This window comes from Loxodonta africana, chromosome 10 (genome assembly GCF_030014295.1).
Source record: "Loxodonta africana isolate mLoxAfr1 chromosome 10, mLoxAfr1.hap2, whole genome shotgun sequence".
In the NCBI taxonomy this organism is placed as follows: domain Eukaryota; kingdom Metazoa; phylum Chordata; class Mammalia; order Proboscidea; family Elephantidae; genus Loxodonta; species Loxodonta africana.
The window spans coordinates 35,595,751-35,739,929 of record NC_087351.1 but is presented as its reverse complement, the minus strand read 5'-3'; the positions used below and the strand labels follow the sequence as shown (position 1 = coordinate 35,739,929).

The following is a 144,179-nucleotide window of genomic DNA, read 5'->3' as shown; positions in this document are numbered from 1 at the left end:
GACTGGGGAAGAGCTGCCTCCTCAAAGTAAAGTCAACCTTAATGACATGGATGGAGTCAAGCGTTCATTTGCTGATGTGGCACCACTCAAAACAAGAAGAAACAGCTGCAAACATCCATTAATAATTAGAACTTGGAATGTATGAAATATGAATCTGAGGAAATTGGAAATCGTCAAAAATGATATGGAACACCTAAATGGAACACCTGAATATCAATATCCTAGTGAGCTGAAGTGGACTAGTATTCATCACTATGAATGGGATAATCATATGAACTACTATGCAGAGAATGACAACTTGAAGAGGAATGGGGTTACATTCATCGTCAAAAAGAGTATTTCAAGATCTATCCTGAAGTACGATGCTGTCAGTTATAGGATTATATCCATATGTCTACAATGAAGGCCAGTTAATATGACTGTTATTCAAGTTTACCCACCAACCACTAAGGTCAAAGATGAAGAAACTGAAGTTTTTTTTATCAACTTCTGCAGTCTGAAATTGATTGGACATGCAATCAGGATGCACTGATAATTACTGGTAAACGGAATGCAAAAGTTGGAAACAAAGAAGGACCAGTACTTGGGAAATATGGCCTTGGTGATAGAAACGATGCCAGAGATCACATGACTGAATTTTGCAAGACCGACAACTTCTTCATTGCAAATACCTTTTTTTCTCCAACACAAGCAGCAACTATACACATGGACCTCACCAGATGAAACACACAGGAATCAAATCAACTACATCTGTGGAAAGAGATGATAGAAAAGCTCAATATCATCAGTCAGAACAAGGCCAGGGGCTGGCTGCTGATCAGAGGATCAATTACTCACCTGCAAGTGCAAGTTGAAACCAAAAAAAATTGGAACAAGTCCACAAAAGCCAAAGTACAAGCTTGAGTATATCCCACTTAAATTTAAAGACCATCTCAAGAATAGGTTTGATGCATCGAACACGAATGACTGAAGACCAGACGAGTTGTGCAAGGACATCATACATGAGGAAAGGAAGATGTCATTAAAAAGACATGAGAGGAAAAAAAAGACCTAAATGGATGTCAGAAGAGACTCTGAAACTTGCTCTTGAACATTAAGTAGCTAAAGCAAAATGAAAAATTGATGAGGGGTGAACAGAAGATTTCAAAGGGCAGCTTGAGAAGAGAAAGTAAAGTATTATGATGACATGTGCAAAGACCTGGAGATAGAATACCAAAAGGGAAGAACACACTCTACATTTCTCAAGCTGAAAGAACTGAGTTGCAGCACTGAAGGATTCTATGGTGAAAATATTAAACAATGCAGGACCCATCAAAAGAAGATGGAAAAAACACACAGAGTCACTATACCAAAAATAATTGATCAATGTTCAGCCATTTCTGGAGACATTTGATCAGGAACCAATGGTACTGAAGGAAGAAATCCAAGCTGCATTGAAGGCATTGGTGAAAAATAAAGCTCCAGGAACTGACAAAACCTTGCTTGCTGAAGGTGAAGAGAACTGGAAGCACTTACTGTTGAAGATCAAAGACTGTAGCCTTCAGTATGGATTACACCTCAACATTAAGAAAAAAATTTGCACAGTTGGACCAGTAAGCAACATCATGATAAATGCAGAAAAAGTTGAGGTCATTTTACTTGGATTCACAATCAACAGCCATGGAAACAGCAGTCAAGAAATCAAAAGACTCATTACATTGGGCAAATCTGCCCCAAAATACCTCTTTAAAGTGTTGAAAAGCAAAGATGTCACCTTAAAGACTAAGATGCAACTGACCCAAGCCATGGTGTTTTCAATCACCTCACATGCATGTGAAAGCTGAACGATGAATAAGGAATACTGAAGAATTGACACTTTTGAATTGTGGTGTTGGTGAAGAATACTGAATATACCATGAACTGCCAAAAAAAGGAAAAAATCTGGCTTCCAGCCAACATGGCACCATGGATGGAAGCACCACACCATCCCTCCACAGCAACGACCCAAAAAACTAAGTAGAACAGAGAGAAACATCAATCCTTGAACCCTAAGCTTCAAATGAAGAGATAAAGAACTCAGCCAAGCACCAAAAGGAATTAGAAGCTGAGAGAGAAAAGACAGCAAGGGGAGATACTTGCAGAGGTACCCTATCAGCTAATGCAGTACAGATTCGGACTCCTGTTGGAGACTGGCAGACAGGGAGTACAGGAAAGCAGCTTCAAGGAGCTCCCAGCAGGAGACAGAACAGCCAGTAACCAGTAATATACCATTTCTCACCCTCCATCTTTTTCCCCCTTGCTCACCGTCCCCTGCTTCATAGATGACTGTGGTCTCTTGGCTGGCTGAGAAGAGCAGAGTCTGTGCTGCTTGGATTTGCCCTGCCCACATCGGAGATTGGTGGACAGGGAGTATGGAAAAGCAGCTTACAGGAGCTCCCAGCAGGAGACAGAGCACCCGATAACCAACCCCCCATACTTCTCCTCCCTGCCACTCAGACTCCTCTGCTTCCCATCAGCCACAGTCTCTTGGCCTAGAGGAACTGGCTTCAGCCCCTTGCAGCCTGGATTCACCCCATCCACGCTGACTGGCTCCCAGACTGCCATTTGTTTGTTGCTGGTGTTGCTTTTCTGATTCTTCTTGTTTCTTCCGTGTCTCGCACCACCTCCCCCTCCTTTTTTCTTGAACGCCTGGCTCCATGTACCATCTTTGCTTCTTCTTGAAAGGCCATGAAGCACCACTTCTCTGAGGAACAGCTTCCCTGGTCCGGCTCCAGGCTGATGGGATCACTGGGGCTTTTTTTTTTTCTTTGTTTTGTTTTGTTTGTTTTCTTTTTCTTTTTGAGGCTTGGGAGCACCTTCTAGTCGGGCTGTACTGTGTGGCTTGTGACCCATTCCCCGGTCTGTGCAGCCACACCAGTGGGATACCTGGGGGCATTCCTTTTTTTTTTTTTTTTTTTTGTCTTTTTCTCTTTCTTCATTTCTCAGTTTCTTGTCTCTCTATACTTACCGTCTTTTCCTGTCTGAATAAATGACACTGTGTAACATCTCTACCTCTTCTAGCTAGGCTGCACTACACAGCCTAGGAGATATGTCCCTGGTTTCAGAGCCACACTGATGGAATCCCTGGAGGTTTTCCTTTCCTTTTTTTTTATCTTCTAATTTTTTTCTTTTTCCCTCTTTCTTTTTTTTCTCTTTTGTTTTTATCCATTTCTTGGTTTCTCATCTCTCAACTCCAATGACACTTCCTTTCTCACTTTTTTTATGTTGTTGTCTGTTTTTGGTTCCTGTTTCTCTCCCCTCTCTTTCCTCTTTCCCATACCTATCTTAGCTCCACACATCACAACCTCCCCCCTCCTACCTATCTGCACCATGTGCTGAACATCACACCCCTGAGCAGCATAGGAACCGTCCTACTAGAACCCATCCTGCACTGATTCCCAGCACACCCTGTAGGCCCTGGTACATGCCACAAACAACCTATCCCACCCCCTCCCCTTCAGCTGGACTGGCCCAGCTACACCACAGCTAAGTAACTGGCCTTGCCCATTGGACAAGGAGGTAAAAAGTATTGTGCCCACAGGCGAGCAAACAACAAAGTACATACAGCCCTCCTGCTCAGACATAATGAAATAAAACAAAAAAGCAGGATGAAACAAACAAATCTACAATCAATAAATGAAAAAAATAACTACTGAATGCACCTAAGACAGAACATAATGTCAACCACATAAAAAAAAGGGGTGGTTCCAAAAGACATCCAAAATAAAATACCAGATGACTTTCTAGTAGAAGAAAAGTCACTAGAACTACCTGATAACGAACTCAAATCTCTAATATTCAGAGCTATCCAAGAGTTGAACCAAAAAGCAGATGAAAATGAGGAAAAAACAGAAAAATTCGTGGAAAAGACAGGCAAAAAAATGGAAGAATTCAGAAAAATGATACAGGAAAAAAATGCCAAAATAAATTCACAATGAGAAATCATACAAAAACAACTAGAAATTCAAAAGATTAACAAAAAGATTTCAGAAATGGACAGTGTCATAGAAGGACTGAGGAACAGGTTTGAAACGATGGAAGACAAGATCAGGAAAGTAGAAGAGAAGCACTTGGATACAACTCTGAGGAAAAATCAGAAAAAAGAGCAAATTAAAATCAAGAAACCTTGAGAATTACGTGGGATAAAATCAAAAGCAAAAATTTATGAGTATCAAAGTTCCAGAACAGGGGGAGAAAACAGAAAACACAAACAGGATCATTGAAGAATTGCTGACAGAAAACTTCCTTATCATCATGAAAGATGAAAATATGACCATCCAAGAAGCTCAATGAACCCCACATAGAATAGACCCCTAAAGAGAATCACCAAGGCCTATCATAATCACACTCTCTAAAACCAAAGATAAAGAAAGAATCCTGACAGCAGCTAGAGAAAAACAAAAAGTCACATACAGAGGGGAAACAATAAGACTGAGCTCGATTTATTCAGCAGAAGCCATGCAGGCAAGAAGGCAATGGGATGACATACATAAAACCTTGAAATAAAAAAATTGCCAACCAAGAATAATATATCCTGAAAAATTCTCATTTAAATATGATGGTGAAATTAGGGACACTTCCTAATAAACAGAAATTAAGGGAATATGTAAAAACCAAACCAAACTTAACAAGAATTATTAAAGGGAGTCCTTCAGTCTGAGAACAAACAATATCAGACCGCAACCTGAAGCTAGGATTCAAGATGGCACCAGCCAGATACCAACCTAGGAAATGAACTCTCAAGAACTACCCAAAACCAAAAGAATTACAACAGAGAGCCAGAGAGGTTAATCTGTAAATGACAACAATGTCAACACAGTAAAACAGGGAATAAACGGTATAGGTATAGAACTTTCTAATGGAGAAGAAGGCCAGGTGATACTAACTAATAATAGACTGGTTCAAACCTAGGAAGATAAGGGTAAATTTCAAGGTAACCACAAAGAAAGTTAACAAACCTACTCATCAAAATAAAGAAGAAAAACATAAAATTTCAGCAAAATCTACAAAAACAAAAGAAATGAAAAAAATCCACAAACAAAAGGAATTCAGCACCGAAGAGTAAGAGGAACAAAGAAAACATCAGCCCCACAAAAAAAAAAAAAAACTACAAAATTACAGCAATAAATTCACACCTATCAATAATCACACTGAATGTAAATGGCCTAAATGCACCCATAAACAAGCAAATAGTGACAGAATGGATTAAAAAAAAAAAAAAACAAGATCTATCAATATGCTATCTACAAGAGATATGCCTTGGAAATAAAGACATAAATTTATTAAAAATCAAAGGATGGAAAAAGGATCAAGCAAACAGCTATCAAAAAAGAGTAGGAGCAGCAATACTAATCTCAGATAAAATAGATTTTAAAACAAAATTCACCATTAAAGACAAACAAGGGCACTATATAATGATTAAAGGGACAATCCATTATGAAGACGTAACCATAATAAACATCTACCCCCCAATGACAGGGCTCCAAAAAATACATAAAACAACCTCTAACAGCACTGAAAAGAGAAACTGACAGTTCCACAATAATGGTAGAAGACTTCAACACACCACTCTTGGTAAAGGACAGAATATCCAGAAAGAAACTCAACAAAGATACAAAAGAGCTAAAGGGCACAATCAGCCAACTTGTCCACGTAGATATATATAGAACACTCCACCCAAAAGCTGGAAAGTACACATTCTTTTCCAAAGCACATGGAATGTTCTCCAGAATAGACCACATCTTAGGCCACAGAGCAACCCTCAACAAAATCCAAAACATTGCAATAATACAAAGTATCTTCTTTGACCACAAAGCCATCAAGGTAGAAATTAAAAACAGGTCGAGCAAGGGAAAAAATTAAATTACATGGAAACTGAATAACACCCTGCTTAAAAACCACTTTTTTAAAAAAAAAAAAAACCACTGGGTAATAGAAGAAATGAGAGATGTAACCAAAAAATCCTAGAATCAAACGAGAATGAAAACACATCATACCAAAACCTTTGAGACACAGCAAAGCTAGTGCTCAGAGGTCAATTTATAGCAATAGATGCACACAACAAAAAAGAAGAAAGGGATAAAAACAAAACATTAGCTACACAACTCAAACAAATATAAAGAGAACAGGATAAAAAAAAAACCCACAGGAACCAGAAGAAAGGAAATAATAAAGATCAGGGCAGAAATAAATGAAATAGAGAATGGAAAAACAATAAATATGATCGACAAAACCAAAAGCTGATTCTTTGAAAGGACCAACAAAATTGACAAACCACTACCCAAACTGAAAAAGGAGAAAGCAAAAACCCAAATAAGAAATGAAATGGAGGACATTAAAACAGACCCAACTGAAATAAAAAGGATCAAAACAGATTATTAGGAAAAACTATATTCCAACAAATTTGAAAACCTAGAGGAAATAGGCAAATTTCTAGAACACACTAAAAAAAAAAAAAAAAACACAAAATGATGTTGAAAATCTGAACAGAAGAGTAACAAAAGAAGATATGAAAACGTAATTTTAAAAAACTCCCAACAAAAAAAAGCCCTGGCCCAGATGGCTTCACTGAAGAATTCTACCAAACATTCAGGGAAGAGCTCACACTGGTACTATTCAAACTATTTCAGAATATAGAAGACGAAGTGGTATTTCCAAATTCATTCTAGGAAGCCAGCATAACCCTGATACCAAAACCAGGCAAAGATGCCACAAAAAAAAAAAAAGAAAGAAAATTACAAACCAATATCTCTCATGAATATAGATGTAAAAATTCTCAACAAAATTCTAGCCAATAGAATTCAGCATCACATCAAAAAAAGAACATACCAATCATATAAAAAAAAAAAAACCACCACCACCAAGTAGGATTCATACCAGGTATGAAAAAAAAAAAAAAAAAAGTTCAATATTAGAAAATAAATCAACATAATCCACCACATAAATAAAAGCAAAGAATCACATGATCATCTCAATCGACACAGAAAAGGCATTCAACAAAGCCCAACACCCATTCCTGATAAAAAACCCTCAATAAAATTGGTGTAGAAGGGAAATTTCTCAACAGAATAAAGGGCACCTATGCAAAACCAAGGACCAACATCACTCTTAATGTAGAGAGGCTGAAAACATTCCTCTTGAGAACAGGAACAAGACACGGATGCCCTTTATCACCACTCCTATTTAACACTGTGCTGGAAATCCTAGCTAGGGCAATAAGGCAAGAAAAAGGAATAAATGTCATCCAAATTGGTAATGATGAAGTTAAACTGTCCCTATTTGTGGACGATATGATACTATACATAGAAAACCCAAAAGACTCCACAAGACAATTACTGCAAGTAATAGGAAGATTCAGTAGAGTAGAAGGATACAAGATAAACATACAAAAATCAGTTGTATTCCTATACACCAGTAAAGAGAACGATGAACAGGAAATCAGGAAAACAATATCATTTATAATAGCACCTAAAAAAATAAAATACTTAAGAATAAACCTAACCGGGGATGTAAAAGACCTATACAAAGAAAACTACAAAATGCTACAGCGAGAAACCAAAAGAGATCTACATAAACAGAAAAACATACCATGCTCATGGATAGGCAGACTCAACATTGTGAAATGACAGTTCTACCCAAAGCTATTTACAAATACAATGCAATCCTGATCCAAATACCAACAACAGTCTTTAAAGAGACAGAAAAACTAATCATTACCTTTATATGGAGAGGAAAGAAGCACCTAATAAGTAGAGTACTATTGAAGAAAAATAAAGTAGGACTCGCACTATCTGACCTCAGAACATGTTATACAGCTATGGTAGTCAAAACAGCCTGTTGCTGGTACAATGACAGACACATTGACCAATGGAACAGAATTGAGAACGCAGATGTAAATCTGTCCACCTACGGTCACCTGATCTTTAACAAGGGCCCAAAGTCCATCAAATGGGGAAAAGACCTTCTTTGTAACAAATGGTGCTGGCAACACTGTACGTCCATCTGCAAAAAAATGAAACAAGACCAATACCTCACACCATATACAAAAACTAATTTAAAATAGACCAAAGACCTAAATATAAAGCGAAGAACTATAAAGCTCATAGAAGAAAAAATAGGATCAAAGCTAGAGGCACCAACAGGATACAAACCATGAACAACAACACACAAACTTCAGAAGATAAGCTAGATAACTGGGATCTTCTAAAAATTATACACTTATGCTCATCAAAAGATTTCACCAAAAAAGAGTGAAAACAGAACCTACAGACTGGGAAAAAAATTTTGGCTAGTACATATCAGACAAAGTTCTGATCTCTAAAATCTACAAGAAAATCCTATACCTCTACTAAAAATAGACAAATAGTCCAATCAAAAAATGGGCAAAGAAAATGAACAGACACTTTACCAAAGAAGACATTCAAGGAGTAAATAGAAACATGAGGAAATGCTTGAGAGCACTAGCCATTAGAGAAATGCAAATTAAAACCACAATGAGATATCATCTCACCCCAGCATTACTGGCACAAATTAAAAAAAAAAACAGAAAATAACAAATGTTGGAGAAGCTGCGAGGAGATTGGAACTCTTATGCATTGATGGTGGGAATAGAAAATGATACGATCATTTTGGAAAACAATATGGCACTTCCTTAGAAACCTAGAAACAGAAATACCATATGATCCAGCAACCCCACCGCTGGAATACATCCTAGAGAAATGAGAGCCATCACACAAATAGACATATGCACATCCATGTTCATTGCAGCATTTTTCACAATACCAAAAAGATAGAAACAACCTAGATGCCTATCAGCAGATGAATGAATAAACAAACTACGGTACATACACACAATGGAGTACTATGCAATGATAAAGAACAGTGATGAATCTGTGAGGCATCTCATAACATGGATGAATCTGGAGGGCATTATGCTGAGTGAAATAAGTTAATTACGAAAAGACAAATATCAAATGAGACCACTACTGTAAAAACTCATGAAAAGTTTTACACACAAAAAGAAATAATCTTTGAAGGTTACGAGGGAGGGAGGGGAGAGGACTAAATAGACAACAGATAAGTGATAAGTTTGGTGAAGGGTAAGAGAGTACACAATACTGAGGAAGCCAGCACAACTTGTACAAGGCAAGGTCACGTAAGCTCCATAGACACATCCAAACTCCCTGAGGGACCGAATTGCTGGACTGAGGGCTGTGGGGACCATGATCTTGGGGCACGCCTAGCTCAATTGTCATAACATAGTGTCATGGATTGAATTGTGTCCCCTAAAAATATCTGTCAACTTGGCTAGGTCATGATTCCCTTGTATGATTGTCTATCATTTTATCATCTGATGTGATTTCCTTGTGTGTTGTAAATCCTATCACTATGATGTAATAAGATGAATTAGTGGCAGTTATATTGATGAGGTATACAAGATTAGATAGTGTCTTCAGCCAATCTCTTTTGAGATATAAAAGAGAGAAATGAGCAGGGAAACATGGGGATCTCATACCACCAAGAAAGCAGTGCTGGGAGCAGGGTGTGTCCTTTGGACCTGAGGTTCCTGGGCTGAGATGCTCCCAGGCCAAAGGAAGACTGATGACAAGGACCTTCCGCCAGAGCGGACAGAGAGAAAAACTTTCCCTGGAGCCAGCTCCCTGAATTCAGACTTCTAGCCTACTGGACTGTGAGAGAATAAACTTCATTTTGTTAAAGCCACCCACTTTTGGTATTTCTGTTACAGCAACTCTAGATGACTAAGACACATAACTTATAAAGAAAATGTTCTACATTCTACTTTGATGAGTAGTGTATGGGGTCTTAAAAGCCTGCGAGCTGCCATCTAAGATACTCCACTGGTCTCACCCTTTCAGGAGCAAGGGAGAAGGAAGAAAACTAAAGACACAAGGGAAAGATTAGTCCAAAGGACTAATAGACCACATCTTCCATGGCCTCCACTGGACTGAGTCCAGTACAACTAGATGGTGCCTGGCTACCACCATCAACTGCTCTGACGGGAACCACTATAGAGGATCCCTACAGAGCTGGAGGAAAACGTAGAACAAAATTCTAACTCACAAAAAAAGACCAGACTTACTGGTCTGCCAGAGACTGGAGAAATCCCAAGAGTATGGCCTGCAGATGCCCTTTTGGCTCAGTAATGAAATCACTCCCGAGGTTCAGCCAAAGATTAGACAGGCCCGTAAAACAAAACAAGACTAAAGGTGCACACCAGCACAGGGGCAAGGACTAGAAGGCAGGAGGGAACAGGAAAGCTGGTAAAAGGGAACTCAAGGTCAAGAAGGGAGAGTGTTGACACGTTGTGGGATTGTTAACCAATGTCATAGAACAATATGTGCTCTAACCATTTAATGAGAAACTAGTTTGTTCCATAGACCTTCAGCTAAAGTATGATTAAAAAAAAAAAGAAAGAAAGAATAAATGTGTCTTGGAAGAAGTAAAATCAGAATGCTCATTAGAAACAAGGATGGCAAGACTATGTCTCACATACTTTAGACATGTTATCAGGAGGAATCAGTCCCTAGAGAAGGACATCATGCTTGATAAATTAGAAGGTCAGTAAAAAAGAGGAATACCCTTTACAAGATGGATTGACACAGTGGTTTCAACAACGGGCTGAAGCATAGCAACAATTGTGAAGATTGCACAGGACCAGGCAGTGTTTAGCTCTGCTGAGCATAGGTTCACTATGAGTTGGAACAAACTGGATGGCACTTAACAACAACAGCAACAACATATTACTTACCCAATCACTGGCAGAGGTGGATGCCACAGGTCTCCCCTATGGGGGTAGAGACTTTCCTAAGGTACCGTGCCTGACCAGAGTAAATGAGACCTGTGGATGGGCTGGTACCAAAGTGAACACGCTCAATTTCTTCTCCCAGACTTACCATTCAGATAAGTGAAAGGCCCAGTTTGTGACTGCTATGGAGGATCCAGGGAGGTTGAGGGTTCCGCTCTAACACTTTTGTTGGGGTTGGTGGACCGCCATCCACAGCTAACAACAGCAGTTGACCCCCTGTTGTTGTTGTTAGTTGCTATCAAATTGTCTCTAACTCACAACAACCTTATCTATAACAGTGCCGTCTTTGCTATTGTGTCGATCCATCTCATCGAGGGTTTCTCTTGTTTTCACTGACACTCTACCAAACTGATGTCCTTTTCTAGTGATTCGTCTTTCCTATTGACAAGTCCAAATAAGTGAATCAAAGCCTCACCGCCTTCACTTATAAGGAGCATTCTGGTTATATTTCTTCTAAGGCTTATTTGTTCATTCTTTTGGCAGTTTATGGTATATTTAATATTCTTTACCAACATCACAGTTCAGAAGGATCAATTCTTCTCCTGTTTTCTTTTTCATTTTTCAACTTTCACGTTCATATGAGGCAATTGAAAAGACTATGACTTGGTGTCTGACACACCTTAGTCATCAAGTAACATCTTTGCTTTTTAAAACTTTTAAGAGGTATTTTGCAACAGATTTGTCCAGCGTAATCCATTGTTTGATTTCTTGGTTGCTGCTTTCATGGATGTTGATTTTTGATCCAAGTAGAATGAAATCATTGACCACTTTAATTTCTTCTCCATTTATCATGATTTTTTTTTATTGGTTCATTTGTGGTGGCCTGTCAGGGCAGTCAGTGGTGGTAGAGGGGCACCATCTAGTTGTGCTGGACTCATTCTGGTGAAGGCTGTGGTAGTTGTGGTCCATTAGTCCTTTGTACTAATCTTTTCCTTGTGACTTTTGTTTTCTTCATTCTCCCTTGCTCCAGATGGAGTGGGACCAATGGAGTGTCTTAGATGATGGCTCACAAACTTTTAAGACCACAGGCATTACTCACCAAAGTAGGATGTAGGACATTTTCTTTATAAACTATGTTATGCCAAGTGAGCTTGATGTCCCCCAAAGCTGTGGTCCACAGCCCTCAACCCAGTAATTTGGTCCCTCAGAGAGTTTGGATGTGTCTATAAAGCTTCCGTGGCCTTACCTTGTTCACGTTGTGCTGACTTCCCTGGTATAGTGTACTGTCTTACCCTTCGCCAGTGTTACCACTTATCTATTGTCTAATTAGTGTTTTTCCCTCCCCACCACTCCCTTCCCTCGAAACCACCTTTCTTTCTGTGTGAAAACCTTTGCATGTTTTTTTATAATAGTGGTCTCGTGCAGTACTTGTCCTTTTGTGTTTGACTTATTTCACTCAGCATAATGCCCTCTAGATTCATCCATGTTGTGAGATGTTTTGAAGATTCATCATTGTTCTTTATCATTTTGTAGTATTCAGTTGTGTATATGTACCATAGATTGTTTATCCATTCATCTGTTGATGAGCACTTAGGTTGTTTCCACCTTTTTGCTATTGTGAATAATGCTGCAATGAACATGGGTGTGCATACGTCTATTTGTGTGATGGCTCTTATTTCTCTAGGATATATTCCTAGGAGTGGGATTGCAGGATCATATGGTATTTCTATTTCTAGCTTTTTAAGGAAGCATCATATTGTTTTCCAAAATAGTTGTAACATTTTGCATTCCTATCAGCAGTGCATGAGAGTTCCAAACTCCCTGCACCCTCTCAAACATTTGTTATTTTCTGTTGTTTTGATTCATGTGAGTAACGTTGGAATGAGACGGTATTTTGATTTGCATTTCTGTAATAGCTAGTGATTGCAAGCATTTTTCATGTGTCTGTTAGTTGCCTGAATGTTTTCTTTGGTAAAGTGTCTGTTCATATGCTTTATCTATTTTTTAACTGGATTATTTGTCTTTTTGTTGTAGAGGTGTTGGATTTTCCCATAGATTTGAGAAATTAGACATTTGCCAGATTTGTCATAGCTAAAAATTTTTTCCCAGCCTGTAGATTCTCTTTTTACTCTTTTGGCAAAGTCTTTTGATGCATATAAGTGTTTAATGTTTAGAAGATCCCAATTATCTAGCTTATCTTCTGGTGTTTGTGTATTGTTAGTTATGTTTTGTATTCTATTTATGCTCTGTATTAGGACCTCTAGCATTGACCCTATTTTTTCTTCTATGATGTTTATAGTTTTGGGTTTTACATTTAGGTCTTTGATCCACTTTGAGTTAGTTTTTGTGTATGGTGTGAGGTATGGATCTTGTTTCATTTTTTTACAGATGCACATCCAGTTTTGCCAGCACCATTTGTTGAAAAGACTGTCTTTTCCCCATTTAGTGGACTTTGGGCCTTTGTCAAAGAGCAGATGAGTGTAGGCAGATAGACTTAAATCTGGGTTCTTGATTCTGTTCCTTTGGTCAATGTGTCTGTCCTTGTACAAGTACCAGGTTGTTTTGACTACAGTAGCTTTATAGTAGGTTCTGAGGTCAGGTAGTGTGAGGCTTCCCAGTTGATCCTTCCTCTTCAATAGTGCTTTACTTATCTGGGGCTTCTTTCCTTTCCATATAAAGTTAATGATTAGTTTTTCCATCCCATTAAAGAATGCACTTGGTATTTGAATCAGTATTGTATTGCATTCATAGATTGCTTTGGAAAGAGTCGACATTTTCACAATGTTGGGTATACCTATCCATGAGCATTGTATGTTTCTCCGTTTACGTAGGTCTCCTTTGGTTTTTTGCAGTAGTGTTCTGTTGTTTTCTTTATATAGATCCTTTACTGGTTAGATTTATTCCTAAGTATTTTATTTTGTTGTTGTTGTTAGGTGTCATTGAGTTGGTTCCTATCATAGTGACCCTATGTACAACAGAATGAAACACTGCTCTGTCCTGTGCTATCCTCACAATCATTGTTATACTTGACCTCATTATTGCAGCCACTGTGTCAGTTCATCTTGTTGAGGATCTTCCTCTCTTTCACTGACCCTGTACTTTACCAAACATGCTGTCCTTCTCCAGAAACTGATCCATCTTGATAACATGTCCAAAGTACTCAAGACAAGTCTCACCACCCTTGCTTCTAAGGAGCATTCTGTCTGTACTTCTTCCAAGACAGATTTTTTCATTCTTTTGACAGTCCATGGTATATCCAATATTCTTCGCCAACACCATAATTCAAAGGTGTCAATTCTTCTTCAGACTTCCTTATTCGTTGTCAATCTCTTGCATGCATATGAGGTGATTGAAAATAGGATGGCTTGGGTCAGGCACACCTTAATCTTCAAAGTGACATCTTTGCTTTTTAACACCTTAGAAAGTTCTTTTTCAGCAGATTTGTCCAATGCAATACATCATTTGATTTCTTGACTGCTGCCTCCATGGGCGTTGATGGTAGACCCAAGTGAAATGAAATCCTTGACAACTTCAATCTTTTCTCCATTTATCATGATGTTGCTTATTGGTCCACTTGTGAGGATTTTTATTTTCTTCATGTTGAGGTGTAATTCATACTGAAAGCTGTGGTCTTTGATCTTCATTAGTAAGTCCTCTTCACTTTCAGCAAGGAAGTTTGTGTCATCTGCATATCGCAGATTGTTAATGAATCTTCCTCCCATCTTGATGCCTTGTTCTTCTTCATATAGTCCAGTTTCTCAGATTATTAGCTCAACATACAGATTGAATAAGCACAGTGAAAAGATACAACACTGAAGCACACTTATTCTGATTTAAACCACATAGTATCTCCTTGTTCTGTTTGAACAGCTACCTCGATCTAAGCACGGGTTCCTCAGGAGCACAATTCTGAAATTCCCATTCTTTGCAATGTTATCCATAATTTGTTACGATTGACATAGTAGAATGCCTTTGCATAGTCAAAAAAACACAGGTAAACATCTTTCTGGTATTCTCTGCTATTGCCAGGATCCATCTGACATTAGCAATGATATCCCTGGTGCCACGTCCTCTTTTGAATCCGATTGGAATTTCTGGCAGTTCCCTGTCAAAGTACTGCTGTAACCGCTTTTGAACGATCTTCAGCAAAATTTTATTTGTGTGTGATATTAATGATATGTGATGATTCCTGCATTCTGTTGGATCTCCTTTCTTTGGACTTGGCATAAATATGGATCTCTTCCAGTCAGTTGGCCAGGTAGCTGTATTCCGAATTTCTTGGTGTAGACAAGTGAGCACTTCCAGGGCTGAATCTGTTTTTTGAAACATCTCAATTAGTAATCACTCAGGTTCTGAAGCCTTGTTTTTTGCCAGTGCCTTCAGTGCAGCTTGTACTTCTTCTTTCAGTACCATCAGTTCCTGATCATACGCTACTTTTTAATTTTTTTCTTTTTAGGGGCTATTATAAATGGTATTGCTTTCATGATTTCCTTTTTGTAGTTCTCTTTATTGGTGTATAGGAATCCAGCTGATTTTTCTAAGTTTTTCTTATATCCAGCTACTCTGCTGAATCTTTCTATTCCAGTAGCTTTCTTGTGGAGTCTTTAGGGTTCTTTATATACTGTATCTTATCATCCAAGAATAGGGGTAGTTTTACTCTTCTTTTCCAATTTGGATGCCCTTTGTTTTTCTTATTACTCTAGCTAGGACTTTCAGCACGATGTTAAATAGGAGTGGTAATAAAGGGCATCCTTGTCTTGTTCCTGTTCTTAGGGGGAATGTTTTCAGCCTCTCTCTGTTGAGAATGATATTAGCTGTTGGTTTAAATAGATTCCCTTATTATGTTGAATAAATTCCCTTCTATTCATATCTTATTGGGAAACCCTGGTGGTGTAGTGGTTAAGTGCTACAGCTGCTAACCAAAGGGTCAGCAGTTTGAATCTGCCAGGGCTCCTTGGAAACCCTATGGGGTAGTTCTACTCTGTCCTACAGGGTCACTATGAGTCAGAATCGACTTGATGGCACTGGGTTTGGTTTGGGGTTTTCATACCTTATTGAGAGTTTTTATCAGGAATGGGTGTTGTACTTTATCAAATGCCTTTTTTGTGTAGACTGAGATGATCATGTGATTCTTTTGTTTTATTTATGTGGTGGGTTACATCGATTGATTTTCTGACGTTGAACCATCCTTGCATATCTGGTATGATTTCCACTTGGTTGGGTTGTATTATTTTTCCTATATGATGCTAAATTCTATTGGCTAGAATTTTGTTGAGAATTTCTGCATCTGTATGCATGAGAGATATTGGCCTGTAATATTTTGTGTGTGTGTGTGATGTCTTTCCCTGCTTTTGATATCAGGGTTATGCTGGCTTCATAGAATGAATTTGGAAGCATTCCTTCCTTTTCTATGTTCTGAAATAGTTTGAGAAATACTGGTGTGAGCTATTTGAATGTTTGGTAGAATTCTCTGGTGAAGTCATCTGGGCCAGGACATTTTTGTTGTTGTTGTTGGAAATTTTTTTTTGTTACTTTCTCAATCTCTTCTCTTGCTATGGACCTATTTGGATTTTCAACCTCAGTTTGTGTTATTTGTGTAGGTAGTGTGTTTCTAGAAATTTGTCCATTTCCTCTAGGTTTTCAAATTTGTTGGAGTACGTTTTTTATAGTACTCTGTTATGGTTGTTATTATTTCCATTAGGTTTGTTATAATGTCCCCCATTTCATTTCTTATTTGTGTTATTTGCTTCTTCTGCTTTTCTTTTGTCAATTTTGCGAGTGGTTCACTGAATTTGTTAATCCTTTCAAAGAACCAGCTTCTGGTTTTGTTGACTCTTTCTATTGTTTTTCTAATCTCTGTATCATTTATTTCTGCCGTGGTCTTTATTATTTTCTTTCTTCTTGTGGCTGTGAGCTTCTTTTGCTGTTCTGTTTATATTTGTTCTAGTTGTACAGCTAACATTTTGATTTTGTCTCTTTCTTCTTCTTTGACATGCGCTTCTATTGCTATAAATTGACCTCTGAGCACTGCCTTTGCTATGTCCCAAAGGTTTGGTATGATGTGTTTCTATTCTGGTTTGATTCTAGGAATTTTTTTTAATCCATCTTTGATTTCTTCTATTACCCAGTGATTTTTAAGCAAGGTGATATTCAGTTTCCATGTATTTGGCTTTTTTTTTTTTTTCCTTGCTCTTCTTGTAATTAATTTCTACTTTTATAGTGTTGTAATCAGAGAAAATGTTTTGTATTATTTCAGTGTTTTGGATCTTGTTAAAGGTTGCTTTGTGGCCTAAGATATGGTCTATTCTGGAGAACGTTCCATGTGCATTGGAAAAGATTGTATATTTTGCTGCTGTTGGGTGGAGTGTTCTATATATGTCTGTGTTTAAGTTGGTTGATTGTGGCCTTTAGAGCTTCTGTATCTTTGTCGAGTTTCTTTCTAGATGTTCTGTCCTTTACCAAAAGAGGTGTGTTGAAATCTCCTGCTATTACTGTGGAACTATCAATTTCTCTTTTCAGTGCCATTGCAGTTAGTTTTATGTATTTTGGAGCCCTGTCATTGGATGCATAGATACTTATTATGGTTATGTCCTCATGGTGGATTGTCCCTTTAATCCTTATATAATCTTCCTTGCCTGGTATGGTGGGCTTTGTTTTAAAGTCTACTTTATTTGAAATGAGTATTGCTACTCCTGCTCTTTTTTGGTTGCTCTTTGCTTGATATGTATATATATTTCCATCCTTTGATTTTTAATATATTTATGTCTTTATTTCCAAGGTGTATTTCTTGTAGACAGCATATTGATGAGTCCTCTTTTTCTTTTTTTTAGTCCATTCTGTCATTCTGTGTCTCTTTATGGGTGCATTTAAGCCATTTATGTTCACTGTGATTATCCATAGGTGTGAGTTTAGTGCTGTCATTTTTTAGTGGTGTGTGCATGTGTGTGTGTGTGTGTGGTGCTGACATTTTCTTTGCTCCTCTTACTCTCCTGCACTGAATTCCTTTTGTCTTTGGATTTTTTTTCATTTCTTTCATTTTTTGTTTACTGATACTTTATGTTTTTCTTCTTTATTTTGATGAGTAGCTTTGTTAACTTTCTTTGTGTTTACCTTGAAATTTTTCTCTATCTTCCTAAGTTTGAAAAGTTTAAACCAGTCTTTATTACTTGATATTGCCTTGACTTCCTCTGCACTTGAAAATTCTATACCTATGCTGTTTATCCCCCCTTTTATTGTCCTGACTTTGTCTCTATTTACAGGTTGATGCCTCTGGTTCCCTGTTGTAAACCTTTTAGTTTTGTTTTATCCTTGAGAGTTCATTACCTAGTTTGGTAATAAAAGCTGGGCAATGAGTAAGGAAGACTAAAGAATAGGCAAAGAATATTAATATTTCATGTACTGCCAAAAAGAACAAATAAACCTGCTTTGGAAGAAGTACAGCCAGAATGCTCCTTAGAAGCAAGAATGATGAGGCTTCATCTCACATACTTTGGACATATTATCAGGAGGGATCAGTGCCTGTAGAACAACATCATGCTTGGTAAATAGAGGGTCAGTGAAAAAGAGGAAGACCCTCAACAAGATGGATTGACACAATGGCTGCAACAATTTGTTCAAGCATAACAAAAATTCTGAGGATAGTGCAAGACAGGGCAGTGTTTTGTTCTGTTGTACATAGGGTACCAACTCCATAGCACCTAACAACAACAACACAAATGCAAAAATGACAAACTCTTCTTCCTAGAAACACCATACAATATTTTTATCATCCATTCTTGGTAATTTCACCCTCACTTGAGGGCTTACTCTAGTGCCCTGAGAGATTCTGGTACCCAGCAGAAGTTGGGAAGAGGGAGCAGTGTAAGGCCTGATGATCTGGTAAACAGAGAGGCGTACATGGGGCACTGTTGTTGATTTATGCCGTTTTTCTTTTTTTTCCTATGATGCAAATGTACAGCCCAGGGATCACTGAAGTACTTGAACAGAGGATGAAAATGTTCAACTATGTCTTCTAAGAATGCAACTCCATCTCCATGGTTTTTTTATTTAAAAAAAAATTTTATTGTGCATTAGATGAAGGTTTGCAGAGCAAATTAGTTTCTCATTAAACAATTAATACACATATATGTTGTGACATTGGTTGCCAACCCCACGATGTGACAACACTCTCCCCATCTCGACATTGGGTTCCCCATTACCAACTTTCCTGTCCCCTACTGCCTTCTCGTCCTTGCCCCTGGTCCGGTGCTCACATTTAGTCTTGTTTTATTTTATAGGCCTGTCTAATCTTTGGCTCAAGGGAGAACCTCAGGAGTGACTTCAGTGCTGATTGAAAAGGGATTCTGGGGGCCATACTCTCAGAGTTTCTCCAGTCTCTGTCAGACCAGTAAGTCTGATCTTTTTTTTTTTTTTTTTAGTTAGAATTTTGTTCTACATTTTTCTCCAGCTCTATCCTTGATCCTCTGTTGTGATCCCCTTCATAGCAGTTGGTGGTGGTCGCTGGGCACCACCTAGTTGTGCTGGACTCGGTCTGGTGGAGGCTGTGGTAGTCGTGGTCCATCAGTCCTTTGGACTAATCTTTTCCTTGTATCTTTGGTTTTCTTCATTCCCCCTTGCTCCAGATGGGATGGAACAAGTGGAGTATCTTAGGTGGCTGTTCACAAGCTTTTAAGACCCCAGATACTACTCACCAAAGTAGGACGTAGAACATTCTCTTTATCAACTATGTTATGGAGATGGGACAAAGATGGCAGAGCAGTCAGACACTTCCTATAGTCCCTCTTACAACAAAGACCTGAAAAAAACAAGTGAGTCGATTATATATGAAAATCTAGGAGCCCTGAACATAAAAGACAAAGTCGAGGAATCAGACTGAGTGGCAGGGAGAGGAAGAGATGGTACAGAAGCAGCAAGGAACTGCCAGGCTTCATCTGCCCTGCATAGGCACCCTGCAGGCTGGATCAGCTGGCCCATGTGGTGAAGCAAGTAGTGATACTCAGGATTCCTTTTCCACACTGGGAGAGACTGAGCAGCGGATGGTCTTCTCAAGCCTCCAGAACCAGTAAGAAGTGGTGCTCAATTAACAAAAGATAAGTACATACCTCTAACCAATGGCACAGATCAAAAAACCCCCACCTTTGGGAAGTACCTCTTTCCCATTTAGGTGCCCCCTCTACACTTTGCTTCAGGTCCCAGTCTGGCTTCAGCAATTCCTCTGACCTCTGGGTCAGAAGTAGGACACCCTGAGCCTTCTCCTGGCTTTAGAGAGGGAACAAATTACCAAAGAGGGAAAAAATAATCTGCCAGCTCCCCTAAGTCTGGAACTCAGGGCAGGCACAGCTCCTTTGCCTAGGCATAGGCATAAGGGGTCCATGGACTTTGAATGCCTTTCATCCCTGCGTAGACCTGTGTGGGCTCCTTTCAACAGCATAGGAGCTCATTAGCAGAGTATAATGGGATATATACTGGAAGCCTGTTTTCAACAGTATCAGCTGTAAGGGGGAGTGGCAGATTCATGACATTTAACACCAACCTGCCCATTAAGCAGGACCTTCACCTACACACATCAGAGGCCTGAGAATTGGTGGCTCCACCCATGTCAACTAGCCAACCATGACAGAGGTCCAAGAATAAGTGGTGACTCCCAGTCCTTCCAAACAACAGGAATGGGTGCTCATAGTCCAGCCACAAAACCCACTCACCTATGTGCTCTAGGGAACAGGGACATGCCTCCCACCCACTCAGGGATAGCCATCGCCCCCCTGCCTTCCTCAGTGTGTGGCCCCTACCACAGCCAGATACTGGTGCTTACTCCAATCATCCCTTTCCGAATAGGACTACAGATGAGAACATACGCCACATGCTTGGTGACTGAATACATAGATACTTGAGCTGAATCCACACAAGAAAAGTAAACAGACTCTTGGGCTCACATACATAGCAACAGCTCTAACCACCTGGTGTCAGGATGTGAGAGCTTCAAAGATGCCAATAATCAAACGGCCATATCAAAACAAGAAGCTAGGACACACTAAGCAAACATAAAATAAATAAATACAAACATTTTTGATGGCTCAGAGACAACAGTCAATATCAAACTACATAAAAAAGGCAGACCATGATGGCTTCAGCAAGCAACCAAAGCATATAATCAAGAAATCTTCCAGAGGAAGAGAGTTCCTTGGAATTACCAGAGGTAGAATTCAAAAGATTAATATATAGAGCTCTTCAAGACATCAAGAAGATTAGGCAAAAGACAGAACAAGTCAAGGAACACACAGACAAAGCGATAGAGGAACTTAAAAAGGTTATACAAGAGCAAAATAACAAATTTAACAGGCTGCAAGAATCCATAGAGAGACAACAAACAGATATCCAAAATATTAATGATGAAATTTCAGAATTAGGCAACTCAAAAGAAAGTCATAGGAACAGAATTGAGGCAACAGAAGTCAGAATTAGTGAGATTGAAGATAAAGCACTTGATATCAACTTATTTGAGGAAAAATCACATGAAAGAATTTTTAAAAATGAAGAAATTCTAAGAAATATGTGGTACTCTATCAAGAGGAATAACCTACAAGTGAGTGGAGTACCAAAACAGGGGGGTAACAGAAAATTCAGAGAGAACTGTTGAAGATTTATGAGCGGGAATCTCCCCTGATACTGTGAAAGATGAGAAGGTATCTACCCAAGAAGCTCATCGAAACTCACATAAGGTAGATCCCGAAATTAAGTCACCAAGGCATATTGAAACTTCCAAAAACCAAAGATAAAGAGAGTATTTTCAGAGTGCCTATGAATAAACAGGAAACCCTGGTGGTGTAGTGGTTAAGTGCTATGGCTGCTAACCAAAGGGTCGCCAGTTCAAATCAGCTAGGTGCTCCTTGGAAACTCTACAGGGCAGTTCTACTCTGTCCTATAGGGTCGCTATGAGTTGGTATAGACTCAACGGCACTGGTTTTGGTTTTTTATGAATAAAGAAAAAGTCATCTGCAAAGGAGAGTCAATAAGACTAAACTTCGATGACTCAACAGAAACTATGCAGGCAAGAAGGCAATGGGATGACATATACATAAAGCCTTGAAGGAAAAAAAAACGCCAGCCAAGAATTATATATTCAGCAAACCTTCACCAAAAGTGTAAAAACATTACCTACAAACTGGGAAAAAGTTTTTATTTTGACAATTGCATTCAGCTTCTCATCTGTACAATCTACATGATACTGAAAAAAACTCAACAACAAAAAGACAAATAACCCAATTTAAAAAATGGGCAAAAGACATAAACAGCCATGTCACCAAAGAAGACATTCAGGTGGCTAACAGATACATGAGGAAATGATCACAATAATTAGCCATTAAAAATGATAGAGAAATGCAAATCAAAACAACAATGAGATACCATCTCACCCCAACAAGGCTGGCAAAAAACACAAAATAATAAATGTTGGAGAGGTTGTGGAGAGACTGGAACACTTATATACTGCTGGTGGGAATGTAAAATGGTACAACCACTTTGGAAATTGATTTGCCGCTTCCTTAAAAAGCTAGAAATAGAACTACTGTATGATCCAGCAATCCCATTCCTTGGAATATATCCTAGAGAAATAAGAGCTGTCACACAAATAGATGTATGCACAGACATATTCATGGCAGCACTGTTCACAATAGCAAAACGATGGAAACAACCTTAGTGCCCGTTAACAGATAAGTGGATAAACAAATTATGGTATATTCACACAATGGAATCCTATGCAATAATAAAGACCAGTGATGAATTTGTGAAACATCTCATAACATGGATGAATCTGGAAGGCATTACGCTGAGTGAAATTACTCATTCGCAAAAGGACAAATATATATATATTTTTTATTGTGCTTTAAGTGAAAGTTTACAAATCAAGTCATTCTCTCATACAAAAACTTACATACACCTTGCTATGTACTCCTGGATCCCCTCCACCTAATGAGACAACACACTCCTCCTCTCCACCCTGTATTCCCTGTGTCCATTCAGCCAGCTTCTATACCCCTCTGCCTTCTCATCTCCCTCCCAGACAGGACAATGCCCACATTGTCTCATGTGTCTACTTGAGCCAAGGAGCTCACTTCTCACTGGTATCATTTTCTGTCTTATAGTCCACCCCAATCCCTGTCTGAGGAGTTGGCTTTGGGAATGGTTCCAGTCTTGGGCTAACAGAAGGTCCAGGGACCGTGACTTCTGGGTCCTCCTAGTCTCAATCAGACTATTAAGTCCAGTCTTTTTACGAGAATTTGAGGTCTGCATCCCACTGTTCTGCTCCATCAGGGATTCTCTGTTGTGTGTGTCAGGGCAGTCATCGGTGGTAGCCGGGCACAATCTAGTTCTTTTGGTCTCAGGCTGATGTAGTCTAGATGGCCCTTTCTTTCCCTTGGGAACATATTTCCCTTATTTCTTTGGTGTTCTTCATTCTCTTTCACTCAAGTAGCATTGAGAACAATTGATGCATCTTAGATGGCTGCTTGCTAGTGTTTAAGACCCCGTACACCACTCGACAAAGTAGGATGCAGAACTTTTTCTTAATGCATTTCGTTATGCCAATTGACCTAGATGTCCCCTGAAATGGTGGTCCCCAGACCCCGACCCCTCTTATTCTGGCCTTCAAAGCATTTGGTTGTATTCAGGAAACTTCTTTGCTTTTTGTTTAGTCCAGTTCTGCTGACCTCTCCTGTATTCTGTGTTGTCTTTCCCTTCACCTAAAATAGTTCTTATCTACTAACTAATTATTGAATACCCCTCTCCCTCGCTCCCCACCCTCATAACCATCAAAGAATATTTTCTTCTGTGTTTAAACAATTTCTTGAGTTCTTGTACTGGTGGTCTTATACAATATTTGTCCTTTCGCAACTGACTAATTTCACTCAGCATAATGCCTTCCAAATTCATCCATGTTATGAGATGTTTCACAAATTCATCATTGTTCCTTATCTTTGCATAGCATTCCATTGTGTGAATATGCCATAATTTGTTTATCCACTCATCTGTTAACGGTCACCAAGGTTGTTTCCATCGTTTTGCTATTGTGAACAGTGCTGCCATGAATATGTCTGTGCATACATCTATTTGTGTGACAGCTCTTATTTCTCTAGGATATATTCCAAGGAATGGGATTGCTGGATCATACAGTAGTTCTATTTCTAGCTTTTTAAGGAAGCGGCAAATCAATTTCCAAAGTGGTTGTACCATTTTACATTCCCACCAGCAGTATATAAGTGTTCCAGTCTCTCCACAACCTCTCCAACATTTATTATTTTGTGTTTTTTGGATTAATGCCAGCCTTGTTGGGGTGAGATGGTATCTCATTGCTGTTTTGATTTGCATTTCTCTATCATTTTTAATGGCTAATTATCTTGAGCATTTCCTCATGTATCTGTTAGCCGCCTGAATGTCTTCATTGGTGACATGCCTGTTCATATTCTTTGCCCATTTTTTAATTGGGTTATTTGTCTATTTGTTGTTGAGTTTTTGCAGTATCACATAGATTTTACAGATCAGACACTGATTAGAATTGTCATAGTAAAAAAATTTTTCCAGTTTGTAGGTAATCTTTTTACTCTTTTGCTAAAGTCTTTGGATGAGCATAGGTGTTTGACTTTCAGGAGTTCCTAGTTATCTAGTTTATCTTCTGGTTTTTGTGCATTGTTAGTTATGACTTTTATTCTGTTTATGCCATGTTTTAGGGCTCCTAGCATTTTCCCTATTTTTTCTTCCACGATCTTTATCGTTTTAGATTTTATATTTAGGTCTTTGATCCATTTTGAGTTAGTTTTTGTGCATAGAGTGAGGTATGGGTCTGGTTTCATTTTTTTGCAGATGGATATCCAGTTATGCCAGCACTATTTGTTAAAGAGACAGTCTTTTCCCCATTTAACTGACTTTGGGCCTTTGTCAAATATCAGCTGCTCATATGTAGATGGATTTATGTCTGGAATCTCAATTCTGTTCCATTTGTCTGTGTATCTCTTATTGTACCAGTACCAGGCTGTTTTGACTACTATGGCGGTATAATAGGTTCTAAAATCAGGTAGTGTGAAGCCTCCCACTTTGTTCTTCTTTTTAAGTAATGCTTTACTTATCTGGAGCATCTTTCCTTTCCATATGAAGTTGGTGATTTGTTTCTCCATCTCATTAAAAAAAAATCATTGGAATTTGGATCAGAATTGCATTGTATCTATAGATTGCTTTGGGTAGAATAGACATTTTTACAATGTTGAGTCTTCCTATCCATGAGCAAGGTATGTTTTTCCACTTATGTAGGTCTCTTTTGCTTCTTGTAGTAGTGTCTTGTAGTTTTCTTTGTACAGGTCTTTTACATCTCTAGTTAGATTTATTTCGAAGTATTTTATCTTCTTGGGGGCTATTGTAAAAGGTATTGATTTGGTGATTTCCTTTTTGACGTTTGCTTTGTTGGTGTAGAGGAATCTGATTGATTTTTGTATGTTTATCTTGTATCCTGATATTCTGCTGAACTCTTCTATTATTTTCAGTAGTTCGCTTGAGGATTATTTAGGGTTTTCTGTGTATAAGATCATGTCATCTGCAAACAGAGGTACTTGTACTTCTTCTTTACCAGTCTGGATGTCCTTTATTTCTTTATCTAGCCTAAATGCTCTGGCTAGGACCTCTAGCACAATGTTAAAAAAGAGTGGTGATAAAGGGCGTTCTTGTCTGGTTCCCATTTGCAAGAGGAATGATTTCAGACTTTCTCCACTTAGGACAATGTTGGCTGCTGGCTTTGTATAAATGCCCTTTATTATGTTGAGGAATTTCTTTTCTATTCCTATACTGCTGAGAGTTTTTATCATGAATGTGTGTTGGACTTTGTCAAATGCCTTTTCTGCATCAAATGACAAGATCCTGTGGTTCTTTTTGTTTTTACACTGATTGTTTTTCTAATGTTGAACCATCCCTGCATACCTAGTATGAATCCCACTTGGTCATGGTGAATTATTTTTTTATATGTTGTTGAATTCTACTCGATAGAATTTTGTTGAGGATTTTTGCATCTAACTTCGTGAGGCATATGTCTGTAATTTCCTTTTTTGTGGTGTTTTTACCTGGTTTCAGTATCAGGGATATGCTGGCTTCATAGAATGAGTTTGGAAGTGTTCCATCTTTTTCTATGCTCAGAAATACCTTTAGTAGCAGTGGTCTTAAATCTTCTCTGAAAGTTTGCTAGAACTCTCCAGAGAAGCCATCAGGGCCAGGGCTTTTATTTGTTGAGAGTTTTTTAATTACCTTTTCGATCTCTTCTTTTGTTATGGGTTTATTTAGTTGTTCTACCTCTGTTTGTGTTAGTTTAGGTAGGTAGTGTGTTTCTAGAAATTCGACCATTTCTTCTAGGTTTTCAAATTTGTTCGAGTAGAATTTTTCATAGTAATCTTATATGATTCTTTTAATTTCAGTTGGGTCTGTTGTGCTATCACTCATCTCATTTCTTATTCAGGTTATTTGCTTTCTCTCCTGTTTTTCTTTTATCAGTTCGGCCAATGGTTTATGGATTTTGTTAATTTTTTCAAAGAATCAGCTTTTGTTCTTGTTAACTCTTTCAATTGTTTTTCTGTTCTCTATTTCATTTAATTCTGCTCTAATTGTTAATATTTGCTTTCTTCTTGTGCCTGAGGGTTTCTTTTGTTGCTCTCTTTCTATTGTAGAGATAGCTATTTGATTTAGGCCCTTTCTTCTTTTTGGATGTATACATTTATTAATATAAATTGACCTCTGAGCACTGCTTCAGTTGTGTTCCCAAGGTTCTGATAGGAAGTGTTTTCATTCTCATTGTATTCTATGAATTTTTTTATTTCCTCCTTAATTTCTTCTATAACCCAGTTGTTTTTGACCAAGGTGCTGTTTAGTTTCTAAGTGTTTTATTTCTTTTACCAGCTTTTTCTGTTATTGATTTCTACTTTTATGGTCTTATGGTCAGAGAAGATGCTTTGTAATATTTTGATGTTTTGGATTCTGTTAAGCCTTGCTTTAAGACCTAATATGTGGTTTATTCTAGAGAATGTTCCATGTGTGTTGGAAAAGAAAGTATACTTGGATGCTGTTAGGTGGAGTGTGTCTACGAGGTCAAGTTGGTTGATTGAGCCATTTAAAGCTTCCATGTCGTTATTGAGCTTCTTTCTGGATGTTTTGTCCTTCACCAAAAGTGGTGTGTTGAAGTCTCCTACTATTATTATGGAGTTGTCTGTCTTACTTTTCAGTGCTGTTAGAGTCTGTTTTATGTATCTTGAAGCTCTATAGCTGGGTGAGTAAATATTTATTATGGTTATATCCTTCTGGTATATTGTGTCTTTAATCATTATATAGTGCCCTTATCCTTCTTGGTGGATTTCACTTGAAAGTCTAGTTTGTTAGAAATTAATATTGCAACTTCTGCTCTTTTTTTATTTTTTATTTTTTGCTTGATATATTTTTTTCTGTCCTTTGAGTTTTAGTTTGTATCTTTAAGTCTAAGGTGTGTCTCTTGTAGGCATCATATAGATAGATTGCGTTTCCTTATCCATTCTGCCACTCTCTGTCTCTTTATTGGTGCATTTAGTCCATTTACACTCAGAGTAATTATGGATAGGTATGAGTTTAGTGCTCTCATTTTGATGTCTTTTTTGTGTGTTGTTGACTTTTTTCCATTTAATTTTTTGTGTTGGGCAGTTTTTCTTTATATATTGTCTTTTTCTCTTTTTCCTTGTTGTTGTTTTCATTTTTGCTGAGTCTTTATGTTTTTCTTGTATTTTATTTTGATGTGTAGGATTCTTAGTCTCCTTTGTGGTTACCTTAATATTTACCAGTATTTTTCTGAATTTAAACCACACTTTTATTTCTTTATATCAAAAGGACAAATATTGTATAAGACCACTACTAGAAGGACTCAAGAAAAGGTTTAAACACAGAAGAAAGTATTCTTTGATTTTTACTATGGTGGGTAGGGAGGGAGGGGGTATTCACTAACTAGATAGTAGACAAGAATTATCTTAGATGAAAGGAAGTACAACACAATACAGTGAAAGTGAGCGCAACTGGACTAATCCAAAAGTTAAGAAGTTTCCTGAACACAACCAAACAATTCAAGGCACAGAGTAGCAGGCGTGGGAGGTGTGGGGACCATGGTTTCAGGGGACATCTAGGTCAATTGGCATAACAAAGTTTATTAAGAAGATGTTCCACATCCCACTTTGGTGAGTGGTGTCTGGGATCTTAAAAGCTAGTGAGCACCCATCTAAGATGCATCAATTTCTCCCAACCCATCTGGAGCAAAGGAGAATGAAGAACACAAAAGACACATGGAAAATATTAGCCCAAGAGACAAAAAGGGCCACATAAACCAGAGACTCCATCCTCCTGATACCAGAAGAACTAGATGGTGCCCAGCTACCACCAATGACTGCCCTGACAGGGAACACAGCAGAGAGTCCCTAAAGAAGCAGGAGAAAAGTGGAGTGCAGAACTCAAATTCTAGTAAAAGACCATACTTAACGGTCTGACTGAGTCTGGAGGAACGCCAGAAGACATGGCCCCCAGGCTCTCTGTTAACCAAGAACTAAAACTATTCCCGAAGTCAACTCTTCAGATAAATATTAGACTGGACTATAAGTCATAAAATGATATTCGTGAAGAATGTGCTTCTTAGTTCAATCAGATACAGGAGACCAAATGGGCAGCTCCTGTCTGGAGGTGAGATGGGAAGGCAGAAAGGAATAGGAGCTCATTGAATGGACATGAGAAATCTGGTGTGGAAAGGAGAAGTGTGCTGTCACTTTATAGAGATAGCAACTAGGGTCACATAATAATGTGTGAGTAAATTTCTGTATGAAAAACTAACTTGAGCTGTAAACTTTCAAAAGCACACTTAAAAAAAAAAAAAAAAAACTGTCTTATGGCAATTGAACTAGATGCCCTTGAGACCATGGTCCCCAGTCCTCAGCCCTGAGGGAGTTTGGATGTGTCTATGAAGGCTCTGACTTTGACTTGGTCAAGTCGTGTTGGCTTCCCCAGTGTTATGTACTCTCTTACCCTTCACCAAAGTTACCACTCATCTATTGTCTAGTTATTTTTGCCTCCCCAAACTTCCCCTCCCTCTTAAACATGAAAGATTGTTTCTTTTGTGTGTAAAACTTTTCATGTGTTTTTATAATAGTGGTCTGATATATTTGTTTTTTTGTGATTGACTGATTTCACTCAGCATAATGCTCTCCAGATTCATCCATATTGTGAGATGTTTCATAGATTCATCATTGTTCTTTTTTGTTGCATAGTATTCCATTGTGTGTATGTACCATACTTTGTTTATCCATTCATCTGTTGATGGGCACTTAGGTTGTTTCCATCTTTTTGTTATTGTGAATAATGCTGCAGTGAACATGGGTGGGCATATGTCTATTCCCATGATGGCTCTTTTTACTCTAGGACCTATTCCTGTGTATGGAATTGCTGGATCATATGGTATTTCTATATCTAGCTTTTTAAAGAAGTGCCATATTGTTTTCCAAAATGTTTGTACTATTTCACATTCCCATCAGCATTGCATAAGAGTTCTAATCTCCCCACAGCCTCTCCAACATTTGTTATTTTCTTTTTTTATTTGTACCAGCAATGATGGAGTGAGATGGTATCTCATTGTGATTTTGATTTGCATTTCTTTAATGACTATTGATCTCAAGCATTTCTTCATGCATCTGTTAGACACTTGAATGTCTTCTTTGGTGAAGTGTCTGTTCATATCTTTTATCCATTTTTTAATTGGGTTATTTGTCTTTTCGTTGTAGAGGTGTTGAATTTTCCTATAGATTTTAGAGATTAGACATTTGTCTGACTTGTCATAGCAGAAAATCTTTTTCCCAGTTTGCAGATTTTCTTTTTACTGTTTTGGTGAAGTCTTTTGATGAGCATGAGTGTTTAATTTTTAGAAGATTCCAGTTATGTAGCTTATTTTCTGGTGTTTGTGTATTTTTATTTATGGTCTGTATCCTGTTAATGCTGTATATTAGGGCCTCTAGCACTGAGTGTATTTTTTCTTCCATGTTTTTTATAGTTTTTATATTTAGGTCATTGATCCATTGTGAATTAGTTTTTACATAAGGTATGAGGTATGGGTCATGTTTCTTTTATTTTATTATTTTATTTATTTATTTTATTTTGCAGATGGACATCCAGTTTTGCCAGTACCATTGGTTTAAAAGACTGTCGTTTCCTAATTTAATGGTCTTTGGGCCTTTTGTCAAAGATCAGGTGACTGTAGATGGATGGATTTACATCTGTGTTCTCAACTGTGTTCCATTGGTCAATGTGTCTGTCGTTGTACCAGTACCAGGCTGTTTTGACTACAGTACTCGTGTTGGTTAAGATGCGTATCAACTTGGCTGGGCCATGATTCCCAGTGTTTTGGCATTTGTGTAATGTTGTGATCACTTCCGTGTTGAAATTTGATATGTGATCACCTCCATGATGGAATCTGCTGAGTTTTACTGGCAGGCGTGGGGCCTGTGGCAGGGCACCACCCCCTCAACCTTTGTCTCTCCACCCTCCACTGCCTACTTTCTTCCCGCTCTCCTTGCCAAGGCTTTTGGCTCTTTCTGGATCTTGCAGCTGCCTCTTGTTCATCTGACCTCCAGTTCTTGGTACTTGAGCTAGCAGCTTACATGTGGATCTTGGGTTCGCTAGGCCCTGCAGCTATGTGAATCAGGAGAAGCCTTGCAGTCTTGCCTGCTGATCTCGGGATTTTTCAACCTTCACCGCCTGTGACAAAGAGCCCTGCTCTCTGACCTGCCAATCTTGAGTCCACCAGTGCCTGTAGCTATGTGAATTAGGAGAACCCCTATCCTGATCCACGGACCTGGGACGTTCCAGCCTCTACAATCCCATAAGCTGTTCCTTTGACATAAATCTCTCTCTGTCTCTCCCTCTCTCTGTGTATGTGTGTGTATATATATATATGCTTTACTGGTTTTGCTTCTCTAGAGAATCCAGCCTAAGACAGTACCAGTGTAGTACATTTCAAGATCAGGTAGTGCAAGTTCTCCTGCTTTGTTCTTCTTTTTCAATAATATTTTACTTTTCAAGGGCTTCTTCCCTTTCCATATAAAGGTACTGATTAGTTTTTCCAATTTGTTAAAGAATGCTATTGGTATTTGGATTGAGATTGCATTGTATTTGTAGATTGCTTTAGGTAGAATTGACATTTTCACAACGTTGAGTCTACCTATACATGAACATGGTATGTTTTTCCATTTATGTAAGTCTTGTTTAGTTTCTTGCAGTAGTGTTTTATAGTTTTCTTTGTATAGGTCTTCTACGTCTCTGGTTAGATTTATTCCTACGTATTTTATATTTTTTAGGGGCTATTATAAATGATATTGCTTTCCTGATTTCATTTTCATAGTTCTCTTTATTGGTGTACAGGAGTCCGGCTGATTTTTGTGTTTGTTTTGTATTCTGCTATTCTGCTGAATTTTTCTATTAGTTTCAGTAGTTTTCTTGTGGAGTCTTTTGAGTTCTCTATCCGTAGTGTCTCAGTTACCTAGCTCTGCTATGAGAGAAATACCACAAGTGGACGCTTTAACAAACAGAAGTTTATTCTCTCACAGTTTAGGAGGCTAGAAGTCCAAATACATGGTGACAGCTCCAAGGGAAAGTTTTCTGTCTCTGTTGGTAGTGGGGGAAGGTCCTTGTCATCAATTTTCCACCTTTGAGGAATTTCAAAGAGCAGAGACTCTGGGTCCAAAGGACTTCTATTTGCCTGGCTTTTGTTTCTTGGTGGTATGAGATCCCCATGTCTCTCTGCTCCCTTCTCTCTTTTGTATCTCAAAAGATATTGACTTAAGACAATCTAATCTTGTCAGTTGAGACTTGCCTCATTAATATGACTACCACTAATCCCACCTCATTAGCATTACAGAGGTAGGATTTACAACATAAAGGGAAATAACATCAGATGACAAAATGGCTGACAATCATACAATCCTGGGAATCATGGCCTAGCCAAGTTGACACACATTTTGGGGGTACACAATTCAGTCCATGACATATAGTACTGTATCATCTGCAAAAAAAAGAAAATATTTCTTTTTCTTTCAGTGTAATTATTGATAGATGTGAATTTATTGCTGTCATTTCCTAGTGCTGTGTGTGTGTGTGTGTGTGTGTGTGTGTGTGTGTGGTGTTGACATTTTCTTTGTTCTTCTTACTCTCCTTTGCTGAATTCCTTTAGATTGTGGATTTTTTGTTTGTTTGTTTTGTATTTATAGATTTTGTGTATACTGAGAATTTATGTTTTTCTTTTTTATTTTGATGAGTAGGTTTGTTAACTTTCTTTGTGGTTACTTTGAAATTTACTGCTATCTTCCCAAGTTTGAACCAGTCTTTTATTACTTGATATCACAGTAATTTCCTCTCCATTTAAAAGTTCTGTTCCTATACCATTTATTCTGTCTTTTATTGTTCTTATGTTGTTGTCATTTACAGATTGACTTCTCTGGCTCCCTCTTCTAAATTTTTTAGTTTTGTTTTATCCTTGAGAGGTCATTACCTAGGTTGGTATCTGGCTGATGCTGTCTTGTGTTCCTAGGTTGTTATTCTATATTTGTTCTTTAACCAAAGGACTCCTTATAATAATAATTGTAGGTTTGGCTTGGTTTTTACATATTCCCTTAATTGTAAATTTGGCTTGGTTTTTACATATTCCCTTTATTTCTGCTTACCTGGAAATGTCCTATTTTCACCATCATATTTGAGCAAGAGTTTTGCAGGATATATTATTTTTGGCTGGAATTTTTTTTTCCCAGTGTTTTATATATGTCATCCCAATCCCTCCTTGCCTGCATGGTTTCTGCCAAGTAATCAGAGCTTAGTGTTATTATTTCCCCATTGTACGTGACTTTTCTTTTTTCTCCAGCTGCTCTCAGGATTCTTTTCTTTGTCTTTGATTTTAATGTGATTATGTTATGTATTGGTGATTTTCTTTTAGGTTCTATCCTATATGGGGTTCGTTGAGATTCTTGGGAGCTTGGCTTTTCATTTTTCATGATATTAGGGAAGTTTTCTATAAGCAAATCTTTAATGATCCTCTCTGGATTTTCTGTTCTTCCCTGGAGTTCTGAAACTCCAGTCACATACAATTTGTTCACTTTTGATTATATCCCACATTGTTCTCAGGGTTTCTTCATTTTTCTTCGTTCTTTTCTCTGATTTTTTTAAAAACCAAACCAAATTTACAATTAAGGGAATATGTAAAAACCAAGCTGAACTTACAATTATTATTATAAGGAGTCCTTTGGTTAAAGAACAAATCTATGATAACAACCTAGGACACAAGACAGCATCGGCCAGTTACCAACCTAGGTAATGATCTCTCAAGGATAAAACAAAACTAAAAAATTTACAACAGAGAACCAGAAAAGTCAACCTGTAAATGATAATATCAGAACAATAAAAGAGGGAATAAATGGTGTAGGAATAGAACTTTCAAATGGAGAAGAAATCTAGTTGATATCAAGGGGATTTGTCTTCCATTTCACTGATCCTGTCTTCCATCTTTTTTCAAATTTGCTCCTAAAACCTTTGATAGCACTGTCCATTTCTGAAACCTTGTTGTCTCTTGGATTTCTAATTGGTGTTTGGTATGATTTCTACTTGATTGTTTATTTTGACATTTTTTTCCTGTATTATTTTCCTGAATTCTTCAATTGCTTTGTCTGTGTTGTCCTTGATTTTGCCTATTTTTCCTTATTTTTCGCTGCGTTTTTCTTCATCTCTTGGAAAGCCTTTAATATTAGAGTTTCAAATTCCCTATCAAGTAGTTCCCCTGCCTTTTCTTCTACCGGAAGGTCATCTGGTGTTTTATTTTGGCCACTTTCTGGAGCCATCCTGTCCTCTTTTTCTCTGTTTTGATACAATCAATTGTCTTTGGGATATTCAGGAATTATTATCATTTATTGATAACAGATTTGTCTGTTTCGTTCTGCTTTTTTGTTTTATTTGGTTATGTCTGGGCAGGCATGCTGGGTGTGCTTTGCTGCTTGCTCATCTGTAGGCACAATACTTCTCACCACCATGTCCAAGTGAACAGGGATAGCCACTCAGCTATGGTGCAGAAGGGAATGTCCAGTGGAGCCGGAAGGGTAGGGATGGGTGGTTTGTGGCATGTACTGGGGCTGATGAGGTGGGGTTGGGGGTAGTGCAGGGTGAGGTCTGGTGGTCTGTGCCTGTGCTGATCTGGGGTGTGTCACTCGGTGTGCAGTGCAGATAAGCATGGAGGAAGAGAGAGGATATAATGTGTGGAGTTAAGGGGGTGAGAGAAGGAAGAGAGAGAAAGAGAAGCAAAAAGAAAAAATGGAGAAAAAAGAAAAAGTAAATAAAATGGTAACATGGTTCCATGTGTAAGGGCAGGACAGATCAGACAAGGTCATGCTCCAGTGGCTGCTTAGCCAAGTGATGTGGCTCGGTCAGTTGAGAAGGGGCGTGGGTCGCACCCGGAGCTAGGCTTGCAGGATAAAGGAAAGAGGAAAAAGAAAAATAAATAAAAAACAAAAATGACAAAAATAAATATAATGCTGGGGGAGTCAGCCATTGTGGGTGGGGCAGAATTGGGGTGATGGCAAGCTGAAGTCTTTTTTGCTGAGTAGCATGGCATAGCCTGTCAGGAAGGGGTGGAGTCAGCACTGGGCCAAGATGGGAGGGAGAAGAGGAAATAATACATATATATATACACACACACACACTAAGGGAGCTGGACTGTGGGGATGGCACAGGCCCAAGGAGGCTGTGTGTCAGAGGCTGTCTAGCCAAATGTACAGCACAGCTCCTCAAGAAGAGGGGGTAGCACATGGGGCTAGGTGGGTGGGATAAGGGAAAGGAAGGAGTGGAGAGAGAGAGAAGAAATAACAAAAAGAAGAAAAGACAAACAAATAAAAAAGAAATGCATTGAAGGTGCTTGCCAGTGGGGGTGATGCAGTCCTGGGGAGGCCTTGTGCTGGTGGTGCTCTAGCTGAGCAGTGTGGCACATCTTCTCAAGAAGTGGTGGGCACAGCACCTGGGGCTAGCTCAGCAGGAGAATGGAAGGAAGGGAGAGAGGGAGAAGAAACTGAAAAAAAAGAAAAAAATCTGGCACTGAAGGAGACTTCAGTGGGGTGGCACAGACCCAGGGAGGCCATGTGCCCGAGGCTGTCTAGCTGAGCAGTGTGACACAGCCTGTAACGAAGGGGTGGAGACAACACACAGTGCTAGCTGCATGGGAGAAAGTAAAGGAAGGGAGAGAGAAGAAACAACAACGACAACAAAATAACAAAAAGAAAAAAAACGGCACTGAAGGAGCTGACTGATGGGTTGGCATGGACCTTTGGAAGCTATGTGCCACTGGCTCTCTAGCCAAATGATGTTGCACAGCTCATTCAGAAGGGGCAGAGACAGCACACTGGGCTAGGTAGATGGGACAAAGGAAATTAATAAGGGAGAGGGAGATAAAAAAAAAAAAAAAAAAAACAGAAAAAAAACGTGGCACTGAGGGAACTTGCCAGTGGGGTGGAAAGGACTGTGGAAGCCATACGCTGGTGATTCTCTAGCCAAGCAGTGCGGCTCAGACTACCAAGAAGAGATGGAGACGGTACATGGTGCTAGCTAGGCAGGAGGAAGGAAAGGAAGGAAGTGAGGGAAAGAGAGAGAAGTAACAAACAAACAAAAAAAGGCAAAAGAAAAAATGGTGCTGAGGGAGCTGGCCAGTTGATCCTGGCGGTAGTGTCTCTGCAGCCGAGCAAACCTGGCCCGTTGGAAAGCAACAGAAGCCTGGTACAGGGAAGGGTGGGTGGTGGGAAAGCATGTATCCCTGCTTACCAGGTGCTCTGTCTCCTGTTGGGAGCTCTGTGAAGTTGCCTTCCTGCACTCCTGTCAGCATTCTTTGGTAGCTGTAGCCCAAGATGGCAAATCCGTGTTACATTAGCTGGTAGGGGATCTCCACTCCATAGCTCTCCTTGTTCTCTGTTCTCTGTCATTTTCTTATTCCATTAATCGCTTTCTTTACCCCTTCATTTGACACTTAGGGTTCCAGAATTGACGTTTGATTCTGTTTCACTTAGTTTCTCACGTCTTTGGTGCAGAGGGACAGCATGGTGCTTCTGTCAATAGCACCATGTTGTTCCTATGCCTTGTCTTTTGTTTCAAGAAAGCATGTGGGCTGGCTCTGAGCACACGGAATTGCTGCTGGGTGCTTTCCTCCTTCATGATGCTATGAGCACTCAGGGTGACATCTGATTGTGGGATATAATGTGGATGGGATGCCCCTTATGCTAAGTAGTCTTGGTCACTCTTGTCTGACTAACCCCACAAACCTGGGGTGTCAATGATGATATGATTCAGATGAAGACCTCCAGCCTCATTCTCCTCAATCTTGGTGAGGCCCTGGGCTTGGTCCTAGAGAACACCCTGCCATGATGGTTAAGGTTGTCTGTCAACTTGGCTGGCCCATGGTTCTCAGTGGTTTGGCAGTACTATGATGTTGTGAGCACTTCCATGATGAGATTTGATATAATGTGATCACATCCATGATGGAACCTGCTGTGAGTAGCCAATCAGTTGAAAAGGAGTTTCCTTGGGCATGTGGCCTGCATCAAATATAAGTGGATATTCTGGTAAGACTAGTGGGCTTTTGCTCCTACTGGATCTTACAGCTGGCTCCTGTTCATCTGACCTCCGGTTCTTGGGACTTGAGCTTACCTGTGGTCTTGCCTGCTGATCTTGGGATTCATCAATCTTCACACCCTGTGAGCAAAAGTCCTCTTCTCTGACCTGCCAAGCTTGGGTTTGCCAGCTCCTGTGGCTATGTGAATCAGGAGAAGCCCCTGTCTTGGGAAGTTCTAGCCTCTACAATGGCATAAGCCATGTCCTTGATTATATATATATATATATATGCTTTACTGGTTTTGGTTCTCTAGAGAACCCAGCCTAAGACGCTGTCATGCTTTGTATAGAAGAGTGTTATGAATATACTGCCTAGAATATAATGCACAAGTTTAAGACACAAAATTTTTCTGCCCCAGATATAACTGTTGCTAAAATTATTATCTATTATAACCTTGCTACTTATAACACCACCCATCTTAAAAAGAAGGACCCTAAAATTTCACTGTTTTTGAAATGCTATAGAAAATCCTTCTACATCCAAGCACTGGGCATAATATCATTGTGGTAATCATACTTCTGAAGAGTCCATGGAAACTTAGAAAAAACAGCATAGATAGAATATAAGTTTAATGCAGTAGTAATCATTCTGGGAGTCGTGTGACCTAAAATTTTGAAATCACTCAAAATTTATTTTCCAGATTTCATGTCATTATGATAGTTTTAGCAGGTTTTTGTGAAGGAGAAGTTTCCTCTGAGCTGTCGGGAATGACTCTAAGTTGGCCCCTGTGCTTCCATTTAAGGTGCCAGCCACACATAGTCTCCCAAAGCTGGGTCAGAGCTCACTAGTTAGAGGGACACATTCTTTCAGACTGGCAAACAGGTAGATGTCAGTGTCTGCTGGCTCTCACTGCCTTTTTGGATTCATTAATTATCTGGAACGAAGCACGGAATTCACACAGAGTATACTGTACTCACAGCTGCAACTTTATTATAACCAAAAATGATACAAATGAAGTAGGGTGAGGCCTGGAAGGGGTCCCATGACATAGTTTCCATGTTCCCAAGAGGAATGCGCTACCTTTCCCATTGCAGGGCCACCCACCAGGAGTCTCCATCTGAGCCTCAGGCCTTTTATCAGCCTCTCCATGAGGCCATGATAGATTACATCATGACTGTGAAGCTTAGTCAATATCGGACTCCAGCTGGACCCTCTTGGTCTGGTCAGCACCCATTTATTAGCCTTGGGTGCCGGTCTGCCTCTGAGAAAGGAAAACAAAGGTCACATTAATGCAAAGAGATTTCATACCTTATAGACTCATTTAGGTAGTAGATGAGTGTTCATTTTAAGTGTGAGTAGAGTGAATTCCAATCCTGCCACAGGCGAACATTATTTCAAGCACATAAGCCCCAAGGACCAGTTACCAGTGTCAGACATGAACATAAACAACATACCAACCAGTTGGCCATATGTGATGAAGTGGGACAAGCTGAAGGGATTGAACTGCTGTCACGGATTGAATTGTGTCCCCCCAAAATATGTGTAAACTTGGTTAGGCCATGATTCCCAGCATTGTGTGGTTGTCCTCCATTGCGTGATTGATGTAATTTTCCTATGTATTGTAAACCCTAATCTCTGCCTGTAGTTAATGAGGCAAGATTGGGTTATGTTAAAGAAGATTAGGGTGGGATGTAACACCCTTACTCAGTCATATACCTGGTCCAAGGCCACACACTGGGGTGTGGCCTGCCTACCTTTTATCTTAAAAGAGATAAAAGGAGAGAGAAGCAGGCAGAGAGCCGGGAACTCATACCACCAAGAAAGTAGTGCCAGGAGAAGAGCATGTCCTTTGAACCTGGGGTCCCTGTGCTGAGAAGCTCCTAGTCCAGGGAAAGATTGATGACAGGGACCTCCCCGCAGAGCCAAGGGAGACAGAAGGCCTTTCCCTGACGCTGACACCCTGAGTTTGGACTTCTGGAGTCCTAGACTGTGAGAGAATAAGCTTGTTAAAGCCATCCACTTGTGGTGTTTCTGTTATAGTAGCACTAGATGACTAAGGTAACCACTCAAAAAAAAAAAAAAACCCAGTGCCATCGCATAGATTTTGACTCATAGCGACTCTATAGGACAGAGTAGAACTGCCCCACAGAGTTTCCAAGGAGCACCTGGCAGATTCAAACTGCCAACCCTTTGGTTAGCAGCTGTAGTGCTTAACTACGACACCACCAGGGTTTCCAGACAACCACTCATTCTCTTTTTTGTTCATGATTCCCACTTCCTCCTGCTCATCACCAGGGTGTCCTGAAGAGGAAGGTGCTGAAGGGTCACAACGCACTTTGGATCTGAGTGAGAGAGAAGCAGATGGAGCCTGATCCTCTGAGATTCCAGCCTCTGCCCTGGCTGAGTCCTTTCCTCAGCTCAACCCATTCCCAAGCTTTCCTCTTTTTGCCCTATGGATAAAATAAAAGAAATGAACTGGAGGGAGATGCCTAGGTTTCATGGGTTGAGAACTGGATGTCTCCACCCATGGTTGACCTTGCTTTATCAGTGTGTCCATAGGTTAATGAAGGCCTGACCATGAGGCTCCAGAATCTCTTCTTTATTCTTGACACAGAGGGCCCTGGGAGTCCCCAGAAGGAACAGAGAGGAATCTCAGCTCAGCATTCTCCATTATGACTCTTTCTCCTTCCTATACATGCTGTAAGGAGCCATGATTGGTTACAGTACTCGGCTAACAACTGAAAGATCTGCGGTTCTTCTCACCAGCTACTCCAACGGAGAAAGATGTGGCAGTAAGTGTCCATAAAGATTTGCAGTCTTGGAAACCCTATGGGACAGCTCTACTCTGTCCTACAGGGTCACTATGAGTCAGAATCATCATGATGGCAATGTTTGTTTTATTTTGGACCCCTGCTGTGGTCCTTTGTTTTCACATAAAAAAATAATTCAGGAATGTGTGCTTGTATGTGTGTGTGTGTGTATGTGTATGTGAGGGAGAAAGACTGGAAAGGAAGACATGTTCCAGCATTCTCGTCCCACACCCTGGAACAAAGCCCTAAGATTGGGTTGGGCGCTCCCCCTCACCCCACCATCCATAGTGGACCCTGGTGAGCCAATTCTGTAGACTCTGTGTGTAGTACTTCCCCAGGTACCTCCATGACTTTCTTGTTTTTGTGTCCCTCTGGGCACATGCCTATCAACATGCCCTGGCAGATTAAGCTTGTCCTAAGTCCTCCACAATCCACTTCACAGAGCTGTTGTCTTTGAGAAAGATGTCCTTTTTCCTGATTGTGTTCATACCATACCATCTGAATGGAGGCAAGATGGTACCTTCAATGACTTATGTCATTGAAAGATGAAGCTTTGCTATAGTGTGAGTGAGAAAAGGCTTGAAGCACAGGAATGACCTGCCTCATAGGTTCCTTTTTCTTGACATTTTGAGCTCCCAAGGAGACAGTGATATTTCTGCAAGAAAATGCTGGATATAGTATGCCAGAGTCAGATAAGGATACTGATGTGCCAGCCCAAGGCTGGAGAAAATATTGAGATTGTAAAGGATTTCATTTTAGTTGGATCCACAATCAACGTTCATGGAAGCAGCAGTCAAGAAATCAAAGGATTCGTTGTATTGGGCAAATCTGTTGCAAAAGTTCTGTTTAAAGTGTTAAAAATCAAAGATCTCACTTTAAGGACTAAAGTGCACTGCACCTGACCCAAGCCACAACGTTTTCAGTTTCCTCATATGCAGGTGTAAGCCACACAATGAATAAGGAAGACTGAAAAATAATTGATGTCTTTTAATTTTTTTTTTTAATTATGGTGTTGGTGAAGAGTATTAAATATACCATGGACTGCCAGTAGAACAAAGAAATCTGTCTTAGAAGAAGTACAGCCAGAATACCCTTTAAAAGCAAGGATGACAAGACTTTGTCTCACATACTTTGGACATGTTATCAGGAAGGACCAGTCCCTGCAGAAGGACATCATGTTTGGTAGAGTAAAGGGTCAGCAAAAAAGATAGACACAGTGCCTACAAAATGGGTTCGAGAATAACAACGATTATGAGGATGGCTCAGGTCCAGACAGTGTTTTATTCTGTTGAATACAAGGTCACTGTGAGTTGGAACTGATTTGATGGTACCTAACAACAACAACAGCCCAAGGCAGTCCTACCCCTGAGTTATTTGGAGAAGGAAGATGGGGCAGAACTCGTGTCTCAGTTTTCTCTCCAACATTTCATTAAAATGTGGACAGTGATCCCCTTTGCTGTGCAGTGGTGACCCAGGACAGTTTCTTCTGCAGCTTACCTGCCATCCAGCTTCCTTCTCACAAATACAATCATCTATCCCTCACTCACTTCCTCCAGACTGAAGGTTCACTTAAGGAATATAAAGTACTTCTTCCCTTCTTGGTTCAGGTGCTAGCTTCTGAGATAGAGCTGTCCTTTCCTAGGTTTGGAGAATGGTAAATTATAGGTCTCATTTTCAGTTCTGCCCCCTCCACCAGAAACTTGTGCCAAACTTATAATAAATCAATTTCCCAGTGATGGGGGTGTGACCTTCAGAAGACAGAGGACTCATCAAGTTTACTTGGGAGCATCTTTTATATCTGTCATTTCTGTGAATTTTTTGCCGAGAGATAGGCTTGGGGATCAGTAAATTCCTGGGGACGTACTGGATCCAGAATGCATCATAGAGATTGGTTGAGCAGGGCTCTGTGAAAATGTCATTCCTGGAATAAGCCAGGCCTCTGATGAGGATTCAGTCATGTACCTATGTGAGCCCTGGAGGGCAGAGGAAAGTCCATCAGGATCAAGAGCCACAAAATCTTTTTTGGAAGGCTGCTCAGGTCAAAAGTTACTTGTGTTTCCTCCTTCTTGGCTTTTTTAATCCAAGAGGTGAATAAGAAGGGACAGGATAAGTGACCACTATTTTCTTCCTTGTTCTACTGACTCTCATTATGAAATTTCAGAGTGCCCATCTTTTCTCCCACAGGAATGTATATGGAGGAGGCACAAGGCTTTTCCTTCCAGGTGTCCTGACTATCCCTGATCTCTTTTGTCCAAAATGGTCCAGGTATTGTTGGATCTCAGGAAGACAGTCTATTAGGCAACGTTTCTGAACCCCATGACTCCTTCACCCTCTATGGCCTCTGTTCTTATTTCAAGGAAAGAAGAAATAGCCTTATTTTAGGTTGACTGACTCCAATTACTTCTGTCTTTTAACCAAAATTCACTGTTTTGAGAAGAGTGGTGGATGCAGTAGAAAGATTGGTTGCTTTCCTTCTAGAAACAACATCCATAGGCCACATCTTTAACGGAACAGCTCAGTAGGTTGGAGGATGGGATCTTCTCCCACAGGTATAACCTCCTGCATTACCTGACATGTTAGCTCAGCATGAGTTGGCGACAAAACAAAAGAACATGGGCCTAGATTGTACCCACCTTGAATTCTCACATCAGAGGATTCTGAGAGTTTGTGGACAACCACCTTCCTTTAGGAGAACATAGGAAGAATAGAAAGTTTTTAGCTTGGAAGAGACCAGTGTTGCATAGAAAGGACAATATGCATGATAGCTGTGCTAAAGAAAGAACTGCTAGGTGGACCTGGGTGAGTTTTTCTTCTTGTGGTTCCAGCTCTGTGTGGTGGAGTAACTTGTTGAGTCACACTAACAAAGGAACTACAGAAAAAAAAAATTCAGGCGACTCAGACTCTACTTCTTTATAGAAAGGCCTGCAAGACTAATTTTAGCTCAGAGAAAGATTTGATGGGCCACTTGGTTCCACATGAGGCTTCCTCTTCAGTCATGTGCCTGAACAACCAGAATGGCCACTTGGCCAGAGAGTTTTGAAGAAAGGACAGTGTGAAGAGCACTGTCTCCTGATTGGAAGAGGTTGACCTGCCTAGGAAGTTGAAGATCAGGGCCCAGTCCTGTTCCTGTTGACTCTCCCTGAATGACTGTCCCTTCACTTTGCTTTCTCAGCCTCTTACTGTCTTATTTCAAAGGAGCAGAAAAGTCAATATCAGAGTGTTTTAATATTTCAACTTTCTTAAACCAATGGTATTATTTTTAAAGGAAAAATTTCACCCTTGCCCTAAACTTAAAGCAGTGGGATCTGAGCTTTAATACCTTCCCTCTCCTCTCTGTCTAGGGTGCTTCCCAATTTGAAAACCGTGTTACACGATGGTCAACAAGCTTTCTTAGGCTCCAATCATCTCATTTCCTCAGTGAAATACTGTAACTACAGTGGCATGTGCTAAACCAATGAAAGCTGTGATATTTTTTAGAACAGAATACTTTTCCATTCTTACTAATTTTACAGAGATCCAGTCACACACAAACTCAGAACAAAGCACAGTGATCAGTGAAGACTGAAGTCACCCTGACACCAGGTAATTAGGTCATAGTCATGCTCGCCATTTTGTCTCCAGGCCCAGGACCATGCATGGTGATGACTGACCCTCACAAATTATTTAGCTGTTGGTGGATGGCAGGAGATCTTTCCTGCAATCTGTCTTGCAAAGGCAACAAAAGGCCAAGTGCCTGCAGGTGCAGTGCAACCAAGAAGTCAGGCTACCAACTGTGAGCAAAAGGCATGGATCAGAACGGCCTGGGGCTGGTGAGTGACTGAGCAATGGATACACTCTGAGCTCTGGGCATATCCTACCTTCTTTTCCTCCAGGCCTTTGCCAGGGTGTGACTTTGGCTGGAGCCACGGAGCAGGAGCACAACTGAAGGCTGTAGGAACCTGGGCCAGGCAGGGTAACAGGCTCCCCAGGATGGTGGTTCTGTTGGGAAGAGTGTCTGTTGGGCCTCAGGTCCTCTCTGAGCCTAGCTTTCTGCCCCAGGTTGTGTGGCTATGCCAGGAAGAGGAAATGAGGCTGGTGGCCTTGGCCAGTCAGGTGCACGACCCCCTCAGAAAGAGACTGTCATAGGTAGAATTGTGTCCACCCAAAATATCTGTCAACTTAGCTAGGCCATAATTCCCTGTATTGTGTGATTGTCCCCCATTTTGTCATCAAATGTGATTTTCCTATGTGTTGTAAATCTCACCTTTATGATGTTAATGAGGTGGGATTAGTGACAGTTATGTTAATGAGGCAAGACTCAATCTACAAGATTAGGTTGTGTTTTAAGCCAATCTCTTTTGAAATATAAAAGAGAGAATTGAGCAGAAAGCCCTGGGGGCCTCATACCACCAAAAAAAGCCAGGAGAATAGTGCATTCTTTGGACCCAGGGTTCCTGCACTGAGAAGCCCCTAAACCAGGGAAGCTTGATGACAAGGACCTTCCCCCAGAGCCAACAGAGAGACAAAGCCTTCCCTTGGAGCTGGCACCCTGAACTCGGACTTCTAGCCTCCTAGACTTTGAGAGAATAAATTTCTCTTTGTTAAATCCATCCACTTGTGATATTTCTGTTGTAACAGTGCTAGATGACCAAGACAGAGACTTCGTTTCTGGAGCCCAGACTCACCCATGTAAAAGTGTCCCCACACTGGTGAGAGTGATAAGAAAGTGTGGAACTACTAATCCTGTGTTTGTGTGAGGTGTGTATGGTGTGAGCTGCCAGAAGAACAGACAAGGGATGGAGAACAAAGATGTGATCAGAGGCTGCTTCATGGACAGTGAGTATCCAGTGCCTTTTTATTCCAGAAAAAGAGAATTTAGCCTTTTTTCATCCTAAAATCAAAACCAAACCCATTGTCTTCAAGTCAGTTTCAACTCTTGGTGACACTATAGGAAAAGCAGAACTACCCTGTAGGGTTTCCAAGGAGCAGCTGGTGGATTCGAACTGTTGACCTCTTGGTTAGCAGCCAAGCTAATAACCACTGCACCACCAGAGCTCCCACTTACTAAGGCAACTAAAATCACAGATAAGCCATAGTGAAAGGATTATGGAGATCCAGGGGTGCATAGACATCGAATCCGTTATTCAGGGAATAAAACTGGAGATCCTTGTGAAGCCTGAAAGGGTTTATCATTTATATTTCCTTATCAGACACTGCCCTGGGCCTCTCACAGAAGGATTCCTGGAGCACCCACATGGAACAGGAAGAGCCATCTCAGCTCAGCATTCTCCAGTGTCTCCTCCACTCAGACTTCTCCTGTGCCTTCTGCTGAGGTTCTTTATTTTCAAAGAAGGATGTTGTTAGGGTGTGTTGTGTGAGGGAAAAAGACAGGGAAGAGGCCTTCCAGCATTCTGAGCTCCCACCCTTGTTCTGATTTACATCTTCAGCTCAACTCCACCTCTTCTGTGTCTCCCTGTGTCAAGGCCAATAGACTGGGTGGGGCCTCCATGAACCCTGGTAAATCAGTCCTATAGACTATGAACATAGTCCTTCTCAGGGTCCCTCATGACCCTTCAGTCCCTGGGTCACTCTGGGCACATGTCTGTCAATTTACCCTGGGATGTTACACTTATCATCGTTGCTCCCCACACCACTGCACAGAGCTGCTGTCTTTGTGGCAGTTGTCTTTGCAGCTGAGTGGCACTTCCAGCTCCTCTTCCTGGAAAGTGTCTAAATCAGCCACCTGCAGTAGTTTCAAGCCTGCCCTGATCATGCAGCTTGACTGACTCCATGTGGATCTGGGATGAATTGAAGCTGTGGTGACCATGTCCTTGATCTTAGCAGCCCAGTGACCAGGCAAAACTTTGAAGTTCCAATTCTGCTGTCCAGTTGATTGCCCAGGGCTAGGAGTTGAGCTTTTCTTACTAATTCTTTGCTTAAGAGTCTGCCCCAGCCCCTGAGTAGCCATGAGATCCAGCAAAGAAGCCAGACTTTAAAGAGGGACCAAAGGAAGGCCCACAGAGCTGGTGAGCAGAAAGGTACCCATGGGGTACTGCCATTGGATCCTGTCCTTTCTTTTGTCTCAAGGCAGCAAATGGGCTGGCTCTGGGCACAGGAATTTTCTGTTGGTGCTTTCATCCTTCATGATGCTGTGAGCACCCAGGGTGACACCTGATTGTGGGAGAAAATGTGGATGGGACTATCCCATGTCAGCTATCCTTGGTCATTCTGGTCCCACCTGCCCCAGGATCATGGGACCACAGTGATGACGTGATTCAGATAAAGGCCTCCACCCTTTCCTCCTTGGACCTGGTGAGGGCCTGAGGGTGCCCTGCACATAAGTTCTTGATGGCTGTTAGCTTTGCATGAGAGAATATTATGTATTATGGCCTAAAATAAAAGGGGCCAGCCTTAATTATTTCCATGTTATGCCTCAGACGTGAGGGTTTCTAAAATGATAATGTATCCTAATTATGCTACTTTTAATAGTACCCTTTTGTTATCAAGTTGATTCTGAATCTCAGCGACCCTACAGGACAGAGTAGAACAGCCCCATAGGGTTTCCAAAGCTGTAATCTTTATGGAAGCACACAGCCACATCTTTCTCCCTTGGAATGGCTGGCAGATTCAAACCGCGGACATTTTGGTTATCAGTGGGTGCTTACCGACACCAGGGCCCCTTAAATATAATAGTAAAAAAAAAGTACCTACCCAAAAAATAATAATAATAATAAAATAAAGTAATTTTTTTTTTTACCCCAAAAAGAAAAACTCTAAAAGTTCAGTGTTTTCGAAATGGCATAGAAAATTACAGTTCATCAAAAAGCAAGGCCATAATATTATTGTGAGCAATTATATTTCTAAAGAGTCCTTGGAAACTTAGAAAGACAATGCAGAAACAATATGGGGCCAATGCATTTGTAATCATTGTGGGACTCATGTCAACTAAAATGTTGAAATCGCTCAAAAGTTACTTGCTAGACTTCTTGGACTTTCGATAGTCTTATCACCTTTCTGTAAATAAGCAGTTTCCTCTGAATTGTTGGGACCAGCCCTGTATTGCCACTCAAGGCTCAGTCCACATTCTCTCCGGTTGTTCACCTGCTCCCCACCATTTCAGACCTTATTAATAATGTCATTTCCCCTATTGTCTGTCTCCTCCGTGGTTCTATTATTATCATGACCCATGACCAGTGTCTTTGTTCTCCTTGCTGTGGTGTTTTACATGACATAGAGGGCACTGGTGCCTGTGTGGTGATAATGTCTCCTGCTACTGGTAGGTGTGGGAAGCTCTTTGACAGGTTTCTGCTAGTGAACTTGCAGTTATTTTCTGACTCAGTGAAATGCGAAGGACTCTGAGCGCAAAGATTTTGCACCTGGCAGGGCCTGCCCGGGACTGTCCTGTTTAAGATGTGAGAGTTTGTTGTTCAAAAAACCTATTCCCGAAGGTGCAAGCCCCAGTTTTGGGGATGTGTGTGGAAAGTTTGGAAAAAAAGGAGAAATCTCAGAATAACACCCAAAATTTAGAATCTGAAAGTTGCACTGTTTTTGGTGTCAAGTGTGTGTAGCATCATCTTCTGTATGTCTTGTTGGTGTTTGTCCCCTGATTGCTCATCTGGCAACAGTGACTTGCTGCACTGCTCAGTGCGCTGGGATTTAAGTGCTCACCTTTTGCCTGCTTTATTCTTTGTGTGTGTGTGTGTGTGTGTGCTTTAAGTGAAAGTTTACAGTTCAAGTTAGCTAGCGTCTGATATAAAAATTTATACACACATTGTTACGTGACCCTAGTGGCTTTCCCTATAATGTGACAGCACACTCCTCCTTTCCACTCCGAATTTCTTATGTCCATTCAACCAGCTCCTTCCTGTCTCTTTTTGCCTTCTCATCTCGCCTCCAGACAGGAGCTGCCCACATAGTCTCATGTGTCTACTTGATTTAAGAAGCACGCTCTTCACTAGTATCGTTTTATGTCTTACACTCCAGTCTAATATTTGTCTGGGAATAGTTTTAGTTTTGTGCTGACAGACAGTCTGAGGTCCCTCCAGTCTCAGTCACACCATTAAGTCCGGTCTTTTTACTAGAATTTGAGTTCTGCATCCCACTATTCTCCTGCTCCATCAAGGATTCTCTACTGTGTTCCCTGTCAGGGGAGTCATTGGTGGTAGCCAGGCAACCATCTTGTTCTTCCAAGCCTCAGGCTAATAGAGCCTCTGGCTTATGTGGCCCTTTCTTTCTCTTGGGCTCATATTTTCCTTGTATCTTTGGTGTTCTTCATTCTTCTTTGCTCCAGGTGGGCTGAGACCGTTTGATGAATCTTAGATGGCCACTTGCTAGCTTTTAAGACCCCAGACACCACTCAGTGAATTGGGATGCAGAACTTTTTCTTAATACACTTTCTTATGTCAGTTGACCTAGGTGTTCCCTGAATCCATGGTCCCCAGACCACTGCCCCTGCTACTCTGTCCCTCTAAGTGTTTGATTGTATTCAAGAAACTTCTTAGCTTTTGGTTTAGTCCAGTTGTGCTGACTTCCCCTGTGTTGCATGTTGTCCTTCTCTTCACGTAAAATAATTCTTGTCTACTATCTAGTTAATAAATACCGCTCTCCCTCCCTCCACATCCTTGTAACCATCAAAGATTGTTTTCTTCTGTTTTTAAGTCTTTTCTTGAGTTCTTATTATAGTGGTCTCACACATTATTTATCCTTTTGAGACTAACTAATTGCACTCACCATAATGTCTTCCAGGTTCATCCATGTTATGAAATATTTCACGGAATCATCGTTGTTCTTTATCCATTTATTCCATTGTGTGAATAAACCATAATTTATCCTTTCATCCATTGATGGGCACCTTAGTTTTTTCCATCTTTTTGCTATCATAAACAGTGCTGCAATGAATATGGGTGTGCATATAGCTGTTCATGTGAGATATTTGTTATTTCTCTAGGATATATTCCAAGGGGTAGAATTGCTGGATCTACTATGCTGGGAATGACAACTTGAAGAGGAATGGTGTTGCATTCATCGCCAAAAAGAACGTTTCAAGATGTATCCTGAAGTATAACACTGTCAATGATAAGATAATATCCATACGCCTACAAGGAAGACCAGTTAATCTATTATTCAAATTTACCCGCCAACCACTAGGTCCAAAGATGAAGAAATAGAAGATTTTTATCAGCTGCTGCAGTCTGAAATTGATCGAACATGCAATCAAGATGCATTGATAATTACTGGTGATTGGAATGCAAAAGTTGGAAACAAAGAAGAAGGATCAGTAGTTGGAAAATATGGCCTTGGTGATAGAAACAATGCCAGAGATTGAATGATAGAATTTTGCAAGACCAACGACTTCTTCATTGCAAATACCTTCTTTCACCAATATAAACAGTGACTATACACATGGACCTGGCCAGATGGAATGCACAGAAATCAAATTGACTACATCTGTGGAAAGAGACAATGGAAAAGCTCATTTCATCAGTCAGAACAAGGCCAGGGGCCGACTGTGGAACAGATCACCAACTGCTCATATGCAAGTTCAAGCTGAAACTGAAGAAAATCAGAGCAAGTCCATGAACACCAAAATATGACCTTGAGTATATCCCACCTGAATTTAGAGACCATCTGAAGAACAGATTTGACGTATTGAACACTAGTGACCAAAGACCAGACGAGTTGTGGAATGACATCAAGGAAATCATACACAAAAAAAGCAAGAGGTCATTGAAAAGACAGGAGAGAAAGAAAAGACCAAGATGGATGTCAGAAGGGACTCTGAAACTTGCTCTCGAATGTTGAGCAGCTAAAGCAAAAGGAAGAATTGGTGAAGTAAAAGAACTGAACAGAAGATTTCAAAGGGCCTCTCGAGAAGACAAAGTAAAGTATTATAATGACATGTGCAAAGAGCTGGAGATGGAAAACCAAAAGGTAAGAACACGCTCAGCGTTTCTCAAGCTAAAAGAACTGAAGAAAAAATTCAAGCCCCTAGTTGCAATAGTGAAGGATTCCATGAGGAAAATATTAAATGATGCAGGAATACACAGAGTCATTATACCAAAAAGAATTAGTCGATGTTCAACCGTTTCAAGAGGTGGCATATGATCAGGAACCGACGGTACTGAAGGAAGAAGTCCAAGCTGCTCTGAAGGCATTGGTGAAAAACAAGGCTCCAGGAATTGATGGAATATCAATTGAGATGTTTCAACAAACAGATATAGCACTGAAGCTGCTCATCCATCTATGCCAGGAAATATGGAAGACAGCTTCCTGGGCAACTGACTGTAAGAGATTCATATTTATGCCTATTCCCAAGAAAGGTGATCCAACCGAACATGGAACTTATAGAACAATATCATTAATATCGCACACAAGCAAAATTTTGCTGAAGATCATTCAAAAACAGCTGCAGCAGTATATCAACAGGGAACTGCCAGAAATTCAGGCCGGTTTCAGAAGAGGACGTGGAACCAGGGATATCACTGCTGATGTCAGATGGATCCTGGCTGAAAGCAGAGAATACCAGAAGGATGTTTACCTGTGTTTTATTGACTATGCAAAGGCATTCGACTGTGTGGATCATAACAAATTATGGATAACATTGCGAAGAATGTGACTTCCAGAACACTTAATTGTGCTCCTGAGGAACCTTTACATAGATCAAGAGGCGGTCGTTCGTACAGAACAAGGGGATACTGATTGGTTTAAAGTCAGGAAAGATATGCGTCAGGGTTGTATTCTTTCACCATACCTATTCAATCTGTATGCTGCGCAGATAATACGAGAAACTGGACTATATGAAGAAGAACGGGGCATCAGGATTGGAGGAAGACTCATTAACAACCTGTGTTATGCAGATGACACAACCTTGCTTGCTGAAAGTGAAGAGGACTTGAAGCACTTACTAATGAAGATCAAAGACCACAGCCTTCAGTTTGGATTGCACCTCAACGTAAGGAAAACAAAAATCCTCACAACTGGACCAATGAGCAACATCACGATAAATGGAGAAAAGATTGAAGTTGTCAAGGATTTCATTTTACTTGGATCCACAATCAACAGCCATGGAAGCAGCAGTCAAGAAATCAAAAGACACATTGCATTGGGTAAATCTGCTGCAAAGGACCTCTTTAAAGTTTTGAAAAGCAAAAATGTCACCTTGAAGACTAAGGTGCACCTGACCCAAGCCACGGTATTTTCAATCGCATCATATACACGTGAAAGCTGGACAATGAATAAGGAAGACCGAAGAAAAATTGACGCCTTTGAATTGTGGTGTTGGCGAAGAATATTGAATATACCATGGACTGCCAAAAGAACAAACAAATCTGTCTTAGAAGAGTACAACCAGAATGCTCCTTAGAAGCAAGGATGGCGAGACTGCATCTTACATACTTTGGACATGTCGTCAGGAGGGATCAGTCCCTGGAGAAGGACATCATGCTTGGCAGAGTACAGGGTCAGCAGAAAAGAGGAAGACCCCCAACAAGGTGGATTGACACAGTGGCTGCAACAATGAGCTCAAGCAAAGCAACGATTGTAAGGATGGCTCAGGACTGGGGCAGTGTTTCATTCTACTGTGTATAGGGTTGCTATGAGTCGGAACCGACTCCAGGGCACCTAACAACAACAACAACAACAACGTGGCAGTCCTATTTCTAGTTTCTTAAGGAAGCGCCAAATCGATTTCCAAAGTGGTTGTACCATTTGACATTCCCACCAGCAGTATATAAGTGTTCCAGTCTCTCCACAAGCTCTCCAACATTTATTATTTTGTGTTTTTTTGGATTAATGGCAGCCTGGATGGGGTGAGATGGTATCTCATTGTAGCTTTAATTTCCATTTCTCTAATGACCGTGAGCATTTCCACCTGAATGTTTTCTTCAGTGAAGTGTCTTCTCATATCCTTTGCCCATTTTTTAATTGGGTTATTACTCTTTTTGTTGCTGAGGTTTTGCAGTATCTTATAGATTTTAGAGATTAGACGCTGATCAGATTTGTCATAGCCAAAGATATTTTCCCAGTCTGTAAATTGTGTTTTTACTCCTTTGGTGAACTTTCTGATGAACATAAGTGTTTGATTTTTAGGACCTATCAGTTATCTAGTTTCTCTTCTGTTGCCTTGTGCATTTTTAGTAATGTTTCATATACTGTTTATGCTATGTATTAGGGTTTTTAGCATTGTCCCTATTTTGTATTCCATGATCTTTATTGTTTTAGACCTTATATTTAGGTCTTTGATCCATTCTGAGTAGGTTTTTGCACATGGTGTGAGGTATGGGTCTTGTTTCATTTTTTTGCAGGTGGATATACAGTTATGCCAGCACCATTTGCTAAAGAAACTGTCTTTCCCCCTTTAATGGACTTTGGGCCTTTGTCAAATATGAGCTGCTCATAGGTGGATGAATTTATGCCTGAATTCTCAATTCTGTTCCATTGGTCTATGTATCTGTTCTTGTACCAGTACCAGATTGTTTTGACTACTGTGTTGGTAATAGGTTCCAAAATCAGGTAGTATGAGGTCTCCCACTTTGTTCTTCTTTTTCAGTAATGCTTTACTTATTCGTGACCTCTTTCCTTCCATATGAAGTTGATGATTTGTTTCTCCATCTCATTAAAAAATGCCATTGAAACTTGGATCTGGATTGTATTGTATTTACAGATCGCTTTGGGTAGAATAGATATTTTCACAACGTTGAGTCTTCCTATCCATGAGCAAGGTATGCTTTTCCACTTATGTAGGTCTCTTTTGGTTTCTTGCAGTAGTGGCTTGTGGTTTTCTTTGTATAGGTCTCTCATGTCTCTGGTTAGGTTTATTCCTAAGTATTTTATCTTCTTGCGGGTATTGTAAATGGTACTTATCTGGTGATTTTCTCTTCGACGTTCTCTTTATTGGCGTAGAAGGATCCAACTGATTTTTGTATGTTTATCTTGTATCCTGATATGCTGCTGAACTCTCCCAGTAGTTTTCTTGTGGATTCTTCAGGGTTTTCTGTGTATAAGACCAAATCATCTGCAATACAGATACTTTTACTTCTTCCTTACCAATCTGGATGTGCTTTATTTCTTTTTCTCACCTAATTGCTCTTTCTAGGACCACAAAGTTGAATAAGAGCAGTGATAAAGGGCATCCTCGTCTGGTTCCCCAGCTCGAGAAATGCTTTCAGACCCTCTCCATTTAGGATGATGATGGCTGTTGCCTTTGTATAAAAGCCCTTTATTATTTTGAGGAATTTCTCTTCTATTCCTATTTTGCTGAGAATTTTTATCATGAATGGGTGTTGGACTTTGTCAAATGCCTTTTCTGCATCAATTGATGAGATCATGTGCTTCTTGTCTTTTGTTTTATTTATGTGATGGATTAAACTGATTGTTTTTCTAATGTTGAACCATCACTGTATACCTGGTATGAATCCCACTTGGTCATGGTAAATTATTTTTTTTATATATTGTTGAATTTTATTGGTTAGAATTTTGTTGAGGATTTTTGCATCCAGGTTCTTGAGGAATATTGGTCTGTAGTTTTCTTTTCTTTTTTTTTTTTGGTGACTTTACCTGGTTTTGGTATCAAGGATGTGCTGGCTTCACAGAATGAGTTTGGGAGTATTCCATCCTTTTCTATGTTCTGAAATACCTTTAGTAGTAGTGGTATTAACTCTTTCTGAAAGTTTGGTAGAATTCTCCAGTGAAGCCATCAGGGCCAGGGCTTTTTTATATTTGAGAGTTTTTTAAATACCTATTCAATCTTTTCTTTTGTTCTAGATTTAGTTGTTCTATCTCTGTGTTTGTTTAGGTAGGTAGTGTGTATCTAGGAATTTGTCCATTTCCTCTGGGTTTTCCAATTTGCTAGAGTACCATTTTTAATAGTACTCTGTTATGATTCTTTTAATTTCAGTTGGGTCTGTTGTGATATCACCCATCTCATTTTTTATTCCACTTATTTGCTTTCTCTCCTGTTTTTCTTTTATCAGTTTGGCCAATGGCTTATCGATTTTTTTTTTATCTTTTCAAAAAAACAGCTTTTAGTCTTGTTAACTCAATTGTTTTTTTCTTCTCTAGTTCATTTAATTCTGCTCTAATTATTATTATTTGCTTTTTTCTGGCGCCCTAGGACTTCTTTTCCTGCTATTTCTTCAAGTTTTAGGCTTAAGTCTTCAATTTTCGTCCTTTCTTCTTTTTGGATGTGTGCATTTATTGCTATAAATTGACCTCTATGCACTGCTTTTGCTGTGTCCCAAAGGCTCTGTTAGGAAGTGTTTTCATTCTCATTTAATTCTATGAATGTCTTTATTCCATCCTCACTTTCTTCTATAACCCAGTAGTTTTTGAGCAAGGTGTTCAGTTTCCATGTGTTTGATTTTTTTTCCTTGCTTTTTTCTGTTATAAATTTCTACTTTTATGGCCTTATGGTCAGAGAAGATGCTTTGTAATATTTCCATGTTTTGGATTCTGTTAAGGCTTGCTTTATGACCTAATATGTAGTCTATTCTAGAGACTGTTCCATGTGCACTGGAAAACAAAGCATACTTGGCTGCTGTTGGGTGGAGTGTTTTGTATATGTCTATTTTTATGAGGTCAAGTGGAAACCCTGGTGGTGTAGTGGTTAAGTGCTATGGCTGTTAACCAAGAGGTCAGCAGTTCGAATCTCCCAGGTGCTCCTTGGAAACTCTATGGGGCAGTTCTACTCTGTCCTATAGGATCTCTGGGAGTCGGAATCAACTTGAAGGCAGTGGGTTTGTTTTTTTTTACGAGGTCAATTTGGTTGATTGTGTCTTTTAGATCTTCCATGTCTTTACTGAGCTTCTTTCTGGACATTCTGTCCAGCACTGAAAACGGTGTGTTGAAGCCCTCTACTATTATGGTGGTGCTGTCTATCTCTCTTCTCAATGCTGTTAGCATTTGTTTTAGATATTTTAGAGCCCTATTTTTTATCATTGGGTGTGTAATATTTATTATGGTTATGTCCTCCTGGTGTATTAACCCTTTAATCATTATATAGTGTACTTCCTTATCCTTTGTGGTGGATTTTACTTTCAAGTATATTTTGTCAGAAATTAATATTTCCACTCTTGCTCTTTTCTGATTGTTGTTTGCTTGATATATATTTTTTCTATCCTTTAAGTTTTAGTTTGTTTGTGTCTTTAAATTTAACGTGTGTCTCTTGTAGGCAGCATATAGACGGATCTTTTTTTTTTTTTTAACCCATTCTGCCCCTTTCTGTCTCTTTATTGGTGCAGTTAGTCCCTTTACATTCAGCGTAATTATTGATAGGTATGAGTTTATGAGTTTAGTGCTGTCATTTTGATATCTTTGTGTGTGTGTGTGTGTGTGTTTGACAGTTTCTTTGTTCTACTTAATTTCTGTGCTAAGTCATTTTTCTTTATATATTGTCTTTTCCTTTTTCATTGTTGTTGCTTTTGTATTTGCTGAGTCTTTATGTTTTCCCTGTTTTTCATTTTGATGTGTAGGATTGTCAGTTTCCTGTGTGGCTACCTTCATATTTACCCCTATTTTTCTAAGTTTAAACCAATCTTTTATTTCTTCGTGTTGTCTTGACTTTCTCTCCATATGAAAAATCTATGACTGCATTTTTTAGTCCCTTTTTTTAATTTAGTGTCGTTATCTTTTACATAATGATGTCTCTGTTTCCCTGTTTTCAGCATTTTACCTTTGATTTATTTTTGTGACTTCCCTATCTGGGTTGATGTCTGCTTGTTCTGTCCTGTGTTCTAGTCTTGCGTTCTTATGTTCTTGATTCTCTAACCAGAGGACTTCCTTTAGTATTTCTTGTAATTTTGGCTTGGTTTTTGCTAATTCCCTAAACTTCTTTTTATATGGAAATGTCCTAATTTCACCTTCATATTTGAGAAAGAGTTTTGTTGGATATATAATTCTTGGCTGGCAATCATTTTGCTTCAAGGCTCTATATATGTCATCCCATTGCCTTCTTGCCTTCATGGTATCTGCTGAGTAGTCCAAGCTTAGTGTCATTGACTCTCCTTTGTAGGTGCCTTTTTGTTTATCCCTTGTCACTCTTAAAATTCTCTCTTTATCTTTGGTTTTGGCAAGCTTGATTATAGTATGTCTTGGTGACTTTCTTTTGGGATCTACCTTGTGTGGGGTTTGATAAGCATGTTGGATAGATATCTTTCCATCTTTCCTGATATCAGGGAAGTTTTCTGCCTGCAAATCTTCAACATTTCTCTCTGTATTTTCTGTTATCCCCCTCTGTTCTTGTACTCCAGTTACTCATAGTTTATTCCTCTTGAGAGAGTCCCACATAATTCTTAGGGTTTCTTCTTTTTTTTTTTTTTAATTCTTTTATCTGATTTTTCCTCATGTATGTTGGTGCCAAGTTCTTTATCTTCAATCTCACTAATTCTGGCTTCCATCATCTCAATTCTGCTCTTATGACTTCCTATTGAATTGTCTGATTCTGAAATTTTATTGTTAATCTGAATTTCTGTTTGCTGTCTCTCTATGGATTCTTGAAGCCTATTACATTTGTCATTATGATCCTGTCTAATCTGCTTAAGTTCTCCTAATGGTTTGTCTTTCTGTTCCTTGGCTTAATTGGCATTTTGCCTGATCTCCTGAAGAGTTCTATATATTAATCTTTTGTATTCTACCTCTGGGGATTCCAGAAGATTTCTTGATTATTTGTTTTGGGAGCTTGCTGAAGCCATTGTGGTGCCTGTTTCTGCAATTTGATATTGACTATTTTTTTTTTATTGTCTCTGAGTCATCAACAAGCTCTTGTATTTATTTATTTATTTTGTGTTTTCTCACTTTGTCCTAGCTTCTTGCTTTGTTTCGATATGCCCAAAAAGGATGCTCAGGTGAGCTAGTTTGATTATTGGTGACTTTGAAGCCGTAATGTCCTGTCACCAGATGGTTAGAGCTGTTACTAGGTATGTGAGTCCAGACGTCTCTTGACTTTTATGGTATGGATTCAGTTCAGGTGTTCAGGTAGTTAATCACCAAGTGTGTGGAGCAGGCTCTCACCTAAAGTCCTCAACAAGCCGGGGTAATTTGTGTAGGCACAGGTATCTGGGTACAGTAGGGGGTCACGCATTGAGGAATGCATGTCCCTGTTCCCTAGAGCATGTAGGTGGGTGGGTTTTGCATCCCACCTATGGGCACCCAATGCTGTTGGCTGTAAGGACTAGGAGGCACCACTTTGTCTCAGACCCGTGCCACAGGTGGCTAGGTGTCATGGATCAAGCCTCCTGTCCTCAGGCCCCCGATGTGGGTAAATGAGGACCCTACTTAATAGGCACAGAGGTGTTGAATGTCATGAACTTGCCTCTCCACCATGTAGCTGAAACAGCTGAAGTTAGACTTCAAGCATATACCCTGTTATACTGTGCTAATGAGGGCTTAGACTGTTGAAATGGGCCCACACAGGTCTATATAGGAGTGAAAGGCATTCAAAGTCCATGGACCCCTTATGCTTGTGCCTAGGCAAAGGAGCTGTTTCTGCCCTGAGTTCCCAGCTTAGGGGAGACAGCAAATTATTTTTTCCCTGTTTGTTAATTTGTTCCCTCTCAAGGCCAGGAGAATGGCTCAGGGGAAGTGCAGGGTCCTTCTTCTGGCCCAGGGGATGCAGCTGGCTGGGACCCAGTGCAGAGCAGGAAGGGAGCAGGTAAGTGAGTGAGAGATTTTTCCCGAAGGGGTAGTTTTGTATTGTGCTAGGTCAAATGCAGGTACTTATCATTTGCCTATTGTGGGCCACTTCCCACTTGTTCTGGAAGGTTGAACAGACTCTCTGCCATTCAGCCTCCCCTGATATGGGTGACATGTTTTTGCCTCACTGCACTCCAGCCACAGTGGAATCAGCCTGCAGGGTGCCAGTCCTCGCCATGTCAGGTCTGGCAATTCCTCACTGCTTCTGAACCATTTCTCCCTCCCCCTTCCACTCAGTCTGATTCCTCAGCTGTGCCTTTGATATTCAGGGCTCCTAGCTTGTTTTTTCAGGTCTTTGTCGTAAGAGGGACCACAGGAAGCATCTGACTACTCCACCATCTTGGCCCCACCTCTCTGTGTCTTTCTTGAACACATTCACTGTTCCCCTGCTATGCCCAGAGTAGGCTGTCATTGAACCACTTCTACACTTTTCTCTGTTCCCCCTGCTCACACATTCGCAAGACTACAGGTAAACTGCTAGCTCAAGTCCCAAGAACTGGAGGTCAGACAACAGGAGCCAGCTGCAGGATCCAGCACAAGAAAAAAACCCTGAGCCTTGCCAGAACGTCCACTTATATTCAATGCAGGCCACATGCCTGAGGAAACACACGTTCAAATGATTGGCTACTCATAGCAGATTTCATAATGGGAGTAATCACAACATCATATGACTGTCAAACCACTAGTAATCATGGCCCAGCCAAGTTGACACACAAACTTTACCATCACTGTCCACCCCGCTTCAACTTGGCACCTATGCACATCTCCTTTAACCACACATAATCTCCGAATAAAGACAATTACAATGTTATAATTGTGCCTAACGTGATACAACAAACATACAACCAAAAAGGCACTAGCCCTGTTTACATCTTGTTTTATAAGTGAAGAAAACAAAATTGAAGCACATATAAAGCAGAAATACAACAATTATAGTCCTCATTTCTGAAACTGGTCACGTGGTCGTAACTGGTATTTAGAACTAGATTCTTCCACCGCCCATTCTGTATTCCCTTTACCCTCAACAAGCACCTCAGCTGGTCATGGTTCTTTGCCTGGTAGGGTGATCCAAACCTTCATTCCTGAAGGGTCTCAGCCATTAGTACTCATATCAGAATTGGTTTGCTGTAGTTTTCCATTGACTTTAATCACAGGGCATGGTAGTATTAAGAGAAGCCCTACGGTATCTCCAGACATTCTCTTCTTTACCTCCCTTATACAATATCAATCTGATTTCCTCTTGGTAATCAGGAACAATTTGTCTTCAGCTGGCAAGACCAGCAATACACCTTCACTTGCCTACCTCAGGGCTACATCAACTCTCCAGCCCTATGTCATAATTTAGTCTACAGAGACCTTGATCAACTTTCCCTTCCGCAAGGCTTCACATTGGTCCATTACGTTGATGATATTATGCTGATTGTACCTAGAAAGAAAGAAGTGTCAATGACTCTGAACTTATTGGTAAAACATTTGTGTGCTAGAGGGTGGGAAATATATCCCACAAAAATTCAGGCACCTTCCACCTCAGTGAAATTTCTAGCAGTCCAGTGGTGTGGGGCACGTTGAGATATTCCTTCTAAAGTGAAGGATAAGTTATTGCATCTGGCTCCTCCCACAACTACAAAGGAGGCAAAATGCCTAGTGGGCCTCTTTGGATTTTGGAGGCAACATATTTTTCATTTGTGTGTGCTACTCTGGCCTATTTATCAAGTGACTTGAAAAGCTGCCAGTTTTGAGTGGGGCCCAGAAAAAGAGAAGGCTCTGCAACAGGTTCAGGCTGCCTTACCAGCCGTTCTGCTGATTAAGCCATATGATCCAGCTGATCCAATGGTGCTTGGAGTGTCAGTAGCAGATAGAGATGCTGTTTGGAGTCTTTGGCAGGCCTCTGTTGGTGAATCACAGCACAGACCATTAGGATTTTGGAGCAAAGCCCTGCCATCCTCTGCGGATAACTACTCTCCTTTTGAGAAACAGCTTTTGTCTCATTACTGGGCCTTAGTGGAGATTGACCACTAAACCATGGGCCACAAAGTCACCATAAGGCCTAAGCCACCTAGCACAAATGGGCTGTTGTAGAAAAACGCATTAGCTAGATCTGCATACAAGTTACCAGATGTATTAGTTTGCTCAAAAATGAAACTATATCTGGGACAGCAGCTGTAATTTGTGTCGCCACCTGGTTAAGTTTTTGATAATCCACTGTTATTCTCCAAGATTCATCTGTTTTTGGCACAGGCCAAATAGGTGAGTTTAATGGGGATGTGGTGAGAGCCACCACCCCTGCATCCATCAAGTCCTTGATGGTGGCAGTAATCTCTGCTGTCCCTCCAGGAATGCGGTATTACTTTCAGTTTACAATTTTCCTAGGAGGGGCAGTTCTAATGGCTTCCACTTGGCTTTTCCTGCCCTAATAGCCCTTACTCCATCCATCAGGTATCCAGTGTGGGTGTTTTGCCAGTTGCTGAGTATATCTATTCCAATTATGCATTCTGAAACTGGGAAAATCACTACAGGATGTGTTCATGGACCCACTGAACCTACTGTGAGACAGACATGAGCTAAGACTCCATTATTAATAAATTGATCTCCCTATGCCCCCACTCTGACTGGTGAGCCACAGTGACATTTTGGGTTTCCTGGAATTAGTGTCAGTTCAAAGCCAGTATCCAGTAATCCCTGAAAAATTCTGATTATTTCCTTTTCCACAATGAACAGTCACCCTCATAAAAGGCTGTAGGTCACGTTGGGAAGGTTGGGAGAAAGACTGATGGTATAAGTTTTTGGCAGTATATTGGATTTCTTCCTTGTGGGGACCCAGCCTCCTCTTCATTCAAGGGGTTGTAGGTCTTTAAGTTCACTCAAGACTGAGAATTGATTAAGGGGCCATGACTCTTCTGGTGATTTGAGTTAGACTGCTGTTCACTTGACCTAGAATTCTTCTGCTTGTACATATCAAGTAAACATTTAGTAGATTTTCTGTTTCATTCCTAGGGACACCATGACAAAGTAGCCAACATCATAACTCCATACGAGTCAGACTGTTCTGATTACTACTTTGACTCCACTGTTCATTACTGTAACCATGCTCACATTGTCTGTGGATTGAGTGAAGCTACTTGGCCCCTACTGCCATGGGGTCCAATCAGCCCCATTGTAGTTAGGTGTCTTAATTCAATTAGGGCAGTTACCATTGTCAAGTCTGACTTACCTACAATAGCAATCACAGCACCCTTCAAAGATGCTGGGGCTCCCTTCACAAATTTGTTCCTCACAGTTGTGGTAAAAAGTGTGTCCTCTGGTCACTCCATGCATGGATCTGTGGATCTGACCTGATAATTCCACTTTAGCAGGCCAATTTCCCTAAGCCTTTGCACACTTTCTTCTACAGTATACCAATGCAGAACTGGTACTTCAACTTGATTTAGTGTTGGCCACTGTGTAATCCATGCTTCAGCAACCCAAACAAATAAACTGTTAGATCCTTTCCTAAATTCTTGAGCTGAAACATTGAATGAAGAATCTGTGCTTAGTGGGCCCATATCAATAAACTGAGACTGATCCATCTTTATGTTTCTTGCACCATTATCTTACACCCTTAATAGCCAGCTACACACATATTCCCCAGATTTTTGTTTGTACATATTAGAATAGTCAGGCAGGTCTTTTGGAGTGTAGTGCACCTCCTCCTGGGTCACACTTCGTACTTCACCTTTTGGGGTTTGCTTGGATTTATGTCTGTTTTTAGGTCTGGAGGCCAATATTAGTAGTGGGAAACTGTTTTGAGAATATTCAGCATTGTCTTGTAAAGCATCTGCCTCAGGCGATGCCCCCAAATAATGACTCAGACAAGGGCTTTTTAGAAGCAGCTGGGTTAATCTCACTAGATGAGGATGGACAGACTAATGATTTTACTGGGTAGGGTGGTTTAGCAGATAAACATGGAGTAATCTCTTCAGACGGGAGTGAGAGGGCTGGTTCTGTTGGTGGGAGTGATTTGATGGAATTTAGAGGCTCAGAGTCCACAGCTTCCTGATTATCTGCCCATATGTCCCCATTAAAAGTTCCTTGATCCCATTTCTTCCCAACCAATGCCATCCCTTCAACATCAGACACCTCTTAAGGTTGGCAATTGAGCTAGGTTTGTAATTTGGCAACTCTTACAATAAGACTCTGGGTTTGGTTTTCGGCAATACCAGCTCTGTTACTACATGAAATAAGGCTTTCTTTTAAAGCACAAGGGGAAAACTTGAGGTCATTTATGTGGCACTTGAGCTTTGACTCTGCCCTGAGTGCATCTCTTTCCTTCACCAGCTTGTCTAGTGAAAGTAAGACCAACCAATCAGCTTCCTTATACATCTCATTATGACAAAATTGTAGAAAGGTATCATATAAGCAATCACCCAGAGTCTCACCTTTCACCAGTACCTGAACTGTTGGTGGTGATATTTTGCACATTTGAATTGCCACCTTATGCCATGGATTACCAGTGCCCTCTTTACTACTGGAAGCACAGTCGTCAAAATTTTATAGACTAACCAGACTTGAGAACCATTTTAGAAAATTCATCCTTATAATTTGTTTCTCTAGAACCACTCTCAGTATCAAAAGTCTTAGGCTGGGTTCTCTAGAGAAGCAAAACCAGTAAAGTATATAAATACATAAAGAGATAGATTTACATCAAGAAAATGGCACATGTAGTTGTAGAGGCTGGAATGTCCCAAGTCTATGGGTCAGGATAGAGAGTCCTCCTGGTTCACGTAGCCATAACGGCTGGAAAACACAAGATTGGCAGGTCAGGGAGCAAGGCTCTTGCTTACAGGCTAGAAAGATCAATGAATCCCAAGATTGGCAGGCAAGACCACAGGTAAAGTGCTAGCTCAAGCCCCAAGGACTGAAGGTCAGACAAACTGGAACCAGCCTTGCCAGAATGTCCACTTATATTTGATGCAGGCCACACACCTGAGGAAAATTCCTTTCAGCTGATTGGATACTCACAGCAGATCCAATCATAGAGGTGATCACAACATCATATGACTGCCAAAACACTGAGAATTATGGTCCAGCCAAGATTACACACAACCTTAACCATCACACAGGTTTTCTTGTCTTTCTCCACCTAATTCTGAGCTGACCTCACAGGTAGAGAAGAAAATCATAACTGTGGGAGAAGATCCTCTCCTCCAACCCAATGAGCTTCTCCATTGAGGATGAGTTCTAGGGATATTAGTTTTAGAGGGAAAGTGAGCTATATTTCCACTGCATCAACCACTCTCCTCAGAAAATTGAATTTTGCTTAAAGGGTAAATATGCTTGGAGAATTCTCAGAATAACACCAAAGCCAAAATCAAACCAATCCCATTGCCATCGAGTTGAGTCTGACTCATAGTAACCCCCAAGGACACACTAGAACTGCCTCACAGGGTTTCCAGTCTTTCAGGAAGCAAACTGCCACAGCTTTCTCCCTTGGAGAGGCTGGTAGGTTCAAACCACCAACATGTTGGTTAGCAGCCAAGTGATTAACCACAGCACCACGAGGGAACCTTCAGAGCAGGGCAGTGACCCTTAGTTAAGGCTACTTTTTCTTGCTGTGGAAACAAGAAACATCACTATCATCAGGGGAAGGGAAGCACAAGGTGCTGAAACTTTGCATAAATGACAATCTTTACTATGACCCAGGTTACCCAGGCCAAATAGAAAGAGAGATCAAGAATATTTGAGATGCAGTTCATTGCAGCATTGTTCACAATAGCAAAAGATGGAAATAACCTAGATGCCCATCAACATATAAATGGGTAAACAAACTGTGGTACATACACACAATGGAGTATTACGCAACGATAAAGAACAACGATGAATCTGTGAAGCATCTCATAACATGGAGGAATCTGGAGGGCATTATGCTGAGTGAATAAGTCAATCACAAAAGAACAAATATTGTATGAGACCGCTACTGTAAAAACTCATGAAAAGGTTTACATACAAAAAGAGACAATTTTTTATGGTTACAAGGGAGGGGAGTGCTGGTGATGGAAAAACACTTAATAGACAATAGATAAGTGGTAACTTTGGTGAAGGGTAAGTCAGTACACAATTCTGAGAAAGACAACACAGCTTGTACAAGTGAAGGTCATGGAAGCCCCATAGATACATCCAGACTCCCTGAGGGACCAAATTGCTGGGTTGGGGGCTATGGGGACCATGGTCTTGGGGAACATCTAGCTCAATTAGTATAACATAATTTTATAAAGAAAATGTTCTACATTCTACTTTGGTGAGTAGTGTCTGGGGTCTTAAAAGCCTGTGAGCGACCATCTAGGATAATCCACTGGTCTCACCTCTTTGGGAGCAAGGGAGAATGAAGAAAACTAAAGATACCAGGGAAAGATTAGTCCAAAGGACTAATGAACCACATCTACCACGGCCTCCACCAGACTGAGTCCACTACGACTAGATGGTGCCTGGCTACCACCACTGACTGCTCTAACAGAGATCAAAATAGAGGGTCCCAGACAGAGTTAGAGAAAAATGTAGAACAAAATTCCAACTCAAAAAGGAACACTGGAGAAACCCTGAGAGTATGGCCCCCAGACACACTTTCATCTCAATAATGAAGTCACTCCTGAAGTTCACCCTTCAGCCAAAGATTGAACAGGCCCATGGAGCAAAAAAAGACTAAAGGGGCACACCAGCCCTGGGGTAGGAACTGGAAGGTAGGAGGTAACAGGAAAGCTGGTAATAGGGAACCCAGGGTTGAGAAGGGAGAGTGTTGACATGCCGTGGGGTTTGTTAACCAACGTCATAGAACAATGTGTGTACTAACTGTCTGATGAGAAACTAGTTTGTTCTGTAAATCTTCATCTAAAGTACAATTTAAAAAAAAAGAACATTTGGGATGAATGGGAACATCTCTATATCTACCTGCATGCCTGCATGCTTTGATCCCTTAAAATCATCAAGGTTCTGACCAATACCAGTTTATCAGGGTGGCCTGGGACCAAATGACGAATTCATACAGGTTGGGCTGTCAAATCTGTTCCATTACAGTCTCCTGTTCCCATTCATCCCAAATATTCTTGCATCTCTTTGTCTTCCTAGTACTCTCATCAACACCCCATCTTCACATCATCCTAAATCTCTATCCTCATCCACACCCCTTAGATTCCACAGTTGCCTGAAACTTCCAAAAGCTGTGGGATAGTTACAACCTTTGTTAGTATATTTCCAGTAAGACCAGAGCTAGGCACTTTTTCATTTTTAAATATTAAGATCTTGGACTCTCAAAGAGTGATGCACTAAAAAGGGAAGAACTGGGCTGACAGACACTATAAAAGATGTTGGTAATTGCTAACCACAAATTAAAGGCAGTAGGGCGTCATGTTCATGCTCTTTGAAGACTGAAAACAGAACTAAGGGGAAAGCAACACAATTTCTGACTAAAACAAAAGCCCCCAATGCCCCTTCTTTTCTTCTCAGAGTTCAGGATTTTCTCCAGATGAACACGGTCACACTACTCAGAAACTAAGAATGTGATTGTTGCAACACCCTTACCATAAACATTCCTCTGGGAGGGAAGAAGGACGTGCTGAAAGTTCATATCTTGAGAATCAATATAGCCTGAAGGAAAACATGGTCACTTCGCCTGCTCCTACTTATTCATCTTTTGGGTTAAAAAGCCTGGAAATTGGAACCTCGACAACTTCTGATGTGAGCAGCCTTTCCAAGATGCTGCTGTTTTTGATCCTGTTGGGCTTTCCTCTGCCCTCCAGGAATAGGCAAGTGACTTTCCCCATCTCAGGGCCTGGCTTACTTCATCACTGACATTTCCACAGAGACCCAGTCAGGCCATCTCTATGATGCAGCCTGGATCCAGATCAAGAAGAGAGGAATTGTTCATACTCCATTTTCTAGACTTCACCTTGACTTTGTCCCTATTCTTCTGAGCACCAAAGCACCACCACAGCAGAAACCCAGAACCTAATCGAACCATTGGACTGTTGGCCTGATCACTCTCATAAGGTCCTAAAGGAAACTAGGATCCCACACAGGCCCTGCAGCCCATTTCCCCACCTAAACTTTGATTTCCAGTTCTTTATTCTCATCCTCCTTCATTCTGAGAGCTCAGTGTTTCATGAAGATGATTCTGTGATGAGATTCAGAAATCCATTAGGACCCCTCCTCTTTAACATTAAGACAAAGAAATGTGGAGACTGTTCGTTCATTAATCCAATGGATGTTTACAGGTTTTTACTATGCAGCAGACTCAGGATGGGAGAGAGGTACAAGAGAATTTTGGTTTATGAGCTCATCATGTTCAGGTCCTTATAAAACAGCCATACTGGACAAGTTATCAGGACACCAGTGATCTGAGAAGTGTGAGGGGACAAAGAAGCAATTGGGACAGTCAGAACATTTTCCAGGTCTTCTGGTATGTGCATCCTAAAAGCAGATCATTTCCCCTTAAAATATGTTCGAAGTATATTTAACTCAAAAAACAGCTGATTACCATCATTTCCAGTGAAAGAAAATGCCAACTAGAAAAGAAACGTGCCATGCTATAAGCCAGCCATGCTGAACACAGAAGCCAGAATCCTCACCTGGGTGTTAGGGGCCCTGCATATGGCTCTCTTTCCACCAGGTCAAGCCAAGAGACCATTCCAATCTATGAACGTCCAGTTCCAGGTCTTAGGCAGTGCCCATCCTCTGGGTACTATCAACGCAGGGATTCAGGAAAGATTTTATATTTAAGCAGTGATCAGATGGGGCACTGAAGCAAGATCACACTCCTGGCCCTACATGGCATTAATAAAGTACATTAATAACCACAAATGGAATCGTTGTGGAGTGTTCCTGGTATAAGAACACTTTGCAATGACAGTGGCTCACTGTTAGGGAAGGTAAAGAGCAGCTTCTGGGTTCTTGTTTCCTGGGAATCCTAACATTGTCTCACAGCCATAGTTCACGACATTTTCTGAGCACACAGAGACAATGAGTTCATAGGAGGAACCTTAACTGCACCTTCAGTCTAGGGGAAGTGAGAGAGGGTTACCAAAAAAAAAAAAAAAACCAAACCCATGGCCATCGAGTCGATTCCAACTCATAGTGACCATATAGGACAGGGTAGAACTACCCCGTAGGATTTCCAAAGAGCACTTGGTAGATTCAAATTGCTGATGTTTTGGTTAGCAGGCATAGTTCTTAATCATTACTCCCCCAGGGTTTCTGAAAGAGGGTTAAAGGATTGAAATTTGTGGGAAGGAAGCTGGATTGTAGTTGAAGCTGTAGAAGAAACAGTCCTGGGTCACTGTTGTAGAGCAAAAATGGATCACTGTCCACATTTTAATGAAGTGTTGGACAAGTGAGACATGGCATCTGCCCCATCTTCCTCCTCCCAATGACTCAGGTGCAGGACTGCCTTGGGCTAGAACATCAAAATCTTTATATGGATGCTAAGTTAAAGTTCCTCTGACATACTATACCCAGCATTTTCTTGCATAAATATTACTGTGACACTGGGAGCTCAAAATATCAAGAAAAAGGAACCTACAAGGCAGGCCATCATTGTGCTTCAAGCCTTTCCTCATTCACATTATAGCAAAGTTTCAGGCTTCAATAATTTCATTCTACTGAAGGTACCACCTTGCCTACATTCAGGTGTACCCACACAGAGTACTGAAGAGCACTGGCTCATTCAGAGCCTCAGAACCTCCCTTTCTCTAGCCTCAATGCTTTCCTGGTCCCAGTGAAGTAAATGGGAACTTGGGAGACTCTCTAGTCAAGAAAGGCAAGGGCAACCTGCCACCTGGCTTTGAGCCCTGCCAGCAGGGAATGATCTAAACTCTCATCTCTCAACTTCTCTCACCAGCTGAAACACAAGGTTTGACTGAACACACGTGTGAAGACTATTGCCCTACCTCAGAGCCAGGATTGGTGAGGGTGGACCAGGTGTGCAGTGTGGGAGGCTGGGGAAGACTGGCTAATGACCAGCCTTCAGACACACTCCAGGAAGTAGACCTGGAAATACAGAACAAGCAGCAGTGCAAGAAAATCTCCCAAAATCACAATAACTCCATCCAGCTATGTGTGGGAAACCCTGTGTACAGGAAAGAAATGGGAAGGCTGAGGAGTCAAGCATCTTTCCTGCCTTGCCCAAGGGACAGAGTGATTCTGGAGCCCCATGTTTAGGTCTTCACTAACCCAAGAAGCCACAGGTAGAACAGGGTTCACCATGGGTTGGGGCATCCTGTTTTAATTTGTGAGACTCAGCCATCTTCCTCCAGCTTATCTCTTGTCATTTCTCTATGAGACAAGAGGAAAGCCTGGGACAGGGCTGAACTGGAGAAAGGACTTGACCAGGGCAGAAGCTAATGGTACTTGGGGATCTTAGATGCCAGCATTCTGTCTACGACTCTCACTCAGAACCAGAGTGAATGTTTTCCCCTCAGCCACTCCCCCCTCTGAGCCCTCAGCTGAAGGATATGGACACTGGAGAGAGAAAAGATCCTAAAGTGGGAAGTCAGAGAGGTCTTTGCTGAGGCTCTCCCATTTTATCCCCACAGGGTGACTTTGGGGGACCCTCAGTGTGTAACAATGTGGCCCAGAGTATTGCCAGCCTTGAATACAAGAATATCCCTCCTATGGTCTTTCCCAGAATCTCCACCTTTCTACCCTGGATCAACAGAATAATGAATATGTCCAGGCATAGCTAAGGACTGGCTCTTAGATTCTGTGACAGAGTCCACACCTGTATGGAGGGAGGATGTCAGACTCTAAATAAAGACCATCTACCAGTGTGAAGGAACTGCCTTCTGTGTCTTCCTTGAACATATTCACTGGTCCCCTTCTGTGCCTACCCCAGCTCAACAGTGCAGAAAATGGAATAAAAGCAACTGGGCCTCCAACCGATACACCAAGGCCACCTTCCCTGTGAGTTTCCACCCTCATCTTCTTCTGTCCATGGCTCAACAGGTCCTAATCTCAGCGTTGTTATCCCAGCCCAGCACCACTTGTTGGCCCCTCATCCTGTCAGACAGGAGTCTCAGAGAGGCCAGGTTGTGCTCACTAGAGCAGAACTTGGGGTAATGTGACAGATAAGCCAGGTCCATACACCTGTAGACACATCTCTCACCCACGCAAGCCTCACTCAACCTCTCATCCAGCACAGCACACCCCACACCCCACACCCCCATGTGGGTTTAGAATCAACAATCCCCTGCTCAACTTCTCAGTCACAGTCACTTCAGCCTGTCCATCGTGGCCACATGCTTGTCCTGGCCACCTAGTCATTAGGGCCTATGTGCTTGAGATAATGCTCTTTGCACAGGATTGGAATTTGTTACTCCCACCCTCAAATGAAAATTCATCAGCTGACCGAGTGACAGGCCTCGTGATACAGCAGTGAAATCACAAACGTGTTTTTCCCACAGGGACTCTAAACATGGCCTTTTTGTCCTTCTGAACTTACTATGTCCCCTTTCTGTCCTCGGACAGTTTCCCACATTGTGTATGACATGTGCTCATTATCCCCAAGGACTTTCCCTTTAGGGTGCAGAGAGATCAAGTTTTTGATGCAGAGAGTCCAAGCTTCACTCCTGTCCCTAAATGGCATTTCTAGCATGACAAGAAGGGCAGCAGGGGACAATGCTGAGTGGGCTGCAAAAAGGCTCCCTGCCGATGGCAGTTCAGTGCTGTTAATGAGGACCGGCAAGCCTAATCCTCCTGTGGACATCCCCAAGGCAGCATCCCCTCTAAAAACCTGCAGCTCAGGAGCTCCCTTTGCCCCAAGTCACTCAGGGATCGGAGCAGCTTATGGAGGATCCATCCCAGAGCAGGGCTGGACAGGGCTGAGAGTTGGTCATAGGATAAGACTGTCCTATCCCCAGAGGAGAACAGGATAGCACTGATATGCCCACCAGAACCGCTTCCCTCTGCACCTCAGCACAGCCCCTCTTCGTTGTTGCTGTCCCAGCTGGGCCCTGCCTGCTGGCCTCTTATCCTGTCAGAGATGGAGCTCAGGGAAGCCGGGCTGTACCCACTAGAGCATAGCTTCGGGAATGTGACAGGCATTGCCCATCCAGTGGTTTCTGTGAGCACAGAGATTTTCTCTTTAAACAGTGATCAAAGGGGGCACAGAGACCACACCACACTCCTGGCCCTACACAGCATCAGTAAAGGTCTCTGAGAACAACAATATCTTGGAGGCATGTGGGGGTTTCTGATGTGAAAAGACTATGTGCTGGCAGCAGCTCACTGTTATAAAAGGAAAAGAGCAACAACTGGGTGCTTGTTTCCTGGGAAACCCTAACACCATTCCACAGACACAACTCAGGATGGTCCCTCGGTCCATAAGACCAAGTGAACTTGTCAAAGGGCCCGTCTGTGCATGTCCAGACTGGAGTAAGTGAGTGTGGGTTACGGTATTAATCCCATGGACTGGGGGCTGGGTGGCAGGTGAAGGTGCTGAAGGAACAGGCCTGGAACACTGTGGCAAGAAAAAGAAGGTAACACTGTCTACATTTGAATTGAGGTGTTGGAGGGGAGAAGTGAGACACTTCTGCTCCATTTTCCTCCTCCCAGCTTGATGCAGCTGCAGGTCTGCCTTGGGTTGGAACATAAAAATATCCTTATCTGATGCTGAATTGAAGTTCCTATTTACTATATCCAGCCTTTCTTTGCAAAAATATGACTGCCACTCTGGAAGCTCACAATACCCAGAAAAAGGAAAACACACAGTAGGCCATCCCTGTGCTTCAAGCCTTCCCTCACCCAAAGTTTAGTAGAGTTTCAACTTTCAATGACATCATGTTTTGCTTCCATTTGGGTGCACCCTCACAGGGTACTGTGGAGCCTCAGCTCAGTCAGAGTCTCAGGTCACCCCTCTTCTCTGTCTGACTGCTCTACTGAACCAAAGGCAATGAAAGGGGGATGGGAGGCCGTCAGGACAGGAAACAAACCAACTTCTTGAATATGAGGCCTGTTGGCAGAGCAGAATAGGAACTACTACTTCTCACCTTCTCTGACCAGCTGAAACTCAAGGATCAACTGAACCCATCTGTAAAGACCATTGCCCCACTGCAGAGCCAGGACTGGTTGAGGCTAGAGCTGGTGTGCCACATGACAGGATGGACAACAATGAATAATGGCTGGTTGTCAGCCACTCTCTGGGAAGTAGACCTGAAAGTGCAGAACAAGCAGTCATAAGAACAAATCTTCTCACACTATGATGATGCTACCCAGCTATGTGTGGGGAACCATTTATACATTAGCAGTACAGGAATGGTAAGGGGACAAGCATTTTTTTTTCATTGTACTTTAGATGAAGGTTTACAGAGCAAACTAGTTTCTCATTAAATAGTTAGTACACATTATTTTATGACATTGGTTAACAACCCCACAGCATGTCAACACTCTCCCTTTTCAACATTGGGTTCCCTATTACCAGCGTTCCTGTCCCCTCCTGCCTTCTAGTCTTTGCCCCTGGGCTGGTGTGTCTCTTTAGTCTCGTTCTATTCTATGGGCCTGTCCAATCTTTGGCTGAAGGGTGAACCTCAGGAATGACTTCATTACTGAGCTAAGGTGTCCAGGGGCCATACTCTCAGGGTTTCTCCAGTCTCTGTCAAGCCAGTAAGTCTGGTCTTCTTTTGTAAGTTAGAATTTTGTTCTACATTTTTCTTCCTATCTCAACCCAGGACCCTCTATTGTGATCCCTGTCAGAGCGGTCAGTGGTGGTAGCCAGGCACCATCTAGTTGTAGTGGACTCAGTTTGGTGGAGACTGTGGTAGATGTGGTCTATTAGTCCTTTGGACTAATCTTTCCCTGGTATCTTTAGTTTTCTTCATTCTCCCTTGCTCCCAAAAGGGTGAGACCAGTGGATTATCCTAGATGGTCACTCACAGGCTTTTAAGACCCCAGACACTACTCACCAAAGTAGAATGTAGAACATTTTCTTTATAAAATTATGTTATACTAATTGAGCTAGATGTTCCCCAAGACCATGGTCCCCATAGCCCCCAACCCAGCAATTTGGTCCCTCAGGGAGTCTGGATGTATCTATGGGGCTTCCATGACCTTCACTTGTACAAGCTGTGTTGGCTTTCCCAGTATTGTGTGCTGTCTTACCCTTCACCAAAGTTACCACTTATCTATTGCAAGCATCTTTCCTGCCTTTTCTTCAGAAAAAAAAAAAAAGTGATTCTAAATCCCCATGGCCAAGAACTGACTAGCCATGAAGCCATGGTAGAGCAGGATCCTCCATGGGTAGGGGCATCCCGTTCTCAACCCATCACTTACGGGAACGCCCCTCCAACTCATCTCTTGTCATTTCTCAATGGGAGAACAAAAGAAAAGCCCGGTACTGGGTTGAGTTGGAGACAGGACTCAACCTGGGCAGAGACTCAGAGTGCTAAGGCAATCCAGAGGCATGAATTCTGCCCAACCCTTTCAAGTAAAGCAAAAGTGAATGGTGACCCTTCAGTCCCCTTTTCTTCAAACACGTAGGCCCTGAGCAGAAGGATATGGGAACAAGGAAGGAAAAAGAGCAAGAGAGTAGAAACCAGAAGGCCCTGTTCTGAGACTCTTCCTTCTCTGTCTATAGAATGACTCTTCCTTTCTGTGTTAACAGTGAGACTCTGGGGAACCCCTGGTATATAACAACGTGGCCCAGAGCATGGTCAGCCACGGATATGAGAATAAACCTCCTAAGTCTTCACAAGACTATTCAGTTTTGTTCCATGGATCCACAGAATAATTAATGCATCCTAGTGTAGCTAAGTGGCTGAACCCTTGATTCTGTAGCAAGGTGTGTGTGAGGTGGTGTCAGTCTCTTAATAATTATTATCTTCCAATGCGGAGGAGTTGCCTTCTGTGTCTTCCTTGAACTTATTCACTGGCCCCCTTCTTGTTCCAAGTAGGCTCTGATTACTCTTACTGCTCTCTCTTCTCTGCTACTCCTGCTCAGCAATTCACAAACTTCCCACACAAGCCAACAACTCACAGTTGTGCACTGTCCCAACCTATCAGTGTATACAATGTCAAGTCCCTGAGTCTGATGATATCAGACTGTGGAGTGTCTCTCTCAGAAGAAAAATGCAACTTGCCGCATGAGGCTCTGAATGATAGCCTTTTCTCCTTCTGAAACCCACCACAGAGGAGCAGAAGAAAAGCAACTGAGACTCCTACCCACATAATAGCGGCCTGGCATGGCCCACACCAGAACAATGTCCCCATGAGACTCCATCTTCATCTCCCTCCGTCCACAGCTGAGCAGAGATTCTCCTCAGTGCTGAAGTTTCAGCTAAGCCCTGCCTACCTATTCCTTATTGTGTCAGAGAGAGGGCTGAGGAGACCAGAATGTGCTGATCATCAGAGCAGTACTTCAGGGGAAGTGACAGAAAGGCTGGGGCCACACACATGTAGATCTTCCAGCTGTGCAGGCCCAGGTCTCCATTTCACATTCAGACAAGCACATCCTACATCCCATTGTAGAATCAGAGTCAAGCATCCCCCATTTACTCAGCAGCTACGATCCTTACACTATTTGGTCCTACTTGTTCAAACTTGACTGACTAGTTTCTTGACTATATCTCAGGTCTGGCCACCTGGTCATCAGTGCCTACGTGCTCGAGATGTTGCCTATATGCAGCAGGGTGAGAGTTTGCTCCTCCCACTTTCAGCTGAACATCCATCAACAGCCTAAGTGACAGGTCTTGTGATACAGTAGTAAAACTACAAAGGAAGTTTCCCCTAGGAACTATGTTGTTGTTGTTAGGTGCCATCTAGTTGGTTCTGACTCATAACAACCCTATGTACAACAGAGTGAAACACTGCTGGTACTGCACTATCCTCATGATTGTTGTTATGCCTGAGCCTATTGTTGCAGCCACTGTGTCAATCGATCTCGTTGAGGGTCTTCCTCTTTTTCGCTGACCCTCTGCTTTACTAAGCATGATGTCCTTCTCCAGCGACTGATCCCTCCTGATAAAGTGCCACAAGTCTCACCATCCTTGCTTCTAGGGAGCATTCCCGAAATATGCCCATCCACTTGGTGTCTACAGGAATGCTTTGGTAGACCAGATGTTTGTCATCAGCACCTTTACATTTGTAATTTCATTAGGCAGATTCTCCTCATTAATTATATTCATTATGTCTAAACAGTCCAAAGCACACTGGATGTTGTGATCCTTAGGGTTGTGTGTTAGCTTAGCTGGGCTATGTTTCTCAGTGGCTTGGCAGTTATGATATAGCTTGGCAGTCGTATGATGATGTAATCACTTCCAATCAGTTGAAAGAGAGTTTCCTTGGGCATGTGGTCTGCATCAAATACAAATGGATGTTCTGGCTAGGCTTGTGGTCTTTTGCTTGCTCTGGATCCTGCAGCTGGCTCCTGTTCCTCTAACCACCAGTTCTTGGGACTTGAGCTAGCAGCTTACCTGCCGTCTTGCCTGCCGATCTTGGGATTCATTGGTCTTTGCAGCCTGTGAGTCTGAGCCTCACTGTCTGACCTGCTGGTCTTAGGTTCTCCAGCCCCTGTGGCTACATGAATGAGGAGAAGCCTCCACCCTGACACATGGATTTGGGACGTTCCACCCTGTACAGCCATGTGAGCCATTTGCTTTATATAAATCTCTCCATATAGATATTTATAGTGGGTTTTTGGGTTACTAATTTTGCTTCTCTATATATATATATATTTTTTTTTAGAGAAGCCAGTCTAAGACAGATGTCATCACAAGTTAAGTCTCTCTATCTCAGGGAAAATGACTTTAAAGCACAGAAATAATTTGAACTTTATTACAAAGAAATTACACTTTAATTAAGAAAATAAGAAACCCCTGTTTACCTTGGCTGCCATATTCTGGTGATATATTTTTTAGTTCTAAAGCAGCCTCACCTTCGATGTATGAGTCATTTTTTTATTGGTATGAGTTCTTGTTGCAATCTACAGATGACATCAAACAACTGGCCTGCTAACAGTTCATCCTTTGCTGGGTTCTTAATAGCCTATTCAAAGATCATCAAACAGTTTGGAGAAACAACATACAAATTTCTGTTTCACTGTAAACCTGTTCTTCACTCTCATCCGGAATGTCTGTGAGAATATCCTTTAAGTCAAACATTTTGCAAAGACGATTTTACAGAAAACTAACCTTTTAACATCTTTACTATAGCCAGAAACAATGACAGACATTATAGGCAGGTATTTATGCTTTCCATTTCTATAAACCAAAAATTTCAGTAAGTCTTCTGCATATTTGGAGGAAATCGAAAAGTAACCAAAGCTTCCCTTATGAAAACTTTGTTATCACAGGTAAGGAATCACACCCATTTTTAGCCATATTGTGTACAAGGTGTGTAAGACATTGAACAAGTAAGATCTTTTAATTTTCCTAAGTAAAAAATTTATAGACAGAATGGAATTTTCCAAAATTTGCATGAGTACCATTGGTCAAATATACAGATAAATAACAATGACTATTTGCATTTGGACAAGGTAACGGAAACTACATGTTTTATGTTTCTGCAGTTTCATTAAAATTTTCATAGAAATCAAAAATATGTTTTTAAATCACAGATCACCCTAGAAGGAGAGAAAAGGGAAGGATTCAAGCTCCCAGACTCATGTCATTAAATCAAAACTGCCCAGCTGTTTTAAATATTGGGCATGGTTGAATTTATTTTTCTCTTGGAGTAAAATATCACTGGACTCAAAAAGTAAAAATGTGAATCCGCACTAGTTACTGGTTGTATTGCATTGCCCAAAAAGATGTTACAGTCCTAAATAGGGTCTTTGCAAATTTCATTAGTTAAGATGAGGTCATACTGGAGTGGGGTAAGCTCCAATTCCATACGACTAGACTCCTTATAAAAGAGGGGAGGATATACAGAGAGATAATGGCCATATGAAGATGCATATACAAGCCAAGGGACAAGTATTTCTGGCTGTCACCAGTAGCTAGGAGAGAGGCATGGAAAAGATTCTCTCAGAGTCCTCAGAAAGAACAGAGTTGATGCCGTTACATAGCAATACCAGCCTCCAGAACAGTAAAGCAACAAATTTTTGTTCTTATACACCACCCAATTTGTGCTATCCAGTTACAACAGCCCCAGGAAACTAATACGGCCTTTGGTACCAAAAGTGGGGTGCTGCTGTAACAATGCCTAAAATATGGAAGTGATTTTAGAATTGGCTGATTGGTAGAGGCTGGAAGAATTTTAAGGCACTTACTAATGAAAGTCTTGAAGCCTTGAAGAGATTGTCAGTAGAATTATGTATGTTAAAATCAATTCTTGTTAAAGCTCAGAAAGAAGTGAGGAGAGCTGTGGAGAAAATTCCTATTACTGTGAACAGAATCTTGCTTGAAATGTGGACATTAATTATGCTTCTTGTGAGGTCTTAGAAGGAAATGATGAATTTGTTATTGGACACTGCAGGAAAAGCAGCCCTTGCTTTAAAGTTACAAAGAATTTCACTGTATTATGTTAGAAAGTTTTATGGAAAATAAAACTTGTAAATGATGAACTTGGATATTTATCTTGGAAACTCCTAAGAAAATGCTGAAGGCATGTCCTGGTTTCTCCTTGCTGTTTATGATAAAATGCAAAAGGGAGGAGATAAATTGACAAATAAACTGAAAAAAAAAAATCAAAACTTGAAGATTGAAAATTCTTTCAGAGCATTTAATCGTGCTTAGGTGAACCTGCATAGGTAAAGAACCAGTAATCCAAACAGAACAAAGGGTACTTTGGGGATTAAAATGGAATAAGATATACAGTAGGGTTGTATCCTTTCACCATAATTATTCAATCTGTATCCTGAGCAAATAATCTGAGAAACAGAATGATATGAAGAAAGTGGCATCAGGACTGGATAAGGACCCATTAACAACCTGTGATATGCAGATAACTCAAACTCGCTTGCTGAAAGTGAAGACAACTTGAAGCACTTACTGATGAAGATCAAAGACCATAGCCTTCAGTATGGATTACACCACAGCATAAAGAAAACAAAAATTCACGTATCTAGACCAATAAGCAACATCATGACAAATGGAGATTGAAGTTGTCAAGAGTTTCATTTTACTTGGATCAGCAATCAACATCCCTGAAAGTGGCAGTCAAGAAATCAAATGACTTATAGCATTAGGCAAATCTGCTGCAAAATATCTCTTTCAAATGTTAAAAACCAAAAATGTCTTTGATGACTTATGTATTGTCCTCCCAAGCCAAGGTATTTTTTTTTTATATATACAAAAACAATGAAAAGGAAGACCAAATTAAAATGGATACCTTTGAATTATGGGGTTGGCAAAGAATATTGAATATTCTGTGAGCTTCTAGAAGAACCAACAAGTCTGTCTTGGAGGAAGTACAGCCAGAATGCTCCTTAGAAGCGAGGATGGTGAGACTTCATCTCATTTACTTTGGACATGTTATCAGGAGGGACAAATCCCTGGAGAAGGACATCGTGATTGGTAAAGTGAGCAAAGAACAGGGAGACCATCAATGATTGGCTGCAACAATGGGCTCAAATATACCTAATATTGTAGACACACCTCCCACCTGTGCAGGCCTGGTTCAGCCACTTTCATTTGGCCCAGCATACCACATACCCCTGTGTGGGCTCATAGTAGACCAGGTCCAGTTCACTTAGCAGGGTCTGTTCTTTCAACCTGTTCCACTTGGTCATGCCTGGTTGATTGGTATCTTGTTTATGTTCATGTCTGATGCTGGTCACTACTCCTTGGGACCTAGGTGCTTGAAATGACACTTGTCTGTGGCAGAATTGGAATTCGCTCATCCCTCCCTTAAGCGAACATTCTCCTACCTCCTAAGCAACAGCTATAAAGTATGGAGTCAACTTTTAGGGAGCAATTTGGCCTTCATTCTCTATTCTTGGAGCAGGACCAACGTCTAATGCAACCTAGTGGGGGCTGACCAGATCAAAAGGGTCCACCCAGGGACCCAATACTGTCCAAGTCTCACAAGCACAATGTAATCCATCATGGCCACATCGTGAGATTGATAAAAGCCCTGAGCCCTAAGGCTCAGATGGAGACCTGGTTAGTGGCCCTGCACAGGATAAGGTAGTGCATCCCTCTTTGGGACATAGAAAATATATGATGGGACCTCTCCCAGACCTCATCTTATATGCTACTATGTTTGTATCATTTTTGGTTGTAATAAATTATTGCTGTGAGTACAGTATATTCTGTGTGAATTCTGTGAGTCGTGCCACAGAATTAATGAACACAAAAAGGCAGAGAGTCAGCAGGTGCTGACATATGCCTGTTTGTCAGTCTGAAAAAAGGTGTCCCTCAGACTAGAACACTGACTCAGCTATGAGAGATTAGGATAGGAGACAGAGGGCAGTATGGGTGGCCGGCACATTCATTGGGAGCACAGGCGGCAACTGAGAGCCTGTCTCAAGAACTTAAAGGAAAATTCTCCTTCATAAAAAGTGCTAAAACTCTCATAATAACATGAAATATGACAAATTCTGAGGGATTTCAACATTTTAGGACACATAACTCCCACAATGATTCCTATTGCATTATACTTACATTCTATCTACATTGTTTTCCTGTTTTCATGAACTCTTCAGAAATAAAATTGCCCACAGTGATATTATCACCCAATATTTGAGTGCAGAGTGATATTCTGTAGCATTTCAAAAGTAATGAAATTTTACAGCCTTCCTTTTTAAGATGAGTGCTGTTATAAGTAGAATGATTAGAATAGAAAATAATTTTAGCAGCAGTTACATCTGGGGCAGAAAAAATTTATATCTCAAACCTGTGCCTTTTATTCTAGACAGTATTTACATAACAGAGCCTAGGTGGCACAGTGGTTAAGAGCTCAGCTGCTAACCAGCCACTCCTTGGAAACCCTGCAGGGGAGCTCTCTGGCCTACAGGATTGCTATGAGGACATACTAAAAAAATCAAACCAAACCCAGTGCCGTTGAGTCGATTCCGATTCATAGTGACCCTATAGGACAGAGTAGAGCTGCCCCATAGAGTTTCCAAGGAGCACCTGGTGGGTTCGAACTGCCAACCATGGAACGAGGGATATCATAGCTGAAATCAGACGGATCCTGGCTGAAAACAGAGAATACCAAACAGATGTTTACCTGTGTTTTAACGACTATGCAAAGGCATTTGACTGTGTGGATCATAACAAATTATGGATAACATTGTGAAGAATGGGAATTCCAGAGCACTTAATTATGCTCATGGGGAACCTGTACACAGGTCAAGAGGCAGTTGTTCAGACAGAACAAGGGGGTACTGTTTGGTTTAAGGTCAGGAAAGGTGTGCATCAGGGTAGTATCCTTCCATCATACCTATTCAATCTATATGCTGAGCAAATAATCCAAGAAGCTGGACTATATGAAGAAGAACGGGGCATCCGGATTGGAGGGGGACTCTTAACAAGCTGCATTGTGCAGATGACTCAATCTTGCTTGCTGAAAGTGAAGAGGACTTGAAACACCTACTGATGAAGATCAAAGACCACAGCCTTCAGTATGGATTGCATCTCAACATAAAGAAAACAAAAATCTTCACAACTGGACCAATAAGCAACATCATGATAAATGGAGAAAAGATTGAAGTTGTCAAGGGTTTTATTTGGATCCACAATCAATACCCATGGATGCAGCAGCCAAAAAATCAAAAGGTGCATTGCATAGGGCAAATCTTCTGCAAAAGACATCTTTTAAATGTTGAAAAATGAAGATATTACCTTGAAGACTAAGGTGTACCTGACCCAAGCCATGGTGTTTTCAATCATCTCATATGCATGTGAAAGCTGGACTATGAATAAGGAAAACCAAAGAAAAATTGATGCCTTTGAATTGTGGTGTTCGTGAAGAATACTGAATAGACCGTGGACTGCCAAAAGAAGAAACAAATCTGTCTTGGAAGAAGTACAACCAGAGTGCTCCTTAGAAGCAAGGATGGCGAGACTACGTTTCGTGCACTTTGGACATGTTGTCAGGAGGGATCAGTCCTTGGAGAAGGACATTATGCTTGGTAGAATAGAGGGTCATGACAGGGAGCACAACAGAGAACCCCTGAGGGAGCAGGAGAACAGTGGGATGCAGACCCCAAATTCTCATTAAAAGACCAGACTTAATGGTCTGACTGAGACTACAGGAATCTCAGTGGTCATGGTCCCCAAACCTTCTGTTGGCCCAGGACAGGAACCATTCCCGAAGACAACTTATCAGACATGGAAGGGACTGGACAATGGGTTGGAGAGAGATGCTGACGAAGAGTGAGCTACTTGTATCAGGTGGACACTTGAGACTGTGTTGGCATCTCCTGTCTGGGGGGAAATAGGAGGGTAGAGAGGGTTAGAAACTGGCAAAATTGTCACAAAAGGAGAGACTGGAAGGAGGGAGCGGGCTGACTCATTAGGGGGAGAGTAAATAGGAGTATGTAGTAAGGTGTCTATAAGCTTATATGTGACAGACTGACTTGATTTGTAAACGTTCACTTAAAGCTCAATAAAAATTATTAAAAAAAAAAAAGAATAGAGGGTCAGTGAAAAAGAGAAAGACCCTCAAGGAGATGGATTGACACAGTGGCTTCAACAATGGGCTCAAGCATAACAATGACTGGAGAATAGCACTAGGCCAGACGGTGTTTTGTTCTGTTGTATATAGGGTCACTATGATTCAGAATGGACTCAACAGCACCTAACAACAATGACAACAACATGAGTGGGAATCAACTTGACAGCAAAAGGTTTTTTTTGTTTTTTGTTTTTGTATGTACTTAACACTTTCCTATGCAAAGCCTGATAGCCCTCAAGCACCCAGGGCCTTACCAGAACCGGGGAACAGGAGGCTGGAGGACTTCATCTGAATCACATCATCATTGATGCCTCAGGTTCATGAGCCAGGTGGGACCAGATAACCAAGGAGAGACATTATAAGGAGTGTCCAGTCCACATGTTCTCCTACAATCAGATGTCACCCTGGTTGCTCACAGCATTACGAAGGAGGAAAGCACCCAGCAGCAAATCCCAGGGCTCAGAGGCAGCCCACATGCTGCCTCTAAATAAAAGACAAGACGTGATCACACAGCTGTTTCCCACGTGTGCCTCTACGTTCACCAGGTCATCAGGCCTCACTCTACTCCCTATTCCATGCCTGGATCCTCTGCTGGGTACCTGAATCTCTCAGAGGACTACAGCAAGCAATCAAGTGGAGTCTAGTAAGGACAGTGCAATCCCTGGCCTGGCACCCAAAACAAACAGTAGGGTCTGAGTTTATAAGCCTTGACTGGTTCTGGGCAGCTGAGATCACAATGCTCACCACATCTTTAGGACCCCTCATCTTGTCCCAGACCTAGACAGGGTAAGCTGGGCCACAAACATCTAGGCAGGCTTACAACTCTGGCAGATGGTAATGAAGGATACCAGACAAGTGGGAGAAGATGCTATCCTCCAATTCAGTGAGCTGCTCCATTGAAGATGAGGCCTAGGGATATTATGCCTAAAGGGAAAATGACCAATATTTCCACTCCATCAGCCACTCTCCTAAGGAAAGGAATTTTGGTGAAAGGGCAGGAGCAGGGACAGATTATCCAATAAGCAAGGTAAGCACAGGCTATTTGTGCTTACTTACTAATCTGTAGTGAATAATTTCACAGTTTTTCACCTCATCAAAGATTCAACTTTTAGGTATGACTGGAATCTGTCTATCTCCTAGCCCCAGAGCACCTTCCTACAGAATCAAAGCCTCTTTTCAAATTTGCAGCTCCTGACAGGGATAGAGCACCCATTAAGCAAGGTAAACACAGCCTTACTTGTGCATACTTGCTACTCTGTAGTGAACAGTTTCACATGTTAAACAGTTCACTACAGATTAGCAAACACAAGTAAACCCAAGTTTACCTTGTTTATTGTGTAATCCACCCCTGGCAGAAGTTCTTGGAGAATTCACAGAGCAGAGCTAAAAAAAACAAAAACAACAACAAAAAAAAAAACCATTGCCATTGAGTCCATTCTGACACATAGTGACCTTATAGGACAGAGTAAAACCTACCACACAGGGTTTCAAAGGAGTGGCTGGTGGATTTGAACTGTGGTCTTTTGGTTTGCAGCCCTAGGTCTTAATCACTGCACCATAGAGCAGGGCAGTGACCCTTAATTGAGGCTATTTCCTCTTTCTGTGAAAACAAGAACAGAGACCATCACCAGGGACAGAGAGGCATGAGGTGCAGAAAATTTGTCTAAATGCTAGTCTTCATAGGGATACCAGATTACCTGGGCCAAATAGAAAAAGAGAAATCAAGAAAATTCAAGATGAATAGCAAAGTTTTTGTTTTGTTCTGTTTTGTTTTGTTGGGGTGGGAGGGTTTTTTGTTTCCCTCTTTCTGTGTCTACCTGCATGCTTACAAATACTTTGAAACTGGGATATTTGATCCCTCAAAAATATCAAGGTTCAGAGCAACATTGGTTGATCACGGGATCCTGGGACCAAATAATGAATTTACACAGGTTGGTCTGTCAAACCGTGCTGTCATGCTTTCCTATCCTGTTATCTATTTACCTTCCTACTACCAATAGTTGACGGGTGATGAAGAGCTTATATATGGTATATTCAGGAAGAACAGTTTGTCACTTTTCCATTTATAAATATAATTAAATATTTAAACTCCTGGGCTCTCAAACAGTGAAGCACTAAAAGGAAGGATTGGGTTGAGAGCTGTAATGTAAAGAAGTAGGCAGTTGCTGATCACAAATGCAAGTCCATATGGCATGATGTTCGTGCTCTTTGAAGACCCAAAACAGAATTTAGAGGAAGGGAACACTATTTCTGACTAATACAAAAGCCTCGAAACCCCTTCCTCCCTTCTCAAGGTTTCAAGATTTTCTCCAGGCAAATGTGGTCACGTTGCTTGAGAAACTGCCTAAGAATGTGGTTCTTACAACACCCTCATCATACACATTCCTCTAGGAGGGAAGAAAGACATGCTGAGTTCATATCTTCAGAATCAATACAACCTAGAAGGAAACAGGTGGTCATTGGGCCTGCCCCTCCTTACTCAACTCTTAGCTTAAAAACCCAGAATAATGAATGATATGCAACTTCTGATCTGAGCAAATTTTCCAATATGGTGCTGCCACTCCTGATCCTGTTGGCCTTATCTCTGCCCTTTGGGGCCGTCATGGGTAAGTGACTGTCCCAAACTCAGGGCCTGTCTTACTCCATCAGTGATATTTCCACAGAGCTCCAGTCAGCCTGCCTTTACGGTGCATCCTGGACCCAGTTTTTCCCCAAGAATTTACTGAAATCTATTACTGCAACAACAATATACAGAAATGACAGGGGAAATTGCTCCCAACAAACCTGGTGGGTCATTCCCCTTTCATGGGTTATACCTCCACAATCTGGAAAGTGATTTTTTTATTAGGATGGCCATAGATTCTGTAGGAGGAGGGAAAGCTGAAAATGAATGAAATAAATTTCATCTCTGTAAACAAAACAATACACAGCTTAATGTCAGGAGTTATCTTAAGGATCAAAAATGGAAGAGGTATTTCATATTCCATATTCTAGATGTCACCTTCACCTTGCCCCTATTCTATTAGCCTCTAAGCTCTATCAGGTTAAACTCAGATCCTACCTAAGTCAAAGGGTCTGATCACTGCTCCCAAGGCTCTGACAGAGATGGGGCCCTCGTCCAGGCCCCCTGCCATTCATTTCCCCTCTCCACTTTGATTTCCAGTTTTTGTTCTCATCGCCATTTATTCTGAGGACTGATTGTACTATGAAGCAAATTCTGTGCTGAAGTTCAGATATCTACTAGTACTTCTCCTCCCTAGCCGCAAGCCAAGGAAAACCTGGGAAATTTTCATTCTCATAACCGAAGCATTTCTATGGAGTATTTTCTATGTACCAGACTCAGGATGGGACAGACACCAAAGGATTCTGTTCCACGAGCTCTTCAGGTACGGGTGTCTAGAAACCAGCCCATGCTGGAAGTGATCACAACACCAGGGGCCTGAGATGCCTGGGGACAAAAAAGCATTCAGAGCAGGTCAGAGAAACTACTTTTCAGACCTTCTAGATGTGTGCCGTGAGGTAAAATTATTTCCTATTAACATGTATCTGAAGTATATTTAACTCAAATAAAGGCTGTGGTCCCTCATTTTCAAATAAGAAAGTGAGCTTGGAGACGAAACTGGTCATGCTGCCCACAGGAATCAGGTTCCCATCTCAGTGTTAGAGCCCCTGCAGATGACTTTCTTCCAACCCAAGTTAAAACTCCACAGACCATCCAGCCTTTGAACATCCCAGTCTTCTAGACCACGGATATTGCCCATCCTCTGAGCTCTGTGAGCACAGACACCCAACAAATTTCCTCTTTAAACAGTGATCAAAGGGGGCACAGAGTCCACAGCACACTCCCGGCACTACATGGCATCCATAACAGTCATTGAGAATAACCATATTTGGAAGGCATGTGGGGTTTTTCTAGTCCAGGAAGACTCTATGCTGACAGTGGCTCATTGTTACAAAAGGTGAGGAGCAACAACTGGGTGCTTGTTTCCTGGGAAACCTTAACACCATTCCACAGACATAGCTCAGGATGGTCCCTCAGTACATAGGGCCCAATGGGCTCATCAGAGGAATCTTCTGTGCATCTCCAGACTAGAGGAAGTGAGTGTGGGTTAGAGTATAAATCTTGTGGACTGGGGGTAGGTGACAGGTGAGGCTGCTGAAGGACAAGCCCTGGGTCACCACTGAAGAGAAAAGAAGGTAACAGTGTTCACATTTGGATTGAGGTGTTGGAGGGGAGAAGTGAGACATGACTTCTGCCCCATTTTCCTCCTGCCAATTTGACTCAGCTGCAGGCCTGCCTTGGGTTAGAACATCAATATCCTTATCTAATGCTGTGTTGAAGCTCATATTTACTGTATCCAGCCCTTCTTGCAGAACATGACTGCCACCCTGGGAGCCCACAATATCCAGAAAGAGAAAAACATGCAGCAGATCATCCTTTTCAAGCCTTTCCTTACCCAGAGTTTAACAGAGCTTCAACTGTCAGTGACATCGTGTTACTGAAGGTACCATCTTGCTTCCATTTGGGTGCACCTTCACAGGGTACTGGGGAGTCTTGGCTTATTGGAAGCTTTAGGCCACCCCCCTCCTCCGTCAGACTGCTCCACTGGTCTCAGTGCAATAGAAGGGTACCAGGGGGCTTTCAGGACTAAAAAGAAATTACCTCCCTGAATCTGAGACCTGCTGACACAGCAGGATTGGAACTACTATCGCTCACCTTCTCTGACTAGCTGAAACACCTTCTTCGACTAGCTCAGCTGAACGCCTCTGTGCAGACCATTGGCCTACTGCAGAGTCAGTACATGTTGAGACCAGAGCAGGAGTCCAGTATGACAGGCTGAGCAATAACGAGCAGTGCCTGGTTGTCAGCCACACTCCAGGAGGTAGACTGGAAGTGGAGGAGAAGCAGACATGCGAGTAAATCTTCTCACACTATGACAACACTACCAAGCTGTGTGAGGGTAACCCTCTGCACACTAAAAATACAGGAATGATAAGGAGAGAAGCATCTGTCCTTCCTTGCTTTAAAAACCTAATGATTTTAAATCCCCATGGCCAGGAATTCATTGGCCATGAAGCCATGTTAGAGTACTACCTACCATGGTTGGGGGCATCCTGTTCTCAACCCATCATACACAGGAATGTCTCTCCAGCTCATCTCTTGTCCTTTCTCCATGGGAGAACAAAAGAAAAGTCTGGTAGTGGGTTGGGCTGGAGACAGAACTCAACCTGGGCAGAGACTCAGAATGCTGAGGGATCCCAGAGGCATGAACTTTACCCGGCCCTGTCACTTGAAGCAAAAGCAAATGGTGACCCTTAAGCCCCTTCTTTCTCGAACACCTAGGCCCTGAGCAGGAAGATAAGGGAACCAGGAAGGAAAAAGAGCCAGAGGGTGGAAGCCAGAAGGGTCTGCCCTGAGACTTTCCCTTCTGTGTCCACAGTGAGACTCTGGGGGACCCCTGGTGTGTAACAATATGGCCCAGGGTTTTGTTAGCCGTGGATATGAGAATAAACCTCCTATGGGGTCTTCACAAGAATATTCAGCTTTGTACCCAGGATCCAAAGAATAATGAATACATCCTAGCGTGTCTAAGTGACTGGACCCTGGATCCTGTAGGCAGGCTTTATGTGAGGCACCGTCAGATTCTTAATACATATCATCTCGCAATGTGGAGGAGTTAACTTCCATGTCTTCCTGAACATATTCTCTGGTCCCCTTCTGTGCCTCGAGCAGGCTCTGATTGTACCTACTCTACTCTCTTCTGTGCTCCTCCTACTCAAAAACTCAGAAACTCCCCACACAAGTCAACAACTCACACATATGCACTGTCCCATTCTATCAGCATCTGTAAGGTCAGGTCCCTGTGTCTGACCTCATCGGGTGGTGGAGTGTCTCTCTCAGAAGAAAAATGCAACTTACTGCATGAGTCTCTCAATGATGACTTTTTCTCCTTCCTAAGCTCACCCCAGCCCACCACTACAGAAGAACTGGAGAAAAGCACCTGAGCCTCCAACCCACAAAATAGGGGCCTGGCTTAGTCCACACCAGGACAATGTCTCCATCAGGCTCCATCCCTGCCTCCGGCTGAGCAGAGCCTCTTCTCAGTGCTGCTGTTTCAGCTGAGCTCTGCCTACCAGTTCCTACCTGAGAGGGAGCTCAGGAAAACTAGGATAATGCCTGTCATAGCAAAAGTAGGAGGAATGTGACAGACAGGCAGGGTCCCCACACATGTAGACACACCTACCACCTGTGCTAGCCCAACTCCCCCTTTCTCATCCAGAGCAGCACACAGCACACCCCCACATAGAATTGAAGTCAGGCAGCCCCCACTCACTTAGCAGCTAGAGTCCCTCCGCCTGTCCTACTCGGTCACATTCGGATGATTGGTTTCTTGATTACGTCACATGTTTGGCTATCTGGTTATTAGGACCTATGTGCTTCAGATGTTACCTCTACGCAGCAGGGTTGGAGTTTGCACCTCCCGCCCTCAAGTGAACGTCCATCCACTACCTAAGAGACAGGCCTTGTGATACAGCAGTAAAACCACAAAGGAGATTTCCCCCAGGAACTATAGACTTGCTCTTTTTGTCTGAATCCCATGGTCCCTCTGAAGATATTTCCACCAGTCTGTCCACAGGAAGATACCCACATTGTGTATGATTAGGATTCAATGACCCCGGTGACTTTCTTTCTCTAGGGTGCAAAGGGGTCAAGCTTCTGGTATAGAAAACCCAAGGCTCACACCTGCCCATATATGACCTTTCAGGCATAAACAGAGGCTAACAGGGGGACAACTATGGTGCTGGCTACAGAAAAAAATATCTGCTTATGGTAGCTCAGTGTGGAGGAATGAAAAGCAACAGCCCACATCCTCCTATGCACAGCCATAGGGCCGACTTGCCTGTAAAGGTCTGCATCTCAGGTGCTCCTTGTGCTCCTAGCTACCCAGGGCCTGCAGCCTCTTATGTAGGGTTTATACCAGAGCAAGACTAGGCAGAAGTGAGAGCTGGACTTAAGATAGGACTGTGGGATTCTGACCTGTCACCAGAGTGCAGCCAAACAGCACTAAACTTGAGATCACAAGGGAGACATTGAAGTAATAGGATCAGAATGCAAACTGCCTTTTCACAGCCTAATCCCACAGACAAGGCAGTTCTAATCCACTCCAGCTGCCCCAAACAGCAGGAGTGTTGAGAAGTAGAGTATCTTGAAGATCTAGGAACCAGTCTCATCCACCTCACTGCATTCCACCCCGCACCTTTAGCACTTGTTCACTCTGTACTCCCCAGGACAATGTGCTCTGTGCCCTTCCCTATTCAGAGAATATTAGAAGAGGAACTCTAGAATGAAATTGTTCCACACTGCAGACAGGTACAGATGGTCAAAACCACCCAATATCTTTTCATCAGACAGAAGACACCAGCTTTTTGAGAGCTACCCCAAGACAAGACCAAAACAGATAAGAATAATAAAAGCATAGTATTATATAATTATCCACATGTATGAGTCCTTACATAAAATTTTTTAAGTACATGTTCACTTTAAATTTTATATTCTTCTGTATTATTTCATGATCTTTTATTTTATATGAAGGTTGTTACTTAAATAAAGTAACTTATTTAACAACAGCAATTAGTAACTAAGGGTAGGAGAAATTAACAGTGTATGTGAGAAGGATAAAAATATTTTAAAATATTTTTGCTTTCCAATACAGCAATTCATTTTAGTACTTTCAAAATCTTTTATTAGATATTTGCATTATTATGAGAAAGTTTTTCTCTTCATATAAAAAACTGTATATATACGTACATATTTTTTGGAAACAATGACCCATTCATTGAGCACCCATTATTCGTCAGTTACTGTGTCAGGTGCTTTACAAACATTGTAGCAATGACTATTAGTTGTCTCCTTTTATAGATTCTCCTCCCTCCCTCTTTAGAAAGAATGTTCCCTGCAGGCTCATACAAGATATCAAATCTTATTATTCAGCTAATGAATACATTCCTTACAGCTATACGTGATTATTTTAGGCAGTAGCATCTGAGTATAAAAGATGTGAAAAACTTCCATATCACGTTTGCATAAGAAAATCTCTTGACTTCCTTCCCCCCCCCCCTTTTTTTCCCATATGCTGAAATGAGAGCATGGTATTATAAGGGACAATGATCATGTAGGTGACAACAACAAAAGAGGAGACAAAGAAACAAGAATACAGGGAAGTTACGTCCCTAAATGATTTTGTAGAACAGAAGGCAGATCCACCCTCAATCACTTGCCCATCTCTGGACTCCTAAGGTGATACAAAAATACATTTGAATCTTGTTTAAATCACTTTATTTTGGGGAGTCTTTGTTTTAATAGCTTGATCTATATACTAGTTACTCAACAAAATGATGTGCAAATTTCTATTGCCATAAAAATTTTAAAAATCTGATACATGTGGCACCAGTTCAGAGCTTGAGAGACAGTATAGAAATCAATACTGCAGGCAAAACAACTGGAAATCCACAATATTCTATTGCAAAACATTTGGTTGAATTGTCATTGCGATAATCTGGAAGGCATACCACAAAGCCCACCGAGCCTACAGCTACAGGAGGAATGGAAGATGATTCAATAATTTGGGATCTCATAGGTTTAGAAAACTTACTCAAATCTAATAAGCAGGATATATTATTCTTTTTCATAGATTTTCTGTAAGGCCTCACATTAAGAATTTTTTTTTATTGTGTTTTAGGTGAAAGTTTACAACTCAAGTTATTTTCTCATACAAAAATTTATACACACATTGTTATGCGGCCCTAGTTGCTATCTCCGTAATGTGGCCATGTGTTCCTTCTTTCTACTCTGGATTTCCCATGTGCATTCAACCAGTTCCTAACACTTTCCGCCTTCTCATCTTGCCTCCAGACAGGAGCTGCCCATTTAGTCTTGTGTACCTACTTGAACTAAGAGGCACACTCTTCACGAGTATCAATTTATGTTTTATAGTCCAGTCTATTCTCTGTCTGAAGTGTTGGCTTCGAGAATGGTTTTAGTTCTGGGTTAACAGAGAGTCTGGGGGCTGTGTTCTCTGGGGTTCCTCCAGTCTCAGACCGTTAAGGCTGGTCTTTTTACTAGAACTTGAATTCTGCACCACCCTTTTCTCCTGCTCCATCACCTACTCTCTGTTGTGTTCCCTGTCAGGGCAGTCATTGGTGGTAGCAGGGCACCATCTAGTTCTTCTGGTCTCAGGCTGATGGAGTCTCCGGTTTATGTGGCCCCTTCTGTCTCTTGGGCTAATATTTTCCTTGTGTCTTTGGGGTATCTCATTGTAGTTTTGATCTAGATTTTTCTAATGGCTAGTGATCATGAGCATTTCCTCATGTAATCCTTAGCTGCCTGAATGTCTTCTTTGCCCATTTTTTATTAAGGTTATTTGTCTTTTTGTGGTTGAAGTTCTGCAATATCTTGAAGATTTTAGAGATTAAACTCTGATCAGACATGCCATAGCCAAAATTTTTTCCCCAGTCTGTAGGTAGTCTTTTTACTCTATTGGTGAAATCTTTGAAGAACCTGAGTGTTGAATTTTTTGGAGTTCCCTGTTATCTATTTTCTCTTCTGGTGCCTGTATATGTTTAGTTATGTTTTGTACACTGTTTATGCCATGCATTAGGGCTCCTAGCATTGCCCCTAATTTTTCTTCCATGATCTTTATCATTTTAGATTTTATATTTAGGTCTTTGACCCATTTTGTGTTAGTTTTTGTGCATGGTGTGAGGTATGGGTCTTGTTTCATTTTTTTGCAGATGGATATCCAGTTATGCCAGCACCATTTGTTAAAGAGACTGTGTTTTCCCCGTTTAATTGATTTGGGGCTTTGTCAAATATTAGCTGCTCATAGTTGAAAGAATTTATGTCTGGATTCTCAATTCTGTTACATCGGTTTATGTATCTGTTGTACCAGTACCAGGCTGTTTTGACTACCTTGGCAGTATAAGAGGTTCTAAAATCAGGTTGTATGAGGCCTCCCACTTCGTTCTTCTTCTTCAATAATGCTTTACATATCTGGGCTTCCTCCCTTTCCATACGAAGTTGGTGATTTTTTTCTCCACCTCATTAAAAAATGTCATTGGAATTTGGATCAGGATTGTCTTGTATCTGTAGATAGTTTTGGGTAGAATTGATATTTTCACAATGTTGGGTCTTCCTATCCATGAGAAAGGTATGTTTTTCGACTTATGTAGGTCTCTTTTGGTTTCCTGCAGTAGTGTCTTGTAGTTTTCTTTGTATAGGTGTTTTACGCCTCTGGTTAGATCTATTCCTACGTGCTTTATCTTTTGAGGGCTATTGTAAATGGTACTGATGTGGTAATTTCCTCTTGGAATTTCTCTTTGTTGATGTAGAGGAACCTGAACTGATTTTTGTATGTTTATCGTGTATTCTGATACTTTGCTGAACTCTTCTATTAGTTCCAGTAGTTTTCTTGTAGATTCTTTGGGGTTTTCTGTGTATAAGATCATATCATCTGCTAATAGGATACTTTTACTTCTTCCTTACCAATTTGGATGTCCTTTATTTCTTTTTCTAGCCTAACTGCTCTTGGCTAGGACCTCCAGCATGATGTCGAATAAAAGTGGTGATAACGGGCATCCTTGTCTGGTTCCCATTCTCTAGAAGAGTGCTTTCAGACTCTCTCCATTTAGGATGATGTTGGCTGTTGGCTGTGTATATATGCCTTTTATTATGCTCAGGAATTTCCCTTCTGTTCCTGTTTTGCTGACAGTTTCTATCATGAATGCGTGTTGAACTTTGTCAAATGCCTTTACTGCATCAATTGATAAGATCATGTGGTTCTTGTCTTTTATTTATGTGATGGATTACACTGATTGTTTTTCTAATGTTAAACCATCCCTGCATACCTGGTATGAATCCCACGTGGTCATGGTGTTTTTTTTTTGTTTTTTGTGTTTTTTCTGATATGTTGTTGAATTCTATTGGCTAGAATTTTGTGGAATTTTATCATGAGGGATACTGGTCTGTAATTTTCTTTTTTTATGGCGGCTTTACCTGGTTTTGGTATCAGGGTTATGCTGGCTTCATAGAATGAATTTGGGAGTATTCCCTCCTTTTCTGTGCTCTGAAATGCCTTTAGAAGTAGTGGTGTTAACTCTTCTCTGAAGATTCGGTACAATTCTCCAGTGAAGCCATCAGGGCCAGGGTCTTTTTTGTTGTTGTTTTTTTGGGAATTACTTAACTACTTTTTCAATCTCATCTTTTGTTACAGGTTTATTTAGTTGTTCTACCTCTGCTTCTGTAGTTTAGGTAGATAGAATTTTTCTAGAAATTTGCCCTTTTCCTCTGGGTTTTCAAACATGTTGGAGTAAAATTTTTCATAGTATTCTGTTATGATTCTTTTAGTTTCAGTTTGTTCTATTGTGATATCACTCCTCTCATTTCTTATTCGAGTTATTTGCTTCCTCTTCTGTTTTTCTTTTGTTCATTTGGCCAGTGGATTATCAAATTGTTGATCTTTTAAAAGAACGAGCTTTTGATCTTGTTTACTCTTTCAATTGTTTTTCTATCCTCTATTTCACTTTTTTCTGCTCTAATTTTTATTATTTCCTTTCTTCTGGTGCCCAAGGGCTTCTTTTCCTGCTCTATTTCTGCTTTCAATTGCAGGGTTGATGTTTTGATTTTCGCCCTTTCTTCTTTTTGGATGTGTGCATTTATTGCTATAAATTGACCTCTGAGTGCTGCTTTTGCTATGGCCCAAAGGTTCTGGCAGGATGTGTATTCATTCTCATTTGATTCTGTGAATTTCTTTATTCTGTCCTTAATATCTTCTATAGCCGGTAGTTGTTTTTTTTTTTTTTTTTTTTTCCCTGCTTTTTCTGTTATTGATTTCTACTTTTACAGCTTTATGCTTAGAAAAGATGCTTTGTAATCTTTTGATGCTTTGGATTCTGTTAAGGCTTGCTTTATGGCCTAATATGTAGTCTATTCTGAAGAATGTTCATGTGCGTTGGAAAAGAAAGTATACTTGGATGTTGTTGGGTGGACTCTTCTCTATATGTCTATGAGATCAAGTTGCTTGATTGTGGCATTTAGATCTTCCATGTCTTTATTTAGCCTCTTTCTGGATGTTCTGCCCTTCACCAAAGTGGTGTGTTTTAGTCTCCTGCTATTATTGTGAAGCTGTCCATTTCTCTTTTCAATTTCAGTTTGTTTCATGTATTTTGGAATGCTGTCATTGGGTGCATAAATATTTATTATGGCCGTGTCCTCCTGGTGTATTGACCCTTTAATCACTATGCAGTGTCCTTCCTTATCCTTCAAAGTGGATTTTACTTTAAAGTCTATTTTGTCAGAGATTAATATTGCCACTCCTGTTTTTTTTTTGTTGTTGTTGTTTGCATGATATAATTTTATGCTTTGAGTTTTAGTTTGTGTCTTTAAGTCTCAGCTGTGTCTCTTGTAGGCATCATACAAACGGATCGTGTTTTTTTGTTTGTTTGTTTTTTATCTATTATGCCACTCTCTATTTGTGTATTTACATTCAGTGTAGTTATTGATAGGTCTGAGTTTAGTGCTGTCATTTTGATGTATTTTTGTGTGTGTTTGTGTGTGTTGTTCACAGTTTCTTTGTTCCACTTAATTTTCTGTGCTCTTTTTTTCTTTTGCATTTAAGTTCATGAGGGATATAGGTCTGTAAGTTTCTTTTTGGTGTCTTTACCTGGTTTTGGTGTCAGGGATATGTTGGCTTCATAGAATGAGTTTGAGAGTATTCCATCCTTTTCTATGCTCTGAAAGACCTTTAGTAGTAGTAGCGTTATCTCATCTCTGAAAGTTTGGTAGAACTCTCCAGGGAAGCTGTCAGGGCCAGGGCTCTTCTTTTGTTGGGAGTTTTTTAATTACCTTTTCAATCTCTTCTTTTGTTATAGGTTTATTTAGTTGTTCTACCTCTGTTTGTGTTAGTTTAGGTAGGTAGTGTGTTTCTAGACATTCATCCATTTCTTCTAGTTTTTCAAATTTGTTTGAGTATAGCTTTTCATAGCAATCGGATATGATTGTTTTAATTTCAGTTGGGTCTACGGAGATACTGCCCATCTCATTTCTTATTTGGGTTGTTTGCTTCCTCTTCTCTTTTTCTTTTTCAGTTTGACCAATGGTTTATCAAATTTGTTAATATTTTCAAAGAACCAGCTTTTGGTCTTGTTAACTCTTTCAATTGATTTTCTGTTCTCTATTTCTTTTAATTCTGCTCTAATTTTTATTATTTGCTTTCTTCTGGTGCCTGAGGGTTTCTTTTGTTTCTCTCTTTCTATTTGTTCTGGTTGTAGGAATAATTCTTTGATTTTGGCCCTTTCTTTTTTTTTTTTTTGGATGTGTGCATTTATTGATATAAATTAACCTCTGAGCACTGCTTTAGCTCTACCCCAAAGGTTCTGATAGGAAGTGTTTTCATTTTCACTGGATTCTATGAATTACTTTATCTCATCCTCTTCTATATACCAGTTGTTTTTGAGCAGAATGCTGTTCAGTTTCCAAGTGTTTGATTTCTTTTCCCTGCTTTTTCTGTTATTGATTTCTACTTTTATGGCTTTATGGTCAGAGAAGGTGCTTTGTAATATTTCAATGTTTTGGATTCTGCTAAGCCTTGCTTTATGACCTAATATGTAGTCTATTATAGAGAAAGTTCCATGTGCACTGGAAAAGAAAGTATACTTGGCTGCCATTGGGTGGAGTGTTCTGCACATGTCTATGAGGTCGTGTTGGTTGATTGTGGCATTTAGCTCTTCTGTGTCTTTATTGACATTCCTTCTGGATGTTCTGTCCTTCACCGAAAGTGGTGTGTTGAAGTCTCCTACTATAATTGTGGAGCTGTCTATCTCACTATTCAATGCTGTTAGAGTTGTTTTATGTATCTTACAGCCCAGTCATTGGATGCATAAATATTTAATATGTTTATATCCTCCTGGTATATTACCCCTTTAATCATTACTTAGTGTCCTTCCTTATCCTTTGTGGTGGATTTTGCTTTTAAAGTCTATTTTATCAGAAATTAATGTTGCCACTTTTGCTCTTTTTTGCTTGTTGTTTGCCTGAGGGGTGCCATTTCCTGCCAACTCAGGTCTGGCACTCCATGCTGCTTCTGAACTATCTCTTTCTCTCCCTGCTGCTTAGTCTGATTTCCTAACTTTGCCTTTGATGTTCAGGGCTCCTAGATTGTCGTATATATAATCATTTCACTTGTTTTTTGGAGTCTTTGTTGTAAGAGGGACCACCGGAAGTGTCTGACTACTCTGCCATCTTGGCCCCACCGCCTTGATCTTACTATATGTATTTATTGTATGTTTGCTTACTGGGTCATAGTTTTTTGTTTTGTTTTGGTATGCCCAAATAGGCTGGACATGTGAGCTACTTTGATTATTGGCATCTTTGAAGTTCTCACATTCTGTACAAGGTAGTTAGAGCTGCTACTAGGTGTGTGAGCCCAGGAGTCCATTCATTTTTCTTGTGTGGATTCAGCTCAGGAACCTGGTCTTCAGTCACCAGGTGTGTGGTGCAGGCTCTCTCCTACAGTCCTAGATGAGCAGGGCTACATAGGGCTGACTGGAACAAGCACAGGTATTGGCTGCAGTAGGAGGTTATGTGCTGAGCAAGGTAGGGGGCTGAAAGCTGCCCCCCGAGTCTTAGGTGGAAGGTGCTTCCCTGTCTCCTAGAGCAAGTAAGTGGGTGAGTTTTGCAGCCAGACTTTGGGCACCCAATACTGTTGGCTGTAAGGACTGGAGGCACCACTTATTCTTGGACCCCTGTCATGGGTGGCTAAGTGGGATGAGTGAAGCCACCAGTCCTCAGGTCCCTGATGTGGGTGGATGAGGACTCTGCTTAATGGGCAGGACAGCATCAAATGTCATGAATCTGCCACTCCACCTCAGCTGTTGCAGTTGAAAATAGGCTTCAGGAATACACCATGTTGTACTATGCTAATGAGGGCCTAAGCTATTGAATGGGCCCACATGGGTCTAGGTAGGGGTTAAAGGCATTCAAAGTTTGTGGACTCCTTATGCCTGTGCCTAGGCAAAAGGGCAGTGCCTGCCCTGAGTTCTGGTTTAGGGGGCATGGCAATTTTTAAAGCCAAGCGACTGGGTTGGGGCTTATCACTTTCAAGCTCCCAGCTTAGAGGAGCTGGAGGTTTCTTTTTTGTTTGTTTGTTTTGTTTTATTTGTTCCCTCCCCAAAGCCAGGACACTGAATTGGATGTAACGGTTCCCACTTCCATCCTAGGGGACACAACAACTGTTGAACACTGCCAGACTGGCACCAGAGCAGATTAGGGAGGGGGCAGGGGAGGAGAAGAGAGACACTGTTACAGAAGTCCCAAAGGGGAAAGGGTTATTCCATTCCTGAGTGTCAGGTTAGATGCTTGCACTTAACGTTCTCAGATCCAGTTCTGATTTCCTCTGGCTCCAGGGACTTGTACAAATTCTCCCAATGTTGCAACATGTGTCCTTAGTACTACTGCTTGCCTTAGCCCCCATGTGCCAAAGGATTCAGCTTGCAGGGTACTGGCTAGGTCAGGTCTGGCACTTCTTTGCTGCTTCTGAACTGTCTCTCCCTCCCCCTGCCACTCAGTCCGACTCCTCAACTTTGTATTTGATGTTCAGGGCTCCTAGATTATCATATATAATAAATCTGCTTGTTTTTTCAGGTGTTTGTTGTAAGAGGAACTGCAGGAAGTGTCTGACTATTCTACTGTCTTGGCCCTACCTCCTTCAAGTTCAAAACTATATATTTTTACAGACATCAGTCTTTTAAAACTAATTCTAAATACCATAGGGTTAATTGGGCATACATATATAAATAACATCTTTTTCACATCTTCTGATACAATAAAATATCTTGATTCTTTCATTTTCCACTAACACTTTGCTGAAACTCCTACCACTTTTGAGTATCTTTCACTTCCTCTAGATAGTACCAAAATGGAATATACACAAACATAATTATCACTTTGATTAAGGGTCTGTTTTAATCAAGCCTTCATTACACTGACTTATGGTATCTACAAGCTAAATTTCCTTTCAGCAAAATCATCTCAACATGAAACACTTAGGATTTTACCTATTAGCAACATTGGTTTTTTTTTTTTTTTTTTTTAACTTATGGGAGATAGGTTTCCGCAAATATGCCCATCCTCTTGGTGTCTACAGGACTGCTTTGGCGGACCAGCTGTTTGTCGTCAGTACCTCTGCATTTGCAAATTCATCACACAAATTCTCCTCATTTATTATATCCAATGTGTCTATACGCTCCAACGAACATTGGATGCCATCACAAGTTAAACTTCTCTATCTCAGCGAAAATGGCTTTAAAGCACAGGAATAACTTGAAATTTATTACAAAGAAATTACTTTTTTTTTTTTTTAATTAATAGATAAATAAGAAAGACCTGTTAAACTTGGCTTTGGTGATAAGGTTTTGAGGCCTAAAGCAGTCTTATCTTTGATGTATGAGTCTTTTTTTTCTCTGTATGAAATCTTGTTGCCATCTACACATGCCATAAAACAACTGCCTTGCCATTGGTTCCTCCTTTGCTATGTTCCTAATAGTCTATTCAAAGATCATTAAATAGCTTGCAGAGACAACATACAAATTTCTTTTTCACTGTAACCCTTTTCTTCATTCTCATCCTCAATGGACATGAGAATATTCTTTAATTCAAACATTTTACAAAGATTTTTTATGGCAGGCCAACACCTTAACATTTTTACTATGACCAGAAACAATGATAGTCATCTTATAGGCTTCCTATTTCTATACATCAGAAATGTCAGTAAGTGCTTCTGCACATTTGGAGGAAACTGAAAAGTGACCAAAAGTTCCCATTATGAAAGCTTTGATATCACAGTAAGAAATCACACCCATTTTTAGCCATATTAAATACAAGATATACATGATATCAAACAAGTAAGATCTTTAAAATTTTCTTAGGTAACAAATTTATATGCAGAATGGAATTTGCCAAAGTGCATTTGTAACATTGGACAAATATGGAGACAAGTAAATAAAGACTGTTTTCATTTAGACAAGACAGCAAGAGTCATATGTTTTATGCTTCTGCAGTCTTCTTAAAGATTTTATAGAAATGAAAAATACATTTTAAAATCACAGACCACCCTAGAGGATGAGTGTTCAAGCCCCCAACGCCGTGTCATTAAATCCAACCTGTCCATCTGTTTTAAACCTTAGACATAGGTACATTTTTCCCCCCTTAGAATAAAACATCACTGGCTTCAGAAAGTAAAAATGTGAATCCACATGAGTTACTGGTTGAATTGCGTTGCCAAAAAGATATGTCACCGTTCTAAATAAGGCCTTTGCAAATGATATTAGTTGAGTTAAGATGAGGTCATATAGGAGTAGGCGTGGGGGTTCTGATTCTATATGACTAGTGTCATTGTAAAAGAGGGAAAGATATATAGAGACAGAGGGAAGACCATCAAGTGAAGATGTATGTACAAGCCAAGGAAAACAACTATTGCTGGCTGTCACCAGTAACTAGGAGAGAGGCATGGAACATATTTTCTCTCAGAGTCCTCAGAAGGAATCAACAGAGCTGACACCCTGATTTAGCACTTCAAGCCTCCAGAAAAATAAAGCAATAAATTTTTGTTCTTATATACCACCCAATTTGTGCTTTTTTTTTTTTTTTTTTTTTTTTTGTGCTATCTAGTTACAAAAACTGCAGGAAACTAATACAGTTTTTGGTACTGAAAGTGGGGTGCTGCAGCAAAATGCCTAAAATGTGGAAGTGGTTTTAGAATTCACTGATGGGTAGAGGATGGAAAAGTTTTGAGGCACATGCTAATGAAAGCCTTGAAGACTTGAAGAGACTGTTGATAGAATTATGGATGTCAAAGTCAATTCTTGTGAAGCCTCAGAGAGAAGGAAAGAGAGCTGTGGAGAAATTTCCTATTATTGTGAAGAGAATGTTGCTAGAAATGTGAATGTTAAATAGGCTTCTGGTGAGGCCTTACAAGAAAATCATGACCCTGTTATTGGACATTGTAGGTAAGGCTATCCTTGCTTTACACTGACAAAAAAAATTTAACTGTTCTCGTTGTTAGGTGCCATCGAGTCGATTCTGACTCATGGTAACAGTATGTACAAGAGAATAAAACAATGCCTGGTCCTGCACCATCTTCACAATTCGTGTTATACTTAAGCTCATTGTTGCAGCCACCATGTCAATCCATCTTGTTTGGGGTCTTCCTCTTTTTTTACTGACACTCTACCAAGCATGATGTCCTTCTCCAGGGATCGATCCCTCCTAATAACATGTCCAAAGTATGTGAGATGTTCTAAGGATCCATCCTTGCTTCTAAGGAGCATTCTGTTCATACTTTTTCCAAGACAAATTTGTTCATTTTTTTGGCACTCCAGGGCATATTCAACATTCTTCTCCAACATCACAATTCAAAGGTGTCAATTATTCTGTCTTCCTTATTCAATGTTAAGAGTGTTCTTCCTTTTTCATTGTCTAACTCCAGGTCTTTGCACATGTCATTATACTTTGTCTCCCTTTGAAATCTTCTGTTCAGCTCTTTTACATCATCATTTCTTTTGTTTGCATTAGCTACTTGACATTCAAGAGCAAGATGTAAGAGTCTCTTCTCACATCTGTTTTGGTCTTTTCTTTCTTTCCTGTCTTTTTAATATCCTCTTGCTTTCTTCGTGTGTAATGTCCTTGATGTCATTCCACAACTGGTCTAGTCTTCAGTAATTAGTGTTCAATTCATCAAATCTATTCTTGAGATGGTCTCTAAACTCAGGTGGGATATGCTCAAGATCGTACTTCAGCTCTTCTGGACTTGATCTAATTTTCTTCAGTTTGAACTTGAACCTGCATATGAGCAATTGTGCTCTGTTCCACGGTCAGTCCCTGGCCTTGTTCTGACTCATAATATTGAGCTTTTCTGTTCTCTTTCCACAGATGTAGTCGATTTGATTCCTCTGTATTCCATCTGGTGAGGTTCACCTGTACTGTCACCATTTATGTTGGTGAAAAAATGTATTTGCAATGAAGATGTCATTGGTCTTCCAAAATTCTGTCATGAGATCGCTGGCACTGTTTCTACCACCAAGGCTGTATTTTCCAACTACTGATCCTTTTTCTTTGTTTCCAACTTTCACATTCCAAACACTGGTAATTATCAGTGTCTCCTGATTGTATGTTGAATCAATTTCAGACTGCAGAAATTGGTAAAAATCTTCAATTTCTTCATCTTTTGCCTTAGTGGTTGGTTCATAAGTTTGAATAATAGTCATATTAGCTGGTCTTCCTTATAAGTGTATGGATATTATCCTATCAGTGACAGCACTGTACTTCAGTATAGATCTTGAAATGTTCCTTTTGAACGATGAATGCAGCACCACCCCTCTTCAAGTTGTCATTCCCTGCATAGTAGATCATGTGATTGTCCAATTCAAAATGGCCAATACCAGTTCATGTCGTTAAGGTCAAGTCTAAGGAGGCAGCTCTTCCCCAGTTGTCTTTTGAGTGTCTTCCAGCTTGAGGGGCTCATCTTTCAGCCCTATATCATCTTCTGGCTGTTATTCATAAGGTTTTCACTGGCTAATTATTTTCAGAATTAGACCACCGGGTCCTTCTTCCTAGTCTATCTTAGTCTGAAAGCTCAGCTGAAACCTGTCTGCCATGGTGACCCGGCTGGTGTTTGAATACCAGTCACGTAGCTTCCAGCATCACAAAAACACACAAGCCCCTGAAGTACCACACACCCCCCAGACACACACAGCCATCTTGGCTGTATTGTGGTAGAATTTTTTGTGGGAAGTAAAAAATTGTAAGTGTTGAGCTTGGATATTTAGCTCAGAGACTTCTAAGAAAATGTTAAATATCAGACCTGGTTTTTCCTTGCTGCTTATGATACAATGCAAAAGGAAAGAGATATACTGAGAAATGAACTGTGTAAAAAGGAATCAAAACTTGAATATATGCAAAATTCTTTCAAAATCCTTAATTGTGTGTATGCGAACCTTTATAAATCACGGGGCAGTAGTCCAATTAGAACAAAAGATTACCGCAGATCCTAGGCCAACATGGCGCCATACACAGAAGCACCACACCATCCCTCCATAACAAAGACTTGAAAAACTAAGTAAAACAGAAACAAACATCATCCCTGGAACCCGAAGTGTCAAATGGAGAGATAAAGATTTCAGCCAAGCACCAAATAGAATAAGAAACTGGCAGAGAACAGAGAAATACATGCAGAGGTCCCCTATCAGCTAACACAGCACAGATTCACCATCTTGGACTCCTGTCAGAGATCAGCAGACGGGAAGCACAGGAAAGCAGCTTCACAGAGCTCCCAGCAGGAGACAGAGCACCTGGTAAGCAGTGATACACTCTTTCCCATGCCCCATTCTCTCCACTCTGCTCACCTCCGTGCTTCCTGGCTTGCAGCGGTGCTTGGCCAGCCAAAAAGTGCAGCACCCATGCCATGTGGATTCTTCTCATCCACATCAGAGATCAGCAGACAGGGAGTACAGGAAAGCAGCTTCACAAAGTTCCCAGCAAAAGACAGAGTACCCAGTAACCAGCAATATATGCTTTACTAACCCCCACCCTTCTTCCACACCCTGACCTCCTCTGCTTCCCACCAGCTGCAGTCTCTTCACCCAAAGGCAACTGCTTCAGCCCTGGGCTGCTTGGTTCACTCTTCCCACACTGTCCGGCTTCCTGAGTGCCCTTTGTTCCTGATGTTGCTTTTTCCATTTCTTTTGGTTTCTTCCATGCCTCTCACCACCTCCCCCTCCTTTCTCTTGAACACTTGCTCAGTGTGCCATCTTTGCTTTCCCTTGAAAGGCTGTGAAGCACCACTTCACTGAGGAAACATGCCCCTGGCCCATGACACCACGACAGTGGGATCCCCAAGGCTTTTTTTTCTTTCTTTTTTTTTTTTTTGCTTTGCTTTGTTTTGCTTTGTTCTGTTTTGTTTATTTGTTCTTTTTCTTTTTGTGGCTTCAGAGTCCCTTCTAACATGGCTGCACTGCACAGCTTAGGAGCCACTCTCCCAATATGCACAGCAGTGTAGGTGGGATCCCTGGGGACATCTATTTATTTTCTTTTTTTTCTTTACTGGCTTTCTTCATTTCTCAGTTTTTGTCTTTCTATGCTTACCTTCTTTTCCTGCCTCCTGAATACCTGGCCCTTTGTGACATCTATAACCCCTCTAGCCAGGTCATACTGTGCAGCCTGTAAGCCACTTCCCCGATCTTGCAGCTGCACCGGTGGGTCCCCTGGGGGCTTTTCTTTCTTTCTTTTTTGCTTCCAAATTTTTGTGTAGTTGTTTTTTCTTTTTCCCTTTTCTTTTTTTTTTTTTTACTTTTTATTTTTCTCCATTTCTTGGTTTCTCATTTCTCCACTCCAAAGGCAAGCACTCTTAGCACACTTTTTTGGTTGTTGTTTTGGCTCCTGCTTCTCTCTCCTCTTTCCCATACCCATATGAGCTCCACACATCACAAGCTCCCACCTCCTTCCTGCCTACCTCCACCTTGAACTGAACATCACTCCCCAAAGTAGCACAGACACAGCCTACCAGAACCTGCTCAGCACTGATTCCCAGCCCACCCTGTTGGCCCTAGTACATGGCAAAAACAACCCATCCCTGCCCCTCCCCTTCAGCTGGACCTGCCCTGCTACACTATAGCTGAGCAACTGCCCTTGACCCTTGGACAAGTAGGTGAAAAGTATTATGACTCCAGACAAGTAAACTACAAAGAATGCACAGCCCACCTGCTCAGACATAACCAAATAAAACAAAACAGCAGGACAAAAAAAAAAGATCTCCAATCAGTAGACAAAGAAAATAACCACTGAATGTCCCAAGGACAGCAGATAATTTCAAAACATATTTAAAAAACAGCACAGGATGGTTCTAGTAGGCTCCAAAATAAAACACCAGATGACTTTCCAGTAGAAGAAAAGGCACTAGAACTACCTGATAGGCAATTTGAATCCCTAATATTCAGAGCTATTTAAGAGTTGAAGTAAAAAGCAGACAAAAATGAAGAAAAAATAGACAAATTCATGGAAAATAAGACAAAAATGTGATAATTCAGGAAATAATGTTGTTGTTATTATTAGGTGCTGTTGAGTCAGTTCTGACTCATAGTGACCCCATGCACAACAGAGCAAAACACTGCCCTGTCCTGAGCCATCTTTACAATCCTTGTTATGCTTGCGCTCACTGTTGCAGCCACTGTGTCAATCCACCTCATTGAGGGTCTTACTCTCTTCCACTGACCCTGTACTTTGCCAAGTGTGATGCCCTTCTGCAGGGACTGATCCCTCCTGGCAACAGGTCCAAAGTAAGAAAGACGCAGTCTCACCATCCTTGCTTCTAAGGAGCATTCTGGTTGTACTTCTTCTTAGACAGGAATAAAGTGCCCAAATGAATTCACTACTAAAAACCATACAAAAACAACAATTAAGAATCGAAAAGATAGGTAACAAGATTTCAGAAATGGACAGAGTCATAGAAAGGCTGAGGAGTAGGTTTGAAATGATGGAAGACAGGATCAGCAATATTGAAGACAAACACTCAGATACAACTCTGAGGAAAACTCAGAAAAAAAATGAAGAAACCCTGAGCATTATGTGGGATACAATCAAAAGCAAAAATTTGTAAGTGATCGGAGTCCCAGAACAGGGGGAGAAAACAGAAAATACAGAAAGGATAATGGAAGAATTGCTGACAGAAAACTTCCCCAATACCATGAAAGATGAAAAGCTGACCATCCAAGAAGCTCAACAAACCCCATATAGGATAGACTTCAAAAGAAAATTACCAACGCGTGTTACGATCATGCTCACTAAAACCAGAGACAAAGAAAAAAATCCTGAGAGCAGCTCGAGAAAAACAAAAAGTCACATACAGAGGAAAAACAATAAGACTAAGCTATGATTATTCAGCAGGAACCATGCATGCAAGAAGGCAACGGGATGACATATACAAATCCTTGAAAGAAAAAAATTGCCAACCAAGAATAATATATCCTGCAAAACTATCATTCAAATATGATGGTGAAATTAGGACATTTCTGCATAAACAGAAATTGAGGGAATATGTAAAACCAAACCAAATTTACAAGAATTATTAAAGGGAGTCCTTTGATCTGAGAACAAACAACATCAGACTGCAGCCTGAACCTAGGACATACAATTGTACCAGCCAGACACCAACCTAGGAAATGAACTCTCAAGGAATACCCAAAATCAAAAGAATTACAACAGGAAATCAGACAGGTTAATCTGTAAATGACAACACTGTAAGAAAAATAAGAGGGAATGAACGGTGTAGACATTCAACTTTGTAATGGAGAGGAAGGCAAGGCAATACCAAGTAATAACATACTGGTTCAAACCTAGGAAAATAAGAGTAAATTTCAAGGTAACCACAAAGAAAATTAACAAACCTACTTATCAAAACAACGAAGAAAAACATAAAGTCTCAATAAAAACAAAATCTACAAAAGAAAATGAAAAAGAAATCTACAAACAAAAGGAACTCACCGCAGGAGAGTAAGAGGAACAAAGAAGATGTCAGCATCACAACAAAAAAAGCACTACAAAATGACAGCAATAAATTCACGCCTATCAATAATTACAATGAATGTAAATGGCCTAAATGCAGCCATAAAGAGACAGACAGCAACAGAATGGATAAAAGAACAGGATCCATCAATATGCTGTCTACAAGAGACACACCTTAGAAACAAAGATGAAAATTTATTAAAAATCAAAGATAGAAAAAATATATCAACAAAATAGCTTCCAAAAAATTGCAGGAGTGGCAGTACTAGTCTCAGATAAAATAGACTTTAAAGCAAAATCTGCCATAAAAGACAAAGAAAGGCACTATATAATGATTAAAGGGTCAATCCATCATGAAGGGAAACCCTGGTGGTGTAGTGGTTAAGTGCTATGGCTGCTAACCAAGAGGTCAGCAGTTCGAATCTGCCAGGCGCTCCTTGGAAACTCTAACGGGCAGTTCTACTCTGTTCTATAGGGTCGCTATGAGTCAGAATCGACTTGATGGCAGTGGGGTTTTGGCCATCAAGAAGACTTAACTATAATAAACATCTATGCAAAAAATGACAGGGCTCCTAAATACATAAAATAACCTCTAACAGCACTGAAAAGAGAAATGTACAGTTGCACAACAATAGTAGGAGACTTCAACACACCACTCTCGATAATGGACAGAACATCTAGGAAGAAACTTAACAAAGATACAGAAGAGCTAAAGGGCACAATCAGCCAGCTTGACCTCATAGACATGTATAGAACACTCCACCCAAGAGCTGCAGAGTACACGTTCTTTTCCAATACACATGGAACATTCTCCGGAATAGACCACATCTTACACCACAGAGCAACCCTCAAAAAAATCCAAAACATTGAGATAAGACAAAGTACCTTCTCTGACCATAATGCCATCTAAGTAGAAATTAACAACAGGAAGAGCAAGGAAAAAAAATCGATTGCATGGAAACTGAATAACGCCCTGCTTAAAACCCACTGGGTAATAGGAGAATTCAGAGATGGAATCAAGAAATTCCTAGAATCAAATGAGATTGAAAAAACATCATACCAAAACCTTTGAGACATAGCAAAGGCAGTGCTCAGAAGTCAATTTATAGCAATAGATGCACACACTGGAAAAAGAAGAAAGGGACAAAACCAAAACATTAGCTACACAACTTGAACAAATAGAAAGAGAACAGCAAAAGAAGCCCACAGCCACCAGAGGAAATGAAATAACAAAAATCAGAGCAGAAATAAATGAAATAGAGAATAGAAAAACAATAGAATCAACAAAACCAAAAGTTGGTTCTTGGGAATGATCAACAAAATTGATAAACCACTGGCCAAACTGACAAAAGAAAAACACAAAAGGACACAAATAACCCAAATTAGAAATTAAATAGGGGACATTACGATAGACCCAACTTAAATAAAAAGATCATAACAGAGTATTATGAAAAACTATACTCCAACAGAGTTTAAAACCTAGAGGAAATGGGCCCTTTTCTAGCAACACATTACCTGCCCAAACTAACACAAAATGATATTGAAAATCTGAACAGACCCACAGCAAGAGAAGAGATTGAAAAGGTAATAAAAAAAAACTCCCAACAAAAAAAAATCTCTGGCTCAGATGGCTTCACTGGAGACATCTAGCAAACATTCAGAGAGGAGCTTATGCCCGTACTACTCAAACTATTTCAGAACATAGAAAATGAAGCGATACTTCCGAATTCATTCTATGAAGCCAGCATAACCCTGACACCAAAACCAGGTAAAGACGCCAAAAAAAAAAAAAGATTACAGACCAGTATCTCTCATGAATATAGATGCAAAAGTTCTCAACAAAATTCTAGCCAATAGAATTCAGCATCATATAAAAAAATAACACGCCACCATCAAGTAGGATTCATACCAGGTATGCAAGGTTGGTTCGATATTAGAAAATCAATCAACGTAATCCACCACATAAATAAATTGAGAGAAAAGAATCACATGATCATCTTAAACAACAGAGAAAAGGCATTCGACAAAGTCCAGCATCAATTCCTGATAAAAACTCTCAATAAAATACATATAGAAGGGAAATCCGTCAACGTAACAAAGGGCATCTATGCAAAACCAGTGGCCAATACCATTCTTAACAGAGAGAGGCTGAAAACATTCCCCTTGAGAACAGGAACAAGACAAGGACTCCCTTTATCACCACTCCTATTTAACATAGTGCTGGAAGTACTAGCTGGAAGTACGAAGAGCAAAAAGGCAAGAAAAAGGAATAAAGGGCATCCAAATTGGTAATGAAGATGTTAAACTGTCCCTATTTGCAGATGATATGGTACTATACACACAAAACCCAAAAGACTCCACGAGAAAACTACTGGAACAAATAGAAAGATTTAGCAGTGTAGCAGGATACAAGATAAACATTCAAAAATCATTTGGATTCCTATAAACCAATAAAGAGAACCACGAAAAGGAAATCATGAAAACAATACCATTTATAATAGCCCCTAAAAAAAAAAAATACTTAGGAATAAATCTAACTAGGGATGTGTCATGGATTGAATTGTGTCCCCCAAAAAATATATGTCAACTTGGTTAGGCAATGATTCCCAGTATTCTGTGGTTTTCCTCCATTTTGTGATTGTAATTTTATATTGAGAGCATTAGGGTGGGATTGTAACACTACCTTTACTCAGGTCACCTCCCTGACCCAAGGTAAAGGGAGTTTCCCCAGGGTGTGGCCTGCACTGCCTTTTATCTCTCAAGAGATAAAAGGAAAGGGAAGCAAGCAGAGATTTGAGGACCTCACACCACCAAGAAAGCAGCACCAGGAGCAGAGCATGTCCTTTGGGCCCAGGGTCCATGCACCTGAGAAGCTCTTCGGCCATGGAAAGATTGAGGGCAAAGGCCTTCTTCCAGAGCCAACAGAGACAGAAAGCTTTCCCCTGGAGCCGACGCCCTGAATTTGGACTTGTAACCTACTATACTGTGAGGAAATAAATTTCTCTTTGTTAAAGCCATCCACTTGTGGTATTTCTGTTATGGCAGCACTAGATGGCTAAGATAGGATGTAAAGGACCTATACAAAGAAAACTACAGAACACTACTGCAAGAAACCAAAAGAGATCTACATAAATGGACAAACATTCCATGGTCATGGATAGGTAGGCTCAACATTGTGAAAATGACAATTCTATCCTAAGTGACTTACAAATACAATGCAATCCCAATCCAAATACCAACAATATTCTTTGAAAAGATGGAAAAAATTATTATTAACTTTATATGGAAAGGGAAGAAGCCCTGGAGAAGTAAAGCACTATTAAAGAAGAATAAAGTAGGAGGACTCGCAGTACCTGACCTCAGAACCTACTATACAGCTATGGTAGCCAAAACACCCTGATATTGGTGCAAAGACAGACACATTGACCAATGAAACAGAATTGGGAACCCAGATGTAAATCTATTGACCTATGGTCACCTGGTCTTTGACAAGGGCCGAACCTCCATCAAATGGGGAAAAGACAGCCTTTTTAACAAATGGTGCTAGCAAAACTGGATGTCCATCTGCAAAAAAATGAAACAGGACCCATGCCTCACACCATATACAAAAACTAATTCAAAATGGATCAAAGACCTAAATATAAAGGTAAAAACTATGAACTTCATAGAACAAAACAAAATCGGATCAACATTACCCATTGCCATCAATTCCTACTCATAGCAGCCCTACAAGACAGAGTAGAACTGCCCCATAGAGTTTCCGAGGAATGCCTGGTGGTTTCGAACTGCCGACATTTTGGTTAGCAGCAGTAGCATTTAACCACTATGTCACCTTGGAGGCCCTAATACATGGCATTAGCAGGATACAAACCACAACCAACAACATGCCAACCTCAAAAGATAAGCTAGATAACTGGGATCTTCTAAAAATTAAACAGTTATGCTCATCAAAAGACTTCACTGAAAGAGTAAAAAGAGAACCAACATACTGGGAAAAAATTTTGGCTATTACAAATAAGACAAAGTTCTAATCTCTCAAATCTACAAGAAAACCCAACACCTCTACAACAAAAAGACAAATAATCGAATTAAAAAATGGGTAAAGGAAATAAACAGACACTTCACCAAAGAAGACATTCAAGCAGCTAACAGACACATGAGAAAATGCTTGCGATCACTAGCCGTTACAGAAATGTAAAATCAAAACCATAATGAGATACCATCTCACCCCAGCATTACTGGCACAAATCAAAAAAACAGGAAATAACAAATGTTGGAGAGGCTGCAGGGATATTGGAAGTCTTCTCATGCACTGATGGTGGGAATGCAAAATGATACAACCATTTTGGAAAACGATCTGGCGCTTCCTTAGAAAGCTAGAAATAGAAATACCATATGATCCAGCAATCCCACTCCTAGGAATATATCCTAGAGAGATAAGAGCTGCCACACGAATAGACATATGCACACCCATGTACTGCAGCACTGTTCACAGCAGACAAAAAGATGGAAACAACCTAGGTGCCCATCAACAGATGAATGGATAAACAAACTGTGGTACATACAACAATGCAGTATTATGCAAAGATAAAGAACAACGATGAATCTGTGAAACATCTCATAACATGGATGAATCTGGAGGGCATTAAGCTGAGTGAAATACGTCAATCACGAAAAGATAAATATTGTATGAGACCACTACTGTAAAAACTCATGAAAAGATTTACACACAAAAAGAAACAATCTTTGATGGATATGAGAGAGTGGAGGAGTGGGGATGGAAAAACACTTAATAGACAATAGATGAGTGGTAACTTTGGTGAAGGGTAAGACAGAACACAATATTGGGGAAGCCAACACAACTTGTACAAGGCAAGGTCATGGAACCTCCATAGGCACATCCAAACTCCCTGAGGGACCGAATTGCTGGGCTGAGGGCTATGGGGACCATGGTCTTGGGGAACATCTAGCTCAATTAGCATAACATAATTTATAAAGAAAATGTTCTACGTTCTACTTTGGTGAGTAGCGTCTGGGGTCTTAAAAGCCTGTGAGCAGCCATTTAGGATACTCCAATGGTCTCACCCCTTTGGGAACAAGGAAGAATGAACAAAACTAAAGACACAAGGGAAAGATTAATCCAAAGGACTAATGGACCACATCTACCACAGCCTCCACCAGACAGAGTCCACTACAGCTAGATGGTGCCTGGCTACCACCACTGACCGCTCTGACAGGGATCTCAATAGAGGATCCTGGACAGAGCTGGAGAAACGTGTAGAACAAAATTCTAACTCATAAAGAAAGACTAGACTTGCTGGCCTGACAGAGACCAGAGAAATCCTGAGTGTGGCCCCCGGGCACACTTTCACCTTAGTAATGAGGTCACTCCTGAGGTTCACCCTTCAGGCAAAGATTGGACAGGCCCATAAAACAAAATGAGACTAAAGGGGCACACTATCCCAGGGGCAAGGACTGAAAGGCAGGAGGGAACGGGAAAGCTGGTAATAGGGAGCCCAAGGTCAAGAAGAGAGCGTGTAGACATGTTGTGGGGTTGTTAACCAATGTCATAAAACAATATGTGTACTAACTATTTAATGAGATACTAGTTTATTCTGTATGCCGTCATCTAAAGTACAATAAAAAATAAATAAATAACATGACTATCTTATATCCTATACACAGTGTGTATGAAATGACAATGAATAAAATTACCTACTTAATGTCCAAAAAAAAAAGATTACTGCAGGGTTTAAAATAGAACAAAGGGCGCAGCACAGTTGTATCCTTTCATCATACTTATTCAATATGTATGCTGAACAAATAATTCAAGAAACTAGACTGTATGAACAATGTGGCATCAATACTACTTGAAAACTCATTAACATCCTGTGATATGCAGATGACACAAGCTTGCTTGCTGAAAGTGAAGATGAATTGAAGCACTTACGGGTGAAGATCAAAGACTGAAGCCTTCAGTATGGATTACACTCCAATATAAAGAAAACAAAATCTGCACAACCGACTCAATAAATAAAATCATGATAAACAGAGAAAATATTCAAGTTTTCAAGGATTTCATTTTACTTGGATCAACAATCAACATCCATGGAAGCGACAGTCAAGAAATTAAGTGGCGCATAACATTGAGCAAATCTGCTGCAAAATACCTCTTTCAAATCTTAAAAAGTAAAAATATCTTCTGATGACCAATGTTCTCTTGATTCAAGTCATGGGATTTTCAATATCTCATAACTATGCAAAAGCTAAGCAATGAAAAGGAACACCAGATTAGAATTAGTGCATCTGAATTATGCTATTGGTGAAGGACATTGAATATTCTGTGGGCTTCCAGAAGAACCAACAGGTCTGACTTGGAGAAAGTACAGCTAAATTCTCCTTAGTGGCAAGGATAGTGAGACTTCATCTCACTCACTTTGGACATGTTATCAGGAGGGATCAATCCTTGTAGAAGGACATCATGACTGAAAAAGTGTGTGAAGAAGAGGGGGACCATTAATGACATAGATTGACAGAGTTGCGGCAACACTGAGCTCAAAAATACCTACCATGGTTAGAATGGCGTAGGACTGGGCAATGTATACATGGGTTACAGTGAGCTGAAGCTGACTCGACAGCACCTAACAACAACAATATCATCATTGTAAAAGCTGAGAAAAATTTCTTTGGAAAGAACAACATCGATGTGTTGCACAACCACCTGCTAAAGAGATTAGACAGGTGACCAATGAATCCACTCAGCAACCTTATTAGAAACACTACCATCTTAGACTGAAAGGGACAGAAAAAGGTCAAAATGAAGAAAAACTCTCAACTCCTGGAGTTCTACAGGCAAGAAACACTGATGAAGCTGCTTGACTGTAAACATCTTCTGTCCTTCAAGAAAAGAAAGGATAATCCTAACAGCAGTTCAGAGGCCATCAAGGTTGTAGGCGAATCTTGGGGAGGCAGAACTGCCCTCTCCTAGTTCCACAGAGGGCAACCTCCTTGGTTCCAGAGGGCAGGGCCACTTCCTTGGTTCCAGAAGGCAAAGTCACAAAACAGGACAGAGGGATGGCACCACTACTCAGGAGAGAGGAGGAGGGGCCACTGTGCAGACGTGTCCAGAGGACAGAGAATTATTTTCAAAGCTAAAAACCTAATGACATTGCCCTGGTGGATTACGAACTTGTTTGGTTCCTTTTTTTATCTCTAGTTTTCTCCTTTTCAAATGGGAATTTCTATCCCAGACCTGTTCATTACATCGTATTTGGAAACAGACAACTTTTCACAGATCCTAATAGAAAGTAAGTTTAGACTTAGAATTAAGACTTAAATGGGGTAAGATTATTGGAGATACTGGGATGGAGTGAAAGTATTTTGCACATGGGAAGGACTTGAATTTGGGGGGACAGATAGCAGCGGTACTGCTATGGACTGAATTTATTTTCCCATAAAATATATTTTGAAGTCATAACTCCTGTAAATTTGAGTGTGATCCTGTTTGAAAATAGGGTCTCTAAAGTTGTTGACAGTTAACATGAGGTCATACTTGAGTGAGTGGGTACTGATGTTATGTGACTCGTTTCTTTATAAACGAGAAGATACACAGTGAAAGAGAGAAAAAAGCCATGTGAAGATGCCTCTACAACCCCAGAAATGCCAACAATAGCTAGCTGTAACCAAACTCTAAGAGAGAATCATGCAACAGATTCTTTCTCAGAGGCCTCAGCGAGAATCACCATGGCCAACAGCCAGATATTGGACCTCCAGCCTCCAGAACTATGAAACAATGAATTTCTGTTCTAATAAGCCATGTAGTTTGTGGTCTTTTGTTCTGGAAGTCATAGGAAACAAAGCTCACTGGTTTTAGAAAGCAAGAATATGGGTACACACGAATATAGACAATCGTAAAACCTTAAAATATGAAACCCAGAAAGGGAGGTTACCAGCTCATTCCATAGGAACAAGAGCTACACAGATCTCTCGATTGCCAGGCCTGCACTATATCAATCAGTGGCCATCCAGGCAACTCCAATACCTACCTGGAGGGGAACAATTTGGCCCATAACATCTCCTTCTTTGGAACTGAAATCTGCATACCTGTGCTTTCAGTCATCTGTTAAAAAAAAAAAAAAACTGTACTGCTGTAAAATGTGGTAAAATCTGTATTGCTAGAATTTTCTCTTAATCTCTGCAGTAGTGTAGAGTTGAAAACTTATGCAATCAAGAAGCTTTGCAACCGCAAAGAGAAAATCACATTGCAGAAACCCATTTGGTCTTTGTACTCCATTCTTTCCTGCCCTATCAACACCTGAGACTAAAGAATGGGGGCTGATCAGACAAAGAGGGACCACCTTGGGGGCATGATGCTGACTAAACCTCACAAGACAAGATGCAATCTATCATGGTCATATGGAGAGGCCAATAAAAGCCTGAGCCCCTAAGGCTCAGAGGAGAGTCCTGATTGATGACCACGCACGGGAGAGGGTAGAACCATCTCTCTTGGGACGTGGAAGCTCTGTGCTGTGACACCTCCCTGACCCACCCTACTTCTGTCTTTGTATGTCTTGTTTGTATCCTTTTTGCTTGTAATACATCTATAATAGCATGGTGTATACTTTGTGAATTCTGTGATTCATTCCAACAAATTAAACAACCCACAGGGGCAGTGAGAGTCAGCAGGGGCTGGTGTCTGCTTGTCTGGAACTCTGAAAGATATCTTCTAACCCATGAGCTTTGATGCAGCTCTGGGTCATTAGTGTTGAAAGTCAGTGTGCTTCTAATCTGTGACCTATGACCCAGCTCTGGATGGCTGGGACTGAGAGAGGAAATGTGCACTGTGATCGCTGGGCACCTAGGATGTTGAAGTAGGAAAATGAGGACTGATGCATTTCCACACTCTGGAACTGGATTCATGCTGATCCTTAGCATGCAGGTAGCCTTAAAGATAGGATTTGCCAAACATGCTCATTCTTTCGTGCACTGTCGAATTCCTTGAGATGGAATTCTTGACCTTGAATATATCAAGAATTAAGAACAGTATCATGTTATCAGGACAACCTGGGACCAAATGATTATTTGAAGCAGGATTTCCTGTCAAAACTCTTCTCTCCAACTTTCTTATTCTGTCATCTCGTTACCTTCTAGCATTCTCATCAATATTCTATTTCCACTTCATCTCAATCTCTAATCTCATGCTGATGTGTTTGAAACTATCAAGTAGTTGATAGATGAAAAAGAGTCTTGTCAAGTGTTCTTTTATGGTGAGACCAGTACTTGTTACTTTTATATTTATAAAAATTTATAAAAAATTAAGCTCTTGTGTTCTCAAATACTGAAGCACTAAGAGGGAAAGGATTGGAGTGAGAGATGTTGTGTAAAGAAGTAGGCAGTTGCTATTCACAAACCCCTGGCAATATGGCACCACGTTCATTCTCTTTAAAAAACCAAAATAGAACTTAGTGAACAGTAACACCATTTCTAACTGGAAGAAAAGTCCCTAAAGGCCCTAACTGTTCCTCCTCAGAGTTCAGGATTTTCTGCAGGTAAATGTGGTTATATGGATTCAGAAAATACCTAACAGTGTACTTCTTGTAATACCATCACCTTACACATTCCTCTAGATTGAAAGGGACATGCTAAGTTCCTATTTTGAGAATCAGTACAACCAATTTTGGTTGTTATGCATACCAAAAAGCTCTGGTGGAGATATTTTTGAGTGCTCGTGTGCTAGCAAAACTGGATAGAACCCACCAGCAGCTCTGTGGAACGAAAGACCTGGCAATCTGCTCCCTTAAAAATTTCAGCCTAGGAAACCCTATGGGCAGTTCTACCTTGGTACATAAGTTCACTATGAATCAGAATTAACTCAAAGACACAACAACATTATGCAGACCTACCTTTCAGTGCAACTTGACTATCCTCCAAACCAAACATCTCCAGTTCTTCATCGATGTTCCTAAAAGAAATTGGGAGTCCATTCACCTCCCAGGACCCTCTTCTCTAGAAATGCTCCTCACACCCCAAGGCTGAAATTTCTTGTTGCTGTTAGGTGTAGTTGATCAGTTCCAACTCATAGCAACGGAACAAAACACTGCCTGGTCCTGCACCATCTTTGCAATCATTGTTATGTTTCAACCCATTGTTGCAGCCACTATGTCATTCTATCTCCTCAAAGGTCTTCCTCTTTTTCCCTGACCCTCTGCCTTACCAAGCATGACGTCCTTTTCCAGGGACTGCTACCTCCTGATAACATATCCTTTGATATGAAGTCTCACCATTCTTGCTTCCAAGGAGCACTCTGGCTGTACTTCCAAGACAGAGTTGTTCATTCTTCTAGCAGTGCATGATATATTCAATATTCTTTGCCAATACTAGAATTCGAAGGCATCAATTCTTCTTTGGTCTTCCTTATGCATTGTCCAGCCTTCACGTGCATATGATGCCATTGAAAATAACATGGCTTGGGCAGGGGCACTGTAGTCCTGAAAGTGACATCTTTGCTTTTCAATGCTTTAAAGAAGTCTTTTGCAGCACATTTGCCCAATGTAATGCGTCATTTGATTTCTTGACTGCTACTTTCATGGATATCGATTTTGGAGTCAAGTGTAATGAAATCCTTGACAACTTTGATATTTTCTGTTTATCATGATGTTTCTTATTGTTCCACTTGTAAGGACTTTTGTTTTCTTTATGTTGCCGTGAAGTCCATACTGAAGGTTGTAGTCTTTACTCCTAGTTAGTGAGTGTTTCAAGTCCTCTTCTCTTTCAGCAAGCAAAGTTATATCATCTACATGTCACAGGCTGTTAATGAGTCTTCCACCAATCCGGATACCACCAATCAGGTACCACATACTTCTTCACATAGTTCAGCTTCTGGGATTATTGCTCATCATGCAGATTGAATAAGTGTGGTGAAAGGATACAACCCTGATGCACACATTTCCTAATTTTAAACCACACATTCTCCCCTCGTTCTGTTCGAACAACTGCCTATTGGTCTATGTACAGGTTTCGTATGAGCACAATTAAGTGTTCTGGAATTCCCATTCTTCTAAATGTTACATATATAATTTATGATTAACACAGTCAAATAACTTTTCCTAGTCAATAAAACACAGGTAAACATCTTTCTAGTTTTCTATGCTTTCGGCCAAGATCTATCTGACATCAGCAACGATATCCGCCGTTCCATGTCCTCCTCTGAATCTGGCTGGGATTTGTGGCAGTTCCCTGTTAATGTACTGATGAAACCAGTTTTAAATTACCTTCAGCAAATTTTACTTGTGTGTGATATTAATGATATTGTTTGATAATTTCTGCATTCTGCTGGATCACCTTTCTTTGGAATTGGCAGAAATATGGATCTCTTCTAGTCTGTTGGCCAGGTAGTTGCCTTCCAAATTTCTTGGCATACACAAGGGAGCACCTCCAGTGCTGCATTCCTTTGTTAAAATAACTCAATTGGTATTCCGTCAATTCCTGGAGTCTTGTTTTTCACCAATGTCTTCAATGCAGCTTGAACTTCTTCCTTCAATACCACGAGTTCTTAATCATGTTGCCTCCTGAAATGGTTAAACATTGACCAATTAATTTTTGTACAGTGACTTTGTGTATTCCTTCCATCTGCTTTTGATGCTTGCTGTGTCGTTCAATATTTTGTGCATAGAATCCTTCAATACTGCAACTTGAGGCTTGAATATTCTCTTAAATTTCTTCAGCTTGAGAAATGCCGAGCATGCTCTTCCCTTTAGGTTTTCTATCTTCAGATATTTGCACATTTCATTATAATACTTTGTCTTCTCAAGCCTCCCTTTGATACCTTCTGTTCAGCTTTTTTACTTCATCATTTCTTCCATTCACTTCAGCTTCTCTACGTTCAGATGCAAGTTTCAGAGTCTCTTCTGACTTCCATTTTGGTCTTTTCTTTCTTTCCCATCGTTTTAATGGCCTATTACTTTCATCATATATAATGGCCTTGATATCATCTCACAACTTGTCTGTTCTTCTGTCATTAGTGGTCAGTATATCAAATCTATTCTTAGGATGTTCTCCAAAACAGGTAGAATACACTTAGGTTGTATTTTGGTTCATGTGGACTCTTTTTAATTTTCATCAGCCTCAACTTAAACTTGCATATGAGCAATTGATGGTCTATTCTGAAGTCGGCTCCTGGTCTTGTTCTGACTGATAGTATTTAACTTTCCTACGGTCTCTTTCCACAGATACAGTTGATTTGATTTCTGTGTATTCTATTCTGTGAGGTCTACACGTATAGTCACTTCTTATGTTGTTGAAAAAAAGTATTTGCAATGAATAATTCATTAGTCTTGCAAAACTTTATCATGCAGTCTCTGGAGTCAATTTTATCACCAAGGCAATATTTTCCAACTACAGAGCCTTCTTGTTTATATTCCGATCACCAGTAATTATTAATGCATCTTGATTGCATTTTGATCAATTTCAGACCACAGAAGTTGGTAAAAATCTTCAATTTTCTCATCTTTGGCATTAGTGGTTGGTTCATAAATTTGAGTAATAGTCCTATTAATTGGTCTTCCTTGTAGGCATATGGATATTATCCTATCACTGACAGCCTAGTACTTCAGGATAGATCTTGAAATGTTCTTTTTGAAAACGAATATGATACCATTCTTCTTCAATTTGTCATTCCTGGTATAGTATACGATATAATTGTCTGATTCAAAGTGGCCAGTACCAGTCAATTTCAGCTCACTAAAATCTAGGATATTGATCTTTATGGGTTCCATTCCATTTTTAACCACTTTCAGTTCTCCTAGATTCATATTGCTTACATTCCACATTCTAATTATTAATGGGTGTTTGCAACTGTTTCTTCTCATTTTGAAACATGTCACATAAACAAATGAAGGTCCCAAAAGCTTTAATCCATTCAATTCATTCAGGTCGACTCTACTTTGAGCAATCTGCTCTACCCTGGTCACATTTTCAGTGCCTTCCAATCTGAGGGGCTCTTCTGAAACTTGCCCACCACAGTTGACTCTGTTGGTATTTGAAATATAGGTGGCATAGCTTCTAGCATCGCAGCGACACACAAGCCACCACAGTTCAACAAACTGACAATACAACCAATGGTTACAACACGCTTTGGTTATTATGCATACCAAAAAGCTCTGGTTGTTAAGCGTTAGTCTGCTAACCAAAAGTTCTGCAGATGGAACTCACCGGCCGCTCCATGGAACAAAAGACTCGACTCTCTTCTGAGACTGCTTCTGTACAAGAAAAAACCTCACTGGATTTGGTTCCTTGGATGGAGGTCTAGGGTTCCTTGGATGGAGGTTTATGGTTTCATAGCATATCCCGGTTAATAGGCCTAATAACATCTTTAGTGCTTCTGTCCTACCTCCTAGTTCATTTTGCAGTACTTGGGAATTTTAAAAGCTTGTAAACTGCCACCTGAGGCATGACAATTGGTCTGTATGTGCCTGGAGCAGCAGAGGAAGAAGTAGAGTCAGGAAAAGGAGGAGAATATGCAATGTGAGGCTAATTGCCTCCATGAAAAATTGCCTCCTTTGACATGAGGCCAGAAGAACTAGATGGCACTTGGCTACCGTTACTGAACATTTCGATCAAAGATTCTACAGGAGAATCCTGATCAAAATGTGAAATGCAGCCTCAAACTCTTATGGACTCCTGACTCTCTGGAGCCCTGGGCAATGGAGAAACACCTGGAATTATTGCCCTAACATAAACTTTAAAACTTAAACCAAAAATAATCCCTGAAAAAAAAAACAAAACAAAACCGTACTGTTGAGTCAACTCTGATTCACAGAACTCTTCTTAAAACCAAACAATAGTTTACCTGTATCAAAAAAAAAAAAAAAACTACCTTAAGCATTGTGTTCTTCAAGAACTATCTTTCTGGGATTGCCTCATATGCATGGGAAAGCTGGAATTGAATACGTATGACCGAAAAAGAATTGATGCCTTCGAATTATGGTGTTTGCAAAAAATATTGAATATGCCATGTACTGCCAGAAGAACTGCAAATTGTGCAGATAGCACAAGAACAGGAAGTATTTTGCTTTGTTGTATATAAGCTAGCTATGATTCGGAACTGACTCAACAGTGCCTAACAACAACAACATATGTGATCAAAGTGACAAAAGCAGTTCTAAAGATTTGATAGAAACCTTCAGGGGCAGTGAGTTTATGTTAATGGGGGAAGGAACAACTCAGAAAAGGGGAATAGTTGCACGACTCAAAGAATGTAACCAATGTCACCAAATTGTACACGTATAAACAATTGTACTGGTGTGTGTTTTGCTGTATATACTCTCAATAAAAACAACAGGAAAAAAAAAAAGAAGAAGAAGAAATATGGTTCTTGGACAGGCCACTGTTTCCACAGCATTCGTCATTCTCCAGAGGATGGTGAGTTTTGAGTAAGAAGCAAAAATAGAACACCCAAGTATGGGCAGTTACACTTAATTAGTGCCATTTCTTCATTCCTTGAAACAAGAGGCCATGGTGAGGGAAAGAATCACAGGCACAGACGCTTTGCCAGCATGACCGTCTTCACTGAGATTCAATATTTCCTGGGCCAGTTAGGACATGAGAGAGCAGGAACAGTCAGGATGCCTGGAAGAAAAGCCATATTTATCCTCTTTATTCTTTATATGCACATTGTCTTCCAGGGGTGGAATCACCTTGCCAAAAGCCATTTGACCTTTGTTCTCCATTCTTTTCCGACCCAGCAACATCTGAGGCTAATGAATGTGGTCTGACCAGGAAAAGAGGGACCACTTGGGGTTTGGGGGCCTCATGCTAACTAAGCCTTATAAGTAATCTATCATGGCCATGTGTGGAGGCCTATTAAAGCCTTAAGTCATAAGGCTCAGATGGAGATTTCTGGTTGTAGGCCATTCACGGAGAGGGTAGCACCATTTGTCTTGGGACACCTACCATTCTCATCAAACGTCTCTCTTTCTATGTTTTATTTCTATCCTTTTTAGTTGTAATACACCTATAGTAAGTATGGTGTACTCTCAGTGAATTCTGTGATTTATTCCAGTGATTTAACAAACCTACAGGGGGCATGAGTGCCGGAAGGGGCTGGTGTCTACGTATTTGTCATTCCAAAAGGTGTCCCTCTGATATGTGACCTCTGACCTAGCTCTCGGTTGCTACTGTTGAATGTCATTGTGATTCTAATTTGTGATCTCTGACCCCACACTGGGTGGCTGGGTGTGAAAAAGACAGTGCACAGTTAGTGGCTGTCAGCTAGAATACAAAAGTGGGGAAGTTAGTACTGAATCCATTTCCACTCTCTGACAACTGGATTCATGCTGAGTTTTAGCATGCAGGTAGTCTTTAAGGTGGTATTTGCTGACCATGCCCCTTCTTTAGTGCACTATCAAAATCTGTGAACTGGGACTTTTACCTTGAACACATCCAGAATTATGGAGAGTATTGCATTATCAGGGTGACCTGGGACCAAAAGATAAAATGAATCGGGTTAGTCTGTGAAAACTCTTCTCTCCAACTCTCTTATTCTATCATCTCTTTACCTTTGTATTTCGTTAACATCCCTTCTCCACTTCATCCCAGTCTCTAATCCGAGGCCCATTCCCAAGATTCTGCAGTTGTTTGAAACTACCAAGAAGTTGATAGATGACTAGGATCTTGTCAAGTTTTTTTGTTTTTGCTTTTGTTTTTATTTTTGATTTTATGATGAGACCAGGGCTTGCTACTTTTACATTTACAAAATTTAAGCTACTTTTACATTTATAAAATTTAAGCTTTTGTGCTATCAAATAATGAAGCACTAACAGGGGAAGAATTGGATTGAGAGATATTAGGTAAAAAGTAGAGAGTTGCTAATCACAAGTGCAAGACAATATGGCATCATGTACATTCTCTGAAAACTCAAAAGAGACCTTAGTGGAGGTAATATCATTTCTGACTGAAAGAAATGCCTCTGAAAGCCCCCTTTCTTCCTTTTCAGAATTTCAGAATTTTCTCCAGGGAAGTGTTATCACAAGGTCTCAGAAACTGCCTCACAGTGTGTTTCTTGTAATACCCTCATCACAGACATTCCTCTAGGAGGGGAGAGGGACATGCTGAATTCCCATCATGAGAATCAATACAACCTAGTAGGAAACATGTGGTCATTGAGCCTGCCAATCTCCCCATCTCTCGGGTTATAAAGACTGGAAAGATAAACCACAATCAACTTCCAGCCTGAGCAACCTTTCTGAGAAGATGCTGCTGCTCCTGATTCTGTTGGCCTCACCTCTGCCCTCCAGGGCCTTCATAGGGGACTGACAGTCCCAAACTCAGGGCCTGGTTTACTCCATCAGTGACTTTTCCACATACCTTCAGTCACTCTATCTCTGTGATGTCTTCTGGACTCAGTTCTTCTCCAGAATTTGCTGAACTCTGTGGCTGCCTAAGAGCCCTGGTGGTACAGTGGTAAGAGCTACAGCTGCTAACCAAAAGGTTGCAGTTCAAACTTATTAGCAGTTCCTTGGAAACGCTGTGGTGCACTTCTACTCTGTCCAAAAGGGTTGCTACGAGTCAAAATTGACTGGAAGGCTGTTGGTTTGTTTTCGGGTTTTTTTGTTTTTTGTTTTTTGTATGCCTGCATAAAGGATGTACAGAAACGACTGGAAAAAAAAATGCTCCCAAGACACTTGGTGAGTCATTCCATGGGTTGCATCTTTGTTACCTGGAAAGTGATTTACTGTGAAGATGGCCAAAGATTCTGATGGAGTTGGGAAAGTTAAAAATGAATACTATAAATTCCCTTTATATATGAAGCTATGAATGGACAGTTCAAAATCAGGTGCCTTCATACAGATTAAGAAGGGAAGAGTTATTCCACATTCTATATTCTAGACTTGGCCTTCACCTTGTTCATATTCTGCTGAGGCCCTAAGAACTACCAGGGCAAATAGTGAGAACTTAACTGAGCCATTGGACTGTTGGTATGTTTACCGCTCCTAAGGTCCTGATGGAGACAGGGCTCCCACCCAGGTACCTGCAGCTCATATCATTATTTCCCCTTTGATTTCTAGTTTTTGTCCTCATCTCCCTTTATCAAGATGGCTCAATATAATGAGAATCTCATTTTGGACTAGGGTTGAGTCACTCCTCCCCACCCTTAGGCCAAATACTATCTGGGGACTGTTCATTCATTCACTCAATGACCGTTTATGGGTCTTTTACCATGTATCAGACTCAAGATGAGGAAGAAAGATTCAGAGTGTTCTGGTCCAAAAGCGCATCACGTTCAGTTCTTAGAAATCAGCCCATGCTGGAAGTGATCAGTACAACCGAGGTCTGAGAATTTGAGAAGCGAAGAAGCATTCAGAGCAGATCAGAGAGAATATTTTCCAGGTCTTCCGGGTTGTGAATCCTGAAGACAGATCATTTCCCTTAATATGTGCCTATTAACCCAAAAGAAGGCTGAGTTCCCTTAACTCCAGAGGAAGAAAGTGAGAACTACGGAAGAAATGGGCCATGTTACAAGTCAGCCATGATGCCCACAGGAGCCTGGAGCCCATCTGAGTGTTACGGGCCATGTGGACTGCTCTCTTCTAATTCAAATTAAACTCTGCAGATCATCACAGCCTCAAACATCCCAGTTGTCTAGGTCATAGGTTGTACTCATCCTCTGGGTTCTGTGAGCACAGTGATCTACAGAAGATTTTATCTTTATGTAGTGATCTCAGGGGGCATAGAGGCCAGATCACACTCCTGGCCCTACATGGCAGAAACAAAGATGCTTACTGACAACAATACACGGAAATCCTGTGGGGGTTTTCTGGTACGAGAAGATTTTGTGCTGACAGTGGCTCACTGTTTTGAAAGGCAAGGAGCAGCATCTGGGTTCCTTTTCACTGGGAACCTGCAACATCATCCTATAGACATAGCTCATGATGATGCTTCAGTGCACAGAGCCCAATGAGCTCATCAGAGGAGCCATATGTGCATCTCCAGTTGGAGGGAATTGAATATGGGATACAGGATTGCAATGTGTGAGCAGGGACTGGAGTGGCAGGTGGGACTGCTTAAATACCATTCCTGGATCACAGCTGCAGAAAAAAGAAGGTAACGCCATTCATGTTTGACTGAGATATTGGAGGGGAGAAATGAGACATGACTTCTGCCCCATCTACTCCTCCCTATTTGACTTGCCTACAGCCTGCCTTTGGCTTGAACATAAGTGTCCTTTTCTGACACTCAGTTGAAGTTCTTACAACTTACTATATCTAATCTTTCTTTGCAGAAAGGTGGTTGTCATCCTGGGAGCTCACAATTTCACAAGAAATGAACCCACTATGCAGACCATTCTTGTGATTCAAGCCGTCCCTCACCCTGAGTATGACCCTGATTCAGTTTTCAGTGACATCATGGTACTGAAGGTAACATCACATCCATTTATGCCTCAGGTACTGGAGAGGCTCAGCTCATTCAGAACCTCAGGAACCTTTTGTCTTCCAGCCTCAGTGCTCTACTGGTCCAAGGGCAATAAAAGGGGACTTGGGAGCTTCTCTGTGTGGGGGAGACATGGGCAACGCCCTCTCTGCTCTGAAACTCACTGACAGGGCAGGATCTGAATTACCATCTCTCAACTTCTCTCACTAGCTGAAACGCAAGGCACGACCGAACAGGGCTGTGAAGATGATTTCCCTACCAAGGAGCCACGACTGGGTGAAGCCAGGGCAGGTGTGCAGTGTGGCAGGCTGGGGAAAAACAGAAAATGACAAGTTTCCAAACATACTTCAGGAAGTAGAACTGGAAGTACAGGAAAAGAAGATGTGTGAGCAATTATTCTCACCCTATGATGACGCCACTCAGCTCTGTGTGGGGAACCCTCTGTACCTTAAGAATGCAGAAATGGTAAGGAGACAAGCATCCCTCCTGCCTTGCTTCAGAGAAAAAAAGTTACTCTGAAGCTTCATGGCCAAGAATTCACCGGCCATGAAGCCACGGTAGAGCAGGGTCCACCATGGGTGGGGCCATCCTGTTCTTAACAAGTCACACCCAGGAACCTCCCTCCAGCTCATCTCTTGTCCTTTCTCCATGATGGAACAAGAAAAAGTTGGGTACTTTTTTGAGCTGGAGAGAGGACTTGATAGGGCAGGGACTTACGGTGCCAGGGATCCCAGAGGCATGGGCTCTGCCCGGCCCTCTCACTCAAAGCAAAAGTGAATAGTGATTCTTCAGGCCTTTCGTCCTCTGAACACCCAGACCCTGAGCAGTAGGATATGGGAACCAGGAAGAAAAAGGAGCCAGAGTGGGGGAGGCAGAAGTGTTTGTGCTGAGATTCTTCCCTTTTCTGCCTACAGGGTGACTCCAGTGCACCCCTGGTGTGTAACAATGTGGCCCAGGGCACTGTTAGCAATGGATTTAAAAACTGTTCACCTGGAGTCTTCGCAAGAATATCCAGCTTTGTTTCCTGGATCCACAAAATAGTGAATGCATCCTAGTGTAGCTAAGTGACCAGACCTGGATTCTGTGGCAGGGTGTATGTGAGGGGTGTCACACTCTTAGTAAAGATCATCACCCAGTGTGGAGGAGTTGCTTTTGTGTCTTCCTTAAATGTATTCATTGGTCCCCTTCTATGCCCCACAATGGCTCTGATTGCACTGACTCCACTCTGTTCTATGATCTTCCTGCTCAACAATTCATAAATTCCCCACACAAGCCACAACTCACACCTGTGCACTGTCCCATCCTATCAATGTCTGTAAGGTCAGGTCCTTGCATCTGACCCTATCAGATAGTGGAGTGCCTATCTTAGAAAAACAATGTAGCTTGCTATATGAGGCTCTCAATAATGGCCTTTATCTTTCCTAAACTCACCCAAGCCAACCAGCAAAGAGGAGGGGAGAAAAGCAACTGAGCTTCCAACTGATGCAATAGGGGTCTGGCATGGTCCCCACCAGGACTGCATTCCCACGAGGCTCCATCGTCATCTCAGTCCACAGCTCAGCAGATCCTCTCCCCAGTGCTACTGTTTCAACTGTGCTCTGCCTCTACTATCAATTCCTCATCCTTTCAGAGGGGGCTCAGAGAGGCCAGGCTGTATCCCTCAGAGCAGAGCTGAGGGAATATGTCAGACAGACTGGGGCCCTCACATGTAGACACACCTTCCACTTCTTCAGGCCAAGCACTCACTTGTTCATCCAGACCAGCACATCCCACACCCCCACTCAAAGAATCAAAGGCAAGCAACCCCGACTCACTTAGCAGCTACAGTACCTCTGCCTGCCCTCTTGCTCACACCTGGATGATTGGTTTCTTGATTATGTACCATGTCTGACCACCTGGTCATTAGGGCTTAGGTATGTTAGTTGTTGCCTCTAGACAGCGGGATTGGCGTTTGCATCTTCCATCTTCTAGTTAGCATCCATTAACTGCCTAAGCAACAGGCCTTGTGATACAGCAGTAAAACCACAAAGGAGGTTTCCCCCAAGGAACTATACACCTGCTCTTTTTGTCTGAATTCCATCGTACCTATGAAGATAATATTTCACCCTGTCTGTCTGTTTGCAGATGCCCACACTGTGTATGATTAGGGCTCAACAACTCCGGGTGGTTTTCTCTCTAGGATGCAAACAGGTCAAGTTTCAGGTACAGAGAGGCGAAGGCCTTCCCATACATGGCTTTCAGGCATAAATACAGGCAAGCAGGAGGCAATGGTAGTGTTCAAATGGAGAAAAACTATCTGCTGATGGTAGCCCAGTGTTGACAAGTGAGGAGCCAAAGCCCACACCCACATGCGAACACCCACGGAGCTGATTCCCCTCTAAAGTTCTGATTTCAGCGGCTCACTGTGCCCCCATCACCCAGTGCCCAGAGCAACTTATGAATGGTGAATCCCACAGCAAGTTTGGGCAGGACTGAGAGGTGGACTTAGGACAGGACTGTGGTCTTTTGTCCTCTTCCCAGGGGAGAGATGGACAGCACTAAACTCGAGATCACAAGAGAAGCATTGAAGCAACAGAATCAGAATGCAAACTGCCTTTCCACAGCCCAGTCTCCACAGATGTTGCATTTCTAACCCACTCCAGCTCCCTCAAACAGCAGGGGTGCCAAGAGGTAGAATATCCTGAATAGCTAGAAACCAGCCTCATCCACCCTCACACAATTCCACCCCTCACCTTTAGCACTTGTTCACTTGTTCATTCTGCCTTCCCCAGGACAGTGTGCTCGGTAGTCTTCCCTATTAGAAAAGGAACTCTGGAAATTGTTCCACATGCAGACAGCTACGGATGGTCAAAAACCTCCCAATATCTTTTCCTAAGACAGGAGATACCAACCTTTTGAGAGCTAATTTTTTTTTGTTTGTTTTTTTGTTTTTTGTTTTTGTTAATTCAAGACAAGGCCAAAGCAGATGAGTATAATAAAAATATTGTAAATATTATAAATATAAAAATAATATAATATACAATTATACACAGGTATGTTATGAATCATACATAAAGTCAGAAAAGGTGTGCATCAAGATCTTATCCTTTCCCATACTTAAATCTGTACGCTGAGCAAATAATCTGAGAAGCTGGGCTATGTAAAGAAGAATGAGGCATCAGGACTGGAGGAAGACTCATTAAAAAATGCGTTATGCAGATGACACAAACTCACTTGCTAAAACTGAAGAGAACTTGAAGGACTTACTGATGAAGATCAAAGACCACAGCCTTTAGTATAAATCACAGAATGGATCAACATAAAGAAAATAGAAATCCTTACAACTGGACCAATAGGCAACATCATGTTAAACAGAGAAAAGACTGAAGTTGTCAAGGGTTTCACTTTACTTGTATCCAAAATCAACTCCCATGGAAGCAGCTGTCAATAAATCAAAAAACTCATTGCATTGAGCAAATCTGCTGCAAAAGGCCCCTTTAAAGTGTTAAATAGTAAAGATGTCATCTTGAAGACTAAAGCACCTGACCAAGAGCCATGGTGTTTTCAGTTGCCTCATACGCATAAGAAAGCTGGATGATGAATAAGGAAGACCAAAGAAGAACTGATGACTTTGAATTGTGGTGCTGGTGAAAAATATCAAATATACCATTGACTGCCAAAAGAAGGAACTAATCTGTCTTGGAAGAAGTACAGCCAGAATGCTCCTTAGAAGCAAGGATGGTGAGGTTACATCTCACATACTTTGGGACATATTTTCAAGAGGGATCAATCACTGGAGAAGGACATCATGTCTGGCAGACAGTCAGAGAAAAAGAGGAAGAACATCAATGAGATGGACTGACACAGTGGCTGCAACAATGGGCTCAGGCATAACAATAATTGTGAGGATGGCACAGGACCGGCCAGTTAGCGTTTGTTTCTGTTGTACATAAGATTGCTATGAGTGGGAACCTACTCGACGGCATGTAATAACAAAAATGTTATGAGTCCTAACGTAAATTTTTTAAAATACATGTGCACTTTGTAGTTTATATTCTTCAGTACTATTTAATAATCCTTTACATGATGCCATTATGTAAACAAATAAAGAATGGTATTATTCAACAGTGGCAATTAGTAATAATCAAGGGTAGAAAAAATTAAACAATATGTGTGAGTATAACAACATTTTAAAATATTTTTGTCTTCCAATATCCAATATAGCAATTCATTTTAGCACTTTCAAAATCTTTTATTAGATATTTACATTATGATGAGACTTTTTTTCTCTTTATATACAAAAAAAAAAAAAACTGTGTATTCTTACAGACATTAGTCTTTTAAAACTAATCCTAAATATCCTAGGATTAAACCCAAAAACACCAAACCCATTGCCATCGAGTTGAATTGGACTCATAGTGACCCTATAGAACAGAGTACAACTGCTCCATAGGGTTTCCAAGGAGATCCTGGTGTATTTAAACTGCCAATCTTTTGGTTAGCAGCTGAACTCTTAACCAGTACACCACCAGGGTATCCCATAGTGTTAATTAGGAATATATATATATTTTTTTTTTTAGTTGGAAATAAATACACGTATTTGGTCGGAATCAACTCAATAGCAATGGATTCAGTTTTGTTTTGTTTGTTTTTTGGTGTATATTTAGTTAAAAATACCAATATCATGGTTTACTATCTTTTGATATAATAGAATGTTTTGATTCTGTTTTCTTTTGCAGTAATACTTTGCTGAAATGTCTGCTGCTTTTGAACAGCTTTCATTTCCTTTAGGTAGTACCAAAATGGAATATAAAAAACCTGTTGCTGGCGAGTCAATTTCAACTCACAGCTACCCTCCAGGACAGAGTAGAATTGTCCCATAGTGTTCCAAGAAGCAGCTGGTGGATTTGAACTGCTGACCTTTTGGTTACCAGCTGAGCTCTTAACCACTGAATATACTCAAACATAATTCTCACTTTACTTAAGGGTCTGCTCTAATCAAGCCCATATTAGACAGATTCCTGGTGTCTAAAAGCTAACTTTCCTCTCAGCAAGAGTCTGAGCTTGCAGTACTTAGGACTTCACCTATTAGCAACAGCGGGTTTTTTAATTAGGAGGAAGTAGGTTTCAACCCTTAGAATAAATATATATAATTACTCTTATTATTATCATTGTTATTATTTTGTACAGATGTCTCATCCCAAAAGTGGCTTGCTTTATATGTCGGTGTGAGAGTTATCTGTGGCCAGATTGAATTGCCAGGCTATTAGTTACAGCCCACCTCACAGCTACTGTGTGCCTCCCAAAACAGCTGTAACTGCAGTGATTCTTATCAGGACTTGTAGGCAAAGTTTACCAAGAGGTACATTAATACATCAACATCTTTAATTAATGTAATACGGGCTTGTAGCGGCCCTGAAGGGACTTATCCATAGCCAATCTTGGGCAAGGGTCTCACTGATGGTGACCTCAGGTCAGACCCATAAGTTTTCCTCATTTTGGTGCCAGGTGTTACAGAGATCATAGCCACCTGCGCACTAATATCTAAAAACCAATTCTTTTCATTTCCTCGGTGAACTTTAACGGTAACATCAGGCCTTTGGTCTTAGAGAGAACAAGGGCTAATCCCCGGTCTTGATTATTTCATTAAAGAAGATCTTGGCAAAGTTGCCAGAGCACTCAGTCATTTGTGGAGCCACGCTTCCACTATACCAAGTGCAACCATGGGTTCAGCCCAGTTGCCTGGTAACATGGAGACGGTCCCTCCTATTTTAGTTTCCACTTGCTGTTGCAGCTGCCACTCTGTTGCTGCTCAATTATCCTGGCAGGGGCACTTACAGAGAATTTCAGAGAGGCCCTAAAGGTCTCTCCAAAGCACCTCAGCATAAGCTGTCTCGAGTAAAAAGGAACTTTTTCCTCCCCCCCCCCCTTTTTTTTTTTTTTGCTGTTTTAACGCTTGCTTTGCGCTGGGTGTTACAGGGCGTTCTCAGCACCACAGATCTGCTTAGGCTCTCCAAATATCTCCAGTCCCATTGTTGGAGGGCTTCGGGCAATGGCTAGGGACTTGTTCCCCTAGTCCTTGAATCCCCCATCTTTACAAACCTGCAGGGGGGTATTTCAAGTCGCTAATCCTGTTTGTGGACACATCTGCTCAATATATCGGTCATGGTCACACTGTCTAACGGTAACTCTTTCTGCAAAGCTGTTATGCGTGCTTCAGCAGCTAGCTGGGCTTCGGTGACCAGCTGATCAGCCCAGAGCAGTGGCCATCCTGCAGCCATTATTGCTCTCCTAGTATTTTTTCCAGCTTATGAAAGAATGCCTCTGCCCACAACTGGGCTATGTCAGTTGCCATTTTGGGAGTGTCTCTGTACTCACATGGAGGTTTACCTGCATCAAGCATATGGGCCCAGCCCTTCCACATGGAGGTTGCTGGCTAACCTTGAATTTCCCCTCCGAAAAGCACAGGAGCCAGATCTCCCCACATAGAGGTCACTGGCCAACCTGGAATTACCCCTGCAAAAAAAGCATACAGGCAAGACCTCCCTACATGGATGTCTCTGGGCAACCCAAGATTTCCCCTACAAAAAAGGGCATATGAGCCAGACCTCTCCACATGGAGATTACTGGCAAACCTAGGATTTCCCTGAAGAGGCCCCACTTCCACTCACCATTCCCTCAGTCTCCGGGCTGGCTCACCAATTGCCCAGGCATGGACCAGTAACATAAAACTTGCCCCCCAAAATGAAGATTGCTATGAGACCAAAGAAAGAGGGGGCCAACTCCAGGGTGGCAGCAAAGGAGTTTATTAGGGAGAGTTTCAGACAAGGCAACTCCTGGGTGGCCACAAGACCAAAACAGATGTCCATTCCCCACAGTAGGAGGAAAGAGGCTTTACAGTGGTGGTGGACAATGGAGTCTACATGCCAGGGGCTTACATAAGAATGGCTTAGCAAACTGTAGTGAACTAGTGGACCACAGGAAGGCACCTTTTTTCAGCCTCAAAAAGCCTGTTTATTGATTCTCCCAATAGGAGCTCAGTATGTCCCTCTCCTCTGCTAGAAGAATGTGTATGGTGATGGTATTATAAGAAACACACTGTGAGGCAGTTCCTGAGCCTGCCTGACAACACTTTCCTGGAGAAAATCTTAAATCTGAAAAGGAAACAAAGGAGATTTTTTTAGAGGTTTTTCTTTAAGTCAGAAAAGATGTTACCTCCACTAAGTTCTGTTTAGGGTTTTCAAAGAGAATGAACATGGTGCCATTCTCCCATGCATTTCCGATTAGCAAGTGCATACTTCTTTACATAACATCTCTCAACCCAATCTTTCCCCGTTTGAGTGTTTTCCTATTTGAAAGCACGAGTTTAATTTGTACAAATTTAAAAATAACAAGCACTGTTGTTGTTGTTGTTAGGTGCCGTTGAGTCAGTTCCAACTCATAAAGACACTGTGTACAACAGAATAAAACAGTGGGTGCCGTCGTTACAGTCCTTATTACGCTTGAGTCCGTTGTTGCAGGCACTGTATCAGTCCAACACATTGAGGTCTCCCTGTTTTTCTCTGACCCTCTGCTTTACCAACCATGATGCTCTTCTCCAGGGACTAATCCTTCCTGAAAATTTGTCCAAAGAGTGTGAGAGGTAGTCTCACCATCCTTGCCTTTAAGGAGCATTCAGGCTGTACTTCTTTGAACACGGATTTGTTCAATCTTTTGGCAGTCTATGGTATATTCAATATCCTTCACCAACACCACAATTCAATTCTTCTTCAGTCCTCCTTGTTCATTGCTCAGTTTTCACATGCATATAAGGGGATTGAAAACACCACGTCTTGGGTTAGGCTTACCTTTGTCTTCAAGGTGACATCTTTGCCTTTCAACACTCTGAAGAGGTCTTTTGCAGCAGATTTGCCCAAAATAATGCATCTTTTGATTCCTTAACTGCTCCACGGGTATTGATTGTGGATCCAAGTAAAATAAAACCCTTGAGAACTTCAATCTTTTCTCCATTTATCATGATGTTGCTATTGGTCCAGTTGTGAGGATTTTTGTTTTCATTATGTTGCGCTGTAATCTTCATCAGTAAGTGCTTTAAGTCCTCTTTACTTTCAGCAAGCAAGGCTGTGTCATCTGCATAATGGAGGTTGTTATTGAGTTTGCCTCCAATCCTTATGCCCCATTCGTCTTCATATAGTCCAGCTTCTCAGATTATTTGCTCAGCATACAGCTTGAATAAGTACGGTGAAAGGATACAACCCTAATGCACACCTTTCCTGACTTTAAACCTTGCAGTATCCCCTTTGTTCCATTTGAACGACTGCCTCTTAATCTTACTTTACAGGTTCCTCATGAGCACAACTAAGTGTTCTGGAATTCCCATTCTTCACAATGTTGTCTATAATTTGTTATGAATGATATGAATGATCCACACAGTCGAATGCCTTGGCATAGTCAATAAAACACATGTAAACATCATTCTGGTATTCTCTGCTTTCAGCCAGAATCCATCTGACATCAGCAGTGATATCACTGGTTCCACTTCCTCTTCTGAATCCGGCTTGAATATTTGGAAGTTCCCTGTCGATGTACTGCTGAGACCACTTTTGAATGATCTTCAGCAAAATTTTACTTTAGTGTGATATTAATGATATTGTTTGATAATTTTCACATTTGGTTGTATCAATTTTCTTTGGAACAGACTCAAATGTGGATCTCTTTTAACCGATAGGCCAGGTAACTGTGATCCAAATTTCTTGGCATAGACAAGTGAGCACTTCCAGTGCTGCATCCTTTGTTGAAACATCTCAATTGGTATTTCATCAGTTTCTGGAGCCTTGTTTTTCACCAAGGAAGGACTTCTTCCTTCAGTACCATCGGTTCCTGATCATATGCTACCTCCTGAAGTTGTTGAACATCAACCAATTCCTTTTGGTATAGTGACTCTCTGTATTCCTTTCATCTTCTTTTTATGCTTCCTGTGTGGTTTAATATTTTCCTCATAGAATCCCTCAATATGGCAACTCAAGGCTTGAATATTTTCTTCAGTTCTTTCAGCTCGAGAAATAATGAGCATGTTCTTCCCTTTTGCTTTTCTGACTCCAGGTCTTTGCTCATGTCGTTATAACACTTTACTTTGTCTTCTGGAGCCACCCTTTGAAATCTTTTGTTCAGCTCTTTTACTTCATCATTTCTTCTATTTGCATTAGCTACTTGACATTCAAGAGCAAGTTCAGGGTCTCTTCTGACATCCATTTTGGTCTTTTCTTTCTTTCCTGTCTTTTCAATAACTCCTTGCTTTCTTCATTCATGATGTCCTTGATGTCATTCCACATCTCGTCTGGTCTTCAGTCATTAGTGTTCAACGTGTCAAATCTATTCTTGAGATGGTCTCTAAACTCAGGCGGGATATACTCAAGGTTGTACTTTGGTTCTCATTCTCATCCTAATTTCGTTCAGCTTCAACTTGAACTTGCATATAAGTAATTGATATCCTGTTCCACAGTCAGCCCCCAGCCTTGTTCTGACTGATGATATTGAGCTTTTCCATCTTCTCCTTTCACGGATATAGTCGATTTGATTCCTATGTATTCCATCTTGAGGCCTTTGTGTATAGTCACCATTTATGTTGTTGAAAAAAGGTATTTGCAATGAAGAAGTTGTTGGTCTTGCAAAATTCTATCATGAAATCTCTGGCATTGTTTGCATCACCAAGATCATATTTCCCAACTATGGATTTTTCCTTTTGTTTCCAACTTTCACGTTCTAATCACCAGTATTATCAATGTATTCTGATTGCATGCTTGATCAATTTCAGACTGCAGAAGTTGGTAAAAATCTCCAATTTTTTCATTTTTGGCTTTAGTAATTGGTGTGCAAATTTGAATAATAGTCATATTAACTGGTCTCCCTTGTAGGGTTATGGATATTATCCAATCATTGACAGAGTTGTGCTTCAGTATAAATCTTGAAATGTTCTTTTTGACAATGAATGCAATGCCATTTCTCTTTAAGTTGTCATTCCTTGCATAGTAGACCATATAATTGTCTGATTCAAAATAGCCAATACCAGTCCATTTCAGCTCACTAATGCCTAGGATATTGACTTTTATGTGTTCCATTCCATTTTTGACAATTTCCAATTTTCCTAGATTCATACTTCGTACATTTCATGTTCCAGTTATTAATGGATTTTTGCAGCTGTTTCTTCTCATTTTCAGTCATGCCACATTAGCAAATGAAGGTCCCGAAAGGTTGACTTCATCCGCGTCATTAAGGCCAACTGTACTTTGAGGAAGTAGCTCTTCCCCTATCGTATTTTGAGTGCCTTCTAATCTGAGGGTCTCATCTTCCAAAGCTGTATCAAACAAAGTTCCGCTGCTATTCATAAGGCTTTCACTGGCTAATTCTTTTCAGAAGCATACCTCTAGGCCCTTCTTCCTAGTCTGTCTTAGTCTGGAAGCTTAGCTGAAGCCTGTCCACCATGGGTAACCCTGCTGGGGGTTTGAATACTGTTAGCATAACTTCCAGCATCACAGCAACACGCAATCCCCCACTGTAGGACAAACTGAACAAGCACTGGTCCCACCATAAAAAGCACTTGCCAAGATCTTTGTCATCCATCAACCTCTTGGTAGTTTCAGACAACTGCCATGAAGTGGAGATAGGATGTTGATGAGAATAAAAAGGTAAAGAGATTATAGAATAAGAGAGTTAGAGAGAAGAGGCTTGACAGACTAACTTGCATCAGTTTATCATTTGGTCCTAGGCCACCATGATTATGAAATTTTGGTCTTAATTCTTTATATTTTCAAGGTCATAACTCCCAGTTCATGGAAATTGACACTGCACTAAAGAAGGGGTACGTTTGGCAAATCGCACCTTCAAAACTATCTACATGTTAAGGATCAGTTTGAATCCAGTTTTCAGATTATGGTAATACACCCAGTCCTCACATTACCACTTGCCCATCCTATCTGCCAGCCACTCACACTTCACTCCCTCTTTCAGTCTCAGCTACTCAGAGCTGGGCCAGAGATCACAAGTTTGAAGGACATCTTTTTTCAGACTGCCAAATAGGCAAACACCAACTCTTCCTGACTCTCACTGCCCCTTGTGTTTGTTAATTCTCTGGAATGAATCACAGAATTCATGTAGAGTCCTTACTGTAAATGTATTACAACCAAAAATGATACAAACAAGACATACATGTAAAAACATAAGGTGAGGTCAACAGGGTATCACAGCATAGAGCTTCCACATCCCACGAAGGATGGTGCTACCCTCTGAGTGCATGTTAAGCTACCAAGAATCTCCATCTGAGCCTTATTGTTCAGGGTTTTTATTGGCCTCACAACATGGCCACAATAGATCACATCATTCCTTGGGAGGCTTAATCAGCATTAGGCACTCAAGTTGTCCCTCATTGCCTGGTCAGCCCTCATTCATTAGCCTCAGGTGTTGTTAGGACTGGAAAGAATAGAGAACAGAGGCCAAATGGCTTTTGGCAATGTGATTCCTGCCCTCAAAGATAGTACGTACATAGAAGCATCCTGACTGTCTTATCTCTCTGGTCCCAACTGACCAAGGTATTGTTGGGTCTCAGTGAAGAATGTCATGTAGGAAAGTTTCTGCACCCGTGGCTCTTTCCCTCAGCATGGCATCTTGTTTCAAGGAATGAAGAAATAGCCCCAGTTAAGTGTGACCGCACATACTTGGATATTCTGTTTTGCCTTTTACTCAAAACTCACTGGCCTTGAAAGAATGATGAATGCTATGGAGACAATGGCTTCTCCAGGAACCATATTTTTTTTTTATTTTGTTGTTGCTGTTGAGAATAAACACAGTAAAACATATACCAGTTAAATTGTTTCTACATGTATAATTCAGTGACATTGATTACATTCTTCGAGTCATGCAACAATTCTCATTCTCCTTTTCCAAATTGTTCCTTTCCATTAACGTAAACTCAGTGCCTTCTAGGTTTCTTTCTAGTTTGTTGAGTTGCCTTTGTCACTTTGATCCCGTATATTGTTGTTAATGCTGTCCAGACGATTCTGACTCATGGCAAACCCATGCACAACAGAATGAAACACTTCCCAGTCTTGCGCCATCCTCACAATCATTGCTATGTTTGAACCCATTATTGCAACCACTACGTCAATCCATCTCGTTGAGGGTCTTCGTCTTTTTCTCTGGCCCTCTGCCTTACCAAGCATAATGTCCTTCTTCAGGGACTAGTCCCTCCTGACAACTTATCCAAAGTACATGAGATGAAGTCTTGCCATACTCAATTCTAAAATGCATTCTGGCTCTACTTCTTCCAAGACATATTTGGTCATTCTTATGCATTCCACGGTATATTCAATATTCTTCCAAAAAAAACATAATTGAAACACATCAATTCTTCTTCCATCTCTCTTATTCATTGTCCAGCTTTTGCATGCACATGAGGTGATCTCAGATAGATAGTTCTGAAAAGAGCATAATGCTCTAGGCAAACTTTTTTTTACTAGTGTTGCTAAACTATTGCTCAGTTTTAAGAAGACTTCAGGGGATAGTTTTGTTTCAAGTTTTAAAGGTTATGTCTGAGCAATAGTTTCAGAGGTTTCTCCATCCTCCATGGTTCCAGAAAGTCTGGATTCCATGAGAATTTGAACTTCTGTTCTGCATTTCCCCCTTTTGATCAGGATTCTTCTATAGAATTTTTGATTAAAATATTCAGTAATGGTAGCCGGGCACCATCCAGTACTTCTGGTCTCATAGCAAAGGAGGCAGTTTTCATGGAGGCAATTAGTCACACATTCCATACCCTCCTGTTATTCCTGACTCTCCTCCTTGCTCTGTTGCTTCAGACAAATGAGAGAGTAATAGTCATGACTGTGTGGCAGTTTACCGTCTTTAAAGATCCCCAGGCACTGCACAACAAACTAGGAGGTAGGACAGAGGCTTGAAACATGTTATTAGGCCTATTAACTGGAATGTTCTGTGAAACAATAACCCTAAATTGGTCTCCAAACCAAGAAACCTAATTCTGTGAGGTTTTTAGTTGTGTATAAGCAGTCATCAGCTTCTATTTTGTTTTTGTCATTGTTGTAAATATATCTATCACACAACTTCTGCCAATTCAACTTTTTACAGGTGTACAAATTATTGACATCCATTGCAATAATTGGTTGTGCAGCATTACCCTTAAACAATGCAGGTTTTCCGTCATCATTAACCCTTTGTTTTATCCTTCATCCTGTCCCTGGTAACAACTAAGACAGTCTGTTCTCTATACATTTGCCTTTTCTTATCTTTTTTAGGTAAGCAAGGTCATACAATATTTGTCTTTTGTGATTGACTTATTTCACTCACCATAATGTCTTCAATCTCCACCCATATTATGCATATATCAAGATTTTGTTTCTTCTACTGGCTGAGTAATATTCCATTGTATGTATGTACCATGCTTTGCTTATCCAATTATTTATTGGTTATCATTTAGGTTGTATCCACCTTTTGGATATTGTGAATAGTACTTCAATGAGCATTGTTGTACAAGTCTATGTTTGAGCCTCTGCTTTTAAGTCTTTTGGGTATATACCTAGGAGAGGAATTGCTGGGTCATATGGCAGTCCTATTTTTAGTTTTTTGAGGACCTGCTGCAATATATTCCACAAAGGGTGTATCATTTTTCATTTCTTTCCCACCATCAATGAATACCCAAAAAAAACAAACCAAACCCACTGCCATCAAGTCGATTCCGACTCATAGCAACCCTATAAGAGAGTAGAACTGTCCCATAGAGTTTCCAAGGAGCACCTCGTGGATTCGAACTGCTGACCTTTTGGTTGGCAGCTATAGCACTTAACCATTATGCCACCAGAGTTTCCAGCAGTGAATAAGAGTTCCAATTTTCACACATCTCACCAACATTTATTTATTTTTTAATCTTAGTCATCCTAGTGGGAGTAAAATGTTTTTGATTTGCGTCTCTCTGATAACTAATGACATTGAACATCTCCTTATGTGTTTGGTGGACATTTCAATGTCCTCGTTCATGATATCCTCTATTCAAATCCTTTACCCATTTTATGATGGAGATACTTGTCTTCTTGTGGCTGTGTTTTGCATTTGTAGATGAGAGGGTCCTAGGAGGTGAATGGACTCCCATTTTTTTAGGAACATCAGTGAAGAACAGGAGGTAATTGGCTTGGAGGGTAGTCAGATTGCGCTTAAAGGCTTGTGCGCAGAATTTTGTTGTTATTGTGTGTTCTCAATTGATTCTGACTCACAGTGACCTTATATGACACAGTAGAACAGACCCAGAATGTTTCCTAGGCTTTACTCTTTAAGGGAGCAGATTGCCAGGTCTGTTGTCCCATGTTGCTGCTGGTGGATTCTGTTTGCAGACCTTTCATTTAATAAGTGAATGCTTAACCATCATGCCACCAAAGCTTTTTTGTATGCCTAATAAACAAATGAGCAAAAAAAAAAAAAATCCGGTGCTGTCCAGTCAATTCCAAGTCGTATAATAGCTGTCCTTAATTGAAGGTTGTCAGTTGTGCCTGTGTGAAATTTTCTCTTTGTGATTACAAAGCTATGATTGTATAAGTTTTCAAGTAACACTACTGGAGAGATTAAGAGAAAACTCAGGCAGTACAGATTTTACCACACTTTAAAGTAGTATGCAGGACTGGAAGCGAGGGATACAGGTTTAAGATCCAAGGAAGGACATGTTCCACAGGGAGTGTCCTTTCCTTTCAGGTATCTGATTTGCCTGTATGGCCACTGATAGAAGAGTGCAGGCCTGGCAATCAAGAGATCTGAAGACCTCTTGTTCTTATGGATACCTTGTTGAATGAATGAGCTGGTAGCTTCCCTTTCTGGGCTTCATATTTTAAGGTGGCATGCTTGTCTGTATTAGTGTGTATGAACATTTTTACTTTCTAAAACCAGTGAACTTTGTTTCCTATGGATGCCATAACAAAAGAATACAAACTTGGTGACTTATTAGAAAAGAAATGCATTGTTTCACAGTTCCGGAGACTGGGAGTCCAAAATCTGGATGTTGGCCAAGTTAATTCCTTCTGAAACCTCTGAGAGAGAATCTGTTGCATGATTCCTCTTAGATTTTGGTGACAACCGGAAACTTTTTGCATTTCTTGGCTTATAAATGCATCTTCACATGATTTCTGTCTCTCTATCTCTTTGTAAAGACACCAGTGGATTAAGACCCACTCTACTCCAGTATAACCTCATGCTACCCTAACTGACAACATTGTCATAGACTCTACTTTCAAACAGGGTCACATTCAAAGTTAAAGGGTTAGGGCTTCAATATATCTTTTTGTGGAAAATATATCTTTTTGCATCCAAAACCAACCCAAATGCAAATCAATACATAACAGTCTTCCTGCATTCTGTTGTTAGGTACCGTGGAGTTGATTCTGACTTATAGCGCCCCTATAAAAAAAAAAAAAAAAATTTTTTTTTTTTTATGTATAATAGAACAAAACACTGCCAGGTCCTGTGCCATCCTCATAATCATTGCTATGTTAGAGTCCATTGTTGCAGCCACTGTGTCAATCCATCTCATTGAGGGGCTTCATCTTTTCCATTGATTCTCTGCATTACCAAGCATGATGTCCTTCTCCAAGGATTGGTCCCTTCTGATAACATGTCCAAAGCATGTGAGCTGAAGTCTCTCCATTCTCACTTCTAAGTAGCTTTCTAGATGTACTTCTTCCAAGACAAATTGTTTGTTCTGGTAATCCATGGCATATTTAATATTCTTTGCCAATGCCATAATTCAAAAGCATCAATTCTTTTTTGGTCCTTCTTATTCTTTGTTCAGTTTTCACACGCATATGATGCAATTGAAAACACCACGGCTTGGGTCAGGCGCATCTTAGTCCTTAAAGAGACATCTTTGCTTTTTAACACTTTAAAGAGGTCTTTTGCAGCAGATTTGCCCAATGCAATGTGTCTTTTGAAATCTTGCCTGATGCTTCCATGGACATTGATTGTGGATCCAAGTAAAATGAAGACCTTGACAACTTCAATCTTTTCTCCATTTATCATAATGTTGCTTATTGGTCCAGTTGTGAGGATTTTTGTCTTATTTATGTTGATGTATAATCCATACTGAAGGCTGTGGTCTTGGATCTTCATTGATAAGTGCTCCAAGTCTTCACTTTCAGCAAATAAGTTTGTGTCAGCTGCAAATATCAGGTTGTTAGTGAATCTTCCTTCATTCTTGATGCCATGTTCTTCTTCACATATTCCAGGTTTTCGGATTATTTGCCTAGCATACAGACCGAATAAGTAGGGTTAAAGTATACATCCCTGACTCACACCTTTCCTGACTTTAAACCATGCAGTATCCTCTTGTTCTGTTTGAAGGACTGCCCCTTGGTCTAAAGAGTTTCCTCATGAGCACAATTAAGTGTTCTGAAATTCTCATTCTTCAAAATGTTATCCATAATTTGTCATTGTTCTCTTGCTCTCTGTCTCCCCAAAATTCAAGTCCTTCCACCTTCAAATTACATTCACTACATTGTAGCATCTCCAATAATCTTAGCCCATTTGAGTTAAGACTCTAAGTCCAAACTTAGTTTCCATTAGGACCTGTGAAACCTAGGATAAAAGTTATCAGTTTCCAAAATACAATATAAGAAATATGCCTGGGATAGAAATTCCCATTTGAAAAGGAGAAATTGGAGGTAAAAAAAAGTAATCATGGAATATAAAAAATAATCCAGCAGGTTTGAAAATAATTCTCTGTCCTGTGGACACATCTGCACAGTGGCCCCTCCTCTTTTGTCCTGGATATTTGCATCACCCGTCTGTCCTGGTTGGCAACTTTGCCTTCTGGAACCAAGGAGGTGGCCCTGCAATCTGGAACCAAGGAGGTTGCCCCCTCTGGAAATGAGGAGGTTGCAGCCCTGCTTTCCAATATTGCCCTACAACTCTGTTGGCTTCTGAACTGCTGTAGGAATTATTGTTTTGTTTTTCTTTAAGAATGTTCACAATCAGGTAGTTTCATCAGCATTTCTTGCCTGTAGAATCCTAGAAGTGGCATAATTTTTCTTCATTTTGACCTTTTTCTGTCCTTTTCAGTCTAAGATGGCAGTGTTCCTAATGAGATGGCTGATTGGATACATGTCACTTGCCTAATTTCTTTAGCAAATGGTTGTGCAGCACACCTATGCTGTTCTTTCCAGAGAACATTGTCTTAGCTTTACAATAATGAAGATATTGTTGTGTAAGAGAATTAAAAAAAAAAAAATTGAGGATCCTATAAGACCTGAAATGTCCAGTTTGAGGATTGGGTGCAATTCCTTTCAGCTGGTTCCCTTTTCATCTTAGTAGCAGCCATCTTCACTACTGTACTGCAGAAACCATCCTCCCCCAATACCCGTGTAATTGCCACATTGTAACAAATCTAAGAAAGATACATATATCCTTTTAGCCAATATCCTTGCAGGCTTGCATTACAGGAAGTTCTGTCTTATGAGTTCCTACCACACAAATTCCCACCTTAAAATGATCTACTGCTAATCAAATAACGTATTTCGATGACAAGCCTGTAATTACCAATCAAGTAATGTCTTTCAGTGATCTAAGTTTATAAATATCTATCAAGTAATGTGTTCCATATCCATCGTTCCCATCTGTCTTGGTTATCTACTGCTCATATAACAGAAATACCACAAGTGGATGGCTTTAACAAACAACACTTTTTTCTCTCACAGCCTAGGAGGCTGGAAGTCACAATTCAGAGCACCAGCTCCATGGGGAAGGCTCTCTATCTCTGTCAGCTCTAGAGGAAGGTCTTAGTCATCAATCTTCTCCTGGTTTAGGAACCCCGGGTCCAAAGGTTGCGCTCTGCTCCCAGTGCTGCTTTCTTGGTGGCATGAGGACCCCATGTCTCTCTGCTCACATCTCTTTTTTATATCTCAAAAGAGATTGGCTTAAGACTCAATCTAATCTTGTAGATCTCATCAATATAACTGCTGCTAGTCCATCTCATTAACATCATAGTGATAGGATTTACAACACATAGGACAATCATGTCAGATGACAAAATGGTAGACAATCACACAATACTGAGAATCATAGTCCAGCCAACCTGATACACATATTTTTGGGGGACACAATTCAATCCACGACAGCATCTTGTAAAATGTCACTGCTGAGTTGCCATTTTGGATTGTTGGATTCTACCACATGGAGTTCAGTCTATTCCCAGCTGGAGCTGTCTCTTTTCTTTCAATAAATTTCTCAGTTCAAACTAATCACAGTATGGATGGTTACTCTGTGACAATGTTGTTAGGTGCTGTCGAGTCAACTCTGACTCATAGTGACCCTATGTATACATTGTCTGGTCCTGTGCCAACCTCACAATTGTAGGTATAGTTGAGCTGATTGTTGCAACCACTGTGTCAAACCACCTTGTTGATGGTCTCCTTCTTCACTCACCCTCTACTTTACCAAGCATGTTGTCCTTCTCCATGGATCTGTCCCACCTGATAACATGTCCAAAGTAAACAAGACAAAGTCTTACATCCTAGCTTCTAAAGAACACTCTGGTCTATACTTCCTCCAAGATAGACTTGTTCATTCACCTGGAAGCCCATAGAATATTGAATATTCTTAGCCAAAACCATATTCTAATGTGTCAATTCTAATCTGGTCTTCCTTTAATTGTTCAGCTTTTGTATGCATATGAGTTGATTGAAAATACCATGACTTGGGTTAGGTGTATGTTAGTCATCAAAGTGTCATTATTGCTTTTTAAGATTTAAAAGGTCTTTTGCAGCAGATTTGCCCAACGCTATGTCATTTGATTTCTTGACTGCTGCTTCCATGGATGTTGACTGTTGAATGGAGTAAAATGAAATCCTCAACAACTTCAATCTTTTCTCCATTTATCATGATGTTGCTTATTGGTCCAGTTGTGAAGATTTTTGTTTTCTTTATCTTGGAGTGTAATTCATACTGAAGGCTGTGGTCTTTGATCTTCAAAAGTAAATGCTTCAAGTCGTCTTTACTTTCAGCAAGCAAGTTTGTGTCATCTGCATATCACAGGTTGTTAATGAGTCTTCCTCTAACCCTGATGCCATGTTCTTCATATCATCCAGCTTCTCATATTATTTGCTAAGCATACAGATTGAATAAGTATGGTGAAAGGATACAACCCTTTTACACACTTTTTTCTATTTTAGACCTTGTGGTATCCTCTCGTTCTGTTTAGACTACTGTCTTTCAATCTATCTACAGTTTCAATTAAGTGTTCTGAAGAATTTTCCAAATATTCAAGTTTTAATACCTTTTTGCACAGTTTTTTTCTCAATTTGTCTCTTACCTTTTGCATTGTATTATAAGCAGCAAGGAGAAAAAAGGCCAGGGCTTCAACATTATCTAAAAATGTCCTGAACTAAATATGCAAGTTCATCACTTACAATTTAAAAAAAAAAAAAAAAAAAAATTTTTTTTTTTTTTACTTTCCACAAAACATTCTAACATAATATAGCCAAATTATTTGTCACAAAAGCAAAGATTGTTTTTCCTCCAGTATCCAATAAGAGTTTCATCACTTCCTTGGAAGACCAGAAGCATATTTCATGTTCACATTTCTAGCAACAACATTTTGCTCACAATAACAGAAACTTTCTCCATAGCTCTCCTCCCTTCCTTCTGAGCCCTCACAATAATTGACTTTAACATCCATAATTCTATGAATGGTTTCTTCAAGGATTCAAGGCTTTCATTATCATATGCTTCAAAATTCTTCCACCTGTACCCATCAGTCAATTCTAAAACCACTTCTGCATTTCAGGTATTGTTAAAGCAGCACTCCACATTCAGTACCAAAATCTGTATGTTTCCTGTAGCTGTTGTAACTAGATACCACAAATTGGGAGGCCAAAAAAAAAAAAAAAAGATTGCTTTACTCTTCTGGAGTCTAGGGTGCTATATCAGGGTCTCAGCTCTGTTGATTCCTTCTGAGGGCTCTGAGAGAGAATCTATTCCATGTATCTCTCCCAGCTACTGGTGACAGCCAGCAATACTTGTTGTTCCTTGGCTTACACATGCATCTTCACACGGTCATCATCTCTCCATCTTTGTATACTTTCCCCTGTTTTATAAGGACATTAATCATGTAATATAACCTCATCTTCACTCAACTAATATCATTTGCAATGACACTATTTAGGACTGTAACATATCTTTTTGAACAATGCAATTCAACCAATAACTAGTGTGGATTTACATTTTTACTTTCTGAAGCCGGTGATACTTTACTTCAAGGAAAAATTATTCACTCATGCCCAATATTAAAAACAGGTAAGCAGCTTTGATTTAATGATATGGGATTGGAGGACTGAACCTTCCTCTCTTCTCTTTCTAGGATGATCTGTGATTTAAATACATGTTTTGGGTTTCTATAAAAATGTTAATGAAACTGCACAAACATAAAACATGTGTCTCTTGTTCTCCTGTCCAAATGCAAATAGTCTATCTGCATATTTGCCCAATGGTAGAAATGTAAATTATGGCAATTCCATTTTATGTATAAATTTCTTTCCTTAGAAAAATTAAAGACTTTACTTGTTCAATATCCTGCACCTCTTGTATACAACATGGCTAAAAATGAGTGTGATTACTTACATATAATATTGAATCTTTCATAATGGAAGCTTTTGGTCACTTTTCAGTTTCCTTCAAATGTACAGAAGCACTTACTGAGATTTTTTGGTGTATAGAAATGGGAGGAATAAATATAAGCGTATAAGATGACTGTCATTGTTTCTAGCTGTAGAAAAGATTTTAAAATGTTGGCCTGCCATAAGATCATCTATGCGAAGTATTTGTCTTAAAGGATATTCTCGTGTACATTGAGGGTGAGAATGAAGAAAGAGTTACAGTGAAACATAAATTTGAATGTTGTTTCTCCGAACTGTTTGATGATCATTGAAGAGGATATTAAGAACATAGCAAAGTGTGTACTGATGGCAAGCCAGCTGTCTGATATCATTTAGTTTGCACCAAAAATTCATACAGAGAAAAAATGACTCATACATCACAGGTAAGATTGCTTTAGGACTAAAAAACTGATCACCAGAAGATGGCAGCCAAGGTAAACAAGGCTTTCTTATTTTTTAATAAAACTATAGTTCCTTCGTAATAAAGTTCAAATTATTTCTGTGCTTTAAAGTCATTTTCCCTGAGATAGAGAGGTTTAACTTGTGATGACATCCAATGCACTTTGGAGTGTTTAGACACATTATGTATAATTGATGAGAAGAATCTGTGTGATGAGTATACAAATGCAGAAGTACTGACGACAAGTAGCTGGTCTACCACAGCAGTCCTGTAGACACCAAGTGGATAGACATATTAGTGAGTGGAAACCTACTTCCTACAAATTAAAAAATTTGCTGTTGCTAATAGGTAAAACCTAAGTATTGCATGCTCAGATGCTTTTGCTGAGAGGAAATTTATCTTATAAAAAATAGACACTAAAAATCAGTGTAATGTGGGCTTGATAAGAGTAGACCCATAAGTCAAAGTGAAAATTATGTGTGAGTATATTCCATTTTGGTACTACCTAAAAGAAGTGAAAGATGTTCAAAATTGGTGGGCTTTGGAGGTGAGGCCAAGATGGCGGAGTAGTCAGACACTTCCTGTGGTCCTTCTTACAAGAAAGACCAAAAAAAAAAAAAAGTGAATCAATTATATATGACAAGTTAGGAGTCCTGAACATTGAAGGCAAAGTTGAAGATCTGACTGAGCAGCAGGGGGAGGGGAAAATGGTTCAGAAGCTGGGAGGAGTTGTCAGACCATACCCAGCAGGAACCAGCACCTTATTCTGCCACTGCCATGAGCCCAGTAAAGCAAGCAAAGGCGTTCGGGATGCGTTTTCCACATCAGGGGAGGCCAAAGGGAGAGAGACTGCTCGGCCCTCCAGAACAAGCAAGAACCAGCCCACAATCGGTAAATGATAAGTAACTGTGTTTAACCTACTGCACAATCCAAAAGTATCCCAACAGGAAAAACCTCTCACCCACTTACCTGTTCCCTTCCTGTTCTGCACTGGGTCCCAGCTGGCTGCATCCCCTGGGCCAGAAAAAGGACCCTGCACTTGCCCTAAGCCATTCTCCTGGCCTTGGAGAGGGAACAAATCAACAAAAGGGAAAGATCAGTCTGCCAGCTCCCCTAAGCTGGAACTCAGGGCAGAAACGACTCCTTTGCCTAGGCACAAGCATAATGGGTCCATGGACTTTGAATGTCTTTCACCCTGAATAGTCCTTTGTGGGATCATTTCAATAGCATAGGCCCTCATTAGCACAATACAACAGGGTATATATCTGAAGTCTAACTTCAACTGTTTCAGCTACACGGTGGAGAGGCAAGTTCATGTCATTTGACAGCACTCTGCCTATTAAGCAGGGTCCTCACCTACACACATCAGGGACCTGAGGACTGGTGGCTCCACACACAACACCTAGCCACCCAAGACAGGGATCTAAGAATAAGTGGTACCTCCTAGTCCTTACAGCCAACAGCATTGGGTGCTCATGGTCTGGCTGCAGAACCCACCTGCCTGTGCGCTCTAGGAAACAGGGGCACACTTTCTTCACAGACACTCAGGAGTGGTTGTCAGCCCCCTGCTTTGCTCAGCATGTGGCCCCCTTC

The 144,179-nt window shown here is 40.7% G+C and overlaps 1 protein-coding gene and 1 pseudogene across 1 annotated transcript; both read left to right on the top strand.

Annotated features, from left to right (window-relative positions):
• Positions 1–56,037: 56,037 nt before the first annotated feature.
• On the top strand, positions 56,038–67,638 carry LOC104847001 (mast cell protease 8-like; annotated as a pseudogene).
• A 14,390-nt stretch (positions 67,639–82,028) lies between these two features.
• LOC104847000 (granzyme-like protein 2) lies at positions 82,029–122,569 on the top strand. Its single transcript, XM_064291847.1, has 6 exons — positions 82,029–82,086; positions 83,292–83,439; positions 84,233–84,397; positions 121,366–121,501; positions 121,725–121,979; positions 122,429–122,569. Exons 1-6 carry the CDS (start codon positions 82,029–82,031, stop codon positions 122,567–122,569), a joined length of 903 nt encoding a protein of 300 aa, XP_064147917.1.
• The last annotated feature ends 21,610 nt before the right edge of the window (positions 122,570–144,179 follow it).

Excerpts from the sequence above, each read along its gene's own strand:
- LOC104847000 (XM_064291847.1), top strand. The coding sequence starts at position 82,029 with ATGGTGCTGCCACTCCTGATCCTGTTGGCCTTATCTCTGCCCTTTGGG. Across the intron at positions 82,087-83,291 it reads GCCCTTTGGGGCCGTCATGG|TGATCAAAGGGGGCACAGAG; the intron begins GTAAGTGACTGT and ends CTCTTTAAACAG. Across the intron at positions 121,980-122,428 it reads ACCTTAAGAATGCAGAAATG|GGTGACTCCAGTGCACCCCT; the intron begins GTAAGGAGACAA and ends TTCTGCCTACAG.